This window comes from Coregonus lavaretus (genome assembly GCF_964263955.1).
Source record: "Coregonus lavaretus genome assembly, contig: HAP1_SCAFFOLD_123, whole genome shotgun sequence".
Classification (NCBI taxonomy): Eukaryota; Metazoa; Chordata; class Actinopteri; order Salmoniformes; family Salmonidae; genus Coregonus; species Coregonus lavaretus.
Window position 1 is genome coordinate 279,543 of NW_028165834.1, and position 143,728 is coordinate 423,270.

The window sequence follows — 143,728 nt, forward strand, 5'->3', positions numbered from 1 at the left end:
CAGACTGTATAGAGTTGTGGAGGACATTAGAGAAGATGACATCTTTATTATCACAGAGGACAATTTCCTTTGCAGCAAATGTTTTAGCTTGTTTTTAATTTGGCCATTGTCTTAAATGCGACAATCATAGTTTGATAATGAACCATATGAAACTGGTGAAGAATAGCTGTATATAGCAAAAATATATTTAGCAGAAGCATAATTGTATTTTAATAGCTACTACAGTGTAGAGATGCAGTGAATTATTTACACCATATAACACAAAATTAAGGGTCCGTGCTATCCGGGATTGTTGGAACATCTCTACCTCATTGAAGTTGACATTTAAATGTTTAAGGTAAGGGTTAAGGTTAGAGTTAGGTAAGGGTTATGGTTAAGGTTAGGGCTAGGGTAAGGGTAGGGGTTAGGGTTAGGGTTAGGGTTAGGGTTAGGGTTAGGGTTAGGGTTAGGGTTTAGAGTAGGGATGTCCCAAGGATCCGTGATAACACTGACCCAAAAATAAGGGTGGAACTTTGTATCTGTTATTAGCGTTATAGGTATTTCAATGGAAATTGAAGACACATTTGATATGGCTTGCTGTTGTTATGAGTAGTTGATTACTCACAAAATAAACTAACTGTTCGCAAAATTGGCCAATTCATATAATGTGTAACAACAAGGTGTGTGATATTTCTGTAATTTAACCTCTGCCCTTACAAAAAAAGATTTCAGTTTTGAAACTGCAGTAAAAGTGCAGTAACTGCAGTCGACTGTGGTATTTTGGACGCAGTAATTGCAGAATAACTGCAGTGTACTGCATTTGAACTGCAGTTATACTGCACTGTAACTGCAGTTACACTGCAAAATTACTGCAGTAAAAAAAAGTGGTATTTTGGACACAGTATTTGCAGCATACTGCAGTTATACTGCACTCTAACTACAGTTATACTACAGTGTACTGCAGTTATACTGCAATCTGACTGCAAAAATATTTGTACGGTTGATATCTAATAGCTTTTGAAATGTTGTCTATCCCCAGTAGTTATGTTGTGAAATACAGTAAGGTGTAATAGCCTACGCTATAATAATGACTCAGTCAAATTAAATACATTTATCATGAGACTGCCACCTCAAATATAATCAAATATACTGTGGATTTAATCCCATTTGAGGTGTATTGATTGTTAATTACATTGGAAATATTGAAATAAAATGTGGATTGGGTTTAAATCTTTATTGCAATGTACTTGTTCTTTATTTTGACTTCTTTCTTAGAAATCCAGTGTCTACAGTTTCAAATGATAGAGCAAGGGTCCTTATGTCACAGACTGTTGTTTATCTCCCTGTCTGTCTGACTCTGATATCTGTGTTCCTACTGTATGAACCCACTTGTACAAAGTCCTGGCTAAAACTTGCCAAAAGTGTGCCACTTGGAACCAGGAAATTATATTTCATCTGACCCATTTATGTTGGTCAAACCAGATGTAACATCCCAACATGTTCAATATTTTCATCTTATCAAAATAGAATTTGCCATATAAACATATAGTCGGATTTATACTAATTTCTAAATGTGCTCATATTGATTGCATTGTTTCCGCGAAATAATAGTTTTGCAACAGCAAAGATTCCTACACTCCCCCTGCTCTTTAAGCAAACAGAGCATAGAACCACCCACACTCCCACACACAAAGGCATATTGGGAAATCCACCGACTCACAGCCAGATCCAGTATAAACAGTCTGGTCAGCTCCTGCTCAGGCACCTTTCTCAGCTCAGCTCTCTTCAGTACCTGGACCCAAAGGAGGACCGCTCAACATGATGCTTCTCTCCCAAACACTCTGCCTGTGCTTGGCACTAGCACTCAGCAATGCTGCTCCAACGTGAGTACTACTGATCAACTGCCAAGCCTTTACATTTACATTTTAGTCATTTAGCAGATGCTCTTATCCAAAGCGACTTACAGGAGCAATTAGGGTTAAGTGTTTTGCTCAACAGCACATCGACAGATTTTTCACCTAGTCGGCTCGGGGATTCGAACCAGCGGCCTTTCAGTTACTGGGCCAACGCTCTTAAACGCTAGGCTACCAAAATGGCTTCTTATTATTCTCTCATCCACGTTCACTGTAGCCACAGCAAAATACACTGCCTCTAAATTGCCTCTGTACTTACTTTGTTAAACTGTTACTTTATTCAACACATTATGGGCTTCGCTGTGCTGTGTTAAGACATGTCTTATGCAACACAATTGGATACTATGCTGCCCCACATTGGCTGGGTTAGTTCCATAAGTTTGTTTGCCAATATCACAGAGGTCAAGGCAGGATCAATAACCCAAACACACAAAGAGTGGTCAAAGTCAGTCGTGTCCCTCAGCACTTCTGTCACTGATTCACCCCATTACCTCATCACTACAGATCACCTTCATATCAGTCAGGTATCCCTTTGAGCTGCTCTATTTGGCTGTGTATAATACAGGATCATTATTGGTCTATCTACCCAGAGGGTGGAGTTATGATGTGCAGTGTATTATCTAATTTCCCATCTCTATGACCTGTCTCATGTCTCATCAGAATGAGGACATTATGGTTTATGATGAATAACGTCTTCCTTCTCTACCCAGGCTCCATGATGTAATGATGGCAGGTGAGTCTAATATCCATATTCCTTTAACAGCCTGTCAAAATGCAGGACCTCACAACTCATTGACTGATCCAGGCATGCTAGGCAAGGCAAACAACTACGGTTGCAACTTGCCATGGAACACGTGTCATTCAATTCCCTTTCAGCCCCTTATGCATGTCCTACATGTTTTTAAATGAGAGTAGCATACATGACTTCCAAATAACCACACCGCACCCTTTCATGTGGAGAAATGTTTGAATAATGAAAAGTAATTCAACCTGCACCTCACCTTGACTCTGACAGGTCCATTAGACCACGGCCACGACCACCACAAGGATGAGGCCCACCACAATGCCAACCCAGACCGGTGTGACGGCATCGAGTTTGACGCCATCACCCCCGACGAGAAAGGAAACACCTTCTTCTTCAAGGGTATCAGGACCATGTTATGAGTCCTATTTCTTGTCCTCATTCTCCCTACAGTGGGCTTGTCATTGTCATGATATGTCATTTTGTCCCCATCAGGATGGGCAGGGTTAAGGGTGCACTCTTAGAAAAAACAGAGCTATCTAGAACGTAAAAGGGTTCTTCGGCTGTCCCCATAGGATAACTCTTTGAAGAACCCTTTTTGGTTCCAGGTAGAACCCTACTGGGTTCCATGTACAAACCTTTCCCCAGAGGGTTCTACATGGAACCCAAGAGAGTTCTACCTGGAACCAAAAAGAGTTCTACCTGGAACTAAAAAGGGTTCTCCTATGGGGACAGCAGAACATCCCTTTTGGAACCCTTTTTTCTAAGAGTGTAGTGGATTAGTTTGTGGGTATTTTGATATGGGCCACCATGCCCTGTAAATGGGGGTTTGTGCTAGATATTAGTGTGTACGGAGAGTGCAAGCTTATATATCCATGAGCATATCTGATCCCAGATCTGAACTATGCTCCTCTAAGGGGATCACCTGTGGAAGGGCTTCACTGGTCCAGCTCAGGTCTCCAATGCCTCCTTCAAGGAGCTAGATGACTACCATCACCTGGGGCACATTGACGCTGCCTTCCGCATGCACAACAAAGAAAAACCTGAAGACCACGATCACATCTATGTTTTCCTGGTACTGTCAATATCAATGATGTAGTCGATATCCATATGAATAGGCCCTTTAACACGTAGTTTTACCAGTGACTCATCAGCTTGAGCAATCTTTTTCAAACTCAAATTATGCAATCATCTACACTTTTTTTAAACATGTGCTACCAATACCATTGTAAACACCCTTCAGAGGCATCATGTCAATAGGTGGCACAGGGGAATGTGCCCCCTCACATTTGTCCTGTAAAAAATACATAAAAAAATATATATATTTATATACAGTACCAGTCAAAAGTTTAGACACACCTACTCATTCCAGGGTTTTTCTTTATTAATACTATTTTCTACATTGTAGAATAATAGTGAAGACATCAAAACTATGAAATAACACATATGGAATCATGTAGTAACCAAAAAAGTGTTAAAGAACTCAAAATATATTTTAGATTTTAGATTATTTGCCTTGATGACAGCTTTGCACACTCTTGGCATTCTCTCAACCAGCTTCACCTGGAATGCTTTTCCAACAGTCTTGAAGGAGTTCCCACATATGCTGAGCACTTGTTGGCTGCTTTTCCTTCACTCTGCGGTCTAACTCATCCCAAACCAGCTCCATTGGGTTGAGGTCTGGTGATTGTGGAGGTCAGGTCATCTGATGCAGCACTCCATTACTCTTCTTCTTGGTCAAATAGCCCTTACACAGCCTGGAGGTGTGTTTTGGGTCATTGTCCTGTTGAAAAACAAATGATAGTCCCACTAAGCGCAAACCAGATGGGATGGCGTATCGCTGCAGAATGCTGTGGTAGCCATGCTGGTTAAGTGTACCTTGAATTCTAAATAAATCACAGACAGTGTCACCAGCAAAGCACCCACACACCATCACACCTCCTCCTCCATGCTTCACGGTGGGAACCACACATGCGGAGATCATCCTACTCTGCGTCTCACAAAGACACGGCGGTTGGAACCAAATATTTCAAATTGTCCATTGCTCGTGTTTCTTGGCCCAAGCAAGTCTCTTCTTCTTATTGATGTCCTTTAGTAGTGGTTTCTTTGCCGCAATTCGACCATGAAGGCTTGATTCACGCAGTCTCCTCTGAACAATTGATGTTGAGATGTGTCTGTTACTTGAACTCTGTGAAGCATTTATTTGGGCTGCAATCTGAGGCTGGTAACTCTAATGAACTTATCCTCTGCAGCAGAGGTAACTATGGGTCTTTCATTCCTGTGGCGGTCTTCATGAGAGCCAGTTTCATCATAGCGCTTGATGGTTTTTGCGACTGTACCTGAAGAAACTTTCAAAGTTCTTGAAATGTTCCGGATTGACTGACCTTCATGTCTTAAAGTAATGATGGACTGTCATTTCTCTTTGCTTATTTGAGCTGTTCTTGCCATAATATGGACTTGGTATTTTACCAAATAGGGCTATCTTCTGTATACCCCCCCGTACCTTGTCACAACACAACTGATTGGCTCAAACGCATTAAGAACTAAACAAATTCCACAATTAACTTTTAACAAGGCACACCTGTTAGTTGAAATGCATTCTAGGTGACTACCTCATGAAGCTGGTTGAGAAAATGCCAAGAGTGTGCAAAGCTGTCATCAAGGCAAAGGGTGGCTACTTTGAAAAATCTAAAATCTAAAATATATTTTGATTTGTTTAACACTTTTTTGGTTACTACATGATTCCATATGTGTTATTTCATAGTGTTGATGTCTTCACTATTATTCTACAATGTAGAAAATAGTAAAAAATAAGAAAAACCCTGGAATGAGTATTTGTGTCCAAACTTTCGACTGGTAGTGTATGTATAATTTTTTTGTTAAATGTTTTGTTGTGGTTTCTCTGTAGTACTACTAGCCACCTAGCAATTTTATGAAGTTGGGTTTAGCTAGCCCAGATAGGTTCCCAATCTCCCAACCTCATAACTAGTTACCAAGACACCATTTCAGGCTATCAATCAAGTTAGAGTAGCTAGCTTGTCTAACTATCTGGCATGCCTGCTAGCAAGATTGGTAGACTTTAGGAAAGCAAGCAATTACTATATGTACTGAATAAGACTCACATTCCTTCAATCTTTTACCCAGGTTTGAGCAGAGATGCAGAGAAGCATATTTAGTTTCCTTAAAAAAATTACCATCAGTCAGGAGACAGAAAGCTCAAGATATATGCTTAGATATGCAGAAAAAATAAACATATTCTTTACATAGAATTAAGCATAATGATTATGGCTCTAGATTGCAGGAAAAAGCTGTTTCGGGTGTTTGAAAAATTGCCATCCTCATGTACTTTGTGCGCCCTCAGATTTTGGGGGTGCATGACACCCCTGACAGCATTCACTTAGCATACTCAGTATACTCCATCCCTCCTCCATTACAGGACAACAAGGTGTTCAGCTACTATAACCACAATCTGGAGGAGGGCTACCCCAAGGACATCCAGCTGGACTTCCCAGGGGTGCCCAGCCACCTGGATGCTGCGGTGGAGTGCCCCAAGGGAGAGTGTACATCAGACTCTGTCCTATTCTTCAAGGGTAAGCCTATTAACCCTTTGATACCCCCCCCCCCCCCCCCCCCCATAAGGACATTATGAACATTTCTCTGGTTCATTGCTATAAACATTTATAGATTATTCAGAGACAACATACCAGGAAATGTGTTATGGATATCAAGTTTTCTAGTCCTAATGTGAGCTGCCTTGCGTATGTTTTCTCCCTCACAGGAGAAGAGGTGTACAACTATGACATCGCCACACAGTCAGTAAAGGAGCGACAGTGGGCCCACCTGCCCAACTGTACGTCTGCCTTCCGTTGGCTAGAGCAATACTACTGTTTCCATGGCCACAACTTCACCCGGTTCCACCCTGTATCTGGGGAGGTGAACGGAGCGTACCCCAAGGACGCCAGGCACTACTTCATGAGGTGCCCCAATTTCGGTAAGAGAACCATGCAAAGGATGTTACCCTTCCTCCTTTATCAAAATCAGTTCATTAAAATATAATCATTAGCATGTTATTGTTGCTAAGGGTAAACCTTTACATTACCATAGTGTCAGAGAAGGCTGGTGGAAAGAGCTATAGGACGATGGGCTCATTGTATTGGCTGGAATGGTATAAATGGAACAGTATCATCAACACATCAAACATATAGAAACCACATGTTTGACTCTGTTCCATTTATTCCATTCCAGCCATTACAATAAGCTCGTCCTCCTATAACTCCTCCCACCAGCCTCCTCTGCACAGTGAACATGCTGTGAGATTAAACAGATGAATAGCAGCATGATGGTAATAACAACACCATTTCAGAGAAAAAAGCTTTTGGATTGTGTTGAGACGTGTTATTGTTGGATTGTAGGCCATGGCGGTGAGGCAAAGGTCCCCAAATGCAGTGAAGTGACTCTGGATGCCATTACCTCAGACGACTCAGGCAAAACCTATGCCTTCACTGGTAAGAACTAAGCCTTTGTGTTCAATTGTGTGCACAACTCGCGTAACCTTGTTTTAATCCTTGAGTTCGTATGGGGACAATTGCCAATTTTCACTTCCGCCCCAATTCCTCAGGTCATATTTATATGCGTCTAGACACGCATCGTGATGGTAAACACGCCTTCCCCATTGCCAGAACCTGGAAGGAAGTGACCAACGGGGTGGACGCAGTCTTCTCCTACAGCGACAAGATCTACATCATCAAGGTGGGTCAAAGGTTGCGGGATGTAGGAGAAGACAGGGACTTCACTTGTAATAAATAACATGTTCAAAGCTTTACTTACTACAGTACCCCTACCTACAGTATATGTACATTTGTACATGGCTACCTCAATTACCTCGTACCCCTGCACATCGACTCGGTACTGGTAGTCCCTTTATAACCATGTTATTTTTACTCTTTATTGTTATTCACTGTGTATTTATTCCTTGTGTCACTTTAACTCTGCATTGTTGGAAAAACACCCATAAGTAAGCATTTCACTGTTAGTCTATACTTGTTGTTTACGAAGCATGTGACAAATACACATTTATTTGATTTGAGTATATAGAAAAATATGTTTATTCAGTCAACTGTTTTGTTACCCATCATGCCTCTGTTTGTCCCATGGCACATAAAACACACCTGAATGGAACCATTTCCTGTTGACAGGGTGACCAAGTTTACATCTACAAATCAGCAGCTCCCTCCACTCTGATTGAGGGTTACCCTAAAAGCCTGAAAGAGGAGCTGGGCATCGAAGGGCCTGTGAACGCAGCCTTTGTTTGTGCAGATCACCATATTGTGCACATTATTCAAGGTAACTAATTGGACATTGAACTTGAGTACATTCAAATCTATCCCAAAAAGTGTTGTTGATCTTTTTACATCAATATTCACAATTAAGGTTCTCAATTTTAAAGGCCCAGTGCAGTCAAAAACGTGATTTTCCTGTGTCAGAAATGATTTGATACTGAGATAAAAAAAAAGCTGCATTGGACCTTTAACACACTCGATGAAAACAAATGTCATTGTCTCTATGTCTCCATGCAGGAAAGAAGATGCAGGACATTGACCTGTCTGCCACCCCTAGGATAGTAGCCAGAGAGGCCCCACTGCCCATCTCCGGCATCGAGGCAGGCACGTGCGGCCCTGATGGCATCAAAGTGTTTGTGGGCTCTGAGTACTACCACTACGAGACCCCCAGGCTCCTGGCTTTCAGCAGGATCCGCCCAGAGCCTAAGAAAATCACCCCAGAAATGATGGGCTGTGTGGAATAGGAGTCAGTTTATGTGAGATCCCTTTTTGAAGAATATCAACTGTGATCATATGTACTCAATAGACAACATGGGGTCTTATTAGAAGATTTGCCAAACTCGCTATCAAAACATATAATCACATGTTAAAGTAACTGTCCAGTGAAAGTTAATATTCCCTTAACTCATACCCAAAAACATTTATTGACTCATCCTATAATCTTTTTTGTGGCCAAAGCATAATTGAGAAAAAACACTTAAAAAACCCCACCTTAAATTTGTATCTCAAACAGAATGTTGAAATAATGCTTGCTATTTCCTCCTTTGGAGGATGAGCTGACTAATCTGCTTTCTACTCGCATTAATTTTTTATGATCGTATACGGCAAAACCATTCTGTTGTGTTGAAAAGCTGCAATTTAACATACTTTAACATAATTTAACATAAAACTATTTCACTCATATTGGAAATAATTATAGGTAATATTTCATAAAAGTCTGGAAACCCTGGGCAGTTACTTTAACTTGACACAACAACTCACAAGTCACCCAAATACTGTATTATCACATTTTATGCTTAACATTTTTGTATGACAGAGATGAGTTGAATTAAAAAGATACAAAGAAACTGAAATAGTGTGATTATATTGCATTCATTTATGAGATAAATAAGATAGAGGAAAAATCAAGTAATACATTCAGATAAGTACATCTACAGTATTACAAGCAAAAATAAGTCTTACATGTAAATGTGATCATGAACTGGTTAATCAAATGTCCTATTACAAATGTATAAGCATTGCTTAATGATATTCTCATGTAGCTGTAAAGAAAAGGTTCAGAGTGTGATGGTTGTTTCAAATCAGGGTGTCACAATCACAGAGCCTCCACTCCAGAGAGGATGGGATTTTCCTCAGCAGGGCTGTCCTTGGTCTCTAAAGCCAGCCGTAGTTGCTGCCAGAAGACCCTGGTGTGCTCACCAGCTCTGGGCCAACTCAGGTAGGATCGTCTCTTCACCAGCTTCCTCATCCGGTGGTAGGGTGACAGCTGGTGGGTATGAATCTCCTCCAGGAACACCAGAATCAGGACGTCCTTCTTCTCATCAAAGAGCCGGAAGCTGGCCACCTGGATCTCCCGGGAGCACCACTCACTCTCCAGGTAGCGGTGGCTGATCAAACAGATGGTCTTGCGGCTTCCATAGATGCCGTCCATAATTTTCTCTATGATTGGTTTGCCTGGCTGGAAGTCCCGGTGGTGGAGACACAGCTTCCAGTCCTGCTCTCCCTCCAGCTCTGGCAGCAGCTCCCTCAGGACCCAGGGTTCATCGTGGGCGTTGTAGGAGATGAACGTATCGTACTGACAGCCATGAGGCATGCACTTATTCCTTTGCTTGGTGTCATAGAGGAAAGCCAGGAAGAGGTAATATCCGTAAATGACCTGCCATTTCAGGAAGTGGTAGGCAAATGATGCTATCAGGGTGAGGAGGACGAGAGAAGTGGTAGAGATGTAGTAGTAAAGTCCTAAGTGTACTGTACAGAACTGAAGCTCAACGTCCAACAGCTTGGTGCCCTTTAGCTCAGCAGGATAGTTGCAGGTAAATTCTCCTGCACCAACAACTTGTGTTTGGTTGTCGCTCTCCATCCACTGGACAAACCAAGCATCGCTGCAGCCACAGGTGAAAGCATTATCTTGCATGTCCAGGTATGTCAAGGCAGGGAGATACCGCAACACTGTCTCATTGACTAATGTTATGTCATTCTTGCTCACCTGCAAGAAAGTGACTCTACTGAGGTTTGCTCCTATGAGGAAATCTAAGGACTGAAGTCGGGCTTTGGACAGGTACATTCTGTTGAGCCTTGGGGTTGGGTGAAACAGCTTTGGTGTGAGGGCTGTGAACTCATTCTTACTGATATCAAGGAACCACAACCGGGGTGTGTGAATAAATGTGTTTGGGTGCAGCTCCTTAATATTAAGATTCCCTGCCTGGAATACCAATAAAGATTTGTCTGCTCCCTCTCAAAATTGGACTGAATAAAATACTGATGCTCACCATATAAGGGAACTTTCCGAGAACTGAGATATTTCCTAGAACTAAGGGGATTCTGATCCAAACATCAAACTGGTTCTAACAACAACACTTTTTTCATTCCAATTTCCCACTGTTGGTGAAATACAAAATGTTTTGATTACTGCTCAACCCACACAAGTAAATCCCTGCAGGAATGTCCATCAGAGCTGTTGCCAGAGAAGTTAATGTTAATTTCTCTACCATAAGCCGCCTACAACACTTTTTTCCAGAATTTGGCAGTATGTCCAACTGGTCTCACAACCGCCAACCACGTGTAACTACACCAGCCCAGGACCTCCACATCCGGCTTCTTCACCTGCGGGATTGTCTGAGACCAGCCACCCGGATAGCTGATGAAACTGTGGGTTTGCACAACCAAAGGATTTCTGCACAAACTGTCAGAAACCGTCTCAGAGAAGCTCATTTGCGTGCTCATCGTCCTCACCAGGGTCTTGACCTGAATGTAGTTTGGCGTCGTAACTGACTTCAGTGGGCAAATGCTCACCTTCGATGGCCACTGGCATGCTGGAGAAGTGTGCTCTTCACAGATGAATCCCGTTTTCAACTGCGCTGGGAAGAAGGCATCGTGTGGGCGAGCGGTTTGCTGATGTCAACGTTGTGGACAGAGTGCCCCATGGTTGCGGTGGGGTTATGGTATGGGCAGGCATAAGCTACGGACAACAAACACAATTGCATTTTATCGATGGCAATTTTAATGCAAAGCGATACCGTGATGAGATCCTGATGCCCATTGTCGTGCCATTTATCCACCGCCATCACCTTATGTTTCAGCATGATCATGCATGGTCCCATGTCGCAAGGATCTGTACACAATTCCTGGAAGCTGAAAATGTCCCAGTTCTTCCATGGCCTGCATACTCACCAGACATGTCACCCATTGAGCATGTTTGGGACAACATTCCACAGGCCACAATCAACAGCTTGATCAAATCTATGCGAAGGAGATGTGTCGCGCTGCATGAGGCAAATGGTGGTCACACCAGATACTGACTGGTTTTCTGATCCACACCCCTAGCTTTAAAAAAAAAAGGTATCTGTGACCAACAGATGCATATCTGTATTCCCAGTCATGTGAAATACATAGGTTAGGGCCTAATTGTCAGGGGTGCTGAAGGTGGGTGTGGTGCAGGAATCAAGCGCAGGACGCAGAAGCTAAGTCCAAAAGACTTTAGTGAGTTATTCACGTAGTACACGAGAACAATAAGCCCGGAGGCGAAATAAAGGCGCACACAGGCGTCAAACAAAAGGCGCACTAACATGTGCGAAAACCTCTCCAAACAACGGAGGGAAGAATACGTAGCTCAGAACACCAAACAGAGGAGCAATCACACACAACACCATACACACACAACGAGAACTAAATAGGACACTAATGAGGACTAACTAGACACAGGTGTACAACATCAAGACAAAACCAAACGAACATGAAACATAGATCGGTGGCAGCTAGTACTCCGGGGATGACGACCGCCGAAACCTGCCCGAACAAGGAGGAGGAGCAGCCTCGGCCGAAACCGTGACAGTACCCCCCCCCCCTTGACGCGCGGCTCCAGCCGTGCGCCGACCCCGGCCTCGAGGACGACCAGGAGGGCGCTGAGCAGGGCGCGCGGGATGGTCCCGGTGGAACTCCGACAGGAGAGATGGGTCTAGGATGTCCCTCCGCGGCACCCAGCACCGCTCCTCCGGGCCGTACCCCTCCCACTCCACGAGATACTGGAGACCCCCCATCCGGCGTCTTGAGTCCAAGATGGACCGAACGGTGTACGCCGGAGCCCCCTCGATGTCCAGTGGGGGCGGAGGAGTCTCTCCTATCTCACCTTCCTGGAGTGGACCAGCTACCACCGGCCTGAGAAGAGACACATGGAACGAGGGGTTAATATTCTTATATTCAACAGGCAGATGTAACCTATAACACACCTTGTTCAATCTTCTCAGGACTTTAAAAGGCCCCACAAACCGCCGACCCAGCTTCCGGCAGGGCAGGCGGAGGGGTAGGTTTCTGGTAGAGAGCCAGACTCGATCTCCGGGTGCGTACACCGGCCCCTCACTGCGGTGGAGATCGGCGCTCGCCTTGTGACGACGGATGGCCCGCTGCAGGTGGACGTGTGCAGCGTTCCACGTCTCCTCCGAGCGCCTCATCCAATCATCCACTACAGGGGCCTCGATCTAGCTCTGCTGCCATCTCGGCCCAGGGAATGTACCGAGCCCACTCTTCAGGCCGGTCCTGGCAATACGACCTCAGAAACCTACCCACATCCTGGTTGACTCGTTCTACCTGCCCGTTACTCTCCGGGTGGTACCCTGAGGTAAGGCTCACCGAGACCCCCAAACGCTCCATGAACGCTCTCCATACTCGGGAGGTAAACTGGGGGCCTCGATCAGACACTATATCCTCGGGTACCCCGTAATGCCGGAAGACGTGGGTAAATAGTGCCTCTGTGGTTTGTAGGGCAGTAGGAAGACCCGACATAGGGAGAAGACGACAGGCCTTAGAGAACCGGTCCACAACGACCAGGATGGTGGTATTCCCCTGAGAGAGGGGAAGGTCTGTCATAAAATCCACCGAGAGGTGGGACCATGGTCGTTGTGGAACGGGCAGGGGTTGTAACTTACCCCTGGGCAGGTGTCTGGGCGCCTTACACTGGGCGCACACCGAGCAGGAGGAGACATAAACCCTCACATCCCTGGCTAACGTGGGCCACCAGTATTTAGTGCTAAGACAATGCACTGTCCGGCCAATACCCGGATGTCCAGAGGAGGGTGACGTGTGAGCCCAGTAAATGAGTCGATCCCGAATCTCGAGCGGAACGTACTTCCGACCCTCAGGACACTGTGGAGGGCTGGGGTCGGTACGCAACGCTCGCTCGATCGATTTCGGCATCGACCTCCCACACCACCGGTGCCACAAGACAAGACTCCGGTAGTATGGGAGTAGGCTCAACGGACCTCTCCTCCGTGTCATACCGCCGGGACAGCGCATCTGCCTTACCATTCTGGGACCCAGGGATGTACGTGATTTTAAATACGAACCTGGCGAGAAACATACTCCATCGAGCCTGGCGAGGGTTCAGTCTCCTCGCTGCCTGGATGTACTCCAGGTTCCGATGGTCAGTCAAAATGAGGAAAGGGTGTTGAGCCCCCTCAAGCCAATGCCTCCACACCTTAAGGGCCTGAACTACAGCTAACAGCTCCCTGTCCCCGACGTCATAATTTCGCTCCGCCGGGCTGAGCTTTTTAGAGTAAAAAGCACAGGGGCGGAGTTTAGGTGGCGTGCCGGACCGTTGAGAGAGTACGGCCCCTATACCGGCTTCAGACGCGTCCACCTCTACCTGAAAGGGTAATGCAGGGTCCGGATGCGCCAGCACCGGAGCCGACGTAAACAGGTCCTTCAGTCTCCTAAAGGCCCTGTCCGCATCAGCTGACCACTGCAGGCGCACCGGACCCCCTTTCAGAAGGGACGTGATGGGAGCTGCCACCTGTCCAAAACCCCGGATAAACCTCCGGTAGTAATTCGCAAAGCCCAAGAACTGCTGCACCTCTTTGACAGTGGTTGGGGTTTGCCAATTACGCACAGCTGACACACGATCCACCTCCATTCTCACCGCTGACGCGGACAACCGATAACCCAAAAAGGAGACCGACTCCTGGAAAAACAGATATTTCTCTGCCTTGACATATAGGTCGTGCTCCAACAGCCTCCTCAATACACGACGCACCAGGGCTATATGCTCGGCTCGGGTAGACGAGTACACTAGAATGTCATCAATGTACACGACCACCCCTTGCCCCTGCATATCCCGGAAAATGTCATCTACGAAGGATTGGAAGACTGATGGAGCATTCATCAACCCATATGGCATGACGAGATACTCGAAATGACCTGACGTGGTACTAAACGCTGTTTTCCATTCATCGCCCTCCCTAATGCGCACCAAGTTATACGCGCTCCTGAGATCCAGTTTTGTGAAAAACCGCGCTCCATGCAATGACTCCGTCATGGTCGCAATCAGAGGGAGTGGATAACTGTATTTCACAGTAATCTGATTGAGACCACGGTAATCGATGCACGGGCGCAACCCTCCATCTTTTTTCTTCACAAAAAAGAAGCTCGAGGAGGCGGGAGAAGTGGAGGGCCGTATGTATCCTTGTCTCAAAGATTTGGCTATGTAAGTTTCCATAGCTTTTCTCTCCTCTTGAGACAAAGGATACACGTGGCTCCGTGGGAGCGCTGCTCCTGCCTGGAGATCAATCGCACAATCCCCCTGTCTATGAGGAGGCAACTGCGTCGCCCTAGCTTTACTAAACACGAGAGCTAAATACCCATATTCAGGCGGAATGTGCAGTGCGGGCACTTGGTTTGGACTTTCCACCGAAGTCGCCCCTACGGAAACACCCAGACATCGCCCCTCACACTGAGCAGACCACCCATCGAGAGCCCTCTGTTGCCACGAAATAGCAGGGTTATGGGTGCTTAACCAGGGAATTCCCAGCACCACCGGGTACGCAGGAGAGTCGATCAGATACAACTGTATAGTCTCCTCATGACCCCCCTGCGCACACATCCTAAGTGGCGCTGTGACTTCCCTAATCAACCCCGACCCCAACGGGCGGCTATCTAAAGCATGAACGGGAAAAGGCTTGTCAACAGGTAGGAGAGGGATCCCTAAATCTAAACAAAACTTCCGATCAACAAAATTCCCAGCTGCGCCTGAATCTACTAGCGCCTTATGCTGGGAATGAGGTGCAACCTGTGGAAAACAAACAGGTATACAAAAGTGCGCAACAGAGAGCTCTGGGTAAGTGGGGCGTCTACTCACCTGGGAAGGCTCCCCAGTGCGTGGCCTGTTGTCTCCTCCCTCTGGGAACCCTCCCCAGCACCTGGCCGCAGTGTGCCCTCCACAACCGCACTTGGTGCAGGGGACAGGCCCCCTCGGGCTCCTCCTCCTCCTTCCTCTAGCGCCAGCACCCCCGAGCTCCATAGGGCTCGGCTCGGAGGTGCCGGAGGGTGGAATGGACGGACCCCACTCGGGACGTCCACGGGTGGCCAGCAGGGTGTCCAGACGGATGGACATATCGACCAACTGGTCGAAGGTGAAATTGGTGTCCCTGCAGGCCAACTCACGTTGAACGTCCTCCCGTAGGCTACATCGAAAATGGTCGATGAGGGCCCGTTCATTCCACCCTGCGTCTGCCGCTAGAGTCCGGAACTCCAGCACGAACGCCTGTGCGCTCCTCCTCCCCTGTCTCAGGTGGACTAGACGGAATGGAAAATGGAATGAAGGGAAGAATGACATGTCTCTCTCATATCAAGGTGTGTGTGTGTGTGTGTGTTTGTGTGTTTGTGTGTTTGTGTGTGTGTGTGTGTGTGTGTGTGTGTGTGTGTGTGTGTGTGTGTGTGTGTGTGTGTGTGTGTGTGTGTGTGTTTGTGTGTGTGTGTGTGTGTGTGTGTGTGTGTGTGTGTGTGTGTGTGTGTAGCAAGACAGGGAGTGGTAGTAAAGGTTTCATTCTCAGAAAAAATGAAGGAATAGAAATATAAAGGGGGACGGCCATGGGAATGATTTAACAAAAGTGAGGAAGTGAGAAGAAAGTTATTGGGCAAACATACCAAAATTGGTCTAGTCTACTCCCTCTCACAATTTGACCGGATAAAATACTGATGCAGTCCATATAAGGGCACTTTCCGAGAACTGAGACATTACCTAGAAGATTCTAACTGGTACTAACACTGACACTTTGTTCATTCCAATCTCCCACTGTTGGTGAAATACAAAATGTGTTGATTTCTGCTCCATCCACACAAGTCAATCCCTGAAACATAGTGGCGAACAGTGACTAAAGGACCTAGGCCTTCAGAGGGACAAGAAATCTTCCAATACGTTGTATCAAACTCAAAAATCAAGAAAATAACAGAAAACATAGCATCACTTAAATCAGAAATCAGAAGATCATAAAACTGACAGTAAATATGACATTTTTATGGAAGATTATTGAGTCAGGGAGAGAGTTATTTTATCCAGATTCAGATTCAGATCAGATTGTTTAATAGTCACATTGCAGGTGTGATTGCAGGGTACAGTGAAAATCTTAGGCTTCGAGCTCCAACATGCAGAACTAGTGAAATAAAATAATGAAAAGGGTAGAAATAGAACTAAATTATATACATAATAACAACAATGGCATGCATGGTTAGATCATCTGTGAAGACAAGAGCTTCATGGAAAAGTGTTCAGTGTTTCACAAAGCAGGTATGAGAGAAGTATTCACAGACATTACATTTACATTTACATTTTAGTCATTTAGCAGACGCTCTTATCCAGAGCGACTTACAGGAGCAATTAGGGTTAAGTGCCTTGCTCAAGGGCACATTTACGTCATTTAGCAGACGCTCTTATCCAGAGCGACTTACAAATTGGTGCATTCACCCTATAGCCAGTGGGATAACCACTTTCCAATTATTATTTTTTTTATTTTATTTTTTTGGGGGGGGGGGGGGTAGAAGGACTACTTTATCCTATCCCAGGTATTCCTTAAAGAGGTGGGGTTTCAAATGTCTCCGGAAGGTGGTGAGTGACTCCGCTGTCCTGGCGTCGTGAGGGAGCTTGTTCCACCATTGGGGTGCCAGAGCAGCGAACAGTTTTGACTGGGCTGAGCGGGAACTATGCTTCCGCAGAGGAAGGGGAGCCAGCAGGCCAGAGGTGGATGAACGCAATGCCCTCGTTTGGGTGTAGGGACTGATCAGAGCCTGAAGGTACGGAGGTGCCGTTCCCCTCACTGCTCCATAGGCAAGCACCATGGTCTTGTAACGGATGCGAGCTTCAACTGGAAGCCAGTGGAGTGTGCGGAGGAGGGGGGTGACGTGAGAGAACTTGGGAAGGTTGAACACCAGATGGGCTGCGGCATTCTGGATGAGTTGTAGGGGTTTAATGGCACGGGCAGGGAGCCCAGCCAACAGCGAGTTGCAGTAATCCAGACGGGAGATGACAAGTGCCTGGATTAGGACCTGTGCCGCTTCCTGTGTAAGGCAGGGTCGTACTCTCCGAATGTTGTAGAGCATGAACCTGCAGGATCGGGTCACCGCCTTGATGTTAGCGGAGAACGACAGGGTGTTGTCCAGGGTCACGCCAAGGCTCTTCGCACTCTGGGAGGAGGACACAACGGAGTTGTCAACCGTGATGGCGAGATCATGGAACGGGCAGTCCTTCCCCGGGAGGAAGAGCAGCTCCGTCTTGCCAGGGTTCAGCTTGAGGTGGTGATCCGTCATCCATACTGATATGTCTGCCAGACATGCAGAGATGCGATTCGCCACCTGGTTATCAGAAGGGGGAAAGGAGAAGATTAGTTGTGTATCGTCAGCGTAGCAATGATAGGAGAGGCCATGTGAGGATATGACAGAGCCAAGTGACTTGGTGTATAGGGAGAAAAGGAGAGGGCCTAGAACTGAGCCCTGGGGGACACCAGTGGTGAGAGCACGTGGTGCGGAGACAGCTTCTCGCCACGCCACTTGGAAGGAGCGACCGGTCAGGTAGGACGCAATCCAGGAGTGAGCCGTGCCGGAGATGCCCAGCTCGGAGAGGGTGGAGAGGAGGATCTGATGGTTCACAGTATCAAAGGCAGCAGACAGGTCTAGAAGGACAAGAGCAGAGGAGAGAGACATAGTCCTTATTTGTGAGACAGAACTGATACCACATTGTGATACCACAGTAGATCTATCTTGCTTGTACGGATACTGTTTCCCTTTGTGCTCTGACTTTCCCCTTGTATTTATTGTTCCATTTCTCATTTATACTTCATAGACTTTATTTTATCCACAGGTGAGAGGAAAGAAAATGGAATGAAGGGGAGAATGACGTCTCTCTCATATCAAGGTGTGGACGTGTGGAGGGTTAAGGTTAGAATTAGGGTTAGAATTAGGTTTAGGGTTATGGTTAGACGCTAGGGTTAGTTTTAGGGTTAGGAGCTAGGGTTAGGTTTAGGGTTAGGGTTAAGGTTATTGTTAGGGTAAGGGTTAGAGATGGGGTTAGGTTTAGGGTCAGGGGTTAGGGAAATTAGGAGTTTGAATGGGACTGAATTGTGTCTTCCCACAAGGTTAGTTATACAAGACTGTGTGTGTATGTGTGTGTGTGTGTGTGTGTGTGTGTGTGTGTGTGTGTGTGTGTGTGTGTGTGTGTGTGTGTGTGTGTGTGTGTGTGTGTGTGTGTGTGTGTGTGTGTGTGTGTGTGTGTGTGTGTGTGTGTGTGTGTGTGTGTGTGCGTGCGTGCGTGCGTGTGTGTGTGTGTGTAGAAGAAGCGATACAGGGAGTGGGAGTAAAGGCGTTATTGTCAGAAATAATAAAGGAATAGAAACATAAAGAAGGAGGATGATTTAACAAAAGTGACTGAGGAAGTGAGAAGAGGTTATTGAGCAAACATACCAAGATTGGACTTCAAAATAATTGTATGGTCTTTATGGTGTAACTAAACTGATATGGATACTGTTTCTCTTCGTGCACTGACTTTCCCCTTGTATTTATTGTAATATTTCTCATTCATACTTCATAGACTTTATTTTATCCACAGGTGAGAGGAAAGAAAATGGAATGAAGGGGAGAATGACGTCTCTCTCATATCAAGGTGTGGACATGTGGAGGGTTAAGGTTAGAATTAGGGTTAGAATTAGGTTTAGGGTTATGGTTAGGCGCTAGGGTTAGTTTTAGGGTTAGGAGCTAGGGTTAGGTTTAGGGTTAGGGTTAAGGTTATTGTTAGGGTAAGGGTTAGAGATAGGGTTAGGTTTAGGGTCAGGGGTTAGGGAAATTAGGAGTTTGAATGGGACTGAATTGTGTCTTCCCACAAGGTTAGTTATACAAGACTGTGTGTGTATGTGTGTGTGTGTGTGTGTGTGTGTGTGTGTGTGTGTGTGTGTGTGTGTGTGTGTGTGTGTGTGTGTGTGTGTGTGTGTGTGTGTGTGTGTGTGTGTGTGTGTGTGCGTGCGTGCGTGCGTGTGTGTGTGTGTGTGTAGAAGAAGCGATACAGGGAGTGGGAGTAAAGGCGTTATTGTCAGAAATAATAAAGGAATAGAAACATAAAGAAGGAGGATGATTTAACAAAAGTGACTGAGGAAGTGAGAAGAGGTTATTGAGCAAACATACCAAGATTGGACTTCCAAATAATTGTATGGTCTTTATGGTGTAACTAAACTGATATGGATACTGTTTCTCTTCGTGCACTGACTTTCCTCTTGTATTTATTGTAATATTTCTCATTCATACTTTATAGACTTTATTTTATCCACAGGTGAGAGGAAAGAAGATGGAATAAGGGGAGAGAGAGGGACATAAGCACCACAGGAGGCTGGTGAGAGGAGGACGGCTCATAATAATGGCTGGAATGGAGTAAATGGAATGGTATCAAACACATGGAAACCATGTGTTTGATGTCTTTGATATACTCATAGAAAAAAGGTGCTATCTAGAACCTTAAAGGGTTCTTCAGCTGTCCCCATAGTAGAACCCTTTGAAGAACTAGTTTTGGTTCCAAGTAAAACCCTTTTGGTTTCAGGTAGAAGCCTTTCCACAGAGGGTTCTACACGGAACCAAAATGGTTCTACCTGAAACCAAAAATGGTTCTACCTGGAACCAAAAAGGTTTCTCCTATTGGGACAGCTGAAGAACCCTTTTGGAAAAAAATTTCTAAAAGTGTACCATTCCATTTATGTCGTTCCAGCCATTACAATGAGCCCATCCTCCTCAATCAAGGTGTCACAAGCCGCCGTTGATAAGGAGCCAGAGAGGCCACACTGCCCATCTCCGGCATTGAGGCAGGCATGTGTGTCCCTGATAGCATCAACATTTTTTAAAGTAATTTTTTCTTGTAGAATATTTGTAGATTTTTTTTAGGGGGTAGATCAGCTTTAATATTGCACATAGATTTTAACTTCCATCAATGTTATTGTCTGCATCACTTCCAATCCCCCATATGGTTTTTTTCCGCAAATATATATATATTGTGAGGGAAAAAAATATTTGATCCCCTGCTGATTTTGTACGTTTGCCCACTGACAAAGACATGATCAGTCTATAATTTTAATGGTAGGTTTATTTGAACAGTGAGAGACAGAATAACAACAAAAAAATCCAGAAAAACGCATGTCAAAAATGTTATAAATTGATTAGCATTTTAATGAGGGAAATAAGTATTTGACCCCTCTGCAAAACATGACTTAGTACTTGGTGGCAAAACCCTTGTTGGCAATCACAGAGGTCAGACGTTTCTTGTAGTTGGCCACCAGGTTTGCACACATCTCAGGAGGGATTTTGTTCCACTCCTCTTTGCAGATCTTCTCCAAGTCATTAAGGTTTTGAGGCTGACGTTTGGCATCTCGAACCTTCAGCTCCCTCCACAGATTTTCTATGGGATTAAGGTCTGGAGACTGGCTAGGCCACTCCAGGACCTTAATGTGCTTCTTCTTGAGCCACTAATTTGTTGCCTTGGCCCAGTGTTTTGGGTAATTGTCATGCTGGAATACCCATCCACGACCCATTTTCAATGCCCTGGCTGAGGGAAGGAGGTTCTCACCCAAGATTTGACGGTACATGGCCCCGTCCATCGTCCCTTTGATGCGGTGAAGTTGTCCTGTCCCCTTAGCAGAAAACCCCCCCCAAAGCATAATGTTTCCACCTCCATGTTTGACGGTGGGGATGGTGTTCTTGGGGTCATAGGCAGCATTCCTCCTCCAAACACGGCGAGTTGAGTTGATGCCAAAGAGCTCGATTTTGGTCTCATCTGACCACAACACTTTCACCCAGTTCTCCTCTGAATCATTCAGATGTTCATTGGCAAACTTCAGACGGGCCTGTATATGTGCTTTCTTGAGCAGGGGGACCTTGCGGGCGCTGCAGGATTTCAGTCCTTCACGGCTTAGTGTGGTCCCAGCTGCCTTGAGATCATTGACAAGATCCTCCCGTGTAGTTCTGGGCTGATTCCTCACCGTTCTCATGATCATTGCAACTCCACGAGGTGAGATCTTGCATGGAGCCCCAGGCCGAGGGAGATTGACAGTTATTTTGTGTTTATTCCATTTGCGAATAATCGCACCAACTGTTGTCACCTTCTCACCAAGCTGCTTGGCGATGGTCTTGTAGCCCATTCCATCCTTGTTTAGGTCTACAATCTTGTCCCTGACATCCTTGGAGAGCTCTTTGGTCTTGGCCATGGTGGAGAGTTTGGAATCTGATTGATTGATTGCTTCTGTGGACAGGTGTCTTTTATACAGGTAACAAGCTGAGATTAGGAGCACTCCCTTTAAGAGTGTGCTCCTAATTTCAGCTCGTTACCTGTATAAAAGACACCTGGGAGCCAGAAATCTTTCTGATTGAGAGGGGTCAAATACTTATTTCCCTCATTAAAATGCAAATCAATTTATAACATTTTTGACATGCGTTTTTCTGGATTTTTTGTTGTTATTCTGTCTCTCACTGTTAAAATAAACCTAACATTAAAATTATAGACTGAACATGTCTTTGTCAGTGGGCAAACGTCCAAAATCAGCAGGGGATCAAATACTTTTTCCCTCACTGTACCTCACCAGTCAAAAGTTTGGACACACCTACTCATTCAACGGTTTTTCTTTATTTTTACATTGTAGAATAATAGTGAAGACATCAAAACTATGAAATAACACATATGGAATCATGTAGTAACCAAAAAAGTGTTAAACAAATCAAAATACATTTTATATTTGAGATTCTTCAAATAGCCACCCTTTGCCTTGATGATAGCTTTGCACAGTCTTGGCATTCTCTCAACCAGCTTCATGAGGTAGTCACCTGGAATGCATTTCAATTAACAGTTAAAAGTTAATTTGTGGAATTTCTTTCCTTCTTAATGCGTTTGAGCCAATCAGTTCTGTTGTGACAAGGTAAGGGGGTATACAGAAGATAGCCCTATTTGGTAAAATACTAAGTCAATATTATGGCTAGAACAACTCAAAAAAGCAAAGAGAAACAACAGTCCGTCATTACTTTAAGACATGAAGGTCAGTCAATCCGAATAATTTCAAGAACATTAAAAGTTTCTTCAAGTGTTGTCGCAAAAACCATCAAGCGCTATGATGACACTGGCTCTCATGAGGAACGTCACAGGAATGGAAGACCCAGAGTTACCTCTGCTGCAGAGGATAAGTTAATTAGAGTAACCAGCCTCAGAAATTGCAGCCTAAATAAATACTTCACAGAGTTCAAGTCACAGACACATCTCAACTTCAACTGTTCAGAGGAGACTGTGTGAATCAGGCTTTCATGGTCGAATTGCTGCAAAGAAACCACTACTAAAGGACACCAATAAGAAGAACAGACCTGCTTGGGCCAAGAAACACAAGCAATGGACATTTGGTGTTTGCCAAAAGCCATGTGGGAGACTCCCCAAACATATGGAAGAAGGTACTCTGGTCAGATGAGACCAAAATTGAGCTTTTTGGCCATCAAGGAAAAAACTATGTCTGGCGCAAACCCAACACCTCTCATCAAGCCGAGAACACCATCCCCACAGTGAAGCATGGTGGTGGCAGCATCATGCTGTTGGGATGTTTTTCCATCGGCAGGGACTGGGAAACTGGTCAGAATTGAAGGAATGATGGATGGCGCTAAATGCAGGGAAATTCTTGAGGGAAACCTGTTTCAGTCTTCCAGAGATTTGAGACTGGGACGGAGGTTCACCTTCCAGCAGGACAATGACCCTAAGCATACTGCTAAAGCCACACTCGAGTGGTTTAAGGGGAAACATGTAAATGTCTTGGAATGGCCTAGTCAAAGCCCAGACCTCAATCCAATTGAGAATCTGTGGTATGACTTAAAGATTGCTGTACACCAGCGGAACCCATCCAACTTGAAGGAGCTGGAGCAGTTTTGCCTTGAAGAATGGGCAAATATCCCAGTGGCTAGATGTGCCAACCGCGATCGATAAAAGATAGTACTGTGCAGTCATCTTCATCGACCCGGCCAAGGCTTTCGACTCTGTCAATCACCGCTTTCTTATTGGCAGACTAAATAGCCTTGGTTTCTCAAATGACTGCCTCGCCTGGTTCACCAACTACTTCTCAGACAGAGTTCAATGTGTCAAATCGGAGGGCCTGTTGTCTGGACCTCTGGCAGTCTCTATGGGGGTGCCACAGGGTTCAATTCTCAGGCCGACTCTATTCTCTGTGTATATCAATAATGTCGCTCTTGCTGCTGGTGACTCTCAGATCCAGCTCTACGCAGACGACACCATTTTGTATACATCTGTCTCTTCATTGGACACTGTGTTAACAAACCTCCAAACGAGCTTCAATGCCATACAGCATTCCTTCCGTAGCCTCCAACTGCTCTTAAACGCTAGTAAAACTAAATGCATGCTCTTCAATCGAACGCTGCTTGCACCCGCCCGCCCGACTAGAATCACTACTCTCTGCGGGTCTGACTTAGAATATGTGGACAACTACAAATACCTTGGTGTCTGGTTAGACCGTAAACTCTCCTTTCAGACTCACATTAAGCATCTCCAATCCAAAGTTACATCTAGAATTGGCTTCCTATTTCACAACAACGCCTCCTTCACTCATGCTGCCAAACATGCCCTCGTAAAACTGACTATCCTACCGATCCTTGACTTTGGCGATGTCATTTACAAAATAGCCTCCAACACTCTACTCAGCAAATTGGATGTAGTCTATCACAGTGCCATCCGTTTTGTCACCAAAGCCCCATATACTACCCACCATTGTGACCTGTACGCTCTCGTTGGCTGGCCCTCACTACATATTCGTCCCAAACCCACTGGCTCCAGGTCATCTATAAATCACTGCTAGGCAAATCCCTGCCTTATCTTAGCTCATTGGTCACCATAGCAACACCCACCCGTAGTATGTGCTCCAGCAGGTATATCTCACTGGTCATCCCCAAAGCCAACACCTCCTTTGGCCGCCATTCCTTCCAGTTCTCTGCTGCCAATGACTGGAACGAACTGCATAAATCTCTGAAGCTGGAGACTCTTATCTCCCTCACTAACTTTAAGCATCAGTTGTCAGAGCAGCTTACCGATCACTGCACCTGTACACAGCCCTTCTGTAATTAGCCCACCCAACTACCTCATCCCCATATTGTTATTTATTTTGCTCATTTGCACCCCAGTATCTCTATTTGCACATCATCTTCTGTACATCCATCATTCCAGTGTTAATACTAAATTGTAATTATTTTGCACTATGGCCTATTTATTGCCTTACCTCCATAACTTACTACATTTGCACACACTGTATATAGATTTTCTATTGTGTTATTGACTGTACGTTTGTTTATCCCATATTTAACTCTGTGTTGTTGTTGTTGTTTTTATCGCACTGCTTTGCTTTATCTTGGCCAGGTCGCAGTTGTAAATGAGAACTTGTTATCAACTGGCTTACCTGGTTAAATAAAGGTGAAATAAATAAAAGCTTATAGAGACATACCCCAAGAGACTTGCAGCTGTAATTGCTGCAAAAGGTGGCTCTACAAAGTATTGACTTTGGGTGGGTGAATAGTTATGCACGCTCAAGTTTTCCAGTTTTTTTGTCTTATTTCTTGTTTGTTTCACAATAAAAACTATTTTGCATCTTCAAAGTGGTAGGCATGTTGTGTAAATCAAATGATACAACCCCCCCAAAAATCCATTTTAAATCCAGGTTGTAAGGCAACAAAATAGGAAAAATGCCAAGGGGGGTGAATACTTTCGCAAGACACTGTATACTTATTATGGACACAGTATGCTTTACACTAGTTATCTTGTTGTTATTAGTTGTTGTTTGTTGTTATTAGTCCCATCCTTCAGCTCCATTCAACACCTCCCATCTATCTCTTAACACCATCCATATTGGATTTCTATTTGCCATATATTTTTCAACTGTACTGAGATGTTTCACACAAGTTCTGAACCCTTCTATTCTCATTGTTTCTACAGATTGTAAATTGAAAATAAACATTTTTGCTAAAAGTATTATTATATTATTGATTGATTGACTATGACTTTTGAGATCACCCAGTAGTGCTATCTGCAGGGTTAGCTCCATGTAAATATTGCAATCCTTCAGCCATTCCTGGACCAGTGACCAAAAACAAGCTAAAAATGGACAGTACCAAAACAAATGATCTAATGATTCTGTCTCTTCGCAGCTAAATCTGCAGAGCTGGGAAGATTGTATCCCCCATATGAATAACATTCTATTGGTAGCAAGAATTTTGTATAACAATTTAAATTGAAAAATTATACGTTTTGAATTCGGGACAATCTTACTAATTTGTTAGAGAACCAGTTCGGATTTAAGTATAACTTTTGTATGACTGAAGCTTTTAGTGATAGGTCTAATGCTTTAATATTTAATCATTTCTGTCCTCCAAATTCATATTTATTATATAAATAGGCCCGTTTAATTTTGTCTGGCTTGCCGTTCCAAATAAAACCGAATATTTTTTTCACATATAATTTCAAAATCTGTTCGCTAGGCATAGGCAAGACCATAAGCAAATAGGTAAACTGGAATAATACTAAAGAGTTAATCACGGTGGTTTTTCCACAAATAGACAGGTATTTACCTTTCCAAGGTAGCAAAATCGTATCTATTTTTGCTAACTTTCTATTAAAATGTATTGGAGTGAGATCATTTATTTCATTTGGGATATGTATTCCGAGTTTATCCACATCACCATCAGACCATTTTATTGGTAAACTACATGGTCATGTACATTTTTTATTTTTTAGTGATCCAATACGTAATATAGTACATTTATCATAATTTGGTTGTAATCCAGAGAGGTTAGAAAATGTATCTAGATCCTCTATGAGACCGTGGAGGGATTAATGTTGTGGAAAAACCTGTCTGATTAGAATGAACAATGTCCGACAATAGCTTTTTCATTCTATGCGCTATACATTTTGCTAGAATCTTTGCATCACTACACTGAAGTGAAAGGGGCCTCCAATTTTTAAATGAACTGGATATTTATATTTCCCACTTGTATCCTGTTTCAGTAATAATGAAATCAGACCTTCTTCTTGAGTGTCTGATAATCTACCATTTACATAGGAGTGGTAAAAACATGCTAATAACGGTCCTCTGAGTATATCAAAAAAGGTTTGGTATACCTCGACTGGTACACCATCCAACCCTGGAGTTTTCCCGGACTTAAATTCTTTAATTGCATCCAGAAGTTCCTCCTCTGTAACTTCACCTTCACATGAAGTGTTTGTGGGCTCTGATTACTACCACTACGAGACCCCCAGGCTCCTAGCTTTCAGCATGATCCGCCCAGAGCCTAACAAGATTACCCCAGACATGATGGGCTGTGTGGAATAAGAGTCAGAGTGTGTGCGATCTCTGTTCGATAAATAACAACTGTGAACATCTGTACTCAATGGACAACATGGTGTCTTATTAGAAATTTTGCCAAACCTGCTGTCAAAACATATAATCACGCGTTAACTCAAATACCACAACAGACAAGTCAATCCAACAATGTTTTTTTTTTACCTCTACGGGATCGGTGTCCCGTATACGGGACGGATGAGCTAACGTGTGCTTATGTGATTAGCATGACTGTTGTAAGGATATAGACATGTCTTATATGGGCAGAAAGCTTATATTCTTGTTAATCCAACTGCACTGTCCAATTTACAGTGAAGAAATACCATTGCTATTGTTTGAGGAGAGTGCACAACAACAAAAAATGTATCACGGTTTGATACATTCACCTCTGAAGGTAAATAATGTACTTACATTCAGTAATCTTGCTCTGATTTGTCATCCTAAGTGTCCCAGAGATAAAATGTAGCATAGTTTTGTTTGATAAAATCCATTTTTATATTCAAATGTAGGAACTGGGTTCTACAGTTTGAACCCCTGCTGTCTCTGGCTCCACACCCACCCCGCCCGGCCATCTAAATGTGTGAAAGTTAGTGTATAAGCTAATGATCCATCATGTATGACATTCCTGGGAGTGTGTAAACTTACATTTTGTATTACCATATCATTTTGTATGTTCTCTATAGTTATGTACTTGAAAATGTATCAATTGACCAACTACAAAATAGTCCAGTATTACAATGCTTCACTGGATCAATCTGAAATGTTGCACACATACTGCTGCCATCTAGTGGCCAAAATCTAAATTGCGCCTAAACTGCAATAATATAATGTGGCCTTTCTCATGCATTTCAAAGATGATGGAACAAAAAAAAATTCTAGAAAACGAATGTTTTTTTGTTTGCATTATCTTTTACCAGATCTAATGTGTTATATTCTCCTATATCAATTTCACATTTCCACAAACTTCAAAGTGTTTCCTTTCAAATGGTATCAAGAATATACATTTCCTTGCTTCAGGTCCTGAGCTACAGGCAGTTAGATTTGGGTATGTCATTTTAGGCGAAAATGTAAAAGGGTCTGATCCTTAAGAGGTTAAAGGTTCAAATAATACTTTATTATCACATTTTATGCTGAACATTTTGTATGACAGATATTAATTAAAAATATACAAATCAACTGAAATAGTGTGATTATATTGCATTCATTTGTTAGATAAATGAGATCAAGTAACAAAATCAAGAAAATCTATGACAAGGAAAGAGTAAGTATTACAAGTATATGTGATCATGAATTGGCTTATTAAATTTCCTATTACACATTTAAGCATATATTACAAATATAAGCATTTCCTAACCTCTAAAAGTCTAAGCCGTTGGGGGGGGGGGTTGGGTAAAATAAAATATTGAATTTGCCCTCTACTATCATAGCCCATAGAAACGCATTGAATAACACACTCAGAAATGGCAAAAAAGACAGTCCAAAATTAAATCATACGGAATAAGATTTTGAAGTGTCTGTCCAATATCTAGGAGAGAGTCCTGTGTCTTTCCATAGAGGGGTCATAATAGTTTTTAGGCCAAACTGTTTGGACGCTACGGACATTTTCATGAGAACACTGATTTTCGGGATGTCTCATGGTCTGACAAACACAGCTGTAGCTTGGCCACCTTCCACCACAGATGCGGAAGGCAGACTTAGGCGGTTTCAAACATGGTCTCAGAGCATTTCGTATTATTCTGTACGTAAATCCGAGACACTCCATTTAGTATGGTATATTACGTTTGGCATGGTTACATAAGACAGATGGGTGGACATATAACGCAAACGTCTAGCAACCCAAAGGTTGCGAGATCGAATCTCATCACGGACAACTTTAGCCTTTTAGCAACTTTTCAACTACATACTACCTTTTAGCTACTTTGTAACTACTTACCTTGTTAGCTAACCCTTCCCCTAACCCAAACCCTTACCTTAACCCTTTAACCTAACTCCTAAACTTAACCCTAACATTAACCCTTACCTCTAATTCTATCCCCAAGCCTAGCTAACATTAGCGAGCTAGATAACATTAGCAAGCTAGCTAACATTAACCACCTCGCCACCTAGCTAAATTTCACAACATATATTATGTTTTGCAAATCTGTGACATATTGTACGTTTTGCATTAATAAAATAATACATACCATACAAAACTTAACATATCATACTAAATTTAGTGTCTCAGATATACATACAGAATAATACGAAAGGCTCTGTGACCAGGTTGTCGGATGCATTGGATTGAGAAGCAGCCCATGCAAAAAAACGGATATCTCAAGCTTAAACTGACTTTGATGTTGTTTTTTAAATGTTAGGTAGATTGACGCATGGGTGTGTCAAATCTGTAAGGATTTCTTAAAGATGGACTCCAGGATGCTAAGCACAGCAAAATTGTAACATACTGTATAGTACGAATTAGAATCGTAACATATGATACGAATAGGTTAAAAAAACTTTTCATGGCGTAATACACAAAAAACAGGGACCACTTTTGGCTCGTGAGCACCACTTTCAAAACTACTGGCTGAAATGATACAAAAGTTTGAGAGTGCATATTTAATATTCTCATGTAGCTGTAAAGAAAAGGTTCAGAGTGTGATGGTTGTTTCAAATCAGGGTGTCACAATCACAGAGCCTCCACTCCAGAGAGGATTGGATTTTCCTCTGCAGGGCTGTCCTTGGTCTCTAAAGCCAGCCGTAGTTGCTGCCAGAAGACCCCAGTGTGCTCCCCAGCTCTGGGCCAGCTCAGGTAGGTGCGTCTCTTCACCAGCTTCCTCATCTGGTGGTAGGGTGACAGCTGGTGGGGAGGGATCTCCTCCAGGAACACCAGAATCAGGATGTCCTTCTGCTCATCAAAGAGCCGGAAGCTGGCCACCTGGATCTCCTGGGAGCACCACTCACTCAAAAGGTAGTGGCGGCTGATCACACAGATGGTCTTGCGGCTTCCGTAGATGCCATCCATAATATTGTCTATGATGGGTTTGCCTGGCTGGAAGTCCCGGTGGTGGAGACACAGCTTCCAGCCCTGCTCTCCCTCCAGCTCTGGCAGCAGCTCCCTCAGGACCCAGGGTTCATCGTGGGCGTTGTAGGAGATGAAGGCATCGTACTGACAGCCATGAGGCATGCGCTTATTCCTTTGCCTCGTGTGATAGAGGAAAGCGAGGAAGAGGTAATAGCCGTAAATTACCTGCCATTTCAGGAAGTGGTAGGCAAAGGATGTTACCAGGGTGAGGAGGACCAGAGAAGTGGTAGAGATGTAGTAGTAAAGTCCTAAGTGTACTGTACAGAACTGAAGCTCAAGGTCCAACAGCTTGGTGTCCTTTAGCTCGGCAGGATAGATGCAGGTAAATTCTCCTGCGCCAACAACTTGTGTTTGGTTGTCGCTCTCCATCCACTCGACGAACCAAGCATCACTGCAGCCACAGGTGAAAGCATTATCTTGCATGTCCAGGTATGTCAAGGCAGGGAGAGAACGCAACACTGTCTCATTGACTACTGTTATGTCGTTCTTGCTCACCTGCAATAAAGTGACTCTACTGAGGTGTGCTCCTATGAGGAAATCTAAGGACTGAAGTCGTGCTTTGGACAGGTACAGTCTGTTGAGCCGTGGGGTTTGGTGAAACAGCTTTGGAGTGAGGGCTGTGAACTAATTCCTACTGATATCAAGGAAACACAGCCGGGGTGTGTGAATAAATGTGTTTGGGTGCAGCTCCTTAATATTAAGATTCCCTGCCTGGAATACCAATAAAGATTTCAGACCTTCAAGAAAGTTGATAGGTAGATGAGACAGTCCCTTGTGACGCTGACTATGGATCTGCAGGTTCTCCAGAGATGCCAGATGAGAGAAGGGTGGAGGGTTTAATTTATCATCATTTACATATGTGATGTAATTACAGGATATATCAAGAGTTCTTAAGTATGGAAGTCCAGTGAGCACAGTATTTCTTATGTCTATTTGAGTGATCTTATTTGAGCCCAGGTGAAGTTCTGTAAGGTTGACCAATCCCTCAAAAGCTCCATCTTCAATACTAGCAATCTGATTGTCAAATAAAAACAGATTGTTGAGTGATAGTAAGCTTTTAAACTCTCCTGTTCTGACAGAGCTCAGTTTATTGCCTGCCAACATCAAAGTCTCAAGTTTGAGTAAACCATTCATGAAGGCATCATTCAAGGTCAGGATTTTGTTTGATCCCAGTTTAAGGATCCTTAATTCTTTCAAATCCTGGAAAACACATCCCGGAAGGTTGGGGATTTGATTGTGGAAAAGAAAGAGTTGTGTGAGTCCTGTAAGATTGGAGAAATCTGAGCAGCCTAGTTTATGGATGATATTGAAGCTGAGATCCAGGATCTTCAGTGTAGGGAGATTTCTTGTGGCCTTTGGCACAGAAGAAAGCCTGTTGTGGCCCAGTTTCAAAGTACTTATCTGCTCTATTGATCTGAATGAAAAGTCAGTCAGCTGAATAATATTAGTATTTGATATGTCCACTTCTGTCATGTGTTTACATGACTGCAGAAATTCCTCAGAGAGATTACCTATGTTGTTATATTCCAGTCGGAGCACGCTGAGTGTAGGTATATGGCAGGCAATATCAGTGAGAGCCTTGACCTTGAGCCTTGAGCCTTTTTTGAGGTCTTGCAATCTCAGATGGACTAATGAGGAGTTGACAGTCTGCAGCACCATACCCATCTTCTCGAAAGACATCTCAATGCCGCTCAAGTTGAGACGTTTGACGTTGCTCAGAAAAGACCTGTCCAGCAAATCCCATTCCATGCGTCCAAGTTGGCCACAGTAGGCGATGTCTAACACCTCAAGGTAAGGAAGAATATCTGCCGTGACACTGACGATTTCCAATGGATTACGGGATAAATCCAACACTCTCAGCTTTATAGACGTGTTTGATATTTCCTGTGACTGGAAAGAGGTGAATATGTTGCTCCCGATGTACAACTCCTGTAAGTGTGGTAATTGTACGATGGGCTGAACTTCCGTCATATTATAAAGGTTGTTCTTGGTTAAATTCACTGTCTTCAAACTGGAGAGAGGCACAAAGGATGAAGAGCTGATGGTTGCAATGAGGTTGTTGTCCAGATGTAGCAGGGAGAGGTTGGCCAGGTCTTGAAACAAATGGTCTGACAGGGTTGTGAGTCTGTTATGAGCCAGACCCAGCTCCTGAAGAGCCTCTAGGTGTCCAAGAGCCCCATCATCCACTTGAGAAATCTGGTTTCTGGACATGTTTAGAATTTTTAGGTTTGATAGGCTTTTAAAATCAAACTTTTTGATCTTGGAAATCTTATTCATTGCCAAGTCTAAATTGTTTACTTTCCGCGGAATATCTATAGGTATGACTTCAAGATTCCTGTTATAACAGAGTACTTTCATGTTAGAGGGGTCACTGAGATTACCCCGGATTGTGCAGTTTTTCAGGAAGTACCCACATACTGGATCAGCAAGAACCCAGCAATACAGCAGGAAACAAAGAAAGACTCTCAGCTGAGAGAATGTAGACCCACTTCGTTTTCCTGGCATGGTTATCTTGAGTGTCATTATGAGGGGCTTGACATCTACTTCAGATCTAGAGAGAATAACAAAGACAAATACAGTGACTAACTGTTACATGATTTGGCGGCTGGAAATACAGTGCCTGATCGAACATCTCTGGAGAGACCTGAAAATAGCTGTGCAGCAACGCACCCAATCCAACATGACAGAACTTGAGAGGATCTGCAGAGAAGAATGGAAGAAACTCCCCAAATACAAGTGTGCCAAGCTTGTAGCGTTACACCGAAGAAGACTCGAGGCTGTAATCGCTGCCAAAAGGTGCTTCAACAAAGTACTGTGTAAAGGGTCTGAATACTTATGTAAATGTTATATTTCAGTTTTTATTTTTAATAAATTAGCAAAATTGAGGGAATAAAAAAAGAAAATCTATTTTAGAATAAGGCTGTAACCTAACAAAATGTGGAAAAAGTCAAGGGGTCTGAATACTTTCTGAAGGCACTGTATAACATAAATACAAAATCTAATGAAATTGCAATTACACTGATAGCTGTTGGTATTATGGTCCTCAAAATCACTGACAGATTATTAATTGTAGGTCATCCAAGTTATCAACATAACTCACAAAAAGTTTGTTTTAATGATAAAGACAAACTAGACCAGAGAGGAAAATTTTTGAAGAGCACTAGTAAATTAGAAATGAGTAGATCAGTGTAAAAACATTGACTGAATAAGAAAGAAAACTGCAAATATATTGTTTAATATTTTTTAGGAGATAGACTAGCAAAAGCCAATGAAAAACATAGCTAAAATATACACAAAGTATTTTTACTCACAATTGTCAGAGGAAGAGAGTCACAGTGAGCGCTAGTGCAGCATAGGACTGTGATCACCTGAGATCCGGTTCTTCCACCCTGCTCCAAAAAGCACTTCCCTGGCATTTTACTTCACTATATTAACCCTTTGTTCAAAATATATCTTGGTATTTGTCCAGGACTGTCTAGATTGATTTCTGACACACAGCTGCAACACAAAGTGAAAAGTAAACTGACTGGGTTGACTAGACACACAGTTGATTAAATAAAAGGGGCAGAAAAGAAGAAGTGAGAGAGAGGGTGGGGGGGAGTGTCATTCTCATATAAAAATGGAGGAATATAAACATAAAGGGGGATGGCCAGGGGGGTGATTTAACAAAAGTGAAGGAGGAAGCGAGAAGAAAGTTATTGAGGAAACAGTGAAAATGATAAGTCTGGCCATAATGTGTGGCCTAAATCTCAGGTTAGAATTCAGTGCATTTCTTTGTAAGATTATTGAGTGAGGGAGTTATTTTATGGCATGCATGGTAAAAGGTTAATGGAAAGGTGTTCAGTGTTTCACAAAGCAGGTATGAGAGAAGTATTCAGACATCATAGACACAGAAGACATCCCACTGGGAACACACTGGTTGAATCAACATTGTTTCCACATCATTGTAATGAAATTAAGTTGAACTATCGTGGAATAGATGTTGAGTAAAGGCAGGATCAATTACCCAAACACACAAAGAGTGGTCGAAGTCAGTCGTGTCCCTCAGCACTTCTGTCACTGATTCACCCCATTACCTCATCACTACAGATCACCTTCATATCAGTCAGGTATCCATTTGAGCTGCTCTATTTGGCTGTGTATAATACAGGATCATTATTGGTCTATGTACCCAGAGGGTGGAGTTATGATGTGCAGTGTATTATCTCATTCCCCATGTCTATGACCTGTCTCATGTCTCATAAGAATGAGGACATTATGGTTTATGATGAATAACATCTTCCTTCTCTTCCTTCCTTATCTGTGCAGGCTCCATGATGTAATGATGGCAGGTGAGTCTAAAATCCATATTCATTTAACAGCCTGTCAAAATGCAGGACCTCACAACTCATTGACTGATCCAGGCATGCTAGACAAGGCAAACAACTACATCATCAAGGTGGGTCAAAGGTTACAGAATGTAGGGGAAGACAGAGACTTCACTTACAATAAAAACAAATAAAAAATGCTTGACTCACTACAGTACCCCTAGCTACAGTATACCCCTACCTACTGCACATCAACTCGGTACTGGTAGTCCCTGTATAACCATGTTATTTTTACTCTTTATTGTTATTCACTGTGTATTTATTCCTTGTGTCACTTTAACTCTGCATTGTTGGAAAAAGACCCGTAAGTAAGCATTTCACTGTTAGTCTACACTTGTTGTTTACAAAGCATGTGACAAATACATATTTATTTGATTTGAGTATATAGAAAAATATGTTTATTCAGTCAACTGTTTTGTTACCCATTATACCTCTGTTTGTCCCATGGCACATAAAACACACCTGAATGGAACCATTTCCTGTTGACAGGGCGACCAAGTTCACATCTACAAATCAGCAGCTCCCTCCACTCTGATTGAGGGCTACCCTAAAAGCCTGAAAGAGGAGCTGGGCATCGAAGGGCCTGTGAATGCAGCCATATTGTGCACATTATTCAAGGTAACTAATTGGACATTGAACTTGAGTACATTTAAATGTATCCCAAAAGGTGTTGTTGATCTTTGAACATCAATATTCACTACAAAAAGTTCTACATTTTAAAGGCCCAGTGCACGCAAAAACATAATTTTCCTGTGTCAGAAATGATTTGATATTGAGATAAAAACAGCCGCGTTGGACCTTTAAGATACTCAATGAAAAACACATTTCCTGTCTCTATGTCCTCCTACAGGACAGAAGATGTAGGACATTGACCTGTCTGCCACCCCTAGGATAGTAGCCGGAGAGGCCCCACTGCCCATTTCCGGCATCAAGGCAGGCATGTGTGGCCCTGATGGCATCAAAGTGTTTGTGGGCTCTGAAAACTACGAGATCCCCAGGCTCCTGGCTTTCAGCAGGATTCGCCCAGATTCTAACAAAATAACCCCAGACATGATGGGCTGTGTGGAACAGGAGTTAATGTGAGATCCCTTTTCGTAAAATATCAACTGTGATCATCTGTACTCAATAGACAACATGGTGTCTTCTTAGAAAATGTGCCAAACTCGCTGTCAAAACATATAATCATGTTAAAGTAACTGTCCAGTGAAAGTTCATATTCTGTTAACTCATACCAAAATTATGTTGTTGACATCCTATACTATCTTTTGTGGACAAAGCATAAATGTGAGTTAAAAATACTTCAAAAACCCCACCTTAAATTTGGATCTCAAACAAATATTTTTTAAAAATGCTTGCTATTTCCTCATAGAGGATGATTTTATCCTTCCGAGGAGGATGAGACGATTAATCAGCGTTCTACTTGCATGACTATTTTTAATGATTGGTATACGCCCACATCATTCCCAACACAGAAAAGCTGCATTTTAACATTGGAAGGAAAACTATTTCATTCATATTGGAATTAATTATAGGTCATATTTCATGGAAATCTGGAAACACTGGGCAGTTACTTTAACTTGACAGACAACTCACACAAAACAATGTTTTTTAATGTTCAAATAATACTTTCACATTGTATGCTTAACATTTTTGTACGACAGATATGAGTTGAATTAAAATGTGATGAGTACACAAAGAGGCAGGAAGCTGACATTAACAAGGTTTACTAAACAATGACAAAGAGAAATAACAAAGAGAGTGCACGACACGAAGCTAAACAATCATACGCAACATCATAAGGAACAGTCCAGGGATAAATAGGAGTGTTGATGAGATGAGGTGCAGGTGCGCTGGAGGTGATTAGGGTGCGTTGGGTTTCCATTCCGGTGTTGCCGAGGTGGTGCGCTCAACCAGTGGCTTTGTAGACCGGCGAATCAGAGCGCCGGAGGGGAGCAACGGGAGGAGGCGTGACAGTACCTCACCCCCCCCCCGGACGCGCGGCTCCAGCCACTGGACGTCGCCGGCCAGGAGGACGACCCCGAAGACGAGGAGCGGACAGGTCTGGGTTGGTACCCCAGGACGCACTGAAAGGGAGTGAGCCCCGTGGAGGAGTATACGAGGGAGTTCTGGGCATATTCTGCCCAGGGAAGAAACCTCACCCACTCACCCTGCCGGTCCTGACAGTGGCAACGAAAAAACCTCCCCAGCTCCTGGTTCATGCGCTCCACCTGCCCATTCGACTGAGGCCTATACTCGGAAGTGAGGCTGGCCGTGGCCTCGATATTCTCCAGGAAAGCCTTCCACACTCGGGAGGTGAATTGGGGGCCATGGTCCGAGACGATGTCCTCTGGAAGTCCATAATGCCGGAAGACCTGTTGGATCAAGACCTCAGCGACCTGGAGAGCAGAAGGAAGACCAGTTAGTAGCAAAAAACGGCATGATTTGGAGAATCGATCTACGACCACCATGACTGTGGTGAAGCCGTCAGAACGTGGAAGGTCGGTGACAAAGTCTACGGACAGGTGTGACCAAGGTTGCTGAGGCACTGGGAGAGGAACTAGTTTGCCTGCCGGGGCGTTCCGAGGGGTCTTCGTTTGGGCACATGCAGAACAGGAGTTGACATAGCGGGAGACATCAGAAGCCAAGGTGGGCCACCAGTATTTTTGGGCAAGAGAATGCAGGGTGTGCATAATACCAGAGTGACCTGGCGTAAGGGTAGTGTGCACCCAGATCAGCAGGTGGGTACATACACGCGCCCTGGAGGGGCGTTGGCAGGCGCTGGGTCCTCCTGAGCCACCAGGTGGATGTCTTCGTCCACATCCCAAACGACAGGTGCAACGATGAGAGACGAGGGCAGGATAGGACCAGCCAGATCCTTCCTTTCTCTGGTATGGTGCATCCTGGAGATTGGGTCGGCCGTCACATTCTGGGATCCTGGTCGGTAGGACAGAATGAAGTGGAAGCGAGTGAGAAATTGGGCCCACCTGGCTTGACAAGAGTTCATCCGTTTCGCTGCCCGTATGTGCTTAAAATTCTGGTGGTCAGTAACAATCTGGAAAGGATGGACAGCGCCCTCCAGCCAGTGTCTCCATTTCTACAGAGCGATGACCTCCGCCAACAGCTCCCTGTTTCCAACTCCATAGTTCCTCTCTGCGTAGGTAAGCTTTTTAGAGAAAAAGGCACAGGGATACATTTTCTCTGGCTTACCATGCCGCTGGGAGAGGACCGCACCCACGCCCTCCTCCGATGCGTCCACCTCCAGGATTAAAGGACGAGAGGGATCTGGGTGTTTTAGGATGGGCGCTGTGGTGAACCTCTCCTTCAGCCTCTTGAAGGCAGCGTCAGCCTCAGGGTTCCAGGCCAGCTTCTGAGGCCCACCCTTAAGGAGAGAGGTGAGCGGGGCGGCTATGGAGCTGAAGGACCTGATGAAACACTGGTAGAAATGAGCGAAGCCCAGGAAGCTCTGTAGGCCCTTGATGGTGGTGGGAACTGGCCATGACCTGACGGCGTCCATCTTCACTCGTTCCATGAACACCCCCTGAGGACTGATCCAGTATCCCAGGAAGGAGATGGCCTGTTGGTCTCCCCCTTCACCAACAGGCTGTGTTCCCGGAGGCGGAGTAGGACAGCTCGGACGTTCCTGACGTGCTCCTCGAACGTATCCGAGTAGATCAGGATATCGTTGATGTACACCACCACCTGTCTACTCAGCGTGTCCCGGAACACGTCATTGACGAAGGACTGGAACACAGAAGGTGCGTTGGCGAGGCCGTAGGGCATGACACGGTATTCATAGCGGCCTGAGGTAGTGCTGAATGCCATCTTCCACTCGTCTCCTTCCCGGATTCGGATCAGGTTGTAGGCAGTCCTCAGGTCCAACTAGGCAAAGTACCGGGCCCCTCGTAGCTGCTCGATGGCCAATGGAACCAGAGGGAGGAGGTACTGGTACTTGGTTGTGACTGCGTTCAGCCCCCTGTAGTCAATGCATGGTCTCAGTCCTCCATCCTTTTTGGCCACGAAGAAGAAGCTGGCGGAGGCAGGAGAGGTAGAGCGTCTGATGAACCCCTGTTTCAGGGTCTCTGCCACATACTTCTCCATGGCCTCAGTCTCCGCCATGGAAAGGGGGTTAATGCGACTCGTCGGGGGGTGTTGTCTCACCAGCAGGTCAATGGCGCAGTCACAGGTCCTGTGAGGAGGGAGACACGTAGCCTTAGAAGAAGAGAAGACATCAGAGAGATCAGCGTACTTACGTGGAATGTTGGGCTGGAGGGCGGACTTTGGACTCTCCACTGACGTGGAACAACAAACCACCGGCAGGCAGGTCTTACGGCATGAGATAGACCAGGCTGTGATCCTCTTGGTGCTCCAATTGATGGTGGGGTTGTGTAGTCTGAGCCAGGGCAATCCCAAGACGATCCGGTGAAGGGTGGAATGACAGCTCCTCGTGGTGCTCCGGTAGTGAGGGAATGGTGATGGTGATGGTGATGGGGAGAGTGACGTGCGTAATGGTGCCTGATCCAAGGGGTTTATTGTCCAGTGAGGTGACGTGTATCGGAGATGGCAGTGGCACAGTGGGCAACCTCCATTCAGAGACCAGCTCCCTATCTATAGGGTTCCCCGCTAATCTGGAATCTATCATAGCAGTAGAAATGGAAGAGAAGTAATAACCAGACACCGTTATGGGAACTAAAAACTATGGTTTTGTGATAGGAGCTGACGCAACACTCACGGAGCGGCGACGGGAGTCATACCGCCTAGATAGGGAGCCGCCAGGAGATCTGTGGTCCATGGTGTGTAGGGGGTGCTGCCCACCTCCATGGGTGAGGACTCGGAAGCAGGGTAGCTTCCATAGCTCAGATGGGGTGAGCGTCGAGACTCCGGGAGGTGTTGGGAACGCAGTCTCTCTCTCAACATGTCGTCAAGACAGATGGACATGGTGATGAGGGTATCAAGGTCCATCTCGTCGTCCCGACATGCGAGTTCCGTCTTGATGTCCTCCCGTAAGCCTCTCCTGAAGGCCGTGCGCAGAGCACGCTCAATCCAGCCGGACGACGCCGCCACTGTGCGAAAGCTCAGAGCGCAATCGAACGCGGGCCCCTCTCTCTGTTGTATATGGAGGAGACGCTCACCCCCGTCCTTTCCTTCCGTGGGATGATCGAACACCGCCCTGAACCGAGTGAGGAAGGTGGGTAGGGTAGTGACACTGCCTCCTCTCCTTCCCAGACTGCCGTGGCCCAATCCAGCGCCTTCCCTTTAAGTAGCGAAATCACCAGCGCTATCCTGGCTTGGACAGATGGATATGCCCCCGGCTGACGCGCCAGATAAAGTGAAACCTGTAGCAGGAAGCCGCTACATTTAGTAGTTTTACCGTCAAAGCGCTCCGGTAGGGTGAGGGTTCCCGCAGAAGTGGGTGATAGCATGGGAACAGGTGGATTGGGGGCACTCGCCGCTCCCTGGGGTGGAACCGGAGCGCTGGGTAGATTATGCAGAGTTTGAAGCACTTCCTGCATGGCGGCTTTCAACTGGGCAAGCTGCTGCTGGTGCTGGTCGAGGCACTGGGAAACTCCTGCTGCATCCATTTTTCATTTGGTGTTTGATTCTGTGACGAGTACTGAGTATACGAAGAGGCAGGACGCAGACGCAGGAATTAACGAGGTCAAGGTTTACTTAAACAACGACAAAGAGAAATAACAACGATAGAGTATACGAAGCTAAACAATCACACACAACATCATAAGGAACAGTCCAGGGATAAATAGGAGTGCTAATGAGATGATCAGGTGCAGGTGCGCTGGAGGTGATTAGGGTGCGTTGGGTTTCCATTCCGGTGTTGCCGAGGTGGTGCGCTCAGACCAGTGGCTCAGTAGACTGGCGAATCAGAGAGCTGGAGGGGAGCAACGGGAGGAGACGTGACATAAAAAGATACAAAGAAACTGAAATATTGTGATTATGTTGCATTCATTTATGTGATAATTAAGATACAGGAAAAATATAGTAATATATCTACTAATTAAATGTGATTTTGAACTGGTTAATTAACATTTCCTATTACAAACGTATAAAAGTTTCTTAATGATATTCTCATGTAGATATAAAGAAAAGGTTCAGTGTGGGATGCTTGGTGTCATAGAGGAAAGCCAGGAAGAAGTAAAAGCCGTTAATGACCTGCCATTTCAGGAAGTGGTAGGCAAAGGATGCTATCAGGGTGAGGAGGACTAGAGAAGTGGTAGGGATGTAGTAGTAAAGTCATACGTGTACTGTACAGAACTGAAGCTCATGGTCTGACAGCTTGGTGCCCTTTAGCTCGGCAGGATAGTTGTAGAAAACCTGTAAGTCTGCAGGATATGCACATTGCTTTACCATTACATTTACAGTAAATTACATATTGTAATGCATGTAAATTCACAAAACATGTTACAGTGTTCTTACAGTATGATCTTTTGACAGTATACTCTGATCTACCCTCAGATTTCACAAAAGACCCCATGGTGGTGGCCTTGTGCTGACCGACCAGCAGGAGTGGGCAGTGGTGGAAATGATGAGGGCCAGGAATGACATACGGCTGTCCAAAATAAAGCAGGCCATTAAGGCGAACGATGACATCTTTGCCAGCCTACCAGCAATTGTCCGCCTTTTGAAGAGGCACTGTACCAGGTATCTTTAAAACACATTTACCTACTGCCTTTTGAGAGAAACAATGACCACGTGAAACAACTGCGACCGTCCAAGTGCCTGGACAACGTGGGGAAACAGCTCCATGTGCACAGCTATCTCTGAAGGTGTGGTAGGACATAGGCCATCATTTGGATCCTACAACACTGCACACCTCATTGTGTTTCGCAATTAAATTGAGCAGCCCTGTCAAGGTGAAGGGGTCACCTATGTCATTGTGTGGGACAATGTCAGGTTCAACCATGCAGAGGTGGTTCAGGCATAGTTTCGGGCCCATCACCGATTTGTGGCCCTATACCTGCCCCCATACTTTCCTTTCCTCAATGCTATTGAGGAATTTATTTTCAGCATGGAGGTGGATGGCGTACGATCGTCATCCCCATGAGCATGCCACCCTCCTTCTGGCCATGGATGAGACATGCGACGACATCAATGCAGACCAATATCAAGCTTGGATTCGCCATGCTAAAAGGTTTTTTCTGTGGTGCATGAACAAGGACATTCCTTGTTCGTTGATCATAGGTCGTCCACTGATGTGGATAGGATTTATGTCCAAATGCTCAAGACAGGCTTGATGCAAATTAATGCGTGCCAAACGTTATGTTCTATTTTCATTTATTTGTTTCATTTAATTTCTTACATTTGATTACAGACAGTACACCTAAGTTGCAATTATATAAAAAAAGAGGATGTATTCATTGATCACACCTTGAATTACTCAATGGATAGATATTATGGAAATGATAGATTTTCTGTCAAGTTTGTTTGGTAATGTAAGTGTATTGCCTAATTTGGGTAATGTAAGTGTATTGCCTAATGTGAAAACTGTAATTTACAGTACTGTAGCATATTACTTTCATCACTTCTAAGGGCGATTTGAAACGTGTATGTGGTCCCCTGTAGCTCAGTTGGTAGAGCATGGCGCTTGCAACGCCAGGGTTGTGGGTTCGTTTCCCACAGGGGGCCAGTATGAAAATGTATGCACTCACTAACTGTAAGTCGCTCTGGATAAGAGCGTCTCCTAAATGACTAAAATGTAAATGTATCTTGCATTGTTTTGTATTGGAATAACTGCTAGTTAAAACTACTCAATTGAAAATATATCATTATGTTGTGTTTAGGTGATTAAACCAATGTTCCCATTACATCTCACAAACATACAATACTAATCAAAAGTTTGGACACACCTACTCAAAAGTTTTTCTTTATTTTTACTATTTCCTACTTTGTAGAATAATAACGAAGACATCAAGACTATGAAATAACACATATGGAATCATGTATTAACCCCAAAAGTGTATTTCTTTTTAGATTCTTCAAAATAACCACCCTATGCCTTGATGACAGCTTTGCATACTCTTGGCATTCTCTCAAACAGCTTCATGAGGTAGTCACCTGGAATGAATTTCAATTAACAGGTGTGCCTTGTTAAAAAATGAATTTGTGGAATTTCTTTCCTTTTTAATGCGTTTGAGCCAATCAGCTGTGTTGTAACAAGGTAGGGGTGGTATACAGAAGACAGCCCTATTTGGTAAAAGACCAAGTCCATATTATGGCAAGAACAGCTCAAATAAGCAAAGAGAAACGACAGTCCATTACTTTAAGACATGAAGGTCAGTTAATCCGGAACATTTCAAGAACTTTGAAAGTTTCTTCAAGTGCAGTCGCAAAAACCCTCAAGCACTATGATGAAACTGGCTCTCATGAGAACCGCCACAGGAAAGGAACACCGAGAGTTACCTCTGCTGCAGAGGATAAATTCATTAGAGTTACAAGCCTCAGAAATTGCAGCCCAAATAAATGCTTCAGAGTTCAAGTAACAGACACATCTCAACATCAACTGTTCAGAGGAGACTGCGTGAATCAGGCCTTCATGGTTGAATTGCTGCAAAGAAACCACTACTGAATGACACCAATAAGAAGAAGAGACTTGCTTGGGCCAAGAAAACAAGCAATGGACATTAGACAGGTGGAAATCTGCCCTTTGGTCTGATGAGTCCAAATTTGAGATTTTTGGTTCCTACTGCTGTGTCTTTGTGAACGGATGATCTCCGCATGTGTGGTTCCCACTGTGAAGCATGGAGGAGGAGGTGTGATGATGTGGGGGTGCTTTGCTGGTGACACTGTCAGTGACTTATTTAGAATTCAAGGCACACTTAACCAGCATGGCTACCACAGCATTCTGAAGCAATACGCCATCCCATCTGGTTTGTGCTTAGTGGGATTATCATTTGTTTTTCAACAGGACAATGACCCAAAACACACCTCCAGGCTGTGTAAGGGCTATTTGACCAAGGAGAGTGATGGAGTGCTGCATCAAATGACCTGGCCTCCACAATCACCCGACCTCAACCCAATTGAGATGGTTTGGGATGAGTTGGACCGCAGAGGGAAGGAAAAGCAGCCAACAAGTGCTCAGCATATGTGGGAACTCCTTCAAGACTGTTGGAAAGGCATTCCTCATGAAGCTGGTTGAGAGAATGCCAAGTGTGCAAAGCTGTCATCAAGGCAAAGGGTGGCTACATTGAAGAATCTAAAATCTAAAATATATTTTGATTTGTTTATCACTTTTTTGGTTACTACATGATTCCATATGTGTTATTTCATAGTTTTGATGTCTTCACTATTATTGTACAATGTAGAAATTAGTAAAATAAATAAAGAACAACCCTTGAATGAGTAGGTGTGTCCAAACATTTGACTGGTACTGTATATTTTGATCCAATGGTTATGTGGTGAGAGATGTTTACAATCCAAATGAATTGAATGAAAGACTGGCTGTGTTACAAGTGAGTCTGAGTTTTGTACTAAGAGTTGTGAAAATGTACCAAATACTGTTGAAAATACCACAAAAGCAATTAAAACAAATTGTAATAGAACCCCCCTTAGTAGAACCCCCCCCCAAATTGGCTGAGAAAGTGAAATAAAAATGTTTTGACTGCCGAATACTAAGGATGCTGATCATATAAGGGAATTTTCCAAGAACTTAGATATTTCCTACAACTAAGGACATTCAGAACACAAATTCAAACTGATTCTAAAACTGCCACTTTTTTCATTGTAATCTCCCGCTGTTGGTGAAATACAACATGTGTTGATTACTGCTCAACCCACACAAGTACATCCCTGAAACTTCAATGTATCTCTCAATTCCTTGGTCAAGGAAGATGACTAAACCAGTGTTCTCAAAGAGACGCTCCTCTCTCCTTTGTGTAATGACAGGTTGTGTCCACTAGATGACAGAGTATACAAAGGAATGTGTTAGTAAAGAAAGATCAGAATGCAATTTAATGCAGCGTAGAACTTTTCAAGAGGATACCTGTTTAGGCTCACAATTAATAGCCTAACAAAACCAACTGATGAAATTGACACACAGAGTCCCATAAAGATGACAATTATAAGTCGGTCCACAATGTGTAACTCTCATGTTAGAATTGAGTGCATTTTCATGGAAGATTATTGAGTCAGGGAGAGAGTTATTTTATGACACGCATGGTAAGATACTCTGTGAAGACAAGAGCTTCATGGAAAAGTGTTCAGTGTTTCAGAAAGCAGGTATGAGAGAAGTATTCACAGACATCATAGACACAGAAGACATCCTACTGGGCACACACTGGTTGAATCAACATTGTTTCCACGTCATTTCAATGAAATCACATTGAACCAACGTGGAATAGACGTTGAATTGACGTCTGTGCCCAGTGGGATAATCTGTATTTGTGAAACAAAATTGATTGTGTGATACCACAGTAGATCTACATTGCTTGTACAGTCTTTATGACGCAATATAACTAATATAGATAAATATATATATATATATACTGTTTCCCTTTGTGCACTGACTTTCCCCTTGTATTTATTGTTATATTTCTCATTCATACTTCATAGATTTGATTTGATCCACAGGTGAGAGGAAAGAAAATGGTATAGGGGGAGGGAGAAGGACATAAGGACCACAGGAGGCTGGTGAGAGGACGACTCAAAAAAATGGCTGCGATGGAGTGAATGGAAACCATGTGTTTGATGTGTTTGATACACTCTTAGAAAAAAAGCTGCCATCTAAAAGCTAAAAGGATTATTCAGCATGTGCGGCCCTGATGAAACCAAAGGATTTGTGGGCTCTGAGTAGTACCGCTACGAAAGCCCAAGGCTCCTGGCTTTCAGCAGGATCTGCCCAGAGCCTAACAAAATCACCCCAGACATGATGGGCTGTGTGGAATAAGAGTCAGTGTGTGTGAGATCCCTGTTCGATGAATGATCATCTGTACTCAATGGACAACATGGTTCTTACTAGAAAATTACCCAAACTTGCTGTCACAATATATGTTAACTCAAATGCCACAACACACAAGTCACTCGAACAATGTTTTTTTAAAGGTTCAAATAATGCTTTATTCTCACATTTTATGCTTACACATTTTTTATAACTGAGATTAATAAAAATATATAAAGAAACTGACAAAGTGTGATTATTGCATTCATTTATAAGATAAATTAGATACTAGAAGAATTGAGTAACACAATTAAGTAAGTAAATCTATGACAAGCAAAAACAAAGTATTGCAAGTAGATGTGATCATGAATTGGCATCTTCAATTTCCTATTACAAATGTAAGCATGTATTACAAATATAAGCATTTCTTACTATTCTCATGTAGATATAAAGAAAAAGATCAGAGCATGATGGTTGTTTCAAATCAGGGTGTCACAATCACAGAGCCTCCACCCCAGAGAGGATGGGATTTTCCTCAGCAGGGCTGTCCTTGGTCTCTAAAGCCAGCCGTAGTTGCTGCCAGAAGACCCCAGTGTGCTCCCCAGCTCTGGGCCAGCTCAGGTAGGTGCGTCTCTTCACCAGCTTCCTCATCCGGTGGTAGGGTGACAGCTGGTGGGGAGGGATCTCCTCCAGGAACACCAGAATCAGGACGTCCTTCTGCTCATCAAAGAGCCGGAAGCTGGCCACCTGGATCTCCCGGGAGCACCACTCACTCTCCAGGTAGCGGCGGCTGATCACACAGATGGTCTTGCGGCTTCCGTAGATGCCGTCCATAATGTTGTCTATGATTGGTTTGCCTGGCTGGAAGTCCCGGTGGTGGAGACACAGCTTCCAGCCCTGCTCTCCCTCCAGCTCTGGCAGCAGCTCCCTCAGGACCCAGGGTTCATCGTGGGCGTTGTAGGAGATGAAGGCATCGTACTGACAGCCATGAGGCATGTGCTTATTCCTTTGCTTGGTGTCATAGAGGATAGCCAGGAAGAGGTAATAGCCATAAATGACCTGCCATTTCAGGAAGTGGTAGGCAAAGGATGCTATCAGGGTGAGGAGGACCAGACAAGTGGTAGAGATGTAGTAGTAAAGTCCTATGTGTACTGTACAGAACTGAAGCTCAACGTCCAACAGCTTGGTGTCCTTTAGCTCAGCAGGATAGTTGCAGGTAAATTCTCCTGCGCCAACAACTTGTGTTTGGTTGTCACTCTCCATCCACTGGACAAACCAAGTATTGCTGCAGCCACAGGTGAAAGCATTATCTTGCATGTCCAGGTATGTCAAGGCAGGGAGATACCGCAACACTGTCTCATTGACTACTGTTATGTCGTTCTTGCTCACCTGCAAGAAAGTGACTCTACTGAGGTTTGCTCCTATGAGGAAATCTAAGGACTGAAGTCGGGCTTTGGACAGGTATAGTCTGTTGAGCCTTGGGGTTGGGTGAAACAGCTTTGGCATGAGGGCTGTGAACTCATTCTTACTGATATCAAGGTACCACAGCCGGGGTGTGTGAATAAATGTGTCTGGGTGCAGATCCTTAATATTAAGACTCCCTGCCTTGAATGCCAATAAAGATTTCAGACCTTCAAGAAAGTTGATTGGAAGATGAGACAGTCCCTTGTGACGCTGACTATGGATATGCAGGTTCTCCAGAGATGTCAGATGAGAGAAGGGTGGAGGGTTTAGTTTATCATCATTTACATATGTGATGTAATTACAGGATATATCAAGAGTTCTTAAGCGTGGAAGTCCTGAGAGCACAGTCTTTCGAATGTCTATTTGAGGGATCTTATTTGAGTCCAGTTTAAGTTCTATAAGGTTGACCAATCCCTCAAAGGCTCCATCTTCCATACTGGCAATCTGATTGTCAAATAAAAGCAAAGTCTTGAGTGATGCTAAGCCTTTAAACTCTTCTTTTCTGATAGAGCTCAGTTTATTGCCTGCCAAATTCAAAGTCTCAAGTTTGTGCAAACCAGTCATGAAGGCATCATTCAAGGTCAGAATTTTGTTTGATCCCAGTTGAAGGATCCTTAATTCTCTCAAATCCTGGAAAACACATCCTGGAAGGTTGGAGATTTGATTATGGAAAAGAAAGAGCTGTGTGAGTCCTGTAAGATTGAAGAAATCTGAGCAGCCTAGTTTATAGATGATATTGAAGCTGAGGTCCAGGCTCTTCAGTGTAGGTAGATTTCTTGTGGCCTTTGGCACGGAAGAAAGCCTGTTGTGGCCCAGTTTCAAAGTACTTATCTGCTCTATTGATCTGAATGAAAAGTCAGACAGCTGAATAAGATTAGTATTTGATATGTCCACTTCTGTTATGTGTTTACATGACTGCAGAAATTCCTCAGAGAGAGTGCTTAAGTTGTTACGGTGCAGTCGGAGAACGCTGAGTGTAGGTATATGGCAGGCAATATCAGTGAGAGCCTTGACCCTCTCTTCACTAATGTCATACAGTCTCAGATGGACTAATGAAGAGTTAACAGTCTGCAGCACCATACCAATCCTCTCAAAAGACATCTCAATGCCGCTCAAGTTGAGACGTTTGATGTTGCTCAGAAAAGACCTGTCCGGCACATCCCATTCCATGTGTCCAAGTTGGCCACAGTAGGCGATGTCTAACACCTCAAGATAAGGAAGAACATCTGCCGTGATCCTGAAGATTCCCAATGGATTCCAGGATAAATCCAACATTCTCAGCTCTATAGACGTGTTTGATATGTCTTGTGACTGGAAAGACGTGAATCTGTTGCTCCCAATGTACAACTCCTGTAAGTGTGGCAATTGTACAATTGGCTGAACTTCCTTCATATTATAAAGGTTGTTCTTGGTTAAATTCACTGTCTTCAAACTGGAGAGAACCTGAAATGATGAAGACCCAATGGTTGTGATGAGGTTGCTGTCCAGACGTAGCAGGGAGAGGTTGGCCAGGCACTGAAACAAATGGTCTGACAGGGTTGTGAGTCTGTTATGAGCCAGATTCAGCTCTTGAAGAGCCTCTAGGTGTCCAAGAGCGCCATCGTCCACTTGAGAGATCTGGTTTCTGGACATGTTTAGAATTTTGAGGGTTGATAGGCCTTTAAAATCCAACTTTCTGATTTTGGAAATGTTATTCATGGCCACATCTAAAACGTTTACTTTCAGCGGAATGTTTATAGGTATGACTTCGAGGTTCCTCTTTTCACAGAGTACTTTCATGTTAGAGGGGTCACTGAGATTACCCCGGATTGTGCAGTTTTTCAGGAAGTACCCACATACTGGATCAGCAAGAACCCAGCAATACATCAAGAAACAAAGAAAGACTCTCAGCTGAGAGAATGTAGACCCACTTCGTTTTCCTGGCATGGTTATCTTGAGTGTCATTGTGAGGGGCTTGACATCTACTTCAGATCTAGAGAGAATAACAAAGACAATACAGTGACTAACTGTTACATGATTTGGGGGCTGGAAATGTAACATAAATAGACATCTATTGAAATTGCAATAACACTGATAGCTTTTGGTATTGTGGTCCTCAAAATAACTAATAGATTATTAATCATAGGTAATCCAAATTCTCAACATAACTCACAAATAGTTTGTTTTAATGATAAAGACAAACTATATCAGAGAGGAAAAAAGGAGAAGAGCGCTATCAAATTAGAAATGAGTAGATAAGTGTAAAAACATTGTCTGAATAAGAAAAAACACACATTTGTATAATAGTTTTTAAGAGATAGACTAGCAAAAGACAATTAAAAACAGCCAGAATATATAGTAATAATTTTTACTCACAATTGTCAGAGGAAGACAGTCACTGTGAGCGCTAGTGCAGCATAGGACTGTGATCACCTGAGTCCCGGTTCGACCACCCTGCTCCAAAGAGCACTTCCCTGGCATTTTACTTCACTATATTAACCCTTTGTTTAAAAAAAATGTTTTGTCTTAGTCTAGGATAGATTTTTGACTTGTACGCACAGATACATCACAAAGTGACAGGGTAGACACACAGTTGATTAAGTTAAAGGGAGGAGAAGTGTGAGAGAGAGAGAGAGAGAGAGAGAGAGAGAGAGAGAGAGAGAGAGAGAGAGAGAGAGAGAGAGAGAGAGAGAGAGAGAGAGAGAGAGAGAGAGAGAGAGAGAGAGAGAGAGAGAGAGAGAGAGAGAGAGAGAGAGAGAGAGAGAGAGAGAGAGAGAGAGAGAGAGAGAGAGAGAGAGAGAGAGAGAGAGAGAGAGAGAGAGAGAGAGAGAGAGAGAGAGAGAGAGAGAGAGAGAGAGAGAGAGAGAGAGAGAGAGAGAGAGAGAGAGAAGGAGAAAGAGAAAGAGAGAGAAAGAGAGAGGAAATGTGTCATTCTCTGACTTTTTTTGGGAACAGATGATTTACCATAAGTGAAGGAGGAAGCGAGAAGAAAGTTATTGAGCAAACATCCCAAAATTGAACTTCAGAAGAACATTTTGTTGCTGACCCTATAATAAAGGGAACTTAGAATTAAGAAATCATTTCTGAAAACGAAGATAGAAAGGAAATTCTGATCCAAAATTCAAACTGGTACTAGCACTTACACTTTTTTCATTCTGATCTCCTGCTGTTGATGAAATACAAAATGCTTTGATTGCTGCTCACCCAAACAAGTAAATCTCTGAAACATCAAGTTATGCAGTGACGATTTTTGCATGTAAATCTTGGTGGGGCAAACTCAAAAAAATAACTTTGATGCATGCCAGCAAAGCCACTACACAACATAACACAACACTAAACAATACATTAATTGCACTATAACAGTGACAAACGGTGCCCACAAACTGTTAGGACCTACATAAAGCTGTCCAAACAGCAGAGTCCCAACAGCAGTCCCAACACCTTACCACTGCTACACCTGGCTATTAGCGGAGCCTTGTCTGGCAGCGAAATAGTTCATTCAGCCTCATTTACTGCCTTTTAAAAAAACATAGCTGATATGGCTGATTTGTTTAAACAAATGTGGTTTCTACTGACAATTGAGATGTACAAACTATGGCATAAGGGGACGACGAGCGGATAAGAGGCAATCCGTAATTTCGATTAAGACATTAATGAGCGAGCTAGGACGGAATAGTCCAAATAACTATTTGTTTAGCAGTTTTGAAATGTACAGCGACAGAATTCCGAACATGGGCCGTTCTTCCAGTATTTTCCCTGTACACCAAGTCAGAACCATAGGATAAATAAAGGGGGCATATGAGCAGACAATGAAAGCTCTTACAATATTCGATGATTGCATTTCTCTAAAACAGGCTATAGGCTACATGTGCACCACCAAGTCAGAACAGTAGGCGAAGTTGGATGACCGTTCAAAACGTATTTTCCCAGTTGGAGCTCGTTTTATTCAGAGTTCCCAGTTGTCTTAAACTCACTGAAGTCAGATTTCCCAGTTCAGAGTTTCCAGTTGTTTTGAGCACGGCAAAAGTCATGCTGGATTGACAGCATGGCCAATGTTGAATGTTTATCCTTTTAAGCTTGGAAAACAGACCCTTAAACCCAGACTTGGGACCACACACCCACTCCACTGAATAGCAGGCTAGTGATTGCAGTTAGCCATTGATTCCTTCCAAACCAATCATTGTTGAATTTGCGATTTCCAACTTGTTGTGTAATGTTTATGTCCAGTGGCCGATGAGCACCGATACGTTTTATCTATAATTTCCCTCCATTATTTCTCTTCATATGACAAGGATTGAAAAGGATTTGCCAGTAGATTGTTGACTTGATTCACAATGATGACTACTAGCTTACACTCCACAGAGCTGGGCTTTACGGAAGAGTGGCCAGAAAAAAAGCAATTTCTTTAAGAAAGAAATAAGCAAACATGTTTGGTGTTCGCCAAAAGACATGTGGGAGACTCCCCAAACATATGGAAGAAGGTACTGGTCAGATGAGACTACAATTGAGCTTTTTGGCCATCAAGGAAAATGCTATGTCTGGCGCAAACCCAACACCTCTCATCACCCCGAGAACACCATCCCCACAGTGAAGCATGGTGGTGGCAGCATCATGCTGTGGGGATGTTCTTCATCGGCAGGGACTGGGAAACTGGTCAGAATTGAAGGAATGATGGATGGCGCTGAATAGTTATGCACGCTCAAGTTTTTGTCTTATTTCTTGTTTGTTTCACAATAAAACATATTTTGCATCTTCAAAGTGGTAGGCATGTTGTGTAAATCAAATGATACAAACCCCCAAAAATCTATTTTAATTCCAGGTTGTAAGGCAACAAAATAGGAAAAAAGCCAAGGCACTGTATAACGTGATTTGACATAATTTTATCTGTGGCCAACGACCTTGTGTGACGAGTACTGAGGATACAAAGAGGCAGGACGCAGACATCAACAATGTTACTTGACACTGAGCAAGAGAACAACAAAGAGCGAGGACATGACACTAACAATCACACACAACACAACACTGAACAGTCCAGGGCTACAGTGGGGAGAACAAGTATTTGATACACTGCCGATTTTGCAGGTTTTCCTACTTACAAAGCATGTAGAGGTCTGTAATTTTTATCATAGGTACACTTCAACAGTGAGAGACGGAATCTAAAACAAAAATCCAGAAAATCACATTGTATGATTTTTAAGTAATTAATTTGCATTTTATTGCATGACATAAGTATTTGATCACCTACCAACCATTAAGAATTCCGGCTCTCACAGACCTGTTAGTTTTTCTTTAAGAAGCCCTCCTGTTCTCCACTCATTACCTGTATTAACTGCACCTGTTTGAACTCGTTACCTGTATAAAAGACACCTGTCCACACACTCAATCAAACAGACTCCAACCTCTCCACAATGGCCAAGACCAGAGAGCTGTGTAAGGACATCAGGGATAAAATTGTAGACCTGCACAAGGCTGGGATGGGCTACAGGACAATAGGCAAGCAGCTTGGTGAGAAGGCAACAACTGTTGGCGCAATTATTAGAAAATTGAAGAAGTTCAAGATGACGGTCAATCACCCTCGGTCTGGGGCTCCATGCAAGATCTCACCTCGTGGGGCATCAATGATCATGAGGAAAGTGAGGGATCAGCCCAGAACTACACGGCAGGACCTGGTCAATGACCTGAAGAGAGCTGGGACCACAGTCTCAAAGTAAACCATTAGTAACACACTACGCCATCATGGATTAAAATCCTGCAGCGCACGCAAGGTCCCCCTGCTCAAGCCAGCGCATGTCCAGGCCCGTCTGAAGTTTGCCAATGACCATCTGGAAGATCCAGAGGAGGAATGGGAGAAGGTCATGTGGTCTGATGAGACAAAAATATAGCTTTTTGGTCTAAACTCCACTCGCTGTGTTTGGAGGAAGAAGAAGGATGAGTACAACCCCAAGAACACCATCCCAACCGTGAAGCATGGAGGTGGAAACATCATTCTTTGGGGATGCTTTTCTGCAAAGGGGACAGGACGACTGCACCGTTTTGAGGGGAGGATGAATGGGGCCATGTATCGCGAGATCTTGGCCAACAACCTCCTTCCCTCAGTAAGAGCATTGAAGATGGGTCGTGGCTGGGTCTTCCAGCATGACAACGACCCGAAACACACAGCCAGGGCAACTAAGGAGTGGCTCCGTAAGAAGCATCTCAAGGTCCTGGAGTGGCCTAGCCAGTCTCCAGACCTGAACCCAATAGAACATCTTTGGAGGGAGCTGAAAGTCTGTATTGCCCAGCGACAGCCCCGGAACCTGAAGGATCTGGAGAAGGTATGGAGGAGTGGGCCAAAATCCCTGCTGCAGTGTGTGCAAACCTGGTCAAGACCTACGGGAAACGTATGATCTCTGTAATTGCAAACAAAGGTTTCTGTACCAAATATGAAGTTCTGCTTTTCTGATGTATCAAATACTTATGTCATGCAATAAAATGCAAATTAATTACTTAAAAATCATACAATGTGATTTTCTGGATTTTTTGTAAGTAGGAAAACCTGAAAAATCGGCAGTGTATCAAATACTTGTTCTCCCCACCGTATATAGGGGTGGTGATGAGATGATCAGGTGCAGGTGCGCTGGAGGTGATTAGGGTGCGTTGGGTTTCCATTCCGGTGTTGCCGAGGTGGTGCGCTCAGACCGGTGGCTCAGTAGACCAGCGAATCAGAGCGCCGGAGCGGAGCAACGGGAGGAGACGTGACACCTTGAGCCTTCTTGGATGGGCAATTTTTTAGCCCAACACTTAGATTTTGCGGTGACGTAGTGTGTCCATGTGTGACAGAACACTGAGCCAATCACGGCGCAAGTAGAGAACATTACCAACCTCTAAGCTCCGTATTTTCCGCTGGCTGCCCCACCACCACAAAAAGCACTGAGCTTGGCTGAAACACCTGCATTTTGGAGCTACCTTACTCAAAATAGCAAAAAAGAGACCAACATTGTATGCGGCTTTATTAACTCAATGATTTATTTTTTATTTTTTACATTGTTTGCAAACTGATATGTGACACGTATTATTGCCAAAATAACATGCAAAACAGGCAATAAAAAAAGTATGTATATATACAGTACCAGTAAAAGGTTTGGACACACCTACTCATTCAAGGGTTTTTCTTTATTTTTTACTATTCTTTACATTGTATAATAATAGTGAAGACATCAAAACTATGAAATAACACATATGGAATCATGTAGTAACCAAAAAAAGTGTTAAACAAATCAAAATATATTTTATATTTGAGATTCTTCAAAGTAGCCACCCTTTGCCTTGATGACAGCTTTGCACACTCTTAGAATTCTCTCAACCAGCTTCATGAGGAATGCTTTTCCAACAGTCTTGAAGGAGTTCCCACAGGGTTTGACTCCTGAGTGGCACAGTGGTCTAAGGCACTGCATCGCAGTGCTAACTGTGCCACTAGAGATCCTGGTTCGAATCCAGGCTCTGTCGCAGCCGGCCGCGACCGGGAGACTCATGGGCGGCGCACAATTGGCCCAGCATCGTCCAGGGTAGGGGAGGGAATGGCCGGCAGGGATGTAGCTCAGTTGATAGAGCATGGCGTTTGCAACGCCAGGGATGTGGGTTTGATTCCCACGGGGGGCCAGTATAAAAAAATTATAATAATAATATGTATTCACTAACTGTAAGTCGCTCTGGATAAGAGCGTCTGCTAAATGACTAAAATGTAAATATGCTGAGCACTTGTTGGCAGCTTTTCCTTCACTCTTCGCTCCAACTCATTCCAAACCATCTCAATTGGGTTGAGGTCGGGTTATTGTGGAGGCCAGGTCATTTGATGCAGCACCCCATCACTCTTTTTCTTGGTCAAATAGCACTTACACAGCCTGGAGGTGTGTTTTGGGTCATTGTCCTGTTGAAAAACAAATGATAGTCCCACTAAGCGCAAACCAGGCATATCGCTGCATAATGCTGTGGTAGCCATGCTGGTTAAGTATGCCTTGAATTCTAAATAAATCACTGACAGTGTCACCAGCAAAGGCGGTTGAAACCAAAAATCTCAAATTTGGACTCATCAGACCAAAGGACAGATTTCCACCGGTCTAATGTCCATTGCTCGTGTTTCTTGGCCCAAGCAAGAATCTTCTTCTTATTGGTGTCCTTTAGTAGTGGTTTCTTTGCAGCAATTTGACCATGAAGGCCTGATTCATGCAGTCTCCTCTGAACAGTTGATGTTGAGATGTGTCTGTTACTTGAACTCTGTGAAGCATTTATTTGGGCTACAATCTGAGGTGCAGTTAACTCTAATAAACTTATCCTCTGCAGCAGAGGTAACTCTGGGTCTTCCTTTCCTGTTGTGGTCCTCATGAGAGCCAGTTTCATCCTAGCGCTTGATGGTTTTTGCAACTACACTTGAAGAAACGTTCAAAGTTCTTGACATTTTCCATATTGACTGACCTTCATGTCTTAAAGTCATGATGGAGTGTTGTTTCTCTTTGCTTATTTGAGCTGTTCTTGCCATAATATGGACTTGGTCTTTTACCAAATAGGGCTATCTTCTGTATACCACCCCTACCTTGACACAACACAACTGATTGGCTCATAGACTTTAAGGAAAGAAATTAACTTTTAACATGGCACACTTGTTAATTGAAATGCATTCCAGGTGACTACCTCATGAAGCTGGTTGAGAGAATGCCAAGAGTGTGCAAAGCTGTCATCAAGGCAAAGGGTGGCTACTTTGAAGAATCTCAAATATAAAATATATTTTGATTTGTTTAACACTTTTTTGGTTACTACATGATTCCATATGTGTTATTCCATAGTTGTGATGTCTTCACTATTATTCTACAATGTTGAAAATTGTTAAAAAATAAAGAAAAACCCTGGAATGAGTAGGTGTGTCCAAACATTTGACTGGTACTGTATATATATATATATATATATATATATATATATATTAGCTAAACAGGTGGGGTTCAAAACAGGTGGGGCTTTGACCTGCCCTGAATGACTGGTCGCCACTAAAGTTATGTCTAATTGCTTGGTCAAGGAAATGTCTAAACCAGTGTTTTTGAAGATACAGTACACTTCTTTGTGTCTCCTTTGTGTAATAACAGTTTGTGTCCACTAGATGACATAATATGCAAAGGATGTGTTAGTAAAGAAGGATCAGAATGGCAGGGAATGCAGTATGGAATTATTCACTTTTTCAAGAGGATACCCATTTAGGCTCACAACAAATATAGCCCAACAAAACCAACTGATTACATTTAAACAAAGAGCTGCACAGAGCTGAACATTATAAGTATTATAAGTTGGTCCATAATGTGTAACTCTCATGTTTGAATTCATTGCATTGCCTTGAAGGATTATTGAGTGAGGGAGTTATTTGTGTGATACTCTGCGAAGACAAGAGCTTCATTGAAAACGGTTCAGTGTTTGTGAAGACAAGAGCTTAATGGAAAAGGGTTCAGTGTTTTACAAAGCAGGTATGAGAGAATTATTCACAGAAATCATAGCAGACAGTCCTTATTTGTGAGACAGAACTGTTACCACATTGTGATACCAAAGTAGGTCTACCTTTCTTCTATGTTCTTTATGATGTAATATAACTAATATGGATACTGTTTCCCTTTGTGCACTGACTTTCCTCCTTGTTGTTGTTCTATTTCTCATTCATACTTCATATTCTATATTTGATCCACAGGTGAATGGAAAGAAAATGGAATAAGGGGAGAGAGGACAGGTCTTTCTCATATCAAGGTGTGTGTGTGCGCAACCTGGCTTCAGGGCAATTCGTAGGATTTGGTATGTAGATCTTCTCCCTCCATTCAGTATGATATATTGGTATACAATGAGTGTATACACAACTATGACTGTATGATGTACATCCACTGTTAGAATACTCTATTTTAAAGTTGGGGGAGTTCTCATCGCTGCTGCTGAGCAGAGCAGAGCGCGTACCCCACATATTAAATGAACCACGCCTGGCCTCGACTAGTCCGACGGCCATATTGAATGTCTTCACAAATCGCCTTACGGTGGATCTCAATTGCACGGTTCACACTCATGTCCGTTCTAACAGGCTTCACGAGAAAATTGGAGGTGACAAGGGTACATGAAATATAGTCGTTTAGTTTACAGTGTGGATAACCTGAAAGCCTTGAATACTCAGGATTTTGTCGGTATTTGAAGCCGTAGTCCTTCACCAGAGGTGAGTTTGTCTGTCTCCTGAGAAGAGCTTCTTCAAGCTGATGAAAAAGGGGCGATTTTTGTGTACTCGACGTGTTGCAAAAGTAGGCAAAGGCAGGCCTTCATTTCAAACTATTACTGATACATTTGTGGGGAAATTAAAACTGTATGAATCTCTGAAAACTATGAATCTCTGAAAACAGTTTTTTGGAAGATAAGCTACTTTATTATTTGCGCAATAAGAGTTTGCACTTAGCCTAGTGTTGTGCTTTCGTCTGTGACATGCGGTCACATCTATCTCGCGAAGATTTCAAAACTGGACTTATCTTGTTTGCAATAACGTTTTTGTTAGTGTGAAATGCACTGCCTCGTGTTATTAGACCTGAAATGTAGCCTATAATATAATTCAAATTTTGCTTAGCCATAGTGTATCATTATTAGCATGTATAATTTCGTTTCATTAGTTGGGTTTCCTGTTACAATGTAGCATTGGCGCGTTTCGAAGGTTGTCATCTATTGTAAAGGGAAGGGCGGGCCGGTGAGTAGTGTAACCAGTGTTGCATTGGTTGAAACAATATTGCTCAACGCTATCAGGGTCTATAAATGACAGCCTACAAATAATTCCGTTATTTTCAACAGGCGCCAATACTTAAGTACCCCAGGGCATTACACACACCGGTCCAACCCAACGTTTTTTACGCATGACATTTATTTTTTGCAGGAAATAATCAGCAGCTGTACATAAGTGCGTTCAGGCACACTGAACTTCTCGGTCCTGTCTAAGGTACTAAACTTAACTCAATTTACCATCTGTTTGAAACATATGTTGAGGGACATTAATGCCAATGATCTGGTGGATTTGGGTTCTTTGAATTGCCTACATGGTAGCCAGTCATTTTTAAGAAACATGAACTTTTGAAATGAACCAAATATTGGGAGCGTTTGCTCAGGACTCAATGCACTGCATCAAATCAAATCAAAGTGTAATAATAATAATAATATGCCATTTAGCAGACGCTTTTATCCAAAGCGACTTACAGTCATGCGTGCATACATTTTTACATATGGGTGGTCCCTGGGATTGAACCCACTACCCTGGCGTTACAAGCGCCATGCTCTACCAATTGACCTACAGAGGACCACGTGTAGCAAAATGCGTGTGCTTCTAGCTCCCACAGTGCAGTAATATCTAACAATTTCACAACGTATACCCAATACACACAAAAAAGTAAGGAATGGGATTTAAGAATATATACATATATGGACAAGCAATGACAGAGCGGCATGGACTAAGATACAGAATAATATTATAGAATAGAATGCAGTATATACATATGAGATGAGTGACTAGTGTTCCATTTCTTAAAGTGGCCAGTGATTTCAATAGGCAGCAGCAGCCTCTAATGCGCTAGTGATGGCTATTTAACAGTCTGATGGCCTTGAGATAGAAGCTGTTTTTCATTCTCTCGGTCCCAGCTTTGATGCACCTGTACTGACCTCGCCTTCTGGATGATAGCAGGGTGAACAGGCAGTGGCTCATTTTTACATTTTAGTCATTTAGCAGACGCTCTTATCCAGAGCGACTTACAGTTAGTGAGTGCATACATTATTATCTATTATTCTTTTTATTTTATTTAATTTTTTTATTACTGGCCACCCGTGGGAAACGAACCCACAACCCTGGCGTTGCAAACGCCATGCTCTACCAACTGAGCTACATCCCTGCCGGCCATTCCCTCCCCTACCCTGAACGACGCTGGGCCAATTGTGCGCCGCCCCACAATTGGGCTCGAGTGGTTGATGTCCTTGATTATCTTTTTGGCCTTCCTGTGACATCAGAGGTGCACACAATGTTACAACTTATCACTGACCGTCTGATTGGGCCGGGAAGATACCAGTATCGTGTTATTGTTAGTGTCATGGCAAGGAAACAAAACATGAAGTAGATTTAACTTCTCTCCATCCCTCACCCAAAAGACTCAGGCTTTTCTGTTTACATCTACGCGGGCCGGCACCCGTGTCTCACTGGGCCATGGGTCCGGCTGACCTACTCTCACTTGGGGCCAAAGCCAGGCCACTGGTACTTTTCAGCAGTTGTTTACATAACAATGGCTAACTATGAGCTTTAACACCTTTCCACAAAGCAACTGTTTTGATTATGCAGAGGTTGTTGATTCTGCTCTTCACAAGTCCTCATTGTCAGCCCTAGCTTTGGAAACATCAGTATACACTAAGTGTAAAGGCGTCATCATACTTCAGTTCGGCTGGCACCTACCCGAACTCGGCTGGTTGAACCGAACGAGTGTGCTCGCATACTCACTTACAAGACCTTTGCTTGAAAAACAAGAAAAAAGTGGCAATAGTAGTTTGTCCATCTTGAGACGCCATAGACAATATACTCGTCCTCAAAATTGTCTGAATTAATCTAAGATAACTCAAGAAATCTGTAATAAATTTTTGACAAGGAGATATTAGTTGTGCAATTTTACATCTAATATTTTTGGTGCAGTATTTCTCAAGTGAAAAAATGTGCACGAAAACGAGTCGTGTCTTGTTGAATGGCAACAAACACTTCATTGAATAATCCCTAATGTTGACCAATCACCTACGAAGGGGCCTAGACTTCAGCTGCCTACTTCGGCTTGCCTCGAAAAATGTTTGTGTGCATGAACAACCGAAAACAAACCTTGCCGAAGACCAAAACAAACAAACGTCACAAAATGTTGTCATAATATATTGTTGGATTGTAGAAGTGGCGCCGGAGAAGATGGCTGCCATTTTACAGCCCTCTAACCAATTGTACTATTGTGTGTTTTTTTGCGTTATTTGTAATTTATTCCAGCGTCCAAATAATTGTACCTGTTCAGGTGCCGAAAATCTTTGTGCTTCTTCACATGAAGTTGACATATCTGAGCATACATTTGCACCATATTCAGTAGTAGGCTGCAAGGCACAGAAAAGAAAATATTGTCATATTTAATCCAAAGCACATCTCTGCTATTTCTGTTTTAAAAAATGCAGCATAGCAAATCCAGAGCTCCAATCACAACACCTGTTTTCTGTAAAGATGCAGACTTAGGCCAATCTTTGCTAAAAATGTATTTTATTTATTTAACAGAAAATAGAAGTTGCACACCCTCAATACCCCTGTCAGCCCTGTTTGTTATGGATGAAATATGACAATTTAGAGTCTTAAGTACCTGCTTCATTCAAGACGAGAAAACGAGCTGGTACAAACTAGCTAGCCAAATCTTATATTAACCAGTAATACAAAATACGGCCACACATTTTAAAACGTTAGCTGTCACCTTGAGGCTTGATTATTGAACATGTCCTCAACTCAAATAAGCATCAGAAATTGTCCTTATTTAGCATATAAAAAACCATATCAAGATCCTGATGTGGACCTCAGTCACCTCAGCATATGCATTGTTTGTGCTGAGAAAATATACTATGTAGTCCTACTGTCAGAATTTGTCCTCATAGAGAAAATAAGATGTCTACATAGGCCTATCTCAAGATAGCTAATGAGTCAATATCTGGCCATACCATGTATGATATCCAGAGGGAATCCAAAAATGATATGTGCATGAAAGAAAAAATATGAATTTCATATTTGAGAAATTATTGAGCATATGGTGAAAACTCAGAAATGCATCAGAAATCGTCCTTATTTTCAGCATATTAAAAAGCAAATCAAGATCCGGATATGGAACTCAGCCAAGAAAAGCATATCTGGAATCAATATAGCTTATTATCTTGAATGTGCTGAGAAAACACATATGCAATGTATACGGTCAGTATTTGTCAACATGAAGAGAGAAAATAGGATGTCACATACACTACCAGTCAAAAGTTTGGACACATCTACTCATTCAAGGGTTTTTCTTTATTTTTTACATTTTTTTACATTGTAGATTAATAGTGAAAACTATGACATGACACATGGAATCATGTAGTAACCAAAAAAGGGTTCAACAAATCAAAATATATTTTATATTTGACAGCTATGCACATTCTTGGCATTCTCTCAACCAGCTTCACCTGGAATGCTTTTCCAACTGTCTTGAAGAAGTTCCCACATATGCTGAGCACTCTTTGGCTGCCAGCTGCATTAAGTACTGCAGTGCATCTCCTCCTCATGGACTGCACCAGATTTGCCAGTTCTTGCTGTGAGATGTTACCCCACTCTTCCACCAAGGCACCTGCAAGTTCCCGGACATTTCTGGGGGGAATGGCCCTAGCCCTCACCCTCCGATCCAACAGGTCCCAGACGTGCTCAATTGGATTGAGATCCGGGTTCTTCGCTGGCCATGGCAGAACACTGACATTCCTGTCTTGCAGGAAATCATGCACAGAACGAGCACTATGGCTGGTGGCATTGTCATGCTGGAGAGTCAAGTCAGGATGAGCCTGCAGGAAGGGTACCACATGAGGGAGGAGGATGTCTTTCCTGTAACGCACAGCGTTGAGATTGCCTGCAATGACAACAAGCTCAGTCCGATGATGCTGTGACACACCGCCCCAGACCATGACGGACCCTCCACCTCTAAATCAATCCCGCTCCAGAGTACAGGCCTCGGTGTAACGCTCATTCCTTCGACGATAAACGCGAATCTGACCATCACCGCTGGTGAGACAAAACCGCGACTCGTCAGTGAAGAGCACTTTTTGCCAGTCCTGTCTGGTCCAGCGACGGTGGGTTTGTGCCCATAGGCAACGTTGTTGCCGGTGATGTCTGGTGAGGACCTTCCTTAAAACAGGCCTACAAGCCCTCAGTCCAGCCTCTCTCAGCCTATTGCAGACAGTCTGAGCACTGATGGAGGGATTGTGCGTTCCTGGTGTAACTCGGGCAGTTGTTGTTGCCATCCTGTACCTGTCCTGCAGGTGTGATGTTCGGATGTACCGATCCTGTGCAGGTGTTGTTACACATGGTCTGCCACTGCGAGGACGATCAGCTGTCCGTCCTGTCAACCTGTAGCACTGTCTTAGGCGTCTCACAGTACGGACATTGCAATTTATTGCCCTGGCCACATCTGCAGTCTTCATGCCTCCTTGCAGCATGCCTAAGGCACGTTCACGCAGATGAGCAGGGACCCTGGGCATCTTTCTTTTGGTGTTTTTCACCAAGTCAGTAGAAAGGCCCCTTTAGTGTCCTAAGTTTTCATAACTGTGACCTTAATTGCCTACCGTCTGTAAGCTGTTGGTGTCTTAACGACCGTTCCACAGGTGCATGTTCATTAATTGTTTATGGTTCATTGAACAAGCATGGGAAACAGTGTTTAAACCCTTTACAATGAAGATCTGTGAAGTTATTTGGATTTCTACGAATTATCTTTGAAAGACAGGGTCCTGAAAAAGGGACGTTTCTTTTTTTGCTGAGTTTATGACAAGGATTAAAAAGGATTTGCCAGTAGATTGTCAACTTGATTCATGATGATGACTGCTAGCTAAGATTTTGAAAGTATGATGTTTACATGTTCAGTCCAATCAAAGCTACTTTAGATATAACGTGATTTTACGTAATTTTATCTGTGGCAAATAACCTTGAGCCTTCTTGGATGGGTACTTCTAATGTAACTCTATGGCAGCACCCAAGGGGCTTGAATCTTCAAGCTCTACCCTTAGACTTGGCGGTGACGTAGTGTCCCCATGAGTGACAGAACACTGAGCCAATCACGGCGCAACTAGAGAACATTACCAACACCTACCTACGCTCCGTATATTCCGCTGGCTACCCCAACACCACAGAAAGCACTGGGCTAGGATGAAACACCTGCATTTTGGAGATGCTTTACTCAAGAAAGCAAAAAAGAGACCATGGTTGTATGCGGCTTTATTAACTCAATGTTTTTTTACATTGTTTGCAAACTGATATGTGACACGTATTAATGCCAAAATAACATGCAAAACAGGCAAGCGAAAAATGTGGGGGCTCAAAACAGGTGCCCAGAATGACGTCGCCACTGCTCAAGAAATTGAATGAGTCCATATCCGGCCATAGGAAATGTCCATGTGTGATATTCGGAGTAATCCCAATATCATATACAGTGCATTCGAAAAGTTTTCAGACCCCTTGACTTTTTCCACATTTTGTTACGTTACAGCCTTATTCTAAAATTGATAAGGATATATATATTTTTATCCATCTACACATAATACACCGTAATGACAAAGCAAAAAACAGGGTTTTAGAAAATTTTCCACATTTATTACAAATAAAAAAAACTGAAATAACATTTACATACGTTTTCAGACCCTTTACTCAGTGTTTTGTTGAAGCACCTTTGGCAGCGATTACAGCCTCAAGTCTTCTTTGGTATAACGCTACAAGCTTAGCACAACTGTATTTGGGGAGTTTCTCCCATTCTTCTCTGCAGATCCTCTCAAGCTCTGTCAAGTTGGATGGGGAGCGTCGCTGCACAGCTATTTTCAGGTCTGGTTCAAGTCTGGGCTCTGGCTGGGCCACTCAAGGACATTCAGAGACTTGTCCCGAAGCCACTCCTGTGTTGTCTTAGGATGTGTACTTAGGGTTGTTGTCCTGTTGGAAGGTGAACCTTCACCCCAGTCTGAGGTCCTGAGCGCTCTGGAGCAGGTTTTCATCAAGGATCTCTCTGTACTTTGCTCCGTTAATCTTTCTCTCGATCCTGACTAGTCTCCCAGTCCCTGCCGCTGAAAAACATCCCCACAGCATGATGCTGCCACCACCATGCTTCAACCGTAGGGATGGTGCAAGGTTTCCTCCAGACGTGACGCTTGGCATTCAGGCCAAAGAGTTCAATCTTGGTTTCATCAGACCAGAGAATCTTGTTTCTCATGGTCTGAGAGTCCTTTAGGTGCCTTTTGGAAAACTCCAAGCGGGCTGTCATGTTCCTTTTACTGAGGAGTGGCTTTCGTCTGGCCACTCTACCATAAAGGCCTGATTGGTGGAGTGCTGCAGAGATGGTTGTCCTTCTGGAAGGTTCTCCCATCTCCACAGAGGCCCTTCTCCCCCGATTGCTCAGTTTGGCCGTGCGGCCAGCTCTAGGAAGAGTCTTGGTGGTTCCAAACTTCTTCCATTAAAGAATGATGGCGGCCACTGTGTTGTTAGGGACCTTCAATGCTGCATACATTTCTTGGTACCCTTCCCAGATCTGTCTCTCGACACAATCCTGTCTTGGAGCTCTACAGACAATTCCTTCGACCTCATGGCTTGGTTTTTGCTCTTACATGCACTGTCAACTGTGGGACCTTAATATAGACCGGTGTGTTCCTTTCCAAATCATGTCCAATCAATTGAGTTTATCACAGGTGGACTCCAATCAAGTTGTAGAAACATCTCAAGGATGATCAATGGAAACAGGATGCACCTGAGGTCAATTTCGAGTCTCATAGCAAAGGGTCTGAATACTTATGTAAATAAGGTATTTAAGTTTTTTATACATTTGCAAACATTTCTAAAAACCTGTTTTCGCTTTGTCATTATGGGGTATTGTGTGTAGATGGATGAGGATAAAAAAATAAAAATTAAAATCAATTTTAGAATAATGCTGTAACGTAACAAAATGTGGAAAAAGTCAAGGGTTCTGAATACTTTCCGAATGCACTGTATATCTAAAAGACACATCTGGATTCAGAATTTGTCCGGATATGGTGCAAATCCACAACTCAAAATATGCATTGGAAATGGTCTTTATTCTCAAAATCCAAAACGTGTCATGTAAAGATATCCCCTGTTATGGACCCTTTTCGCCCAGTGCAGCAATAGTATGTATGACTGGCGGCTGAGAGATGATGCTAAAGCCTTGGAGGGCTGAAATTGAATAGACCCCTCAGTCCCATGTTTTATTGTCTCCCAGGCAACCGTTCTATATTTGGGTCAGGCATAATCAACCTTACATCTTCTCACCAGGTGATTCAAGTCATCAGATTACACTACCACTGCACTCTTTACTGAAACAGCAACTTGATCAAACACGTAGTTTCTATGTGGTTGATACTATTCCATTACTCCATTCTAGCCATTATTGTGAGCGGTCCTACCCTCAGCAGCCTCCTGTAAATCACAGGTAATCCAAATTATCAACATAACTCACAAAAAGTTGGCTTTCATGATAGACAAACTAGAGCAGAAACGGACAAAAGGACGAGCACTATCAAATTAGAAATGAGTAGATACAGTGCCTATCATAAGTATTCACCCTCCTTGGATCCCGAAAACTCTACATGTTATTGCTGCTGGGAAAGTACTTTAGACTATCAGTGAGTTATTGGAGATTTCTCTGTGCAGCAATTGTTTTAGTAACGTCTATCTTATATTTTATTCTCTATTTGTCATTTGGTGACCCTGACACCACAGTGACAATATCAATGTCACCCTCTCCCTACCCACTGTCCCAAACTCCCGTTCCTCTCTTTCATCCAGTCCCCTTTGCCCTGGTTTTTCTCCATCTCACCCAGACGTTGCATCAGCGGTTCTACCTGCATTAGATCTGCTACAATGTCCCCATAACTGAACTGATCTTCTGTCCCCCAGGTCCTGTGGAACAGAGAAGCGATCCGTACTGTGACAGAGTTGTCTTCTCAGCTGCCAGGTGAAGGGAGGAGAGGAGACAAACATGCCGAAACCGGTAAGACCTCAGAAACTGAACTATGAACTGAATTATAATGCAGTGGAAAGGACGAGATGAGCAATTCAAAACCATCTGTGGTCTTCATTGGTCAGACTGCTTCCTGTCCAGTTGATGGGAGCTTAGTTTGTACTGCTGGCAACACGAGGGATGTGGGTTCACTTCCTACTTGGGCCACATGCACTGACCTGACTGTTGACTGTCTGTAAGATGCTCTGGATAAGACTAGTGTCTTGAGTGTACAGGAAGTGTGTATGTGCTTGTACCGCCCACCCTCCTTCACCCTTGCCCTTGATGGTTCCCTTCCAAGACCCATGGTGTGATGTAGTGTAGGCCTGTGTGTATGTCTGCCTCCCAGGCTCTCAGCCCATCTCAGACACAGACACAGGGCCAGAGGCTCTGCAACACTACTGCTATTGTTTCCAGCTAATTGAACAGAGGAATACCAGGGCCTTCTGCTGTACAAGAGACGCCAAAACAAACCATTCAATGCAGTGCATGGTGTCAGATATCCATTGAACATTCTCACTGTTTCTCTGTTCATGTCTTAAGATGCAGGTCGGGACATGGAGTTAGAGGATGAGTCGTGTGGTTCTATTGCACAACTCCTGCTTTGATTTGATGCTTAGTTATGATGAGGGGTTGATTTACGGTCCCTGGAGGAAAACATTGTAGGGGAGGGAGCGTTTTGGAAGTCCTGGTAAGGGATCTGTTCTTGCCTGAGACTAGCTCTTGTCAAATTATTAAGATGGCAGTTGGCTATACTCACTAGAGCTCACAGTCCCAACACAGCTCACAGTCCCAACACAGCTCACAGTCCCAACACAGCTCACAGCAGCAGCAGGCCAGGCATCCTTTTTCTATTAGGACAATGTCACTGTCAAAGGCACTAGAGAATAGTATGTCCCCTAGAGTTTGTCAGCCACCCAGGGGCCACACAAAGGCCCACGGTACCAGTTTAAAAAATGAATGGAAGTATATATGGAGATAGTTTAGTGCCTAAAATAAGGTGATAAATACATGTCAAAAAGTAGTTTCCTGATCTTTCTTATAGCTCTCAGATATAGGACAGACACTTCAGAACAAACTTCCTTTTGATTTTTTTGGGGGGACTATCTGTTACATGTAGTGAATCTGTTATTCAATGTTTCTATTGGCTAATAGCAGTAATGCCAAATTCAATGTTTGATCCAATCTTTTTTTTTTGGGGGGGGGGGGGGATACCTTAAGGTGATTAGACTCTAGACGGTTAACCCAGCTACAATTCATGATGGGGTTAATTAACCTGTTTAAAATTCAGCAGCTGAATGAAATTACACTGAGGATGGAACATTTAAAATGTTCAAAATGGCTTTGGGAAGTGAAACGGCTCATAACTCTGAATGGCAGGCTGCTAAGGAGTGCTTGTTTTGTATCCCAGGCCAGGCCTGTGTTTTGCTGTGCTGGTAGCCCACCTCTGGGACAGCGGTAACAGTGTGACGTGAGGGGGGGTGGGGTAGCCTATACTGAATAACCTGCATTATTCATTGGACATAAGAACTGCCACTCTCTGACCAAGTCCCCCCCTCCCTTCCCGTGAGCTCGGCGGGGGGTGTTTATGACCCGACAGACCCCACAGGAAGGGGCCCCTGCAGGGACGTGCCTGTTTTCTCTGCCTAGTTTTGTTTGCTGCATAAGGGCCTGAGTGTGAATTGGGCCCATATAAATGGGAGAGCCGTGTCAACATCCTGTGGAAGGAGGGTAAGGGGAGGAGTAGGGGGACGGGCTGTAAGTGTGTGTGTGGGGGGGGGCTTTGTTTTCCGCTCTATCAATTCAATTCAATTTAAGGGCTTTATTGGCATGGGAAAAGTAAGTTAACATTGCCAAAGCAATGTTAACATACTCTGTCTGATCTGTCTGCTAGTGAACGCTCTGCAAGGCCAAAGTGAGCACTGAGGGCCGTGGTGAGCTCTGTCATATCACATAGATAAACCAACACCAACAACACAAAGTTGGAGCAGCACCCATTATCCTCACTCCTGCCTGTTGAAGTCCAAACGAACTGACTGGCCCCTAGTTAACATTCCAGCCTGCCCAGTCCAGGGCTGCGTTCAGTATGTAAAAATGTAATAGAATGTTCAATTGAACTGATACAGTGCTGTACTGAACGACCAGTTGAAAAACAGGGAGGGGTTGGATTGTGCGTTCAAAATGCACTGCTGCCCTTTAAATATCACTCATTGCTTCAAGCCACACCCGACACACCCACCGAACAGTGCAAACGTATCTCAGTCTGTTCAAGTACATACCAGAACGTTTTGGGAAAATGTTGTTCAGTACAAACTGTTCCGCAACGTAGCAAACGTTCACGCCAACTGAACGCACCCCTGGTCTATGCGTCTGAGTGGAGCGCCTCCTGATCCTGTGCTCTGTTGGCAAGCACCTGACCTCATCCTGAGTACGTGTGTAGGTGGGGATTCCTCTCCTCCCTCCCCAGTAGGGGGGTTAATCAGCCGGACAGACAGCTGCTCAGTGCCCAGCGGGCCAGATTAGCAGCTCCTCTCTGACTAAAGGAGAGCAGTCCTGTGTGTGTGTGTGTGTGTGTGTGTGTGTGTGTGTGTGTGTGTGTGTGTGTGTACGCCTGCGCGAGTGACGCCTGTCTGAGGCCTCCTCTCCTCTCAGCAAAGCCTTTGTAAACAGCTTATGGGCAAACAGCTGCACATTTACTGAGGGGGTTGTCTGAGAGAAGACTCATCCTCTAAACAACATGGAGAGACGCCATGACGAGCAATAGGATAAAGATTCTGACTGAAAAGTGGCTCAACTAACTTTTCTAGAACTCCATCTCTCTCTCTTACACACACATACACCCACACACATTGTGTGGTCCATTAGGCCTTCCCTTCATCACCACTCTGTTCATGCATGGCCTCTCTGTGGCATTTGGCCAGGCCGTCCACATTTAGCTCTGCCCTACTGGCTCAGTCACATGGTAGGTGGGAAACATGACCGCTAGTGCCAAAAGACATCCCTTTGACCATGTCCCTTAAACACATCTCCTGATCACACTCCCAATTGACTTATATGAGTCCTTAGAGTCTTGTACCGTTTTCTTCTAGGCCACAATCAGAAGCGCCGCTATCGCCAAGAGAAAGTGCTTCTGTACTGTTTAGTGTTAAATCCACTAGTTGTATCACGTTATTGATGGTTTATGTACTGTATTTGGGGTGGCATGAGTAACTGGTGCTTGGTTCAGTGGTGTTTTCAGAGGACGTGATTAGCTGTGTGGGTGCTGTAGCACGTCTCTCCTCCTCCTCTCCTCCCCCTCTCCTTCTGTACACACACAGAGACAGCCAGGGATTATGGAGAGCCGTCTGTCTGCCTGGCTATAGCTAGACTACTCTCCTTCACACTCCATGGGCTAGTTGTGTTTTTGGCTCAGATACACATATGCAGGCATAAACGCATACACACACACCGGCATACACACACACACACGTACGCACAGGCATACACACGCCCAGGCATGCAGACACTCACACACACACAGGGTGAAGTCTAACAAAGGTCAGCACTTTCACAGCTGATTGCTGGTGGCAGGCAGCCCCCACACAAACACAAGGAAAGGGACATTCAAGACTTCTGTCGGAAACACAAGTTAAGCACTTGACTCCATAACAGCTTTGTCACTCTGATACCCAACGAGGCGTCCGTTTGTCCTGCCGACACTGCATGTTGCTACTTCATTATGTAACGGGACTAAGGCAAGGTCTGTCTGAGTCGATTTATCGCTATTGGTTAGCTCTTTAGGACTTGTTACTTAACAGTGACCTTGTGCCTGGACCCACTCCCTGGGTCACTCCTATTTGCATACCGCCCCAACAGATCCACAGATGATGCAATCTCAATTGCACTTCACACTGCCCTCTCCCACCTGGACAAGAGGGGAAATAACTATGTGAGAATGCTGTTTATAGACTACAGCTCAGTGTTCAACACCATAGTCCCCTCCCAAGCTCATCACCAAGCTAGGGACCCTGGGACTGAACACCTTCCTCTGTAATTGGATCCTGGACTTCCTGACGGGTCGGCCCCAGGAGGTGAGGGTAGGTAAGAACACCTCCGCCACGCTGACCCCCAACACGGGGGCCCCTCAGGGGTGTGTGCTTAGTCCCCTCCTGTACTCCCTGTTCACCCACGACTGCGTGGCCACGCACGACTCCAATACCATAAAGTTTACTAACGACACAACGGTGGTAGGCCTGATCACCGATGGCGATGAGACAGCCTACAGGGAGGAGGTCAGAGACTTAGCAGTGTGGTGCCAGGACAACAACCTCAACGTCAGTAAGACCAAGGAGCTGATCGTGGACTATAGGAGAAAGAGGGGAGTGCGGCCAGTCTATTAGGTACACCCATCTAGTACCGGCTCGGACCCCCTTTGCCTCCGGAACAACCTGAATTCTTTGGGGCATGAATTCTACAAGGTGTCAAACATTTGTTGCTGAATTGGTATCAAAGGACCTAACGTGTGTCAGGAAAATATTCCCCACACCAGTACACCACCGCCACCAGCCTGTATCAGGCAGGATGGGTCCATGGACTCATGCTGCTGACGCCAAATCCTAACTCTGCCATCAACAGGAACTGGGATTCGTCAGACCAGGTGACGGTTTACCAGTCCTCAATTGTCCGGTGTTGGTGATCGCATGCCCACTGGAGCAGCTTCTTCTTGTTTTTAGCTTATGGGAATTGAACCCGGTGTGCTCATCTGCTGCAATAGCCCATCCATGACAAGGATCAATGAGTTGTGGGTTCCGAGATGCCGTTATGCACACCACTGTTGTACTGCGCTGTTATTTGCCTGGTTGTGGCCCGCCTGTTAGCTTGCACAATTCTTGCCATTCTCCTTCGACCTCTCATCAATAAGCTGTTTTCGCCCACAGGACTGCTGCTGACTGGATGTTTTTTGTTTGTCGCACCATTCTCGGTAAACCCTAGACACTGTCGTGCGTGAAAAGCCCATGAGGCCGGCCGTTTCTGAGATACTGGATCCGGCGCGCCTGGCACCGATCATACCACGCTCAAAGTCGCTTAGGTCACTCATTTTGCCCATTCTAACGTTCAATCGAACAGTAACTGGATGCCTGTCTGTCTGCTTTCTATAGCAAGCCACAGCGAAGTGACTCACTGTCTGTAGGAGCGATCCATTTTCGTGAACAGGGTGGGGTGTACTTAATAAACTGTCCGGTGAGTGTACACTACATACACATACACACTTTTACACTCATCATTTGCTGCTGCTGTTCTTTATTTTACTTGTATTATCTATTCTGATAGCTAGTCACATTACCCTGACTTCATGTACATACTTGTATCTACCTCAAATACCTCATACCTCTGCACATTGAGCTGGTACTGGTACTCTCTGTATATAGCTCCATTCTTGTGTATTTTATTTTATTCCTCTTGTTACTATTTTCATTTTTATTGGTATTATTTTTTTATTCTGTATCATTTGGAAGGGCATGTAAGCAAGCATTTCAAGGTAAAGCATACAGTCGTGGTCAAAAGTTTTGAGAATGACAAGTATTGGTCTTCACAAAGTTTGCTGCTTCAGTGTTTTTAGATATTTTTGTCAGATGTTACTATGGTGTACTGAAGTATAATTACAAGCATTCCATAAGTGTCAAAGGCTTTTATTGACAATTACATTAAGTTAATGCGAAGAGTCAATATTTGCAGTGTTGACCCTTCTTTTTCAAGACCTCTGCAATCTGCCCTGGCATGCTGTCAATTAACTTCTGGGCCACATCCTGACTGATGGCAGCCCATTCTTGCATAATCAATGCTTGGAGTTTGTCAGAATTTGTGGGATTTTGTTTGTCCACCCGCCTCTTGAGGATTGACCACAAATCCTCAATGGGATTAAGGTCTGGGGAGTTTCCTGGCCATGGACCCAAAATGTCGATGTTTTGTTCCCCAAGCCACTTAGTTATCACTTTTGCCTTATGGCAAGGTGCTCCATCATGCTGGAAAAGGCATTGGTCGTCACCAAACTGTTCTTGAATGGTTTGGAGAAGTTGCTCTTGGAGGATGTGTTGGTACCATTCTTTATTCATGGCTGTGTTCTTAGGCAAAATTGTGAGTGAGCCCAGTCCCTTGGCTGAGAAGCAACCCCACAAATGAATGGTCTCAGGATGCTTTACTGTTGGCATGACACAGGACTGATGGTAGCGCTCACCTTGTCTTCTCCGGACAAGCTTTTTTCCGGATGCCCCAAACAATCGGAAAGGGGATTCATCAGAGAAAATGACTTTACCCCAGTCCTCAGCAGTCCAATCCCTGTACCTTTTGCAGAATATCAGTCTGTCCCTGATGTTTTTCCTGGAGAGAAGTAGCTTCCTCGCTGCCCTTCTTGACACCAGGCCGTCCTCCAAAAGTCTTCGCCTCACTGTGCGTGCAGATGCACTCACACCTGCCTGCTGCCATTGCTGAGCAAGCTCTGCACTGGTAGTGCCCCAATCCCGCAGCTGAATCAACTTTAGGAGACGGTCCTGGCGCTTGCTGGACTTTCTTGGGCACCCTGAAGCCTTCTTCACAACAATTGAACCTCTCTCCTTGAAGTTCTTGATGATCCGATAAATGGTTGATTTAGGTGCAATCTTACTAGCAGCAATATCCTTGCCTGTGAAGCCCTTTTTGTGCAAAGCAATGATGACAGCATGTGTTTCCTTGCAGGTAACCATGGTTAACAGAGGAAGAACAATGATTTCAAGCACCACCCTCCTTTTAAAGCTTCCAGTCTGTTATTCCAACTCAATCAGCATGACAGAGTGATCTCCAGCCTTGTCCTCGTCAACACTCTCACCTGTGTTAACGAGAGAATCACTGACATGATGTCAGCTGGTCCTTTTGTGGCAGGGCTGAAATGCAGTGGAAAAGTTTTTTGGGGATTAAGTTCATCTTTATGGCAAAGAGGGACTTTGCAATTAATTGCAATTCATCTGATCACTCTTCATAACATTCTGGAGTATATGCAAATTGCTTTCATAAAAACTGAGGCAGCAGACTTTGTGAAAATTAATATTTGTGTCATTCTCAAAACTTTTGACCACGACTGTACACCAGTTGTATTAGCCGCAAGTGACAAATACAATTTGAGTTGATTTGTCTGCCCTATATATGTTTGGTAGATAAACTTCTTCCTATCATAGTTCTAGCTCTAGTCTACTTGCCTTTTCCTGTGCTGTACTAGGATGCAGGGAGAGAGGGATCGCATGTGTGCTTTCATTGGAGAATGCTAAATGGTTAGAGGGGCAGAGCGAGCGTCCAGGAGGTTTCATGGCTAATTAATGCTAGAGAGACAGAGGCAGATGCACAATCTCTACAGTGTGATTTCTGTGAGGGAGAGTCACTACTGTGCTGTACATTGAAAAGTTTTCTAGATGATTAATGATGTGTGTGTGTGTGTGCACCCAGCACTGTGTGTTAGGGTAAAGAGGGATAGCGAATGTGCGTGTAGTGTTCCAGTCCTGAGGTTTCATGGGTAATTCATGATAGAGGCAGGAAGAGGGGAGGAGAAAGGGAGGTACTGTAACTCCACAGTAACATAGTAACACTATCCGGATTGGGGTGCACCTGGCCTCTACTCGGCATCATCTTTCTCTCTTGCCAGCGTGCTGTATCTCTATTTCTCTCTCTGTGTATCTTTTTTAATTTCCCCTCTTTCTCTGTGTGTCTGTAGTGAGGTGTGTGTGTGTGTGTGTGTGTGTCAGTCATGGAGGATGCCCTCAGGGTCTGTTCTATCAGCTGTGTGTCAGGTCTGGTGTCAGGCCAGCCTAGTGCAGCTCAGACAGCAGCAGCCAATGGCTGGCCTCGCTCCTCTGCTCCGCCTCACAGAACTCTGGGGAGGAGGAGGCCGCTAGGAAGGGGAGCACTCAGAGTGCTGAGAGGGCAAAAAGACACGCACACTTGTGCATACACATGCACTGCATTAGCCCATTAACACACACACACACAAAGCTGTTGCATACGCACAAGCCCATGCAAAAGCACACGCACTTTCACATATATATATACACACACACAGACACAGACACAGACACAGACACAGACACAGACACAGACACAGACACACACACACACAGACACAGACACAGACACACACACACACACAGACACACACACAGACAGACAGTGAACGCTCCTTCAGTTCTCTGTCTTGCTGGAAGGCCTTTGTTGCTCCCTTGAGGAGCGTTCAGTCTCCTGCACTAAAACGAACAGAAATGTAGTTTGTTAATTTCATGTCCACCAAAAGGGCTGACTCACTACCATTTTAAATGTGTTAAAGCTGCGTCTGACACATCCTGAAACACTGACCATGGGACACAGTGGTGTCGCGTGAAAAGTTGACCGCCTACAGTACAGCAATACAGTGAATGTAAAATAACATGCTAAGTTGTTTGTTGTGTTTCGTAGATTAATGTGCGGGTGACCACCATGGACGCAGAGCTGGAGTTTGCCATCCAGCCCAACACCACCGGCAAACAGCTCTTTGACCAGGTAAGCAAGGGCCTGGACTCAATACATGCTGAGATTTCACATAACTTAATAAAACCTAATAGAACTGTAGTATGAAACATCTCATGGAAGATCAAGTGGGTGCTTGACATTGGTCCTGGATGAGGATAATTCCTCCCTTACTTTGTTAGTATTATCATGGAAGATCAATCAGTCTTTTGATATACACAGTCCTGATTGACACGTGTAGTCAGTTACTGTTGTCATAGTATCAGTACTGTTCTCCTGTCATAATGGTGCAGCTTTACTGTGACTGACAGCCATGCCGTAGCAGCACGGACCCCCCATGGAGGGTTTCCCCTGCATCCATATCCACCCATTGCAGTATTGATGTCCCTGGCTGAAATATTCATATGATCTAAACATCTAGCTAGCTGGGGTAAAACTGGGGCCTGCCCTGGTCCTATGGTTCATGCAAAGGATTTGTCCCACGAGGGCCACCTCAATGGGTTGAGAGTGGAGACAATGGCCCCAATGAATGACATCGTTGTCATGGTTATACTGTAGCTTCAGAGCTTTGAGGGTGCATTGAAGGTCTTTGAAAGACAGACTGTTTTCGGGATCTTTATAGTTAGCTAGATTCGTTCTGCAACTTCTCAGCCGGACACTGGAGGAGGATGATGATGATGATGATGTAATGTCCAAGCCTAATTTCTATCCCTGTTGAGGTTCCAATGAGCCTGTGAATCTACTCTGTAACACATGTTAACAATATCACCTTGGACAAGAAACAGTACCAGAGCATTTGCTCACAAACAGAAGCTGGAGAGTGTTTAGGAGGGCTGAAGAACTGTAGTGAATGAGACAATTGACATGTGCAGGCAGGTGGCGACTGTCCTGGACTGTGTCCAGCTGTCTTCTCACACTTCAGTGTGTGTTTTGTATTCCCAGTGTACACACAGTCCATTTCCAGGGATTCAGCAGGAGTTACAGTGAAAGAAAAAAGTATTTTATCCCCTGCTGATTTTGTACGTTTGCCCACTGACAAAGAAATGATCAGTCTATCATTTGAATGGTAGGTTTATTTGAACAGTGAGAGACAGAATAACAACAAAAAAATCTAGAAAAACGCATGTCAATAATGTTATAAATTGATTTGCATTTTAATGAGGGAAATAAGTATTTGACCCCCTCTCAATCAGAAAGATTTCTGGCTCCCAGGTGTCTTTTATACAGGTAACGTGCTGAGATTAGGAGCACACTCTTAAAGGGAGTGCTCCTAATCTCAGTGTGTTACCTGTATAAAATACACCAGTCCACAGAAGCAATCAATCAATCAGATTCCAAACTCTCCACCATGGCCAAGACCAAAGAGCTCTCCAAGGATGTCAGGGACAAGATTGTAGACCTACACAAGGCTGGAATGGGCTACAAGACCATCGCCAAGCAGCTTGGTGAGAAGGTGACAACAGTTGGTGCGATTATTCGCAAATGGAAGAAACACAAAATAACTGTCAATCTCCCTCGGCCTGCGGCTCCATGCAAGATCTCACCTCGTGGAGTTGCAATGATCATGAGAACGGTGAGGAATCAGCCCAGAACTACACGGGAGGATCTTGTCAATGATCTCAAGGCAGCTGGGACCATAGTCACCAAGAAAACAATTGGTAACACACTACGCCGTGAAGGACTGAAATCCTGCAGCGCCCGCAAGGTCCCCCTGCTCAAGAAAGCACATATACATGCCCGTCTGAAGTTTGCCAATGAACATCTGAATGATTCAGAGGAGAACTGGGTGAAAGTGTTGTGGTCAGATGAGACCAAAATGGAGCTCTTTGGCATCAACTCAACTCGCCGTGTTTGGAGGAGGAGGAATGCTGCCTATGACCACAATAACACCATCCCCACTGTCAAACATGGAGGTGGAAACATTATGCTTTGGGGGTGTTTTTCTGCTAAGGGGACAGGACAACTTCAAAGGGACGATGGACGGGGCCATGTACCGTCAAATCTTGGGTGAGAACCTCCTTCCCTCAGCCAGGGCATTGAAAATGGGTCGTGGATGGGTATTCCAACATGACAATGACCCTAAACACACGGCCAAGGCAACAAAGGAGTGGCTCAAGAAGAAGCACATTAAGGTCCTGGAGTGGCCTAGCTAGTCTCCAGAACTTAATCCCATAGAAAATCTGTGGAGGGAGCTGAAGGTTCGAGTTGCCAAACGTCAGCCTCGAAACCTTAATAACTTGGAGAAGATTTGCAAAGAGGAGTGGGACAAAATCCCTCCTGAGATGTGTGCAAACCTGGTGGCCAACTACAAGAAATGTCTGACATCTGTGATTGCCAACAAGGGTTTTGCCACCAAGTACTAAGTCATGTTTTGCAGAGGGGTCAAATAATTATTTCCCTCATTAAAATCCAAATCAATTTATAACATTTTTGACATGCGTTTTTCTGGATTTGTTTTGTTGTTATTCTGTCTCTCACTGTTCAAATAAACCTACCATTAAAATTATAGACTGATATTTTCTTTGTCAGTGGGCAAATGTACAAAATCAGCAGGGGATCAAATACTTTTTTCCCTCACTGTATGGCCGTCCGCCTCTTTGCCTTCCTCTGCAGTAACAGGCAGAGTGAATCGAAGTAGCTTGTTGCTGCGTGTCGACTGGCTGGCCTATTAGTCAACCTCCCAGAGTTTAATGGCGAGTCCAGGGCCCATTATGGAGAAGTTATGCCACAGTGGGCCAATCGCTTACGAGGAGCCTCCAGTCAAGCAGAGGCTAAAACGTACCATCACGCCCCTCTTAATCTCAATTAAACCTGCATTGCAGTATTTATTTACACTGTAGCGTGTGAGCCTAACTTTCATCCTAGTCACATAAAATCTGAAAACGTTTGTCATTAAACAAATGCTTGCTAGCATGTTGCATTCAATATGACTTTTCACGTGAGAAATGTATGACTTTCTCAGTAATCCCACCCTCCAAACTGTTTAATGGTGGAGTATTGTCTGATGATGTTAACAGGTGGTGAAGACGGTGGGGCTTCGAGAGGTCTGGTTCTTCGGACTGCAGTACGTGGACAGCAAGGGTTACAGCACATGGCTGAAGCTTAATAAAAAGGTGAGTCCTCTCTCATTCGCTCTTGTGTTTTCTCTTGGTTTCTCTATCTCTTCTCTCCCACTCTCTCTCTCTCTGTTTCCAGAGCGGCTGCCAGCAGGCAGTCAGTTTGAGCTGGTTATTAGGCTGCGGTCAGGGGGCCTCAGATGTGCACTTTCACAGGCTTCCTGTCACACTCAGGCCAAAGACCCTCCGACCAAAAAATAACTGCTCTGAAGTGCCGTAAAAGACAGAGCGGGGTGGGGGGAGGGGGAGTGTGAGTGTGTCAGTGTGTGTGTGTGTGTGTTTCTTGTTGGAACTAGTCCAGTAGTCGTAGAGCAGTGTGGTTCTGTCAGGGTGATCTACAACAGGATTTATTTTTTAACAGTTGTCTCCAGTGGAAAGTATTCTGATTCTAGGCCCCGGAGTCTGGGATGTAAGCGGCTGTAAAAAGGGTCCAATCCTATCACTAATTAGGACAAGATTAGATTATAGAAGTTTGTTCATACCTTTATGGCTTCATAACCAACTTCTCTGATTTACCTTTATAGCCCAGCTTATAAAGCTTAGATTGGAAAGCTTCCGGATACTCCAAGTATCTCAATAGTCAAAGACGGATGCTTACTGTGCATGCATCTTAGCCAGCCACGTTTTTCCCTGTCAATGCAGATAAGGGAGAAGAGACAAGGCGATCGAAGGCATTTCAGACTACTGAGACTCGTCTAGTCTACCTCTAGTGGTCTTGTTGTGTCTGTACAGGGCTTTAAGTGTGTTGTCCTTGTCCCCTCCAGGTGACAGCCCAGGACGTAAAGAAGGAGAACCCTCTGCAGTTTAAGTTCCGGGCCAAGTTCTTCCCTGAGGACGTGTCTGAGGAGCTGATCCAGGAGATCACACAGAGACTCTTCTTCCTGCAGGTAACTGACTCTAGCTGTGTTCCAATACTCAAACTAACCGCACTAACCTTACTATTTGTGACGTAAATTGAGAATGTAGTATGCTTATTGGTCATAGTATGGATATATTTAGTATGCCAGAAGTTCCCGGATGTCGTACTACATTCGCCAAAATACAAAGTGTACAAGCAGTGGACACTATTTTCATGCTTTTCTTCAGAAAATGGGCATGGCTTCACAACATTTTCAGATTTGAAGAAAATGGCAGAAAATATGCAGCCAAAGTCCAACGAGAGCGGATACAAATTAATTGCTTTAACTAATTATGACAAATGTTAAGAAATGTTGAGCAATGTAATAATAAATGTTTCAAATAAGTTACGTTGGCTGACAATTTGTTAGGTACGCTAGCCTTACAGCATATAATTACAGCAGTTGCTTGTATGTACCGGTATGTTAGCTATCTGCATAACGTTAGTTGGCTACTAATACATCGAACTTGCCAGTATATTAACTATATGCTATCTAACTTAACTACCCAACGTTTATTTACTTGATTATTCATGTCATGCTTAGCTAAGTGTATAGTCGTTGTGCGTTCTCAATTGACATTGTTAATGAGGTCGTAAGATGTCTAGCTAGTAATTAATAACAAGCTGGGGGGGGGGGTGCTAGTCTAGGATTCTAAGTCTTGACAGTCAAAAACAGACATACTCGTAGTATCTTAATGCCAAATCCTTCCTAGGTTCAGTACTCAGTGGGTGAGGTGAGGTCACATGACCAATACTTTATATTTCTCTCTTTCTGTTTTCCTCTCTCCTTTTGGCTTCTCTGACCAGGTGAAGGAGGCCATTTTGAACGATGAAAACTACTGTCCCCCGGAGACTGCCGTGCTGCTGGCATCCTACTCTGTCCAGGCCAAGTACGCCGACTACAACAAAGACAGCCACAAGCCTGGCTACCTCACCAACGACAGACTGCTGCCACAGAGGTGAGTGGCCAATGCCCAGAAGCAGGGATATAATGGAGTCATGCACCATCCACATACTAACAAGGAATCCTATGTTTGTTCTCTCCCAGAATGTTTTTTTGATATCCTCTGGAATGTTCTATGTTGTGTAGAGTCCTGGAGCAGCACAAGCTCACAAAGGAGCAGTGGGAGGACAGGATACAGACCTGGCATGAGGAGCACAGAGGCATGCTCAGGTCTGTGTGGTTTCCTTCTGTCTTTCTCTGTGTTTGTTTGGAGGGTTATTGGGAGAGGTGTTTGTCTCGTAGAGGAGAAAATTGGCCTCTTTTCTGAATGGTTCCCCACAGCGAGACATTTCAATGTCAGAAACGTGACGATGATGTGTGTTTCCCCCAGAGAGGACTCTATGATGGAGTACCTGAAGATAGCTCAAGACCTGGAGATGTACGGAGTCAACTACTTTGAGATCAAGAACAAGAAGGGGACAGAGCTGTGGCTGGGAGTGGATGCCCTGGGACTCAACATCTACGAACACGAAGACAAGTCAGTCTCACACTACTACTACTACTACTACAGCTATATCAACTATGGCTGGCCCATTCGAAATCTACTGTTAAACTACATACTGTAATGATAATCAATGTTGAATCAGATTTAGCCTAGTTGTACTACTTTACAAACTCTACTTGGTGAGTGTTGGGATGAATGAAATATGTCCAAGAAGGAAAGAGAGTAAGGGAAGGTGGAATAAATGTTATTTTTAGCAGTAGAGGAGGGAGGGGTGGGGGAAGAGTTACTCTTCCTGTCTTCCTCCCATTCGACGATGGGACACGACTGTGACACGGCTTTCACATGGTTTCCTGTCCTGCCACTCAGACCATTCCCTTTCCTCTCCCTACTGACCTCAGATCAGCTGGTAGACAATAATGCAGTGCCAATCTCTTGAGTAGAGACTTGCATTGGCAGGATGGAAATCTGATCACAGATCAGTATAATATACAGCAATTGACTTGGATTGGAAGTCTCTCGCCTATCATTTGTTATCTGCTGGCAGCTTTTATAGCACAATATTTTCCACCCCAAAATATAACTTAATATTGAATACTGTCTGTGTGCATCAATTACCAAATATCAAAAATGTCCCCCAGACTGACACCAAAGATCGGCTTCCCCTGGAGCGAGATCCGAAACATCTCCTTCAACGACAAGAAGTTTGTCATCAAACCCATCGACAAGAAAGCTCCAGTAAGTCTCCCTTTGTCTGATTTCCTTTAAGGTCCCAAAACAACAAGATGTGAAGGCACAGATCCTTTTTTACAGAACATTTAAGTAGTAGTGAATTATACTTATCAAATTCTCTGTTGTCAAACATGGCAATCTCATGGTCTATCCAGCCATCCTTTCTGTTTTCCCTAAACCCTGTCTCCTGTGTCCCTGTAGGACTTTGTGTTCTACGCGCCGCGGTTGCGGATCAACAAGCGTATCCTGGCTCTGTGTATGGGGAACCACGAGCTGTACATGAGGAGGAGGAAGCCTGACACCATCGAGGTGCAGCAGATGAAGGCCCAGGCCAGAGAAGAGAAACACCACAAACAGCAGGAGAGGTACAGGAGGAACATGCACACAGAGACACACACACAACTTCTGACGATACCACCAGATCAGCACCACTAGAGGGCAGTATTAGACTGTCTGTATATAAATTGCTATATGTTGACAGAAATGAAAGCATATGTAGAGAGATACATGTCATAGCAGGTATGTTGTATATTTGAACCTTTCTAACAAACAACCATATCACCTTTTCAGAATATTTGGGTGACATTGACTTTAAAACTAAGATGTCATATGAATGATCCAGAGTTTTGATATTACATATAGACATTAAAAAGACATAATGTACAATACATTGCCATGTCAGTTTGATACTCTGGACATTACAGTACACTTCTAATAAGATACAAAGTCAGTATTAATGTGAGGATGAAAAACACACCTATATAGTTCTTGGTTGTAAGGGTTCATTTCATAGCGGTTAGATGAGATATCCCTTCATCAATTCCTGACAGAGCCCAGCTGGAGAACGAGAAGAAGAAACGAGAGCATGCAGAGAAAGAGAAGGAGAGAATAGAGCGAGAGAAGGACGAGCTGATGGAGAGACTGAGGCAGATCGAGGATCAGACGATGAGGGCCCAGAAAGGTATCAGTCTGCCTCTTCCCACAGCTCCCTTGATTTTCAACCCACAAACCTTCTTACTCTCTTCCCACAGCTCCCCTGATTTTCAACCCACTAACCTTCCTCCTCTCTTCCCACAGCTCCCCTGACCTTCAACTCACAAACCTTCCTCCTCTCTTCCCGCAGCTCCCCTGACCTTCAACACACTAACCTTCCTTCTCTCTTCCCGCAGCTCCCCTGATCTTCAACCCACTAACTTTCCTTCTCTCTTCCCACAGCTCCCCTGAACTTCAACCCACTAACTTTCCTTCTCTCTTCCCACAGCTCCCCTGACCTTCAACCCACTAACTTTCCTTCTCTCTTCCCACAGCTCCCCTGAACTTCAACCCACTAACTTTCCTCCTCTCTCTACTAGTGTAGACACCCTATAAGGTCAGATTCATTCAGCCTTCATGCAATATCTACCCCTCTTATTTGCCATAGAGAATTAGATATTAACTTTGTCTTTAAAATCTTTATTGTCCCAGGGCAATATCAGGTGCAAATGTTGCACTGCTGCAAATGCTACGTAAACCTGTCTCTGTCCTCACCTGGAGTGTTTTCATGGTGTTGATATGATGTGGGCCCTACGTGGGGCTGTTGGTTGGTCAGTGTCAGTCAGTATGCCAATGGGACCTGACCCTATCCTTCTAGACTGGTCCTCACTGCACCACGGTACTAAACTATCATCTCTTACTTCTTATAGGACTGTTCTCAGCACCAGGTAAACATTAAGTCCACTCAGAAACACTTCTTTAACTCCCTCCCAACCCTACCACCTGAACTTATAGAAGAGGTGTTTCTGACCCCCCCTCTATGTACTCCCCAACCCACCCTGCATTAGACCCCAGTGTATCCTGAATACCGTAGGATGACATCCCGCATTTATTGCCTTGCTGCATTGTGGGTAGTCCGAGGTGTCAAAAGCACACTGCAGAAAGTACATTGTGATATGTGTTTGTCTGTGGACAGGATGTATGTATGAACCCCAAACACAGAGCTGTCAGTCCAACACACACATTGTGTTCCAGTGGTTTAGACTGACTTGGGTGGCGTGTTTGTGTGTTGAGAGAGCGAGACATCCATCTTATATTATTTTTGTTCTGTACTGTTTTTACTGTTGTGTGTGTGTGGGTCCTCTCTCACTTTTTATAGGCATTTCCTGTCTGCATTATATATTTTTTCCTTTGTTGTTTTGTTGTTGTTCTTGAAGGAAATCACATTATTTGTGAGATCATGGCTAACCGAGCCTCCCATTGGTCACATTGTAAAAAATTGTGTGTGCTGCTGGATATGGTTTGAGGAAGAAGGAAAGAGAAGGGGTATTTTTTTATTTATTTTTTTACGGGCTAACAGACTTGATGTATTTTGTTCATGGTCACAGAGTTGGAGGAGCAGACACGCCGGGCCCTGGGGCTGGAGCAGGAGCGGAAGAGAGCGAGGGAGGAGGCGGGGAGGCTGGAGAAGGAGAGAGAAGCAGCGGAGGAGGCCAAGGCAGAGCTGGCCAGACAGGCCGCAGACCAGATGAAGAACCAGGAACAACTGGCCGCTGAGCTGGGCGAGTTCACCGCCAAAATAGCCCTGCTGGAGGAGGCCAAGAGGAAAAAGGAAGAGGAGGCCACTGAATGGCAGCAGAAGGTAACGACCTCCCTACATTCTACACTGTCCTGGTTACAATATAGACTATATAGAATATACTGTATATAATCAGTCTGTTGTACTGAAACGTTCTATATCGTTGCAGCTTCCTGAATAAGTCCCATAACTCACCCGCACTCCTCTTCTCCCTCCCTCTCTCCCCAGGCCATCTCAGCCCAGGACGACCTGGAGAAGACCAAGGAGGAGCTGAAGACCGTGATGACGATCCCGTTTGCGCCAGCGGGCGGCTCCACGGAGAGTGAGCACGAGGAGCAGGACGAGAACCACGCCGAGGACGCCGCCGAGCTCTCCCTCGAGGGCGTGAGCGCCCTGGACCTGCGCAGCGAGGAGGAGCGCGTCACCGAGGCCCAGAAGAACGAGCGCCTCAAGAAACAGCTGCAGGTCAGTCACCTCTAACCCCAAGACCTGATGACCTCCGCAGGCCCTTACCTTAAAGGGCTTTGTTTAGTTGCTGGATGGCGTTTATTGTCATTGAGAGGTTTCAATCAATCAACCCCCTCTCTCCCTCTCTCTGCCCCCCTTTCTCCGTCTCTACCCTCTCCCTTTCTCTCCTCCCCTAGGTGTTGAGCTCAGAGCTGGCTGAAGCCATAGACGACACCATGAAGACTCAGAATGACATGCTGCACGCGGAGAACGTGAAGGCCGGGAGGGACAAGTACAAGACCCTGCGTCAGATCCGCCTGGGCAACACCAAGCAGCGCATCGACGAGTTTGAGTCAATGTGATCTGGCCTGGGTTCCCCCATCCGTCCACTCGCTTTTCGTCAACAACAGGCGCTGTCCCTCCTACACTTCCCCCTTTTCCCCGTACTGATACCCGCAAAGGTTTTCGAGGGCACGGCCGCCACCGCCTCAAACTTTGCCAAAGCTCTGCCCGCATCTCCATCAGGAATCGCCCAATCGGGCGCAAGCAATGCTTTGCACCGTTCCGAAAGTGCTATTCTCCTTGTATTGCAAAGAATACGTCTGTGCTTGGCTTTCAAATATCTAATGTGGAGACTCAAGAAAAACCTAAATGGGAAAGATTGGACTTTTAAGCGAACATGGCCATGGGAAGCTTTTTTGTTGTTGTTCTTGCCGGTAAGCTAGTATGCAATGCTTTAGTATTACTGACAGTATTACTGTCTTCAGTTGGACATATTGATGCTGTCTTATACGTTCAAAACCTTTTTGCTTTTGGTCTGATCTATGGTTCTGACATGCTTTATTGAAGACCTGTTTCTTAAGTTCTCTGTTGTCATTGTAAACTTTGAGGGTAGATTGGTCCGAGGCTGGAAAAGAGACTTGTGTTCGTTAGGGGATTGATCCATTCAGTTATCACCGGGGGAGGGGGGTTGACAATTTCAAAACATTTAATTGTTAAAACATTTTTTTCCCTATGGGTGACAGGGTTGACGTGTTATGCTCGACCCACTCAGTCTTCCACCACAAAATGGCCAAAAAGAGTAGAACCAGCTCACCTGCTTTTACACTGATTTGACTTAATGTTCAATGTTTCTTTTGGAGAAAAATATATGTAAAAAGGAATATTTTCACCATATTAAAACGAGAGCTCAGTTCACGTAACAGGGTTGACCTTAAAGGTTTTTGTAACCTTCAAATGAATCATTAATTGCATGAATTAAGTCTTCAGAAATGACTGTCAAAGCAACAAAATAACTATTGCTTAACAATGATGGTGAAAACCTGGAGAAATGTTGGGGTTAAATGGGTTAAAACCTTCCTGGAAGTCGGAGGCTGCACGGAGGTGAATGCTGAATTTTGGCACTTTAGTAAGTCTTTATTCATATTTAAAAAGAATTGGATTTATTGAATTTACCATGTGGTCTATATTAAAGGGCACATTGAAAAGAACAGGCTTTTAAAATTCTATATTGGTGCACCATTTCTACTTTTTGTGGAACGGCCCTAATATCTAGACTCTGAGCATCAGTGCAAAGCCACTAAACCAGTCTTGAGGAGAGTTTTGAGTCTGGATGGATAAATGACTAATCTCCAATGGGAAGCCAATGATTTCACGTGATAAGGTTGTAGGATATAATGAGATTTGATTTGGTGCTCAAGGATACATAATGTTGTAGTAAAACATTTGGTCGGAGATAAGCTGATAGTGTGATGAAGATAAGCTAATTGGTTAGGTGTGTGTGTGTGTACGTGTGCGAGAGACAGGTAGGAAGATAGAGTGAAAGCTGTTAGTTTAGCTCCTGTGAGCTGACTCAGAGTGTTTCATGTCCAGTCACCATAGATGGTTTTCTCTGCCTACCAGCTCACAAAGGCCTGGGCAAGACAGACAGACATGCTTAAGTGCTGTGCAAGTATGTCTGTCTGCATAGAAGTGACTTTTGAAGAGGTATACCATGGTCTTTCTGGCTGGAGAGCACATGAAAACATCAGTCCTCGTTGGAGAACAGATCTCTACCTCAATACTGTAACCATGGTGACTGACCAATCAAACACTAGGTCTCAATCCCCTCCCACAGATTTAGTTTTGACTGTGGCTTGACTAGTTCAGACTAGGAGGCGATGTTGCTTTATTGGTTAACATTTAAACCGAAATGAGAATGTTATTTTTATGCCAGATGTACTTTCAAGCGATGACACATTGACGTGTCTCTAGTGGAGACAATTTATTTAAAAAAACAACAAATCTGTATTAAGTTTGGAGCTAGTTTTCTACAGTGGCCTCTTTTTTTAGATATATTTACCTTATGTTAAAGTTTATCTGAACTGTAACTACACCTGAATTATCCAGAAGATCAAAGGTCACGCACTCCAACACGGCTGGGAATCTGTATTCTCTGTAGTGGACTGTTCTGGTTTTGCCTTGACGTTAATACTGTGCAGTAGTGAGGTTGAGGACTTCCGAGTGACCCAGGCTGTGTAGACATGGTGTCTGTGTCCTGTGGTAGTGGAGCTGGTTTGGACTGGGTACCTGATCTCTCTGCCGACAGCCAACTGGGGCCAGAATAGGACCGTCATGTTTTTCCTCTGCTGTTGGATGGATCTGCTCACCATCCTCTCTGTCACAGCTCTCAGCAGGATGGATGGAAATCCAATGGCAGAGTGCCACCATTTTAGGACTGTGAAGAGAGACGGGTGCAGATGTCAGAGGTGAATGTCCCCCCCCCTATCTATTCGCTCTCATTCTAGAGGGACCCAGCCTCTTGGACAACCCCCCCCCCCCACCTCAATCTTAGAATTGTGCAGATTTAAATGTCGTTATGTTCAGTGGGAATAGAGAACAGGCCAACTTTTTTTTTTTTTTTGAGCTTGATCTTTTCTCACCCAACCTTTACTCGCTCCGACTCAAATTAACTCCAGCTTTGTGGACAAATGTTACTTCTGCGTTTTGAATTAACCTGTTTTTTGTTGTTTTTTTGCAATCGGATGAAATTTATTATTTGTTATGCTACACTAGACAGCTGGTTTAAGTTGAGATCTTAAAGCCAGAGTTTTAATAAAATAAAGCACGTGTTTGGAACCCGGAGGACAATGAAGGGGCTTGACCCAAACCTGCCTTTTTAGTTAACCCAGCGAGTGTCCAAATATAGGGTTGTATTTGCCATAGCAGGTGAAAAAACTGTGCTTCCAACTTATTTTTGTAATGTGTTCCAAGATCTTAACTACCAGCATGCATCAGTAGGTCACTGGAGGTGAAAATAACTCTCCTCTACATGCCAGCATCCCCCATATTTAGGGCAGGGTGCTTTGAGTTGGGCTTTTCCCATTGGCTGACCCTGTTAGCCCTCTTGTGTTGCCTCCAATGAGAGCCGTGTCAGTGATGCCTCTGTTGGAACCAGCTGTCATGTTCGCGGTTCAGTTTTTCCTTATGTTCATACTAGTGTTTCTGTAAGACAAAGAATGCACGGATGGAGCTCAGTCCATTGGTTTCACAATAAAAGTTTAAAATGAAGTTGTCTTATTTTTTGTTAAAGACATTTTATATGTTTAAATATAGTATTGGTTTACATTTTTGGTAACTCTGACACCAGTAAAAGTTCTTAAGTTGAGAATTGATTTTGAATGTGTCAACAGTTATTCTTTAGACATGAACCTTGAACAACACCGTTCATTCTTGGTTTAATTAATGCAGGGCAGACAATGGCAGACGCCATCTTGATGCTTAGTGATAACAAGAACACACAATGAGCAGTTCATCTTTAGATCTGAAAATGTACACTTTCTCACAAAAAGCAGTATCCTCTATCTGGTCAACTGCCACAAACATCTGATTACAACAGGCAAGGTAAAGCCAAATTACCCATCTAGTTAACTACAGTAATTTCCTTTGACTTGTTGCACATCAAATATTTGGCTCATTTACGTTTTCTTTTTTTGAACTTGTTCTGAGGACAGCTCGGCCTCGAGGGCAGAATGAATGGTTGGATGAAACCGTAGATATTGCATCTGTCCCATTATGGCGTCTGTGAGCTCACGGGCAGCGCCATTGAGGCCATCTCCATTTTGAAGTAGTCAATTTTCTTCTATGAGTTGGCAAACAAACTGAAAGGGTGCACTCTGCCACCTAGAGTGTTTGAACAGGCATAAAGCCAAGGTTGGTGATCTACTGCCACCTGCAGTTATGGAATGTTTCCTCACAAGTATAATTAATTGGCTGATCCCTCCTGATGACCTGGATGGAATTATGTGATCCTTCCTTAACCCATAGGAAGTCCCACCCAGCTGACTACTTCAAAATGGTGAAAGGCCTCAATGGCACCGCCCATGCTAAAACTGGCTTTTGGGCACTAGAGTCCTCTATCTATCTCTATGGATGAAACCATGACAGTACGTGGGCGGAGTATACAGGTGAGTCAAATAAAAAAAGGTCTTATGGGTGGGTGGTTAAAGGGCGTGACACGTAGGGTTGCTAGTTCGAATACCAATGAGACTTTTGTTTTCCAACATACTTATAACTAATCATATTTATAATCTAACAGTCTAAATGACTGACTGAACAGCTTTAAATATGTGAAAAAACAAGAGTGGTACCCTACCCCCTTTTGGTGCAGTGAGCTAGGGACCAGAAGGTCACAGGTTCTAATCTTGATGATGCCAGAGGTTTAAAGCCTGGTGTGTGTTTGGTTTTTTAACCCTAAACTTAACCAATCACATTTATTTCTGCCCTCAGAATTAGATCAAAGGAAAACTCCAATCTGTAATAGAGTAAATGTTATTCTGCCTAAGTACAACATGAAATTCTCTGTCGGGTGTTATGGAAATTAGAGTTACAATGATTGATTATTTGCGTCATAGTGTAGGACTACTCATCACATCTGACTACAAGACTGTATGCATTTCCAACAAAACAAGGACACAATGACAACCAATTGTTAATGAAGAATACAAACCAAAACAAAGCCAATACTATATTTGTTAGGCACGGAGTTGTTAAGCTAATATGATACAACAGAACTGATAAATCAAGCTCAAAGAAAATATGTTACAATAAAATTGAAGAGACACAAGAACACTTAAAGAGAACACAAAGAAAACATGGGTAACTTTATTTTAAGGGTCCATAATAAACTATAATTTATTTATAAACCATTTATAAGGCATTTATAAACAGTACACTCATTTTTTATTAATCATAGTTTATTCACAAATGTATATATTTCCTTAAATATCTTATTATTTTACCAGGTACTGCTGGAATGTACCAATGTCATACCCATCTTTACACTGGTCACTCAAAACATTTATTAAGTATAAATAGCGCTCACTTTAGATTAGGGACTGCAAAAAGACAACTCATGTTTAGTAAATGGGTTATAAATGTGGGAGTCATAATTAATAAATGGTGAACACACTTTATAAATGCCTTAAATGTTTTATTATGGACTATTAAAATAGTGTTACCAAAACATGCATTACAGTTTGCTGAACATGGTTCAGAGTATTTGATGTGTCATAAGCACAATGCCGTGTAGAGCATTACGTTTTGCCCACGTCCGGGGTCACACTGACACACAGTGCCAGAGAGAAGGTTCTTCGTTACAAAACAAAACTTTTTTTTAACCGACCCACTGCATATTTCAGGCAGCATTTTACCCATTTAATTTCACCTAGCTGGCCACTTGGGTTCAACCCAGTCTAGGCTATTCTCCATCCCCAAAAAGTCAGAATACCTCACGAAAGAGGTGTCTAAAATCATAATCAAATGACGTTCGGAATTTCTCATTCAGTATTATAGTTCAAAATTCACCAGCTATACATAAACAGCTTTACATTAATCGATTACACACCTACGTATATATGTACAGGTATATAATCCTAAATTAATGATACAATTTGTATCAACAGAGAAAGGCTTTCTCTGTCTACCATGGATTGTGCCGGTAACTGTAACAGATTGTATACATCAAGCTAAGCGCTCGGAGCCCTTTCCATAGGTCTTCAGGGAAAACAACCAAAGGGAATTTACTTGGGATTTGAGCTTGAGTCTAGTGTGTCTGTAGCAGCTGCAAGCTTGGACCCAAAACGAGGGGCCAGAGACGTCCCTTACTAAAACGAAGGTACACAACAAGACAAGGTCGACGAATGTGCCCGTCTCTACAACTACGGCAAGATACTTAGGGACATTCTCTCAACTGAGAAGACTAACTCAGCCACCTATTATCACAACAACAACAACAACAACAACAGGCACAAACAGAACACACAGCACTAAAAAAGAGAGGATTTTAAAGTTGATGCCCAATTGAACACAGAGGATATACTCATTTTGCATATCCCCAACAACCAAGATTCTGTTGATAAATTGTCATCAATTTGGGGGTGAATGATTACAAATGGAGTAGAAAATGTAGCATAGAAGTAAGATTACGCATATAATTAGATCCAAAGTGATTTTTAAAATGTTTCAGATTTGATAAACAGCGGAGAAAAAGTGCTTTGTGAATCAATGCATATCCTCACCTGCACATGATTAACACTAAATGATCCACAAACAACTCTACAGTCAAACAAATTCAAACCCTTATACTGTCAAAACTACAACTAACTGTTGTCATGAATAGGGAGACAGAGTAGTAGGCTAGCTGGACTCAGTAGCCGGCCTGGGACTTCTCAGCCAGGATGGCGGCAGCTAGCTGCTGGGCGTCTGTCACATGGGGGTTCCTCCCCATAACCCGGCCCACCAGCTCAGAGGGGAAGATGTTACACAGGTTGAGGTAGACCTTCTCCCGCACCTCCCCGTAGCGGCTCAGGGCGGGGGGCTCCTGGTGCGTGTGGTGGGGGGGCATGGATGGGTGGGATGGCTGAGGGGCATGGGATTGGTGAGGGGGCTGAGAGGAGTGAGGGGGGTAGAGTGGGTGGTAAGAGTGGGTGGTCTGTCCCCAGCCTACATCGTGGCTCTCTGGTAGACTCTGGTAGGTCTCATAGCAGGGCTGAGGGGGTTGGCTGCAGTAGAGATCCCAGGAGAAGGCTTTCCTGGGGGGCAGCGGGGAGCGTTCGTACAGCCGGGAGTCTGACAGTGTCTCCAGCCGCGTGTTGGCCAGGCAGCGGCCCAGAGGGGAGCCAGGAGGATAGGAGCCGGACTGGGACACAGAGGGGTAGTCTCCAGGGCAGCTGGAGCGGGCGCCTACGGCCTGGTGCTGGAGGGGAGGGGGGACGGGGTACAGGTGGGGGTCAGGGGGCTCGTCGTGGGGGAAGCTGTGCCCCCGTGCCAGGCTCTGGTGATAGCCATGGAGGGCAGAGGTGGGGGTGTGTGTGTGGGCGTAGTGGGAGGGGTGGGGGTGGTGTGGTTCGAGCAGGGGGGCAGAGTGTTGAGAGTACAGGCGGTTGTGTTGATGATGATGGTGTTGATAGTATTGATGATGCTGATGGTGGATGTATTTGTCCAGCTGGGGGTCTGGGCAGCACAGACAGGAGGCTCTCTCTCTGTACGAGTCACAGCTGCTGCTGCCACAGTCTGATGAGCCCAGCAGACGCAGGTCTGTGTCCAGCGGGAAGCGGCATTCCGGACTCCTCCGTGCTGCCAGGCCGGAGTGGGCCGGCGTCACTGAGTAGTAGCTGAGATCTGGAGGGTCACAGCTGGAGGAGTAGGGGTCAGGGTGGGGGTGGGGGGCCGGCAGGGTTATGTGGGGTGTGTCCCTGCCCAGGCTCGGTGGCTGGTCCTGGGGGTAGCTGAGGGCAGAGGAGGGGGGTCCTCCAGGGGCAGGAGACAGAGTAACACTCCCACTACAACAACTACTCCCACTACTACTACTGAGGCTGTTCTTGCATTTCTCAGCGTGTCTCAGCTTGTCCTCTGCCTCGCCGTAGGACAGTGCCCGAATGCTGGGGGCAGAACCTCTCTTGGTGCCCACCGCTACATTATTGGGCTCGCTGTGGCTCTTCACCAGCCCGGCCTCGCCACCCTGGCCTTTGGTACTAGTAGAGGTGTCAGAGGTCTTGGCGCTGGCACGCAGCTCGTCTGCCACCGAGCGCTGGCACTGGGCACTCCTCTCCGGGTGGTAGTACTTACACTTGTGGCCGTAAGTGCACTTCTTGCCTAAAGAAAGGGGGAGAAAGGATAGGGTACTGGTTAGCACACAGGCTAGTGATGATGTGGCAGTGGTTAACTTATAAAGTAGCAAACCAATGCATCTTCAGCACCAGCTGAATAAGAAATGATGAATTCACATTATAACACTGTGAGCACTTCATCGTGAACATAAACACATACTAAAGAGTTAATAATAATGGAGGGGCCCACCGTAAGGACAGGGCTGCTTCCTGTGCTCTGGCATGATGGGACGTTTCCTCAGGAAGTTCTCCAGACTGGGACCATGACGACCTAGAGGGTCATCAGGTGGCATGAACCTGGGAGGGGAGGGGAGGAGAGAGGGAGGGAGGGAAGGGAAGGGAGGGGAGGGGAGTGAGGGAGGGAAGGGAGGGGAGGAGAGAGGGAGGAGAGAGAGGGAGGGAGGGGAGGAGAGAGGGAGGAAGGGAAGGGAAGAGAGAGGGAGAGAGGGGAGGAGAGAGAGGGAAGAGAGAGGGGGGAGGGGAGGAGAGAGGGAGGAAGGGAAGGGAGGGGAGGACAGAGGGAGGGAGTGAAGGGAGGGGAGGAGAGAGAGGGAAGAGAGTGGGAGGAGAGGGGAGGAGAGAGGGATGGGAAGAGAGAGAGAGAGAGAGAAAGAGAGAGGGGGGAGAGGGGAGAGAGGAGGGGAGGGGAGGGGAGAGAGGGAGAGCGAGAGGGAGGGAGGAAGAGGAAGGGAGAGAGAGGGAGGGGAGGGAGAGAGAGAGAGGGAGGGAGGGGAGGAAAGAGAGCGAGAGAGAGAGGGAGGGAGTGGTAGAGAGAGATTATTAACATATTAACATATTTAATCCTATACAGCCAAGTATTAGCATAATGAGCATCATACCACTTCTAGGCTAAAGAAGATGAACACTAAGCCGGAGCCGTATCACTCCTTCCTTACTTGTCGTTGACGAACGAGTACATGAGCAGCCGCTCGTCAATTAACTTCTTCCACTCTGGCTTCTCACTGGCCAGGTCGCGGTAGTTGTCGTTGGAGACGATGATGCCGTCGGACTCATAGGCCAGCTTGACGATGAAGCGGTCATCATAGCAGACCACCCGGCGACCCTGGACACGACGAGATGGCGTGAACACCAAGATCTTGTCCTTCTCCAGACGACGTAAGATATCCTGGTCTAGAGAGAGCGAGAGAGAGAGAGAATTGGAGAAACGTGTAATCCAGTGAGCACTGAGGCCCATCTGACATATGTAGGTGAACTCTCAGGTGTGTGTGTTTCTGTGTGTTTACCTGTGATGAGGGCATCAGGGCGGGACTGCTCTTTCTTCCAGGAGGGCACAAACACTGTGATGTCACGGTGACCTCGCTCCAGGAACCAATCAACAGCCAGCTGGATGCCGTAGCAGGAGAACACCTCCTTATTGCCGTGGCTACAAGAGACAGATGTTAACTACCTTACAAGCTCTAACATCATATCAACAATATGTAGGTGACTTTGACAACAGTTACACAAGTACCTTTCCATAGACCAAGCAACGGGCTACAATGGAGGAAATAGGCATTGTGTGTTTTCTGTAATCAAGAAGTATGGTTCATAGACCCGCACCTCATTGCCACGTTGCTACCGTCCAGGACGATGGGCCGCAGGTTGTCCTTGTCCCCCAGGAGGAGGTCTGTCTGATAGGGGGAGTCTGACCTCCCCTGCTGCGCCTCCAGATACCCACAGGTAGAAGAGGAGGAAGATGAGGAGCAGGAGGACGAGGAGGCGGGCTGTGAAGCCGTGGACCCAGTCAGCTGTTGGTTCGTCTCGGCCTTACTGCCCAGTTTGACCAGCTCTCCCAGTATGTCGTTGATGAGCGTGTCCTGCCCCAGCTTGGCCAGCACCAGCCGCACAAGCTCCTCGGTGTAGCCCAGCTTCAGGGCAAACTCCAGCTTGGACTGGTACTCCCTCAGGGCTTCCCCGGGTGAAGGCTCCCCCGACGGAGGTTCCGGAGGCCCCTCGGACCCCAGGTCCACACAGGGAGTCCTGCACAGTGGCTGGTGGGGTTTGGTGGTGTTGGGAACAAGCACACCTCCATCTGACTCTGAAATGGACACTCCTCCAGCCGGGTTAGAACCGGTGCTGTTTCGGCCTGGCTCCGGCTCACTGTCGGACCCAGCGCTCTCCTCCCCCACCACCTCCCCCTCCTTCCCCCCAGGCGTGGACAAGCTGCTATTGCTGCTTCTATCGCAGGCCTCTTCCTCCTCCTCTCCCCGCTCCATACTGGGCCCTGTGTCAGAGCCAGCCTGCCTGCTGTCGGAGCCTTCGATGTGGAGGTACTCTAAATCTAGCCCCAGGTCAAGGATGCGGCCTGCTCCATCCTCCTCCGGATGGTCCTTCAGGCCCATTAATCTGTCACAAACATCCAGCTCTGGGCTGAGGCCTGACCCGGAGGACCACTCCCACCACTTCTACCCCCGTCTTACCGTGTCCACGTCATGAGTGCCTGAGAGAGAGAGACAGAGAAAGAGGTAAAAGAGCGAGTTAAATGGATGGTTCAAAAGAATTGGAAGAGTATTTCAGTGCGTAAAGCCAAAAGACTAGTTTTGAGTTCCATTAGACAAGGCTTGACTTGAAAAACAATAGGAGGGAATCCATGCTCATAAAATGTCTGGTTAAAGTTAGAATCTCACGAGACATACATCTCATACACACCTCTGGTGTCACTAAACTAATGAGAAACTTCAACAGGCTTGACTCTATCAACACCTGGGCGATTCATTTCTTGGCTTTAGTGAGGATAGGTAGACGGAGCTGTGAGCGTCACGAGAGAGAGAGAGAGAGAGAGAGAAAGAGAGAGAGAGAATAATTGAATATATCAAACTAATGATTCTTCATAAACCAATATTTGACACTTTTGGACAAATTGTACTGCAATAAATACAGGACTTAACATATGCTCTGCGACAGACTGCTGTCTTAGGAAACATATGGGAAGTATTGTACGTTATCATAGTAAAATAAGGCCATGTCTAGGCTACTCAAACACTGAACCTAATTTGGTTGTGTTGGATGTGACTAGCTGACCTAAGCCAAGATCCCCAGCAGGGCACAGATTGGCTGAGACAAAGAGGGGTGCTTTCCTGGGGGGGGCCCTGTCCTAATTAAGGAGTTCCCGCTCATTTAGAGGGGCCAGCCAAGGCATGCCGCCTCCCACGCAGCCCACGTCACAACACATCTATCTCAGGGGGAACAGAGGATGCTCTGTTTAAACACACATAGCCGTTATGTGTTGGGCTAAGGCCTGACTCCCCCCGTGCTTCAGGAGCATATGGTCCCTCCCCTGGGGAAGAGTCACTCGTTTGAACACAAAAGGGACATGAAGTAAATCAATAGAGACACTCAGGCCTCAATGGTAACCAATAGGGTGGCAGAATTTGATCACTTGCAAGTTGCAATGAGGAAATAATATTAGGTCTGTTCCTCAAAGATAAGGCACCATGGTACTTGGGGTCAATTCCATTTCAGTCCAGTCATTTCAGGAGTCATTCAGCATTGAAATACCAATTAAATGGAAAAATCCTCACTTAAAATAAACTGCTATTTTAAATTCTTGAACAGGGGTTTCAAAAGATCTCTTGTATTGTGAGTGAACTGAAATGGATTTCAAGACCCCAACCCGGATGGGCACATTAACAACAGCATATTATAATATCACAAGAAATAACACTCAGTATATAGCCTACATTATCATCATTTAGTAATAACTGTGCAACAATGTGGTTACCGGGCATCATCACGTTGGCAGATACACCTGTTGAGTCTGCCGCCTGTAGCCTTTTAAAGGTTAGCCTAAAACCTCATCCAAATGTTTTAATGTCTGCTAAAATGTAACATCCCTTTAAAGGTGTCATGGTGGGGGTGGGAGGATGGGAGAGTGGCAGGAGTGTGCGCATTGTATGAAAGAGAGCTGCTTAGCAACATGGCCCAGGGTTGCCAGGCTGCAGCGGTTTAAAGAATGTCCCTTAAAGAATGCCAAGACAGAGCCAGAGCTGGAATAATTTAGTCCTTTGTGCACAAAGGAAGACCCGGGGAAGAGGGGTGTCTGACTAACGGTCCCCAACAATACAACTGCCAGTTGCACTCTGGATCACCTCCGCTGCAGCCGTTGTTGGGTTGGTGCTCTGAGCGCCCGGCCGCCTGTACACAGCCGCACACACAGGAGGAGACTGGGTTGTGTTCTCTAGGTGACGAGCCTCTCTAAGCAGGCCTGGGTGAGTAACAGTCCTCCTGATGGGATGCAGAACATGCAGTGGAGGATGCCTTAGCTTAGCATCTCTCACCGTATGTTCTCCCAAGGACTCATGATGACCTAGCTACCTGTTAAGGAGAGAGATGGATGGCAGAGATTTGAAAAAGACTTTGGCCACAAATAGAGCAGGGAGAGAGGCTTTCAGTGTCTCTCTCTCTTCATCACCCCAGAGGCTCGCAGAAGCTGCTTCAGACATGCAGATAATACAATGTCGGCTAAAAACCAAAACGCCATTACAGAAACGTTATGTCATGTAGCCTACAACCTTTTCCTCTGAATAATGTAGCTCATTTGCATAACTATCAAACTGTGTGGCCTATGATGTCATGCCTTGTTCGACAGCCGCCAGGCTCAACTGCCGTTTGATTCGATATGGCATCTTTCAAACATCAGCCCAACAGTCCAGAGTCCCCCATCCTAGTATTGGCGGTGCATTCATTGATTAAAGCACTGAAGCAGTAGGCTTATGAATATGTAACACAGGGCTTTGGGCTGGGAGGACAGCGGTGTGTGGGATGGGGGGGGTCTGGGTGTTCCCTCCTTGGTTCTGGTGTTGGTGGGGAAGGGGGGGGGGGGGGGCTGCTGTCTGCAGAGTTGAATTATTTCCAAAGAAAAGGAAGGGTTAGACTAGTTCAGCACTGTCTGGGAGGGATGGAGGGGGCGGAAGGCTTTGCTGCCATTAGCCAGGGCAACAGATGTCTTCTGGAACCACAGGGGAACGAGAGCAACTTCTGGTCCTCCCTCTCTCTCTCTCCCTCCCTCTCTCTCTCTCTCTCCCGCTCCGCGTAGCACACTCAATGGAGCCCGCTGCTTCCACCCCACCAGACACGTGACTTCTTCATCCTAAAAAAAATCACAACATTGTCCCTTCCCCATCTCATCAGCAACACATCACTCATACTCCACCACCCAGCCAGTAAGAATGTTTCTAGTATCCTTCATCTCAGTGGGCCAGTTTTTCCAGTCATGCTCGTCCAAAATGTATTTTGAATGAGAGCAATAAACAAATAATTTACCTGAATTTTAAAACCAAACTATTATCAAACTGGCCAAGTCTCCAATAGTCTCTTAGAATTTAGAACTAGGCCTAAACCGTAGACATGAAGCTTAGTTTGATTCTCATTCACCTTCGGAGAGATTATTCTCCTCAGCGAAAGTAAGAGCAAACAACTGTACTCCACAATAACCTAATTGGCCTAATTGGCTGAGTGAAAAGAAAGAAGCCTGTACAGAATAATAACCTACAACACAAGGCCAAATCTACACAGGAGTTGCTTACCAAGAATACAGTGAATGTTCCTGTGGCCGAGTTACAGTTTTGACTTAAATCTATTTGAAAATCTATGGCAAGACCTGAAAATGGTTGTCTAGCAATGATCAACAACCTATTTGACAGAGCTTGAAGAATTCTGAAAATATTAAATGGGCAAATGTTGGACAATCCAGGTGTGGAAAGCTCAGAGACTTACCTAGAAAGACTCACAGCTGTAATCACTGCCAAAGGTGCTTCTACAAAATATTGACTCAGGGGTGTTAATACTTCTGTAAATGAGATCTCTTTATTTCATTTTCAATAAATGTGTAAACTTTTCTAAAAACGTGCTTTCACTTTGTCATTATGGGATATCGTGTGTAGATGGGTGAGATTTTTTTTGTATATTTAATCCATTTTGAATTCAGGCTGTAACAACAACATTTGGAATAAGTCAAGGAGTATGAATACTGTCTGAAGGCCTTGTATCTAGGTCAAATTCAGACTATCCTAATAGATTATCATTTTCAGTATGAAGTGTAGCATAACCTCCTCATGATTTTTATTTTTCACAAAACTAGAATAAACTAAATGGTGAAACAAAAGTGTGCACAGTCAGTGTCTTATAACATACATCCTCTCGTGCTAAAAGGCCCTTAAAGAGGCTGTGAAAAGGAATTGCCCCAAAGCCCTGTGAGAAAGAGCAACCTGTCACACAGGTGCGGTGAGACAATGTGTTCAAAGGTGACCACTCCACTGGTGAAGAGACGTGCCCTTGATCAAACATAAATCACCACACATTCCAAGGAAAAATAACACATGAAGGCCTAATTGGGTACAGCTAAATACTAACATTTTCCATGTCATTACAAATGCTCATGGCAACTTGTTTTCTTCCGACTGTTATAGATCTGTCAGAAGACATTTGACATAAGCCTATTGAAATTCTGCATTGAAACAGACAACATGGTTTGATGGGAAGGCTAGCCTAAATAGTTAGGCTTAATATCTCCACTTACCCCTAACCTCAGGAGAACATCCAACGGCCAAACAAAGCAAACCTCCTTAGTAAAATGTCCTTAAGGAAATAACTTGGTTCATTCCAGCATTAGAGAAAGCCTTCAGAAGTTCATAGATCCCTGCTCTCAACAGATGTGAGCAAAACATTTAGTATTTCACATTCCACACGCTTCCTACTCTTCAAACCCAAAATCCAAGGATAGTGTGTTTACCATAAGGCACTGTTTTTTCCAAGCCAGCCAGGCAGGTTGAACAATGAGTTGCTCAACAGATGGAGCTACAATGTCGACCATTCCTCGGTTAGACACTGGCTGCCTGGCTCCACCAATGGGAGTGCAGTGACCTCACAATGAGACACACAAACGCAGGCGGGCAGATGCATATGAACTCAGTCTCCTCAAGGCACGCGTACACAGAGACACACACACACACACACACACACACACAAACACACACACACAGCCCGTCACTCTGAAAAGGTCTTCCCCTGTGTGACTAATGAATCAACGAGGGGGTACATGGTCAATAATAGAGGCAAACAAAGGGAGCCATGCAGGCAGCTGCAACATGAGGCCAGCGCTACTAGAACACAGGCCTGGAGTGAGGAACACCTGGCTAGCTGGGGAACTACAGCCACTCTAACCCCTTTGTTTTTGGCTTGGGGTGAGGGTCAGGGTTACACACTTCTTATTGAGGTAAATCATGTTAAAAGCACTGCATGTCCTTACAGAGAATGCGAGAGGAGAGAGTCGCAGTGGGGTGAAAGGGGATAGGATGTGCATGTAGAGTCGGCCGGGGGACACACATCAAAAGCTTTATGCCTAAATAAGTATGAAAAGGGGGATCTCTTTATTGTTGCGGGCGTCACACTTTAAGGGAAATTACTTGGAAGCACAAATAATGAGTTTAGTTCCTAAACTTTCAGTTGGGATAAACACTGCATGTATTTAGGCAAGAGAAAACAAAGGCTAGTTTAAATGGAGTTGGTGGCGCTGGACAGAACTTTTTTTTATAAACAAAAGTAAAATGCTCCCAACTGTGACTTGTTTATCAGACACTCACATAAATCACTGTTGGGACTGTGAGCATACCAGAGTTGTGTTTTAGCACTTTCAATATTACCTTGGCTGTGTAATAGAACCACAGCAGCTGAGGAGAGCAGAGTAGCCTGGGCAGCTGTTTGAGGGCTGGAGGCAAAATAGTAAGGCTGACCCATGGTACTGTATAACATAGTCTAATAACACAGTAGACCAGGGATCTTCAACTAGATTCAGCCGTGGGCCATTCTTTTCTTGAGCGGATGGTCGGGGGGCCAGAACTTAATTACAAATCATTTGTAGACTGCAAATTGACCACAAGAAGTCCAAACAGATATAATGTTAGGCTAAAACGTAATCATTTCAAACCTTGCTTACATTTGTATACGATCAAATTCAGCCCGCGGTCCGCCAATTGGGGAACCCTGCAGTAGCCCATTGACTGTCAGCTGCCAGCCACTCTCAGTTACAGTGGCTTAGAGACCATCTACCCCCGGGCTTAAACTAAACAGGTGTCTTAGAGACAACTGCTGGAGGTCCACCAACATACTGTATAACATAGTCTAATAACACAGCAGCCCATTGACCATCAGCCACTCTCTGTTACAGTGGCTTACAGACCCTCTGCCCCCTGGGCTTAAAGTAAACAGGTGTCTTTGCGACAACTGCTGGGACCACCTATACCCCAATTTGCATTCTCAAACAGCCACAAATTGCTGGCATTCCTCAAAATGCCAGCAGGTCTTCAACACAGCATTCCAAACACCACACAGTTTCAAAGGTTAGACAAAGATTTGGTTTCAATTGTTTTTTCAATCAGGAATAGGCCTAGCACAATAGGCCTGAACTATGCAAATGACGGTTAAAAAAGCAAGTAGTGAAGTAGAGTGTGGGGGACACTTTCACTAGAAGACCCTGCGCTACCAGTGTCAAAGGGAGCAGAATGGCCACTGTCATAGAATTAGGAATTAGAATAGTCATTTAATAGGATCTCTATGGCCACTGTCATAGAATTAGGAATTAGAATAGTCATTTAATAGGATCTCTATGGCCACTGTCATATAATTAGGAATTAGAAGTCATTTAATAGGATCTCTATGGCCACTGTCATAGAATTAGGATAGTAATTTAATAGGATTTCTATGGCCACTGTGCTCTCTCTGACCTTATATTTGACCCCGCTGGCCTTTAAGATACAAGGGCCACGTCACCACTGACCTCCAGCCATCTCAGTCAACATACACTGTCACAAAACAGGAGGAAAGTTCAGGAAATGTTTAGAAAATTATTTTGCCCTAATAACAGGTTTAATCATTTTGTCCCTTTAATGACTTTTGACCACTGACCAGTAACAGCTGCTACTGACAGGCTTCAGCCTTGGCAGAGAGGACCAGGTCGGTGAGGAGCAGCAGCAGGAGTGTTGTGGTCCATGGGGCCAGGGTGAGGACCTGGAGGCAGGCAGGAGAAAGGGAGAGACCCTCATGGGACGGGGCCAGCTGTTGGGCCAAGCAAACCCATTGCCCAGGCCTGACAACTCCCCCGTCAGCCTGCCCCATTGTGAATGGTGGCTTGGCGGCTTCTGTTAAAAACATCAAATATTTGACGAGGCCTCCATGCTCATGTCTGGGATGCAGGGGCCCTCTCTCTTACAGCTGAATGGACAAGATGAGACAGTGGGACACGTGCAGGCTGGCCTGGGTAACACACACGGAGCCTGTTTTGATCAAGCTCGCTAAATGTCTTATTTAAAATGCACAAGAAATTCACTCACCAGTGGTAGGTAGCTAAGTTAGCTACATTAGAATCAGCAGCACTTATTTGGTGGTCCTTACATGCTCCTCTGATGCTCTAGTCTACAGTGACAACAGCTGTTGGGCGTGGCATTCGACACAAAGTTGGCTAACTAAAATTACTAATAATTGACAGCTACAAAATGATAACGTTTGTAGGTTAACGTTACCTAACTAGTTAGCTAGCATTGACAGGATGACAGACTGCCTGCAGCAATGCTGATTCCTTTTGAAGTTCGACGTGCAACTCATACTAAAATCATGATACAGTCAGAACCACCAGTAACATCGTCCAAGCTAGCTACATACAAACGTCTAGTCAACTTTATGGCACTTGTATATGTGGCCCAAACTTGGAACATTTCTTATCATGAAACAAACCTTTGTCATGATGCAGTTCAGCTGCTGATGCTTGACATAAACATCCGGCTCGAGTTGTCTGGGAGGAAGCTAGAGCAGACAGGCTTGAGCTGGGAGCAGTGCGTGGAACAGGGTCATCTTGTGGTGAGCTGACAGAAGTACAAGGAGTCTTCACTTGAAAATAAATTAAATGGGTTAAATTATGGAAATGTCATGCAACATTTAACTTGGGGTTCTTCTACATATGTTTGTATAAATGTTATCATATTTGGAACACTTAAAATACAATATCTCCATAATGTTTCTTAGGCTCAGATTAATTTGACATTCAACAGACATTCGATTTATTTACAGCCACACATTTATTTCACACAATCGAGAAGACTGAACAATATGTCAAAGGGATACAAAACTACCCCACACAATTTGTAAATTACTTAGGATTTTATTCAATGGAAAAAAGACCTTCAGGAAAATACAATAATTCCCATAATACACAGAGGACATAAATTAGAGTAGCATGGTAGAAACACTTGAGGAAAACATGTCACCTGGCACCTGGGCAGCAGAGAACATTGTCACAACGTTGTTGCAACGTTGCCACAGCCAAGGGCACACGTGTGTTATCCAGGAAAATCAGTGATTCAAACTCAGAATTGTGTAATTTTTGAAAAGTGATTGAACGGAGGTCAAGGGTTATTCCTGTACATGAACCTCCAAATGATACAAAAGCTAAAAAAAAGGGAGGATTGCCCTAAAATAAACCATAAATATTTATATTGATGCACATTGGTTTAAAAAAACATTGCCTCTGTAAACATTTAACGTAATGTGTGCATTACAATTTTTTTAAACCACTGCAGTCGCATAATTATCATAAGGGTAATAAAAATTACAGAAACAAACTAAATCTAGGAGTTAAAAATGTTGCTTTTATCGATACTTTCTGTAGTGGTTTGTAACACTTAAAATGTGACTTTTGCCATCTTGGCATGCACCGCTTTTCACAGATTTGCAGAGAGGAAAAAGCATCTCATTTCTATATTATTACAGCGTTTCGTTCTTTAGAGAGGCCTGGATTCATCTCACCCAAACAGGATGTGACAGTCCACTGTAAGAGGGTCAAGCGTTGTAGGGACATGTAACCATATGACCTTATGATTTACATTCTTTAAAAAAAGTTTGTCCATACACACATACAAAGAATCTAACCAGGGTGCCAGTCTATCTCAGAAGACAAGGACAGTGGAGCTCCTTGCTGCTGCTACAGACTGGCACCCAGGCTAACCAGGAAACATGACAAAACAAGTGCAGTCCCATTTTTCACTAGTTGGATCAAGAGGAGAGAGGAAAACAAAAGAAATAAAACCAGGAGCTGCTGGGGTTTTGAGAGGCTTCCAGGTTGTTGTCGTTTTGCAGTGGTGTGTCGCTTTAATCAATAGCATACTACTGCCTGGACTGGGACAGACTGTACAAAACAAAATGGCCGCTTCTGCCCTCAGAGTGAAGATAATAAAATAATGCAGACAAACTGAGGGGGTGAAGCTACCCGACTATGGTAGTCTGTCAGTGTTAATGAGTCCAACATCGAATTACAGCTATTTCACAAAATGTATCAAAATGGGGGACCCATGCTGCTTCATAATAGTTTTTACATTTAATAATTCAATCTCACTCAAATGTCAGATTTTTCTACATTTCCTGTAGGAGTTATGAGCAAAACCTAATGCATTTGTCACGACAGATTGTACAAGTAGGGACAAACATAAACCTGAATTCAGTGGAGGGGCCCATTAAAATGAAAAACAAAAATCAACCCGTTGGTTGCTGATACATTTGGATATGTTGTGGATTTTAAAGCTTCATCTACAAATCTTTCAGGTATATTTAATCTTGACACTTGTTCCATTGAATACCCTGGTCATCATGCTACCAAATGGTGGGTCAAAGTCACGACTCATGACCAAGACCGAGTCTACTGTACATATCAACCCATTCACAGTTTGCCCAACACGACCAAGGAGAGGCAATGTGGCATGTTAAAGTTGAGGGAGGCTGGAAAAGACCCTCAGGAGTATATGGGACTGGAAAGGCCCCTATAAGGTTGCAGTGTCCTATTAAGGGTTAAGTCGACATCTTTGATTCAACTTCTTTCTATAGTTTAACCCTGTTTTAACCCTTATCAAGAGTAAGGCCAGAGTGAAAAAGAGACCAAAGTTAGATTTTCAATGTCAAGCACGACCCATTTGAAAATGTAACCATGTGGTGGCAACGGTATGTCAGTCAGAGGAATTGATCTAAGAAACGCTCAAAACAGAAGTTGACCTGAACATGACCTGGACTAAACACAACAACAAACTACTGTATGACCTCTGACCTGTCTGGTGCTAAAAGGTTCCCTTCCTCCGCAACAGTCTCTTTCATCCTTTGTTCTTTTCCTCCCTTTCCATCCTCCTCTGTCACACACACACACATCTCTCTTCCTCCAATAGAGACACATTAACATCTACTAGTGTTTTGAATAAGTTGGGCTCAGATCCTTACTCCATGGTGGTGGTGCTGCAGGAGGTGGGGGAAGGCTCAAATATGGTTTGGGAGCGAGAGCCCAGGAAAGCTGACGACGTTGTCTGTTGTCAGAGCAGAGTGGCCAATGGGCATGATGAAAGCGCCACCATCTGACACAAACAAACACAGTCCCATCAGCCTATAGGGACCCTGTGGCCTCCCCTTCATGATTTCAGTCCGTTTATCTTGCAATTGTCTTTTCTTATTTGAGACAGGTGATTTTAAGGTATCGCGCCGCCTCAGAGCTCAGTGAAGCTCGGTACTCCAGTTGTACGTCAAGTTGAAGATCTTCATTGTCATGAGTCATCATTATGGTGGTAATAAACCGAGGGGTGCTGTCTTCATGGTGCTGGGTGGACACTACCAGCTAAGCAGGGAGGTACGGCCCAGGGTCATGAAGTAGACCTGGCTGGAACCTCCAGAGCGCACCGACGCAAAGAACACCTGCAGGACATAGACATAGAGAGAGAGTAGTATCATTATCGACATTGATGAACATCTCTAAGCAAGTAAGCAAAGTTTGTGTGTGTGTGTGTGTGTGTGTGTTGTACGCAGAACTCACCTTGTCGTTCCTTTCACACAGGAACTTGAGTCTCTGGGCTCTCTTGTGCATGAAGACCCCATCCAGGTGTCCTGTCTCCACAGACCTGATCTCTATGGCCTTCTCCCCCCAGCCCATGATCTGGTTGGACCTAATGTAGGCTACACACACAGATGGACAATCAAGTTAGTAAGAAAGTATGTGTGAGTGTTTATTGAAATGTCCTTAAATGAAAGGTATAAAACTTAGTTTCAACACAAGCCACTCCTGTGTGTGTCTTAAACATGTTTAATGTGTGTGTGTCCCAGTGTGTGAGGGTTACGTACCCACTGAGGTGGGCATCTCGCCCCACTGCAGGACCACGTCTTTGGTGATGCGTCCGTAGGTGTTGACGTAGACGCCCTCATCCTCATAACACACCAGCAGCTCAATGCCATCCGTGTTGGGCAGGATGATGATGGCATGGGACTGTATATTGGTCTGGATCTAAAGGGGCAGAGAGAGGCAGGGAGGGAGGGAGGGGGAGAGAGAGAGAGAGAGAGAGAGGGAGAGAGTTAGAGGGTAGACAGGGTGAGTGAGTTTGAGGGTGGGGGGGTGAGTTTGAGGGTGGGGGGGGTGAGTTTGAGGGTGGGGGGGGTGAGTTTGAGGGTGGAGGGGGGAAGAAGTGGGAGAGAGGGGGGAGAGAGCAAACAGTCAAAGGAAAAGGTTAGTCTCGGGTCGTATTCATTAGGAACTTAGCTGAAGAAAAAAAGTGACTGAACCAAGGAGGAACCTGTACTTGCCCAATAAGAAACACTTGTTTTCGCTTTCCGTTGAAAAATGTTTTAAATATTTTTACTACAGTGTGACCTAATGAATATGCCCCCAGATATATGGGCTGAATCGCAAACCGAAGACTTGGCCCATAATTCCTTTATCGAGTGGCCACTTGCTGTTGTGTTCGACAGTGATCACTAGAGTCTGCCAGTGTTTTGGCCAAAATGAGCATCGAGACGATAAACGCGAAGTCCCAACTGCAACTTTTCTAAATCCAATTGCGAGCGTTGTCTCCTGCGATAGTTTGACAGCTTGCTGAATGATGAAGTTGTAGACATGTTCCCAGTAGTCAGTTCGCACTTTAGCATGTTTCCAAAGCACCAATCGCTACGTTGGGTCAGCTAAACACACAGCGCAGCAGCAGACTCGATAAATGGACTGACTCGGGGCAGAGCATGCCGTTTGCTGCTTCATTAAAACTTGTTCATTGTGATCAAATGTTACTACAGTAGCTAGCTAACTTGCTTATGGAAGGAGCACTGCATTTAGTGTTGTACTAACTAGTTAGTTTGCTTCTCTTTCGTTTCCTATGAAGTGACTGGCTCAGGCTTAGCCATCAAGTTAATAATGGACTGAAGTTTGTGTACATGATCAAACTTCAGAAATACACTAAACTCCTTAGCTAGATGTAAAATCCTGTGACTAAGACCTCCTCGAAATTAAACTTTATTAAATTAAAACAAAATTATTAAATGTATTGATTTAGCTTGACTTATTCAGAAATTGTTTGAGGGGAGGAAGTAGTGACTGTTGTTGCTAGGTAACATGCTAAGATTCATGGGAAGAAGTTGCTGCCAAGGGCGCAGAGTCGGCATAGGATGCCCACTTGATAAAGAGGCTTCCGAAGGGCGCAGTGGAGCCCTCGATGATTAGCGTTTGAGATTGGCTCGATTGACTTTGGAACGCGCATATCGAGTGGTCAAAGTGTTCGGCTTGAGATTCAGCCATGGATTGGTGGAACAGAGAAAAACAGGAAGCAGAGGAACGAGACAGAAAGAGATGGATAATAGATGGGTCTCTTACGTGTGTGGGCAGGTAGATGTCGTACACCGCCCCAGAGTCCACGTCCACGGCGTGGAAGCCGTTGCTGGAGCCGTAGATGACCTTTAACCTCTGACCCTCCTCCACCGTCAGGTCAACCAACAGGGGCTTGTGCACCAGGTCACCAAACGACTGCAGGAGGAAGACAAAGTTACAGAACGTGAATGTAAACCAATGCCATGGTGGTCCGACTACAGTCTGTGCCAGTTTACTGTACCTTGAAGGCCATGAACTTGTGGTACGGCTTGGGCGCCCATGCATAGACCTCCACAGAGTTCTTCAAGGCAAGGACCAAGAACTTGATCCTCTCATATTTCACTGAAATCAGAGAGACAAGATGTTTTTATTTCTGACCGCTCGTCAAGATTGGACTTGGACCTGCTACAGCCTTGTAACAAGTGAAAAGTGTCATTCCTGATGGTAAAGGGGGAGTGGAACGTACCGACTTTGTAGTGCACGCAGCCCTCCAGCTCTCCTACAGTGACCCAGCCCTGCTTCTTCTCAACCTCTGGGTCGTTGTGCAAAATCTTGTTCCTCAGCCATGACAGGTAGTACACACGCAACTTATTCTTCTTCCCTGTGTGTGTGTGTGTGTGTGTGTGTGTGTGTGTGTGTGTGTGAGGGAGAGAGGGAGATAGAAAAACAAGAGAAATTGAGAATGATTTGGAGTACAAGGATGAGTCAGGAGAGTGTGTCCGTGTACCTCCGTGGTCCGTACCTGATATAGTGACCAGGACATTGAGTCCCTCCAGGACGTCCATCTGTTGGATGCGCCGTCGGCTGATGAGGGGGTAGACCTTCCCCTGACCGCTACGGTCCAGCAGCATCAGACCACTCTCTGTCCCCACCAGCAAGTTGACACCTGGGGGAAGACAGGGACACACACCAGTCAGAACCCAGGGAGAGCACAGGGACACACACCAGTCAGAACCCAGGGAGAGGACAGGGACACACACACCAGTCAGAACCCAGGGAGAGGACAGGGACACACACACCAGTCAGAACCCAGGGAGAGGACAGGGACACACACCAGTCAGAACCCAGGGAGAGGACAGGGACACACACACCAGTCAGAACCCAGGGAGAGGACAGGGACACACACCAGTCAGAACCCAGGGAGAGGACAGGGACACACACACCAGTCAGAACCCAGGGAGAGGACAGGGACACACACCAGTCAGAACCCAGGGAGAGGACAGGGACACACACACCAGTCAGAACCCAGGGAGAGGACAGGGACACACACACCAGTCAGAACCCAGGGAGAGGACAGGGACACACACCAGTCAGAACCCAGGGAGAGGACAGGGACACACACACCAGTCAGAACCCAGGGAGAGGACAGGGACACACACACCAGTCAGAACCCAGGGAGAGGACAGGGACACACACCAGTCAGAACCCAGGGAGAGGACAGGGACACACACACCAGTCAGAAACCAGGGAGAGGACAGGGACACACACCAGTCAGAACCCAGGGAGAGGACAGGGACACACACCAGTCAGAACCCAGGGAGAGGCAGGTCTGCCATGATTTTCAATGAACCTATGATGGATTTCCTATCATTGTATCTATCCATTCATCCATCCAATCAGTATATCACCCATCCATCTATCAATTATATCCTTCTATCAATTCTATCCTTCTACTCATCCACCCACCCACCTCTCCCTCGCCCTCTCAGGTACATACCCCATAGTGCAGCACACAGGATCTCAGAGTTGAACCTCTTCTTGTACTTGCGGATCTCCGGCGTGTCGCTCTGGGGGCGTGTGTTGACCGGGTTCACATTGACCACGGAGCCCTTACGGGACGGGTCAGCCCTCAGGGCGTCCGCCAGCCGCCCGTCGTTCCCAAAGGCCGCTGTGGACACCAAAGGTCAGAGGGAGAAGGGGCGTGGCTTTGCTTTGACATTAATATCCCTTGATGATCATGCCCTGTATTACACTTCCCTGTGCCAAGCAGTGGCTTCATGTTCTATGTATAGTTCAGGGCATACTAACTCCTAGTTACTGACCCAGAGATGATTCTATTGTTTAATACATAATGGATAAGATGAGGACTTGGGAAAAGAGAGCTGATCCTAAATCAGCTGTGTAGGGTAGAGGAGGAAGAGGAGGCGACTCACCCATGTTGTTGAGGGAGCTGCCGCTGGAGGGGGAGACCTGCAGGAGGCGCGGGTCGATGAAGGGGGTGAAGGAGGAGGAAGACTTGTGTTTCTGCATGGTGTTGCTGGCCGATTGGGTCTGGCGACACAGGGCAGGAGAGTGAGAGAATAACACACACAGTGGATAGATACAATAACAATTTGTTGGGTGCTTATTTTTGTCCTGTTTCAAGTGTGTATTATACGCATGTGTGAAATGGAAATGTGTTTTTTGCATATCCCAACTCCCCCTGAGACACCCTCGGAGAGTGGGGTCACGGCCAGGGTCAGCCATTATCAGTCGTGACACTGGAGCAATTAGGGTTAGGTGCCTTGCTCAGGGGCACAGATGTTTTTTACCTTGTCGCCTCTGGGATTCGAACTAGCGACCTTTCGGTTACTGGCCCAACGGCTAGGCTACCTGCCGCCCTAAAAGATCCCCATCTACCTGTAACTCAACCTATTCTGCTACACTATCAGTATTGCCTGAGCCTATTTCTTCTTGGCTTCATACTGTAAAATATTACAATATAATTTATTGTATAATACTTTAACCCAGCAGGGGGAGCTATGGCAGCTGCAGTGATCTCAGCAATGGATCCATTTTACTGCACTCATGACTTTCTAATGGTAGACATGTTTATTGCTGGGCTAACAATAACGTCATAAGGCTGAATAGGATTTATAGTTGCCCATTAACAGTACAATAGGAAGGGCCTGCAGGCTTTACCAATCTAAAACTAAGAACCACTCAGACCTGTGTTACAGGTCATAGGGCTTCATAAAACAGTCTCTACACTGGGTTCTGTTACGATACACTGTACATCAGGACATTTCTCATCATCTGGTAATCAAACATGACATCTACTACTCTACGGACGGCAAAAACAAAACACACAAAATGCATGGGAAGATTTGACATGCAGTTATGTTGTTGGAAGCAGATACGAAAAACAAGCTTAGTGACTTAAAAGGAAACTAGAAAGTAGAACCAACATGGAAGACAAAACAAAGATGGTGTGTTCAGGAAAGAAACAGAAATTCAGAGAGAAATGGGATAAAATGTGATGAAATATGAAAAAGTCAAATTGCCAGTGTAAAGCACACAGATTTGATCAAACACCACCATCAAAACGCAGCAGTTTATCATTGGGCTAAAAGTAGCCGCGTTGTTCAGTGTCTTCCATGATAGTAGAGTTATCCTGCTAACACACACCTTTAGTTGGGTAGTAAAATCCATACCAGCTAGGGTTGTCCAAAAGCACCGCACACCAAGCATGCTAGCTACCACCCAGGCACAGCCTACTACTAAACTGCTAGAGTGAAATGGCATCAAACCACTAGGGCCATGGAGAGATGGGAGATGAAGTCCAACGAGGTGTTCCACAACCTCTCAACCCCTGACAACATGGACTATATAGACTTCACCTCCCAGCTTGCACCTGGGCAAAGTGTTTTACAAACGCTCTCTAGACTTGTAAAGCCGCTTGCTCATTGCTAAGGTCCCACACTAGGAGGCGCTAGTGTTAGAGGCAGTGCTGTGAGTAGTATTCAGAAGGTGCAGCAGCCAGCCAGCAGGGGATAGAGTAGACGGAATAGCCAGAGTAGCCATCTTAAGTGACAGGGGACAGAGCAGGAGGCAGGGGACATACCTCGATGGCAGTGAGCTTGTCCAGGGGGATCTGGGGGGACATGGCTGGGCTGACAAGGCTGGACGAGGAGGGGGAGTTGGAGATTGAAGAGGAGGTGGAAGAGGTGGGGGAGTGGTGGCTCTGCTGAATAAGGTCTGGCAGCAAGTGAATGCGGCCGGCAAAGCCGTTTTTCTCCTGGTGACCGTTACCAGGACCGTGAGGAGTGTGTGCTTGAACGGCTTGACCGTGAGCCGCACTGGGACCGGAGGAGGATGAAGAGACATTGACCGCCGGGCGTTTTTTGTCGCCCACGCTCTGTAACCAAGAACAACCTCAACTTGTATCTCATTGTTTTCCCCTAGCTAACTGTACATGATAGTGTGCTTTACCAGCAAACAAAGAGACTCAAAATAACTAAAGGAAATCAAACAAGATGATAACAACTGAAACGGGAAGTGGGTGGGGGGGGGGATATATGAGTTACATTTACTACTACTACAGACAAAAGAGGAGACATGATAACAACCAGAGGGTCTTCTGCAGTCCTACCTGTCTGATGACCAAGGTGCCATCCTTGGAGGGTGTGGTGAGGTCGTTCTCTGAGTCGTCGTGGGCCAGCAAGGTCTTCAGGGATGCAGTCTCTCCGTTACTCAGCCCTCTCCTGGTGTAAACAGTACGTCTCATATTAAAACTCCAATTATAAAAAATACATGGGACTTATATATATATATATATATATATCACACTTTTCAATTACCCAATTTACTCACCTCATTACAAGTCTTTCTATGCTATATAGTATATATTATATGATCGACTTTTCATGTTGATATAACATCAAGGTATGCCGCCCGATCCATCTGAAAGCCTTTCTTTAGGGCATTATCACTAAAGCCCAGAGTTCATAAAGCGTCAGAGAGTGCTGATTTAGGATCAGTTTTGCCTTTCAGATCATAATGAATGAGATTACATGGACGGGGGGGGGGAACCTGATCGTAGACGCTTTGTGAATACAGGCCCAGGTCAGAGTTGTTACATACCCGGCCCTGGTATCCTCTGCTCCCGAGGTGGACTCGTCTGCTGCGTCCTGGTCCACTTCTTCATCATCGTCTTCGTCGGTGGTGCCGGACTCCTCGCTGGAGGAGGAGTAGTCGGTCACCTTGTGGGGCCGCACATCCTCCACCGCCCGCAGCTCTTTGGCCAGGGCCGTCAGGTCCTGGAGGTCAGGGGTCAAATAAGGCTCTGAATATTTTCAATACTCCCTTTCCTAATGTTGTCACTGATCTAAACCATGTCAGATCCCTGACTACTAGTCTTACTGAGTGGGGGATGCATTGTCAAAGGATTGAACCGAGGCAAGGAGGGGAGAATCATTCCCCATACATTAAGGCCATAACATTAACCTCAGTTAAGAGCTAGCCAACACAGGCTGCTGAAAACAGTCAACTTATGATGTGGCAGGTGAAGACTGGACTGGTGATAGAGTAAGAGCAACTGGATTGGGATGGAGCAGGCAGGAGGCAAGAAGACAGCAGGGAGAGGGGTGGGTCAGAGGTGCATCGTCAGCCAATCACATGGCAGCCAAGGAGAGGAGGACCAATGACTGGGAGGCAAATGGAAGAGCGATGGAATTGGGCCCTGAGCTTCTCACAGGAAAACCTTCTGAAACGGTTTAACATACATGGTGCCCCAAGCAGTGTGGAAATAAGCATAGCGACAGAGCATGACATGTCATATTCTTACACACGCTTACCACGTCACCCTATACAATTCCCCCCATAATCACATCGTTGGAGTAATGGGATGCCACAGGTTGTCGTGTCATGGCCCATAGGGAACACCAAAAGATAAGACAAGGGGATAAAGTCAGTCAGTCATACAGACTCCACCACACGGTTACTGTAGCAGGCTGCAGTGCTGGCCTGGTTTCCAGCCAGTTGCAGGGACCAGTACTACAACAGGATGTGTTCACAGTCATAAGAGACAGGTTCTTACGGCTGGCCGGTTGGGTCGGGCAAAGTCCTTCTTGTCGTCAGGCTTTTTGGCAGCGTTGTCGGGGCGTTGCAGTGGGGAGCCCTCAGACTTAGACGATGCTGGAGGAGAGGATGGTAAACAAACGTCAGTGGAAGACATACACGATACTAAATGCAGTATTGTGCATCCAGTATGCTGTGTGTGTGTGTGTGTGTGTGTGTGTGTACTCACAGCGTGCTCTGAACCTCTCCCCAGAGCCGGCCTGGGAGCTGGAGTTGGAGGAGCCAGAGGAGCTGCCACTGCCGGGCCTGGGAACCAGCTTCTCCACTCGGTCCCACAGCAGACGTGGCTCCGCATTACTGGAAGACACACAACACAGGAGAGAAATGAAAAACACATACACACACACTTCCCCATAACCACCCCGCAAACAACTGAACTTATTCCAAACACCACACAGGGTTGACCACCTACCTGCCGGCGCTCCTCTGTACTGCCTGGTTGCTAGGCGGGGCAGAGGCCTGGAGAGGAGAGTCTCTGCGTGACAGCACAGGGGACCTGGACGTTGTCCTCACTGGAACCTGTGGTAGACAAGACAGACGTCCTCACACACCTGGCTACAGGAGCATACACTAACACTACCACTACAGAGCAGATCCTGGCACCGCTGTATAGCCCCAATCCCTCTTCCCAAATGTGCATTCTACCCTCCAACAACAAATGGATCATTTTATTAATTCTACAGAGAAGACATGGATATCGGTAATAAACTCAGGACCCAGATCATTATTTAATAGCTATGATCTATTATCCCCACCAAGCAGTGGTCTAAGTTCAGGGTTTCCCAAAAACGGTCCTGGGGCCTCCCATGGGTGCACGTTTTGGTTTTTGCCCTAGCACTACACAGCTGATTCAAATAACCAACTCATCATCAAGCTTTGATTATTTGAATCAGATGGGGGGGGGGGGGGGGGGGGGGGGCGTCTGTTACATTAGTGAACATGATGGGCATGCATGCTGTACACAGTGAAGTATTAGAAGAGGAACAACTCATGATGCTGTGCAGGACCATATGGTGTGTAGTTAGCCAGTGGAAGCACAGCATTGATTGAGTTAAGCTAGTTACTATAGGGACTCCAGTACCGTACACAGGGACAATTGCAGCTACAAACAGGAGTTATTCCTCGAAGATGGCTATCAATCACTGATATACTACTGAACCAGACTACTAGTCTAACCTACCTTATTGTAGATCTACACTATGCTGTGGGACATAGCCTGATAATGGTGAAGGCAAAAGCCCAAAGTGCAATCCCACTGGTGTTGGATGGGACACCCAGAGAGGCTGTAGACATGGCTATCTTGCCCCTGAGAGGGGACCACGGATGAGGGCTGGAAAAGGGGGTCCCCTGGACTGTCCTTTCTTACCCTGGGGGGCACCTCGTCGCTGGGGCCCGAGGCGGGGGGCTGGGTCGGGGGCTGGGGGTCAGTGCGTGCAGGTGATGGTGCAGCAGCAGAGGGGTGATGGTGGTGGTTGTGGGGCTCCTGGGAGCGCAGATGGAGATGTGCAAAACTAGGAACCACGGGTTCACTGAAGGAATGGGAGCGAGACACGACGGGGGGCGGGGCGACGCTGCTGCTCTTAAGAGCGGCCAGGTGGGACCACTGGACCTTCCAGACAGACAGACAGACAGAGACACACAGAGGGGAGAGAACAGGGGGGAGGTAGGGGGGAGGGGGAGAAGGTCAGACCACAGAGTGAAGGCACAGAGATGAGGATGGGCATGGCTAAAAACATATGCATATACATGTAACATATGCATATAATAGACATGCATTGCACATACACAGACGTCATGCAGTCAGACGTATACGTACAAAAGTGACAACAGAAACAGTCAAAAAGGTTCACGCACATAAACATTGAAACTTACAGAGAAGACAAATAACAGGACAACAGATAGCTAAATGGCACAGTGAGAGGGTGAGAGGGGCACAGAGATGAGTGAAGGGGAGCCAAGCAGCCAATCACATGCATCCTCCTCTGGCATCCTGGGTAATGTTTATGAACCATTTATCACACCACTGAAGGGACAACCTTTTGCTCAGGCCAATTCATGGGAGGTTCCAGAAATCCCATTCTAACCCATTATGACATATAACATCATAACAGATGAGTAGATCTACTGACATGGTGGAGCTTCTCATTGTATTGGGACCTCTACTAGCTCATCCACAGAGATGCATCATTCCATGTCTGTATGTGTGCTAGATGTCTTGCCTTGCTGTCAGATAACCTACTGTTGGGAGAGAGGTAGATGGAGGGAGATGGGGAGAGGAGGAAAGGAAGGATGAGGGGTTTACCTGTGGTTCCATGGGCCGGTGCATGGCAGGCGGGACAGACTCGGAGGAGGAGCTGCCGTTAGAGAAGGGTTCGGAGCGGGGGGGGACGGGGGGCTGCTTGGTGGGTGGGGCGGTCTGGGGGGAGCCCTGAATGTTCTTTCGGAAGCGCTCGTCGGCCTGGGAGCGCAGGACAGACAGACAAAGACAGACAGACGGAGTCAGTGAGGATCAGTGGGGTCAAGGTCGAGGCATTAACTCAAGGAGAACGAGGAAGGGTCAACACTGAAGCCGACAAGCCGACGCCTTGTTATCGACAGGGAGGGAAAGTCTGCTGACATGCACACGAGCCCACCTCAAGGCAGCTGTACACAGACAGTCAGTTAATGACATCCTCCACCTCCAGGGGAGTCATCCCAGAGAGCAGTCTTTCTCTGGGACCCAGCAGCACACATACGTTAGTGTGGGCCTCAGCTGACCACATGCATGACACCCTCTCCAGTCACTTACCTGAAGAGTACAAGGCACAGCCGCATTACAAACCATCACGCTTATTTAGTAGGTATGTGAGTCGAAGACAAGCGCTGGAACCCTGACTATATGCTTTTCATCACTGCAGCAGAGACAGCAATACAACTGGTAATTCACAAGAATATGTCAAGTACTGACAGCTTCGACTCACCACCACCAAACTTTACTGCTGAAGGCTACATCAATTGAAGCCCATTTATTTAAATATTTGTGTTACCTTCAGGTATGGCAACTCAACTGTGAATGCATATGAAAGAAAAATAGATGATTTTTCATGAAATAAATTATAACTGAAGAAAATGTACCGTGTTTTGCGTAATCAACCTATTTGGTCCTAAACGCAAAATGATGTTGACAGATACAGCTAGCAGTGCTTCAGTCTATACTTAGTATTTTTCTTGCTCAGTCCTCTCAAGATTCGGACACGTCATCCTCAGAGGTTTTAGTAGAGAAGCATCAGAGAGGCAAGCAAACACGAGAGCCAGAAGTAAAGAAACACAGCTCTGTTTTAGTTCAGTTTTAGAGAGGCGGTGGTTGTGAGCGACTGGTTTTCTTTTCTCTGACTGTCCTCTCCTCTTAGCCGAAAGGTAAAACAAAATGGTTGGCTGAGTGGTCTATTCACTAATCATTTTGTGTAGTGCCACCGAATCAGAAACAGACAACGACAATATGTGGTTCTCCAAGTACGGTAACGTTATAGACCTCCAGTTGCTTAGTCCAATATGAACAGACGTAGGCTATTTTGTGTCGCACACATTAAACGTAGTGCTACATTGGACTATGTAAGGTATTAAACCCTATTTTAAGACGATAACTGAAAGGAAAAAGAAAACCATAGTTACAACTCACACCACCAGGACTAACATAACACGCTGTGTGGAGAGAGGGCAGGCAGCTAGAATAGAAGCAGCAGGCAGCAGGAGGAGGAAGTGATGTCGTGTTGGGGTTCACCTCTCTGATTGGCTGAGGATCACCGAGAGCGTCGCTAGGCTCCGAGCGGTCTGTCTGTGGGGACTTGGGGCCGTCTGGGCCCTCGGTTTGTGGGGGTTTAGTAACGTCTGTGGACTGAGTGGCTAGGGCATCGCTATTGTCAGGGGGGGTCTTTTCTGAGTCTTTATCAACACTGTCTGGGGACAGTTTTTGAGGGGCCTTAGTAGTACTATCCTGGGACATGGTTTGTGGGGACTTTGTGGTATCCGAGGACATTCTCCGTGGGGCATTAGCAGTAACATTGTCCAGGAACTGGGTTTGTGGGGACCTAGTGTTATCGGAGGACGTTCTCCGTGAAGCGATAGCATTAACATTGTTGAGGAACTGGGGTTGTGGAGCTGGGGCTCGATCGCCATCGGGGCCTGGGCACGTTGTCTGAGGGGCTTTACTAGTACTGTCGGGGGACATTCTCTTGGGGTCTTTAGTCTTTTCGCAGGGCTGCGGCGGCTGTGTCTGCTGCGGGGGTTTATTGTCGTGCTGGAGGGACAGCAGGTAGGCCTGCTCCTGCTGCAGACGCTTGTGGAGACGCTCTGCCTTCCGCTGCTCCTCCAGCTCCCGCCATTTGAACTCCTGATGCAGAGTGCGCGGCTGAGTTGAGGCACATTAGACATGGGGGAAAGTGGCTAATGGCATGTATAAGCTAATGCTACCTTGGGGCAAATTCTATTAAATGAAGCACTTGTGGAGGAATTCTATTAAATGAAGACTGATTCTATAAAGATGAAGGAAGATTGATAAAGTACAACCTACAAATAAAGTCTTCCTTAAAAATGTAGATGATTTCATTTCATTACCCACAAATAAATGAATGTTACAACCTTCTTTAGCGAGTAATAGAAATCAAGTTGAGGATTGGGTGAATAGTGTGGAATGGTTCAATTTATGGGAAGCAAGATAAAATGGTGAATGCTGAGCAATAAAGAAACAAAAAGGTGAATTGTATATATATATATATATATATATATATATATATATATATTACACACACACACACACACACACACACACACAGTATCAGTCAAAAGTTTGGACATACCTACTTATTCCAGGGTTTTTCTTAATTTTTTACATTGTAGAATAATCAAAACTATGAAACAACACATAAGGAATCATGTAGTAACCAAAAAAAGTGTTAAACAAATCAAAATATATTTTATATTTGAGATTCTTCAAAATATTTACATTTTTTGTCATTTAGCAGACGCTCTTTTCCAGAGCGACTTACAGTTAGTGAGTGCATACATTTTCATACTGCCCCCCCGTGGGAATCGAACCCACAACCCTGGCGTTGCAAGCGCCATGCTCTACCAACTGAGCTACACAGGGCCCTACCAATAGCCACACTTTGCCTTGATGACAGCTTTGCACACTCTTGGCATTCTCTCAACCAGCTTCAGGAGGTAGTCACCTGGAATGCATTTCAATTAACAGGTGTGCCTTCTTAAAAGTTAATTTGTGGAATTTCTTTCCTTCTTAATGTGTTTGAGCCAATCAGTTGTGTTGTGACAAGGTAGCGGGGGTATACAAAAGATAGCCCTATTTGGTAAAAGACCAAGTCCATATTATGGCAAGAACAGCTCAAATAAGCAAAGAGAAATGACAGTCCAGCATTACTTTAAGACATGGAGGTCAGTCAACATGGCACATTTCAAGAACTTTGAAAGTTTCTTCAAGTGCAGTCGCAAAAACCATCAAGAGCTATGATGAAACTGGCTCTCATGAGGACCGCCACAGGAAAGGAAGACCCAGAGTTACCTCTGCTGCAGAGGATAAGTTCATTAGAGTTACCAGCCTCAGATTGCAGCCCAAATAAATGCTTCAGAGTTCAAGTAACAGACCCATCTCAACGTCAACTGTTCAGAGGGGACTGTGTGAATAAGGCCTTCATGGTAGAATTGCTGCAAAGAAACCACTACTAAAGGACACCAATAAGAAGAAGAGACTTGCTTGGGCCAAGAAACACGAGCAATGGACATTATACCGGTGGAATTTGTCCTTTGGTCTGGAGTCCAAATTAGAGTTTTTGGTTCCAACCGCCGTGTCTTTGTGAGACGCGGTGTGGGTGAACGGATGATCTCCGCATGTGTGGTTCCCACCATAAAGCATGGAGGAAGAGGTGTGTGTATGGTGTGTGGGTTCTTTGCTGGTGACAATGTCTATGATTTATTTAGAATTCAAACCACACTTAACCAGCATGGCTATCACAGCATTCTGCAGCGATACGCCATCCCATCTGGTTTGGGCTTAGTGGGACTATCATTTGTTTTTCAACAGGACAATGACCCAAAACACACATCCAGGCTGTGTAAGGGCTATTTGACCAAGAAGGAGAGTGATGGAGTGCTGCATCAGATGACCTGGCCTCAACAATCCCCCAACCTCAACCCAATTGAGAAGGTTTGGGATGAGTCGGACGGCAAAGTGAAGGAAATGCAGCCAACAAGAGCTCAGCATATGTGGGAACTCCTTCAAGACTGTTGGAAAAGCATTCCAGGTAAAGCTGGTTGAGAGAATGCCAAGAGTGTGCAACGCTGTCATCAAGGCAAAGGGTGGCCATTTGAAGAATCTCAAAATTTGTGAAACACTTTTTTGGTTACTACATGATTCCATATGTGTTATTTAATAGTTTTGATGTCTTCACTATTACTCTACAATGTATAAAATAGTAAAAAAATAAAGAAGAACCCTTGAATGAGTAGGTGTGTCCAAACTTTTGACTGGTACTGTGTGTGTATATATATATAACTTATTTCCTCAGGATGTGAATGTAACCAGAGAAACATAGGAACTCCATCTTCCTGTAGGGTATATCCGAATGACTCAAAGACAATCTATGTAACAGCTAATATCAACCATATATCATACAATATAGGCATTACACCTTGCCTTGATTACCATCTATGTTCTAGAAAAGAGCTTGCTCTTAATGTGCGATCCAGTCTTGAAAACAGGGGCTTTCTCAGTGGGGTGCAACATTTAGAACGTTGTCAATACAAATGTAATAGAATAGAGTTCCTGAAACCATTCCCTGTTCTACATGACAAAGACTCATGGGTGTTCTACGTAACCAATTTCTGAATGTTCTGTAACGTTCCGCCCTCCTGAACGCGCCCCTGGAGAGTAAGAGTGGTAGGATGCAGATTGCTTACCAGGAGCATGGCCTGTTCATGGAGGAGCTGCTGCTGCAGGATCTCCAGGTGCCTCTGCTCCTCCTCCAGCTGCCGACGAATGTACTCCTGTCAATCAAACACAACGGCCTCTGTGATTGGATGAAATACAGGAAGTGACAAAACTACGCAGCATGTAGGCAAACTTGAGTGCTTCATTCATTTAAAAGAGCTACCTGCTCACGGTCGCTCCTCCTCTTCTCCTCCTCCGCCCTCCGGCGCTCGTCATCCTCTTTCCGCCGTCTTTCCATCTCCTCCATGCGCCTCTTCTCCTCCTGCTCGCGGCGGCGCTGCTCGCGCTCCTGCTGCCTCCTCATCTCGCGCTCGCGTCGCTGTTGCTGTGAGGCACCAGGAGGGGGCGACAGAGAGAGAACCTCAGGGATACGACACACAGGGAGAGCTGAAATTCTAGTTGGGATTCCCTGTTCAAAGATATTATGAGATATCACTGCTACTAGGGCAATGATTGTCCATAGTAGCAGTGATCTGAATGATTTGAGGAAAACAAGAGAGGATGGGAAGTCAAATACAGGCTTTGGTGAATTTATCAAGCGAGGAGGAGAAGATAGTCCATAGATCTAGAAATATAGTACACCTTTTATCCTTGTAATGGCAGTCTTCTCTGAATGGCAGCATGGTCTGCACCACTGTGGGCTATCCAAGTTCGCCCTCTATCTACCTCTATGGGGTGATCACAGTTTCGCTCTGTCCAATCATTGCTGCAGGATCAACCTACACCCCGCCCATTTCTTTACACAAAGCAGAACTAGCCAATCGAGTTATTCAGAGCATGCAGCACCACACACTGTCCTCGTTTTGTCCAAGTACTGGGCACACCGCTAAATTCTACATACAAGTTTCACTTCAAAATCAATGAGTTCATGTTTATTAACTCTACCTCCTCCAGTCGCCTCCTCTGCTCCTTCTGTTGCTCAATGCGTTTCTGCCTCTCTGCCAGTAGTTGGCGCTTGTACTCCTCCTGCTCCCGGAGCTGCTGCTCCTGCAGGAGCTGCTGTCGGCGCAGCGCCTCGGAGCGCTCCTTGTTCTCCTGCTGCAGCCGGATGAAGTCCTTACGCAGCGTCGACTCCCCCGGCATGTTCACGATGGAGCTGCAGGGTGGACGAGCGGATACAAGGGAATAGTGATTTAGTTCAAGGGAATAGGGAGTTAGTTCATGACTTAGTTCAAGGGAATAGGGAGTTAGTTCATGACTTAGTTCAAGGGAATAGGGAGTTAGTTCATGACTTAGTTCAAGGGAATAGGGAGTTAGTTCATGACTTAGTTCAAGGGAATAGGGAGTTAGTTCATGATTTGGTTCAAGGGAATAGGGAGTTAGTTCATGATTTGGTTCAAGGGAATAGGGAGTTAGTTCATGATTTGGTTCAAGGGAATAGGGAGTTAGTTCATGACTTAGTTCAAGGGAATAGGGAGTTAGTTCATGACTTAGTTCAAGGGAATAGGGAGTTAGTTCATGACTTAGTTCAAGGGAATAGGGAGTTAGTTCATGATTTGGTTCAAGGGAATAGGGAGTTAGTTCATGATTTGGTTCAAGGGAATAGGGAGTTAGTTCATGACTTTGTTCAAGGGAATAGGGAGTTAGTTCATGATTTAGTTCAAGGGAATAGTTAGTTAGTTACTGTGTCAGATGGGTGGAGTTGTGTTTAGCGATTCCAGGTGGATGTTCGCTACACTGGTGGAAAGTGAGCCGAGCTATCCCGCTATATTGTGAATTGCCAAATGAAGTGTACATAAAGGTGCAACACTAAGACATTACCTAGGCTCTCCCTCTTGCTCTGCAGCATCCTCCTCTTCCTCCTCACTCCCGCTGTACTCATATTCAGTCTCGTCTGAAAAACAATACGTGGATAGTGTGACAAGACGTACAAACAAACATGGGCTATTCAATGTAAATGTAAAGCATGTTAAAGACCCAATGCAGCCGTTTTTATCTCCATATCAAATCATTTCTGGGTAACAATTAAGTACCTTACTGTGATTGTTTTCAATTAAAATTGTCAAAAAGAAACAAAAATAACTTCTTAGCAAATATAATTTTCTCAAGCAATAATTTTTCTAGAAGTGTCTGGGAGTGGGGAGGGGAAAACTGAAAACTTGCCATTATTGGCAGAGAGGTTTGGAACTCTTTCTCATTGGTCTATTAACTAATTTACCGCCTGTTGATTTCACCAGGCAGGCCAAAACTCCATCCCACCAAAACAGGCAGAGATTTCAGGCGGTCTTTTCAAACAGCTCTTAAACTAAAAGTGCATTATCATAATTTTCACAGTATTACTTTAAGACTCTGTGATTAAACAGGTAGAGAGGCACACACTCACCTTTCTCACCCCTCTTCTTCTTGGTGCGGTCAATGTGGTCTTTGAGTTGGATGCGGACCTGCCTCTCGTTGGGCTGGTCCCTGATGAAGGGGTGCTTGAGCAGTTGCTCGGTGGGGGGGCGCTGGTTGTAGTTCTTCACCAGGGAGCCCTCGATGAAGCTGCAAAACTTCTTAGACCTGGGGGGGGGGGGGTTGTTGAGGGGGAGGGAGGGAGAGAGAGGGGTCAAGACAGAAGAGGCCTCTAATGAAATTGATAGTTGTATTAACACCAGTAATCATGTAGTCTGAGGGGCTTGTTGTCTGACATAAAATAAATCCATCTTCTACAACCCACTGACAAGACAACAAATCTGACAGACTGAAACTAAACTAACCACCAAAAGAGCCTGAGAAGCTACTGAAAGAACTGAAGTGTCTGAAATAGGAAGATCCTGTTTTATCCATTTGGACAGAAATCCAGTGAGCCTTTCATAACTTATATACAATGAATATTCTGGGAAAAGCGGTCATAATCGTAAATTCACCCGTGCCAGTGGAAAGTCTCAGAGGGTTGCGTTTTTCCCCCAGAACGAGGGCTGAGGAGCCTCGCAGTAAGCCAACGGGCCTTCCTCCCAGTGTGCCACAGCTGTTCAGAGAGGAGGGGGAGAGGAGACCTCTAACTTACCACTTCTTGGACTTGAGTCGCGGGGGAGGGTTCCTTGGGATGAGGAAGAGTGCTCGCATCGGATGCATGTCGCACAGTGCTGAAAGTGAACACACATCAGAAGGCATAAAGGAGGGAATCAGTATACACATGACAGGGAGAAAAGCAAAGACATGGGCAGAAGGAACCAATAGATCTGCCATTTAACGTGAGAGAAAAGAGATCGAGGTGTGACATGTGGAAGGCAGGTACTTACGAGGAGCTCCTTCAGCCATTTCAATGGCAGTGATTCCAGTGGACCACAAGTCACTCTGGAAGAGGAGAGAGACATCAGACATAGCGAAAACACTCACTACATCAGATACTGAAGAGCAACATACTCTACCAAGCAGACACTTGTAATCTACCCCACATTGTAGCAGTAGCTAAAGTTACCAGTAGCTAAAGATCTCAAGGAGGACATAGGTGGCAGGTTAAAACCTGGGTTCCAACATCTTAGTATTGTGTGGAAGAGGGTCTTACTCTGTAGTCGTAGGTGGCCTCAGGGTTCTCGTCACAGGCGATGACCTCGGGCGCCATCCAATAGGGTGTCCCGATGAAGGTGTTCCTCCTCCCCACCGTCCGGTCCAACTGGGCACTCACGCCAAAGTCCACTGCAAGACAACCAATCAGAAGAGACTAGTTGAAACGAGTTATATACAACTGCATTGCCGTAAACATCTAGACTAGGTGACTGGCTAAAATGGCCATGATTTTGGAGCTCTGTGATAGGCAGCTGCAGGGTTTAGACCAATCAGGGTTGTTGTCCGTAACATACAAAACATGATGTCCCTCACCAAGCTTGACCTCGGCGTTCTCTGTGAGCAGGACGTTCTGTCCCTTGATGTCACGGTGGATGACGTGGTGGGCGTGCAGGTGGGCCAGTCCCTGAAGAGGAGGAGGAGGAGGAAGAGGAGGAGGAGGAGAGAGGGAGGTGTGTAGAGATGAGACCACATGTCTAAGGCCAGAGCTGAGCATTGATGTAGGAGGGTAAAGACTTGTCCCCTTTCTATTTACTGAATAGCTTTAACATATGTATTACGCAATGAACAAGGAGACTGAAGACAGGAGAAGTAAGTTAAAGGAAATAGGAGGGGATGGAGGGGGACGGAGGAGAGGAGAGGCTCACCCGGAGGATTTCTCTGGAGATGTAGGCGATCCAGTCCTCCTTGAGCTGGTTGCCTTTAGTGTTCTTCACCAGGTCTGTGATGGAGCCCGCCCCACAGAACTCCATCACAAGCTACAGGACACAAAACACACACGATACTCAGAGTCAGACACATAGATAAGCACTTCTAAGGCTAAATGAGTGTCAAAACAGTAAAAGAGTTAGGGATATTGCTCTGATTCATGATGCTGTAGATATACCAGCTACGATGATTTAACTAAACAGCCACTGGGAAACCCTCTGGCTAGACACTCACCCATAGCTGGTCATCATGCCCCGGGGGACTCTTCTTGATAAAAGCACCATAGTATGTGGCAATGTTTCTGTGATGGGAGTACTTCTTGAGCATATTGATCTCCAGTTTGATTTCCTCCTCTTCATCCTACAGACACAGAAACCATTAGTCATTAGATAAAGAGAAAAAAAATAGAGAATGCCGCAGGAGGAAGACTTCGTAGGAAAATCACTATCGTGTGTGGATGGTTACAGATGGATAATAGTCAATCATTTCCCACATTCCTCAAACGTCAAGTCTTGTGGGGGTTGATAAGTGCCTTTGTAGGGGAGAATTAAACCCTCATTCATCCATGCCCCCTAAACAATGTGACATCTTGGCTACGCAGTACACACACTGTTCTAACGACTTCTTTGTTTGGGTATTAATGATGTGTGTATCTTGTGTGTGTATGTGTGTGTGTGTGTGTGTGTGTGTGTGTGATTGTGTGTGGTCCATGGCAGACAGAATCTATTATGCTATCTGTAACCCATCTCTATACGACTTAGGGGTGTGAACGTTTAAATGAAATTGAGATCCTTAACATTAAGAAAAATCCCAAACAGAAAAACTGTTTCTTTCCACAAAATTAAAATCACAGTTCAGTTATATATTATTTTCTGTGTTATAGCGTAACTAGACCATAGTCTATAAAAGGCCTGGAGAAAGTTGTGTAATTTAAATAAAACCAGAGAGGAAGAGGCGAACTTTAGGCTACTTTGGTGAATCAGGCAAGACAAGAGACAGATTACCAAGACATATGAGCACGGTTCTGCCTGCCCCCTCCGCCCTCCGCCCCCTCCGCCCTCTCCGCCCTCTCCGCCCCCTCCGCCCTCCGCCCCCTCCGCCCTCCGCCCTCCACCGTCTCCCTCACGCTGGCTCGCCTGCTCTTTCTCTTCGCTAATGATGCGAGTGTGTACAGCATTCCACTGTGAGATGGGCCTAGTGCACGGTTGACTGTCTGCCTGGTGGCCAACCTGCCTATACTGTGCCCCTCTCCTCTCTCTCCGTCCCTCGTTATGAAAGAGTGTTTGTCTTCTAGGAATTATGGCAACTAATAGGTCTCCTCCGTTCCAAAAATACTGAATCTTAGGAGTCGATTCTTTGCGGAATCGAATCTTGACATGGGAGTCGACGTGCAAGGAGTAGAGGAATCAATTATTTTGGAGTCGATACTCCAACATTACCTCATTACGTTAAGCGACAGCAGCCAAGTCGTGTATGGCAATACTTTGAGAAGTTACATGAGTAGGAAATGCAAACTTTGCGAGGTGGAATTGAGGTACAGTAATGGTAGTCCAGGTGAAATGCTTAACCTTCTGAAAGGGACGCACCGTGAGGCCCAAACCGTTGCTGGCAGCAGCGCAGCTGCATTGTGGATTGACGAGAAATGTTACATTTTTCGTATCATTTTTATGGCAAACCGATTAACAAATTGTCCCATCCCTAACACGACTGTACATGTATACGTCAAACCCCTCAGCTAAACAACTGGTATTCCATTAGAGCCCAGGCCTACACATTATATATGTACAATTACAGGAGAGAGGAGATGTATTTACAAATCAGGCTTTTCAGCAGTAGAATGATTACAATGTGATATCCCTATTCCACACATCCATGACCTATTTTTTATTTATTTTATTTCACCTTTATTTAACCAGGTAAACCAGTTGAGAACAAGTTCTCATTTACAACTGCGACCTGGCCAAGATAAAGCAAAGCAGTGCGATAAAAACAACAACACAGAGTTACATATGGGGTAAAACAAAACAAAGTCAAAAATACAACAGAAATACATATAATATACAGTGTGCAAATTTAGCAAGTTATGGAGGTAAGGCAATAAAATAGGCTATAGTGCAAAATAATTACAATTTAGTATTAACACTGGAATGATGTGCAAGAGATGACGTGCAAATAGAGATACTGGGGTACAAATGAGCAAAATAAATAACAATATAGGGATGAGGTAGTTGGGCGGGCTAATTTCAGATGGGCTGTGTACAGGTGCAGTGATCGGTAAGGTGCTCTGATAACTGATGCTTAAAGTTAGTGAGGGAGATAAGTGTCTCCAGCTTCAGAGATTTTTGCAATTTGTTCCAGTCATTGGCAGCAGAGAACTGGAAGGAATTGCGGCCAAAGGAGGTGTTGGCTTTGGGGATGACCAGTGAGATATACCTGCTGGAGCGCAGACTACGGGTGGGTGTTGCTATGGTGACCAATGAGCTAAGATAAGGCGGGGATTTGCCTAGCAGTGATTTATAGATGGCCTGGAGCCAGTGGGTTTGGCGACGAATATGTAGTGAGGACCAGCCAACAAGAGCGTACAGGTCACAGTGGTGGGTATTATATGGGGCTTTGGAGACAAAACGGATGGCACTGTGATAGACAACATCCAATTTGCTGAGTAGAGTGTTGGAGGCTATTTTGTAAATGACATCGCCGAAGTCAAGGATCGGTAGGATAGTCAGTTTTACGAGGGCATGTTTGGCAGCATGAGTGAAGGAGGCTTTGTTGCGAAATAGGAAACCGATTCTAGATTTAACTTTGGATTGGAGATTCTTAATGTGAGTCTGGAAGGAGAGTTTACAGTCTAACCAGACACCTAGATATTTGTAGTTGTCCACATACTCTAGGTCAGACCCGTCTAGAGTAGTGATTCTAGTCGGGTGGGCGGGTGCAAGCAGCGTTCGGTTGAAGAGCATGCATTTAGTTTTACTAGTGTTTAAGAGCAGTTGGAGGCTACTGAAGGAGTGTTGTATGGAATTGAAGCTCGTTTGGAGGTTTGTTAACACAGTGTCCAATGAAGGGCCAGATGTATACAAAATGGTGTCGTCTGCGTAGAGGTGGATCTGAGAGTCACCAGCAGCAAGAGCGACGTCATTGATATACACAGAGAATAGAGTTGGCCCAAGAATTGAACCCTGTGGCACCCCCATAGAGACTGCCATAGGTCCAGACAACAGGCCCTCCGATTTGACACACTGAACTCTATCTGAGAAGTAGTTGGTGAACCAGGCGAGGCAGTCATTTGAGAAACCAAGGCTATTTAGTCTGCCAATAAGAATGCGGTGGTTGACCGAAAGCCTTGGCCAGGTCAATGAAAACGGCTGCACAGTACTGTCTATTATCGTTTGCGGTTATAATATCGTTTAGGACCTTGAGCGTGGCTGAAGTGCACCCATGACCAGCTCGGAAACCGGATTGCATAGCGGAGAAGGTACGGTGGGATTCGAAATGGTCGGGGATCTGTTTGTTGACTTGGCTTTCAAAAACTTTTGAAAGGCAGGGCAGGATGGATATGGGTCTGTAACAGTTTGGATCTAGAGTGTCACCCCCTTTGAAGAGGGGGATGACCGCGGCAGCTTTCCAATCTCTGGGGATCTCAGACGTTACGAAAGAGAGGTTGAACAGGCTAGTAATAGGGGTTGCGACAATATCGGCGGCTAGTTTTAGAAAGAAAGGGTCCAGATTGTCTAGCCCAGATGATTTGTAGGGGTCCAGATTTTGCAGCTCTTTTAGAACATCAGCTGTCTGGATTTGTGTGAAGGAGAAGCGGGGGGGGCATGGGCAAGTTGCAGCGGAGGGTGCAGAGCTGGAGGCCGGGGTAGTGGTAGCCAGGTGGAAAGCATGGCCAGCCGTAGCAAAATGCTTGTTGAAATTCTCGATTATTGTCGATTTATCGGTGGTGATAGTGTTTCCTAGCCTCAGTGCAGTGGGCAGCTGGGAGGAAGTGCTCTTATTTTCCATGGACTTTACAGTGTCCCAAAACTTTTTGGAGTTAGTGCTACAGGATGCAAATTTCTGTTTGAAAAAGTTAGCCTTTGCTTTCCTAACTGCTTGTGTATATTGGTTCCTAACTTCCCTGAAAAGTTGCATATCGCGGGGGCTATTTGATGCTAATGCAGTACGCCACAGGATGTTTTTGTGCTGGTCAAGGGCAGTCAAGTCTGAGGAGAACCAGGGGCTATATCTGTTCTTAGTTCTGTATTTTTTGAATGGGGCATGTCTATTTAAGATTGAGAGGAAATTACTTTTAAAGAACAACCAGGCATCCTCTACTGACGGAATGAGATCTATATCCATCCAGGATACCTGGGCCAGGTCAATTAGGAAGGCCTGCTCGCTGAAGTGTTTTTGGGAGCGTTTGACAGTGATGAGGGGTGGTCGTTTGACCGCGGACCCGTTACGGACGCAGGCAATAAGGCAGTGATCGCTGAGATCCTGGTTGAAGACAGCGGAGGTGTATTTAGAGGGTAAGTTAGTCAGGATGATATCTATGAGGGTACCCATGTTTACGGATTTAGGGTTGTACCTGGTAGGTTCGTTGATAATTTGTGTGAGATTGAGGGCATCTAGTTTAGATTGTAGGATGACCGGGGTGTTAAGCATATCCCAATTTAGGTCACCAAGCAGTACGAACTCTGAGGATAGATGGGGGGCAATCAATTCACATATGGTGACCTACACACACACACACACACACACACACACACACACACACACACACACACACACACACACAACCCCTCGAAATCACTGGTGTTTTACACAGCAATGACCTATACACACACAACCCCTCAAAATCACTGGTGTTTTTGCTTTCTGCCCCTCGGAGATGAAACTTGTTGGATGCGCGTACAAAAGCGGACATCGCTTATTCCAGTGTAAAGTTGAGCACGCCTAACCCCTTCAAGTGAGACCCACCACAAACAGCCTCCCTCCCCTCCCCCACCTCACTTGAAAACCGTGAGGAGGACAGCAAAAGGTCACCCCACCATTAGCTTGATCTCTTCCGTTGCAACAACTCGACACTGATTAACAGTGACACTAACTGAACACTCAACCAGTGTAATTCCCCATGTCTTACAGAAACCCCTGTTGGAAAGGGAGGAGTCTGAATGATGGGGACATTCGTGAATAGCAACGCAGTTACTGTGATGGTGTGTTTAAAGATGCACGTAAGTACGCAAACACAGTTCTCTTCCACCAGACGCTTCCAGTGCCAGCAGGTAGAGGCTGTCTGTTGGCTGTGCTGGCAGCCATATTGCTACTCTCCCTCTCCTCTCTCTTTCCCATGTTTCCTGCAGCTGTTTGGATCATTATTCACAGCTGTGAAAGCCTGGTCGTTAGCTCCCGTGTCACGTGAACAGGGACAGGCGGGCTGGCTGAGCACTCCTGACAATCACTGGGACAGAAATGAGGGGGGATTCACTTTCGGTTATGTCATTGTCTCTTTAGGCGGACATTTTAATTTCATTGCCGTTATCATTCAAGCGGTTAACGCAGCACCGTGTAGGTCAAAGGGTACAACAAAGCGTAGCACAGACAGGCATTTAAACTGGGAGAGCAGAGCAGAGAGCTGACTAACAGTAGAGCCCAGTACTGCCATGCTCACCTCTCACTCTCTCAGCAACAGTGTAATGGTTTCCCAGGACAACAGAGAGCTGTTGAGATAACAGGTTCTCCTCTACCTGGCAGGGTGAAGCTACATATGACTGTACTTCTGTCTGTGTATGTAATCTAGCCTATGGTGGTGAAATCTCACTATATCTATCCCTCATATCTTAGACTAGAGGCTATATCAGGGCAGGTGTATGACGACGTAACGGGGGGTGAGTGGGTCGTCACTAGCTACCACAGCCACAAAGTCATAAACCTCGCCTATTTCTACCATTTCGGTTCTTAAAATATTATTTTAAACCTAACCTTAGCCACAATGCTAACCTTATGCCTAACCCCAACCTTAAATTAAGACCAAAAACAAATGTTTGTCTATATCGTAACAATTCATGAAAACAATCTTAACTTTGTGGCTGTGGTAACTAGTAGAAACCAGGTGAGACATGCCCTATGACACCCACGGCAGGAAACGGTTGGGCAACACTCCATCAGAGTCTTACTCATGACAGTCAGCAGGGAGTGGCAGGCAGGGGGCAAGTCAGGGCATAAGCATAGAGAAACTGGTCTAGAACCAGAATGACCACATTGGCATTTGAGAATTAGGGCGACGGAATTTTACTTCGGCAATGTTTAACAGTAAACGTTATCTTAAAACGACATGGGCCACATGGCAGGCCTATACTGCAAAGGCTATATCATAAAACAAACCACAAGTTGCTTGGGTTGGGGGGGGGGGGGGGGGGGGTCTCATTAGGGTCTGCGTGTGTGGCCCTGCTAGTTCTATATTCACTGGGAGGTCCTCTTTCAGTAGATAAAAGCAGAATGCCATAGAGAGAGCAAAGGGCTGCCCTCCTGCCTGCCTGAAAATGACGTAATTTAACCATAAAACATCCTACTGGCTTTAGCTGTAATGATCTCTGCTTATTATACTGAGATTTACGAGCAGCTGATTATGGAGAAGTCAAAGTTTTCTTCCTGAAATGTAAATGGGACCTCGAAGACATGTAGGAATTTCCATGTGGACTAGCCTATTCTAATGATGAGTTTGCTAACTCATGCTATAACAGCCTCCACTCTTCTGGGAAGGCTTTCCACTAGATGTTGGAACATTGCTGTGGGGACTTGCTTCCATTCAGGCACAAGAGCATTAGTGAGGTCGGGCACGGATGTTGGGCGATTAGGCCTGGCTCACAGTCGGAGTTCCAATTCATCCCAAAGGTGTTTGATGGGGTTGAGGTCAGGGCTCTGGGCAGGCCAGTCAAGTTCTTCCACACCGATCTCGACAACCCATTTCTGTATGACCTCGCTTTGTGCACGGCGGCATTGTCATGCTGAAACAGGAAAGGGCCTTCCCCAAACTGTTGCCAAAAAGATGGAAGCACAGAATCGTCTAGAATGTCATTGTATGCTGTAGCGTTAAGATTTCCCTTCACAGGAACTAAGGGGCCTAGCCTGAACCATGAAAAACAGCCCCAGACCATTATTCCTCCTCTAACAAACTTTACAGTTGGAACTATGCATTGGGGCAGGTAGCGTTCTCCTGGCATCCGCCAAACCCAGATTCGTCCGTCGGACTGCCAGATGGTGAAGTGTGATTCATCACTCCAGAGAATGCGTTTCCACTGCTCCAGAGTCCAATGGAGGCGAGCTTTACACCACTCCAGCCAATGCGTGTCATTGCACATGGTGATCTTAGGCTTGTGTGCAGCTGCTCGGCCATGGAAACCCATTTCATGAAGCTTGTTGCTTCCAGAGGCAGTTTGAAACTCGGTATTGAGTGTTGCATGGCTGTGTGCTCGATTTTATACACCTGTCAGCAACGGGTGTGGCTGAAATAGCCGAATCCACTAATTTGAAGGGGTGTCCACATACTTTTGTATATATAGTGTATATCAAAGGCTAAAAATAAGTCAAGAGCTTGTACTTCCCCCAAGCAATCGAAGGTAGCATTTTCAAAGCATTTTTCTCTCTCCCAGAAATAAACATTTAGCCTAATCAGAAATAGAACAATTTATATAACACACTTTCAACAACCTTGGGTAAGGCCCTTTGTGTCAATGTCAATGTAATAACCCTGCAAAACCACCTGACGTTAGGCCATTTACCCTTTAATCTGAGGCCCAAATAAGACAATGGTTGGCTGATCTGAAAGACCTGGTTGACAAATAAACAGGCAGAGTGGGCAGTTTGTTTTGTTTTGAAATGTGAAAGGTCATCTCAGCTAGGCTTCAGACTACATTGTTTCACCAATAGACCCGGCCACGCAACATCCTCCTTGAACAACACACACACACACACACACACGGGGGTGTTACAGTTAGTCTGAACTTCTTTACCTCTGTGACGTCCATGACCTTGATGGCAGCCAGCTGTCCAGTTTTGACATGTCTTCCCTGTAGAGATGAAGAGAAAGGATAGCAGGTCAGTAATCACGAGGTCAACCGAGGGTCACAGTAATACACTGATCAGCTGGGTTAAGGTTAATACGTCTGTGTGTGTCACTTGAACTTGCAAAACATGCCTTCTCACAGTAAAACCCATGTTAGCTGTGTACATAGTGGAACAGGTGACCAACCATAGGAGTTATTTCCATAGACAACCATCATCACTTTGATTCATTCCACTGTGTAATGTCATGTGGCTGGTTAAGCCTAGCATAGATACAGCACAATCACTAGCATCCAAACAGACATAGACATGGACTGAGGCTACAATCTCTGTGCTGAACAAACATTCCCACAGTTCTCCCCTCTCCCTCAGCACCACTCACTCCTTACATAAACAGACAGAAATAGTATCTTACCCCCCCTTAGTCTCCAACCCCTCAAAACAGAGATAAAAGCTGCTAATAATTATCTGGATAGAAACCACAATGGGGATTTCCACTAGTGTGGGGCTACAGTGTGTTTTATAATGGATACAGCAGTATTGTGTTTGATGACAGAAGCAGCTGTGTATCTAAACAAGACGCGTACAAACGCACACACACTTGACGACCATCTCTGGACCATCTCCATCTAGCCTATTATGAGTGAACATTCCACAGTCAATTGAAAATATGCGTGGTTAATGACAAAAGCCAAGCAGCGTATTCTCTCCAGCTAAGGAGGAGACGAAAGCCTTCATGCCTTCACTCTCAGGACTTATAATCCTTTCAACTTTGACCCCGGGGCCGCTGTCTATAAAAACATCAGTGACATTACTTATCACTCGAGTCCCCGTCGAGACACACAAGCCTTTGGTCGAGGTGAAAGGTCACAGGTGCATTGGAGAGGTTCAGTTTTCACCCCCTGCGTCCCCCCACTCCTCTGTGTTGCCAGAAAACGCTGTCCTTAAGCATGATGCTTGGGTGACAATCTTTGGAAGAAAATGTCAATTTTATCCAGAAAATGAGGAGGAATCCCCCCTAACATTGTTGGATATGTAGGTCAATTCACTACTTGTGACGTGAATGTCTTTTTGTGCCCACTGGTTTCTCATGTCTCAGATTCAGGTCATGGGGCGGGGTGGACTAGAAAATAAAGCAGGAAGGAATGTAGGCTATAGACAGGAAGCGGAGGATGATCTATCAACCAATCGGTGTGAGATAAGGCTTCAGGAGGGTCCCCATTGCTCCAGCCAGTTCCCTCACCCATTTCAGTCCTAAACCCCCCTCCACTATCACACAACACAAACAATCACCTCACCTTCAGCCCCATCCTCCAACCCTAACCTGCTGGAGCTCTGAGCTACAGAGGCCCTGTCCGGACACAGCAGCCAGGGCAGGAGTAGACTGACTGAGGGGCATTTAGCGGGCCACCGAGGTCCCTGGTCTGATACTGTGGCCCTGGAGAGGTTGCCTGAAGCAGGGGGTTATCACTGAGCAGCCAGCTCCAGACACTCCATAAAGCCCCTAACCACAGCCAGATGTTATGGCCTCTCTCCAACTCTCCAGACCGGAGCTCACTAGGTGTACATACGACCTCCCCACTCCAGACCGGAGCTCACTAGGTGTACATACGACCTCCCCACTCCAGACCGGAGCTCACTAGGAGTACATACGACCTCCCCACTCCAGACCGGAGCTCACTAGGCGTACATACGACCTCCCCACTCCAGACCGGAGCTCACTAGGTGTACATACGACCTCCCCACTCCAGACCGGAGCTCACTAGGTGTACATACGACCTCCCCACTCCAGACCGGAGCTCACTAGGTGTACATACGACCTCCCCACTCCAGACCGGAGCTCACTAGGTGTACATACGACCTCCCCACTCCAGACCGGAGCTCACTAGGTGTACATACGACCTCCCCACTCCAGACCGGAGCTCACTAGGTGTACATACGACCTCCCCACTCCAGACCGGAGCTCACTAGGTGTACATACGACCTCCCCACTCCAGACCGGAGCTCACTAGGTGTACATACGACCTCCCCACTCCAGACCGGAGCTCACTAGGTGTACATACGACCTCCCCACTCCAGACCGGAGCTCACTAGGTGTACATACGACCTCCCCACTCCAGACCGGAGCTCACTAGGTGTACATACGACCTCCCCACTCCAGACCGGAGCTCACTAGGTGTACATACGACCTCCCCACTCCAGACCGGAGCTCACTAGGGGTACATACGACCTCCCCACTCCAGACCGGAGCTCACTAGGTGTACATACGACCTCCCCACTCCAGACCGGAGCTCACTAGGGGTACATACGACCTCCCCACTCCAGACAGGAGCTCACTAGGGGTACATACGACCTCCCCACTCCAGACAGGAGCTCACTAGGGGTACATACGACCTCCCCACTCCAGACAGGAGCTCACTAGGGGTACATACGACCTCCCCACTCCAGACCGGAGCTCACTAGGTGTACATACGACCTCCCCACTCCTTAGACTACAACCAGAAGAAGACAAATCACACTGACACACTATTAGCTAGTAGGCCATTCTACACAATATCTCTAAACAGCACTGAAACCCTCTCCTCTGTTATTCTACATTCATCCAGTAAAACCAGAAGCCAATCTCACCACTTTCCCATTCCTTCCTAGTCATCCTTCTCAACGATTCCCTGGCAACACATAGGCTATCTCCCACAAGAGGCGGAGCTGCCCAAAGGAATGACAGAATGCTGAAATCACTTCACATCATCATTACATTGTAATAAGATGGCTCACAACAAACTGGCTTGCTCTAACGGATGGTCATCCATCCAGCCATGTTGTTACTGCTATCCATCCATGTTGTTACTGCTATCCATCCATGTTGTTACTGCTATCCATCCATGTTGTTACTGCTATCCATCCATGTTGTTACTGCTATCCATCCATGTTGTTACTGCTATCCATCCATGTTGTTACTGCTATCCATCCATGTTGTTACTGCTATCCATCCATGTTGTTACTGCTATCCATCCATGTTGTTACTGCTATCCATCCATGTTATCCCACACAATGCTAAAGCATATAGCCTAGCTGCCATAAAGGTTGGCCTAGCACATCAAAGGCAGTGTAAAGGGAGGTGAGCTGGCTGGTAATGGGGGGCTGATAGCCCCGGGGGGGAGGGGTCAGATGAAGATGTAAGGTAACATTTGAGCAGGGAGAGTGGGAGGGTAGAGGGGGTACAGGCGTTGGGTGACGAGCTAATCCACCTTGGGGCAGGCAATGTCTAGGCTAGGCTACACACACAGATAAATCAGTTTGTACAAATACACAGAAAGCATAAACACACACACAGATCAGGAAGGTATATTGATGCCCCCCTCTTCTTCTCAACACAAACCAGATGAGCAGTGGTGAGAGAGAAATGGCCTAGTGAGCAGCAGTAGGAGACAGCCCAGGCAGGCAGAGGCAGTCTGTCCTATACTGGATCTACTCCACATACCAGCCAATTGACCCACTGCTGCCCCTACCTCACTAACAGACAGACCAGACCTCCTACAACCACCAAGAAGACTGTGCATTCTCAGATCTGATATAGAGCAACACATGTGAGAGACAGTCAGCGAGAGACTGAAGGAGAGGAGTTGAAGCTTGGTCTGTGTCTGAAATGGGACCCTATTCCCTGTGGGCCCTGGTCAAACATAGCGCAATATAAAGAGGTTACCATTTCAGACAGCAGAGAAGCCTGCCAGGCTGAGTGGGCTGTGAGAGGAGAGACCAGAGAAGCCAGCCAGGCTGAGTGGGCTGTGAGAGGAGAGACCAGAGAAGCCTGCCAGGCTGAGTGGGCTGTGAGAGGAGACACCAGAGAAGCCAGCCAGGCTGAGTGGGCTGTGAGAGGAGACACCAGAGAAGCCAGCCAGGCTGAGAGGGCTGTGAGAGGAGAGACCAGAGAAGCCAGCCAGGCTGAGTGGGCTGTGAGAGGAGACACCAGAGAAGCCAGCCAGGCTGAGTGGGCTGTGAGAGGAGAGACCAGAGAAGCCAGCCAGGCTGAGTGGGCTGTGAGAGGAGACACCAGAGAAGCCAGCCAGGCTGAGTGGGCTGTGAGAGGAGAGACCAGAGAAGCCAGCCAGGCTGAGTGGGCTGTGAGAGGAGACACCAGAGAAGCCAGCCAGGCTGAGTGAGGAGAGACCAGAGAAGCCTGCCAGGCTGAGTGGGCTGTGAGAGGAGACACCAGAGAAGCCTGCCAGGCTGAGTGGGCTGTGAGAGGAGAGACCAGAGAAGCCTGCCATGCTGAGTGGGCTGTGAGAGGAGAGACCAGTCAATAATGCAGCTGTTTTTGATCAGAGTGCAGCTGCTACAGTACCGGCCTCTGAAGAAACACTACTCGACCGAAAACAAGTTGTTTTCCTTCAGCGCTTGGAGAGAATGGGATGTGGTCTCAAGGGAAGAGGCAACTCTTCAGTTCCTAATAGTGTATCTACCATAAAAACTGAGTTGCGTTCGATATACCCAAAGCGTGGTCTATTTCACCTGCTTGTTTGTGGATAGAACCGACGAGGTGCTAAGTGAGAAACCTGACACCGAAGGGAAAGGAAAGTCTGTTGGACAAAGCTCAGACTGGGCTGCAGCCCTGAATGGGAACGCTGTCTCGATCGCGGGGGGCTTTTGTGTCCCTGTATGATAATGAGGTGGCTCAACGGGTCGCTCCTCATGCACACTTACACACACACAAAGCAGAGTTGTGTTCAGGCAGTGGTGTGGACAGCCCAGGGGCAGTGTGGGTCTTGTGACAGCCATTAGAGCGAGGGCCAGAGTAGGGGTGAGAGGAGACAAAAGAGCTTCACTGGACTGTGTGTAGGGAAGACACACACACACACACACACACACACACACACACACACACACACACACACAGTGTGAGCACGTGGACAGATAGGCCACAGTGTAGGGACAGACCGTGTCTGAAGGTGACTACTAGGTGTGTCTGGTCAGGTCTACACTTGACACTTACATGCGCCTTCTGCTATCAGAATACGAAGATGGCATTGAAAAGACAGGTCTAGACGCTTTGTGGTCTGATTGTGTTCAGATCTGGCTGAACACTTCAGGAAGTGGACAGGGATGCACTGTGTGAGGATTTCTCCTCAGTCTGGACGCATTCAGGCTACCGAAAGCGCATACAGTGGGTGACGTCATCAGCACTCCTCCCAGAAGTCTTTAGTTTTGGAACCTAGACACCTTTTCTTAATAACGTGTTTGCTGGCCTCATAAAAAGGTAGCCAGCTAGCTAATATTTAGAAAAAATATATTTTTGTTTGGCTAGAGTTATGCTAACCTGTTTGCAATCCATTTAGAGTTGCTTGCTAGCTACTGAGGTTATCTGGCTAGTTAGCTACAGTAGTTAGCTACTGCCATCAGTTGTTTTATCATATTTTGCCTATTCCACCGTTTGTAGAATGCATACTGGCATTTGAATATAGCGCAGGAAAAGGGAATCCGGACACATTGTGGACATGGTAGACACATTTAAATGTAGGTATAGATGCATGACGCGTTCGGAATACCATGATCAGAACTCTATGATCAGAATACTAAAGCTGCATGAACTGTCAAGTCTAGACACAGCCTCTGTGACACAGGGTGAGACCTTGGCCCTGCCACAGAGTGGGTGACACATTCAACACCAGACCAGCTGACCCCAGAGGGCCAGAAGCCAGACACCCACCAGGCAGTTAGGCCTGGGATAGGCTTCAGTAGCTGTCACCATCACTGGTCTGCGCACTCAAATGGAATTGAAGGCAAGGTTTCCAGCGTAGTACCAAATACCAATACTACCTTGCTAGAGCAGAGATTTAAGGGGTGATCTGTGATTGGTACATTCATTTTTGTACGGAGACGGTAATAGAAGCTAGACTATAGTCTGTGTAGACAGCATGGGGTTAACCCACAGAGACATGCCTACTGCCTATGGCCCACCACTCCCATTTCCAACATACTAACCTACAATTGTGCCTCCACTAACTGTGGAAGGCTAGGCTATAAATAGCGGTTAACCCACAGCTAGCACCATTTAACTGTGAGCAGGCCGGTTAGCTTCCTGCTGCATGGCGCACATTAACATTAACAGGCCTGTGTCCTGGAGCTCAACACTGCTGCTTGGAACACCTCACAGAGGCATGATGTTTCCAAAGCTACCCAAAATACAGATCTGTGTATAGGAGATTGGATGTTCAAGAGGATCTTTCACTTTTCTTCATACTGGTTCCATTTTGGTCCCTCGCCCATACCACTTTGGCGTTAAACAGATCTGACGGAAGAACTATTAGCGGACTGGGAGGATCTGGGAACACCAAAGGGCCTAGTGGATGTAACAAGGAGCCAAAATGGACCCCAGGCCAGCATCATCCCTGCCGCTTTGCTCCGATGCTCCCTCTAACTCCTCCTCCTGGGTTGGCCAGACAGTCTTCAGTGTGCTGGCTCCTCCCATATGGCACCAGCATTACACAGCTTGTCCTGGGAGGTAGTGCTGAGCTTCACCGAAATGTATATTCTTTTTCAGAATTATTTTAATTCCATTTAGTTCATTTTTTTCTAAGCTCAATGCACAGTTTCTCTAGAGATAAATCAGATCAAGCCTGAACTGTGCGATGTATAAATGTAAAATATAAACGCAACATGTAAAGTGTTGGTCCCAGGTTTCATGAGTTGAAATAAAAGATCTCACTCATAGCTGCAACCCCTGCGCAGTCATGTGAAATCCATAGATTAGGGCCTAATGAATATTTTTCAATTGGCTGATTTCCTTATATGAACAGTAACTCAGTAAAATCGTTGTGTTTACATTTTTGTTCAGTATAGTAGGGGGTTGTAGTTTCCAACAAGCCAATATGCTACATAGTTCAGGGCAGAAAACGCGGTAATTAACTACAATGACCATAATCCATTGTGCGCGTACTTGTCCGGTCTTTGTAGGTATGGAGAGAAGAATCTCTACCTGAAAATACATGATCTAAGAGATTGTTGGTATTAAGCAGTCATAAAAGTATGCCTTATTTACTTTGAAGAACTACTAAAATAGTGATTTAGTTAGAAAGCATAGACAGCAGCTCTATAGAGATGAGATGATGACTTGGAATGAAATAATAAAGTCATCAAATAAAACAAATGTAATATACACAACAACTGAAATATTTTATAAAAGTAAATTCATGTGAATAAATGATGGTTAATACGTGATAAGCAGTAATGGGCAGTCACTACCATCGTGGGACTTGTATTAGTTGTTTTATTCTGTGTTGTTAAAGCACTCAACCCACATAATGCAAAGAGCATTTAATGTTTTAAAAAATTAAAAATAAAGTGATTATTTTTTTCTATTCAAACCGAAATGGAATCGATCTCAAAAAGCACTAATTGCTCAGCACTGCTGGGAGGACACCCTCCTCTATACCCACAGACAGTACCACCACACCCTGCCTGGCCTACCCCCTCCACTACCCACAGACAGTACCACCACACCCTGCCTGCCTTACCCCTTCCACTACCCACAGACAGTACCACCACACCCTGCCTGTCCTACCCCCTCCACTACCCACAGACAGTACCACCACACCCTGCCTGCCTTACCCCTTCCACTACCCACAGACAGTACCACCACACCCTGCCTGTCCTACCCCCTCCACTACCCACAGACAGTACCACCACACCCTGCCTGTCCTACCCCCTCCACTACCCACAGACAGTACCACCACACCCTGCCTGCCTTACCCCTTCCACTACCCACAGACAGTACCACCACACCCTGCCTGCCTTACCCCTTCCACTACCCACAGACAGTACCACCACACCCTGCCTGCCTTACCCCTTCCACTACCCACAGACAGTACCACCACACCCTGCCTGTCCTACCCCCTCCACTACCCACAGACAGTACCACCACACCCTGCCTGCCTTACCCCTTCCACTACCCACAGACAGTACCACCACACCCTGCCTGTCCTACCCCCTCCACTACCCACAGACAGTACCACCACACCCTGCCTGTCCTACCCCCTCCACTACCCACAGACAGTACCACCACACCCTGCCTGCCTTACCCCTTCCACTACCCACAGACAGTACCACCACACCCTGCCTGCCTTACCCCTTCCACTACCCACAGACAGTACCACCACTCCCTGCCTGGCCTACCCCCTCCACTACCCACAGACAGTACCACCACTCCCTGCCTGGCCTACCCCCTCCACTACCCACAGACAGTACCACCACACCCTGCCTGTCCTACCCCCTCCACTACCCACAAGGCAGCCTGGGTAAAGAAGGCCAAGGGGTACAAAGAGGAGAGAAGGGAAGGAGGAAAAGACAGGGAGGGGCAGAGACTGGGGATGTCTAGACGATTAGGAGGCAGACAGGTGTGCTTGCATCAGTCTTGCATCATCCGTCACTGCCACCAGTTCTCCTTCTTTGTTTAACCCATCTACATCCTTTATGGCAGGGTTTCCCAGACTCGGTCCTGGCCCCCCCAGGTGCACGTTTTGGTTTTTTCCCCTATCACTACACAGCTGATTCAAATAACCAACTCATCATCAACCTTTGATTATTTGAATCAGCTGTGTAGTGCTAGGGGAAAAACCAAAATGTACACCCTGTAGGGGCCCCAGGACCGAGTTTGGGAAACCCTGCTTTATGGTGACGTCATGATGTCATGGGTTTAGGTCATGGGTTTAGGTCCTGGGAAACATCCTCACATAGTTTACCTTTCATTCGTGGAAAAGTAAATCGCTGTTACATTATCTTCATCCATAAGTCTCCATTATTAAAGACAGCTTAAAGTGAGGAAATTGAAATCCCAACTACAAGTTTCTGATGCCATCTTAGGACAGATGAAATGTTAAAGCAAAGCAAGTATAAAGGCCATAGCCCACATACAATATGGAAGCTATCCCAGTATGGATCCTATACAGTGCTACTGCCACAGAGGGTTTGATGCTACTCATGACCTATGACCTTTCAAATCAAATCAAATTGTATTGGTCACATGCGCCGAATACAACAGGTGCAGACATCACAGTGAAATGCTTACTTACAGCCCTTAACCAACAGTGCATTTATTTTTAACAAAAAAAGTTAAAATAAAAACAACAAAAAAAGTGTTGAGAAAAAAAAGAGCAGAAGTAAAATAAAATAACAGTAGGGAGGCACCGTTGCAGAGTCAATGTGCGGGGGCACCGGCTAGTTGAGGTAATATGTACATGTGGGTAGAGTTAAAGTGACTATGCATAAATAATTAACAGAGTAGCAGCAGCGTAAAAAGGATGGGGTGGGGGGGCAGTGCAAATAGTCCGGGTAGCCATGATTAGCTGTTCAGGAGTCTTATGGCTTGGGGGTAGAAGCTGTTGAGAAGTCTTTTGGACCTAGACTTGGCACTCCGGTACCGCTTGCCGTGCGGTAGCAGAGAGAACAGTCTATGACTAGGGTGGCTGGAGTCTTTGACAATTTTGAGGGCCTTCCTCTGACACCGCCTGGTATAGAGGTCCTGGATGGCAGGAAGCTTGGCCCCAGTGATGTACTGGGCCGTACGCACTACCCTCTGTAGTGCCTTGCGGTCGGAGGCCAAGCAGTTGCCATACCAGGCGGTGATGCAACCAGTCAGGATGCTCTCGATGGTGCAGCTGTAGAATTTTTTGAGGATCTGAGGACCCATGCCAAATCTTTCCTCTGTACCTGCGGGTGGGTGGGGGGGGGGGTTACATGTGGCCTCTGTCATGGCACCGTGTCAAACAGAGAGTGTTGGTTCCCACTGGAACCAGTGACCCCCAGTGTGCCTCTTACAATCACAGAACTGGGCCAAGCTATTTAGAGCTGCAGCAGACCTCTCACCCTGGGTCCACACCCCCCCAAATCCTCCCCCTGGTAAAGCAGACATGGGCCTGCAGAGCTGGAATTCCATGAGGGCGAGAGATTTGTAGGGGGAGGGTTTGAGGACATGAGCAAACAGGAGAAGTAAAGGGGTTTACACACAGGTAAACTGAGAGAAGGGGACTAGAGAGAAGGGAAAGAGGTGGAAGGAAAGCGATGGAGTGTGAAAGAGTGAGGTCACAGGAGGAGCCAGCACCACGGGACTATGGGTATATTCTCCCAGCATCCCTGTAGTGCAGGGTTCTTCAATTCCGGTCCTGGAGGGCCGAAACACTTCTGTTTTTTATTTCTACCTGGTAGTTAATTGCACTCACCTGGTGTCCCAGGTCTGAATTAGCCCCCGATTAGAAGGAGAGGATGAAAAACAGATGTGTTTCGGCCCTCCAGGACCGGAATTGAAGAACCCTGCTGTAGTGGCCTGACATGGACTGCAGAGTGGAAGCCGGTGGGTAGTGAGGGAGGAGAGGGGCATGATGTTTAAAAGAGGTTGGCACATCCCAGGGAGCAGAGCGCTGGGACACCAGCAGCACTGCAGGCCTGACTGACTGAGTAGCTTGCTAACTAGGTCTATATATGGCCATTCTGTACAGCCCAGCCCAGGGAATCCTCCCCCACATACCACGCACCAAGGCAGAACTTAATGAATCCTTCAGGTTTTGTTTTTCTCACTATAAAAAAAAAAAATCTCAGACGCACCGGAGGGCTCTCCTTCCCGTCTCTCAGTGCCAGCTGGTCTGGAGCCAAAGAAGAGATCAAACTGATCTGAGAATCCCATTATGGAGTCAGTGCAGGAAGCGGATTTTCAGGGGTATAGAAACACCATACAACTTCGACCTACCACTAGGAGGTCATGGCCTGTGTTGTAGTAGGCGAAATGATGGTAAGATGAAAACACTGCAAATCCAACAACTGTATTGAGACGTAGGACTACTAGATGCAGTCGGGATCAACCATACAAAGCTGTGCACTGAGACCAGCATGGACACTGATGACCCTCTCCTTAATGAGACAATGGCCAATTGTTCAGAAGAGGACTGAGTTCCCACAAATACTAGGTCAACGATGTTTAGGGAGATTGTAGTGCTGCAGCAAGCCAATACCTCCAAGCATGTCCTTAGCCTCCCTACTATTTTAATGCTTTTAGTGCGAATGGGACTAGTACCAGGGTTTATCATAAGAAATTAATTAAGAAATGTTGAGAGCCAGAAGGAGGGGCGCGCTGGCAGTAAGATTTGGTATACAACAATGTGATTGGCGGAAATAGCCTAAGCCATTGCATCTACAACTAAAGGATCAGCCATTTTGAAATGTTTAGTGGAACATTATAGCAGCCAGCAGCACAACATTGCCCATTTTGAGAAGGGTCCTCTTGTAAAAATGTTAGTGAGTACCGGTATCTACTAGCTATCATTCCAGTGCAAGGTGAGATTAGGGATGTTAATGGGTAACCGCTGCTGAAACTACATTTGACTGGTCTTGCTTATCGGTTAATTTGCATAATTTAGTGGAATTAAATTTGGCGAGTGTCTATTTTCGTTAGACGTCATGTATCTTATTTATCACATAGCATTCTCCTAGTTTGAGGAGCGGAATAGCCCATCCCCTGTCAGACAGCTCGAGAGCACCTCATAAAGCTGCTAATGGAGTGTAACGTGTGGTTTTATCAGCCCCAGTCACTGCGCAACAAATAATTATAAATGCAATCGTATGCACATTTTTTGGGCTGGCCACTAGTAATAAGAGCTACTATTTTATTTCTCAATTATTTTTTTTATTTTTTTGAAAGACTTCCTCATGCCATTAACCATAATTTCTTTACTGTTCTATTGGTTTTCATTTTTAAAATGTTGTTGTCCAGAAGCCAAAGGCAAAATTCGAGTCATATTAGCAACCCATCCTAGTGGTTGCTATTAGATTCCCCATCTTTCTAAGGGAGTTATCACACTAGTTTTGAGCTATAGTTTGAATCAGTATTTGTTACATTGTATTTTTTTTCCCATTTGGTCTGGTTGGTTTCACATTGCCAAATGTCAAACGAACTAAAATTCCACAACAAAACCACTTGTCCATGCAAGTCATTTGTTTATTGGACAAATATGCTCACGTTAAATCCATTTATGATCATCATGACGCATTACTTGTGTGTCCCAATCTTCATATTACTTTTGCTTGGTATTCCAACAACATGAAGGAGGAAACAGCAAAATTGCCTCTCCAACTGTCTATATTCAGTAGCCTATATCCCAGTATAGCCCCCAGTCTCCCTTAACCTGCATCAGATGCACTCAAATGAGCTGCTACTCACAGAATGTTTTAGAGATGTCAAGTTGTGATGTCAAACAACCAATAATAATAATAATAATAATGCACAACTCTGGTTCTTTTTCTGCGTTTGGTCCGGACCGCGTTCTCACCTCCAGCTAACCACACCACGGTACAAACTGAATCGGACCGAGACCACCCTTTTTGAACAAACCACGGTGCGTTGTTTAGTGCGCTCCATAGTGCGGATAGTGTTCACACGAGTCCAAACGAACTGAACTAAGGGGGTATTCAGAAAAACCGCACCAAACCAATTTGGTGTGAAAGCCCCCTTAGTTTCTAACAGATATTCATCTCTGTCACATATGGATCCGCTCGCATTAGGTTGCTGTTTAGAACTTTTCTCCCGCAAATTGCATTTTAGCAAAAGTTTGAAAATGAAGTTTTATTTAATAGTTGCTTCATTACAGGAATTGCATGTTCCATAATAGGCTATAGCCTTCTGACTGTAAAACGATAGGCTTGCTATTGTTGCATGTTTCCATTAAGCTCTTAATGAAAAATGTATGTTCCTTGTATGCATACATAGTAGGCTATTTTCTGTTGTCCACGTTCATTTT

The 143,728-nt window shown here is 45.3% G+C and overlaps 6 protein-coding genes and 1 pseudogene across 8 annotated transcripts in view; 2 read left to right on the forward strand and 5 right to left on the reverse strand.

Annotated features, from left to right (window-relative positions):
- Nucleotides 1–1,702: 1,702 nt before the first annotated feature.
- Nucleotides 1,703–9,046, forward strand: hpxb (hemopexin b). Its single transcript, XM_084190611.1, has 10 exons — nt 1,703–1,862; nt 2,603–2,625; nt 2,908–3,036; nt 3,552–3,709; nt 6,071–6,224; nt 6,413–6,625; nt 7,047–7,139; nt 7,253–7,383; nt 7,830–7,977; nt 8,211–9,046. Exons 1-10 carry the CDS (start codon nt 1,798–1,800, stop codon nt 8,435–8,437), a joined length of 1,341 nt encoding a protein of 446 aa, XP_084046737.1. The 5' UTR covers nt 1,703–1,797; the 3' UTR covers nt 8,438–9,046.
- Nucleotides 8,729–12,016, reverse strand: LOC311115435 (toll-like receptor 13). The gene has a single exon (XM_084190612.1). The coding sequence runs from the start codon at nt 10,255–10,257 to the stop codon at nt 9,289–9,291; it is 969 nt and encodes a 322-aa protein (XP_084046738.1). The 5' UTR covers nt 10,258–12,016; the 3' UTR covers nt 8,729–9,288.
- Nucleotides 12,017–29,116: 17,100 nt separating this feature from the next.
- On the reverse strand, nt 29,117–32,120 carry LOC311115386 (toll-like receptor 13; annotated as a pseudogene). The gene is made up of 2 exons: nt 31,494–32,120; nt 29,117–30,923 (listed from the first exon to the last, which is right to left on the reverse strand). The product of its transcript is annotated as a toll-like receptor 13 (transcript).
- A 13,234-nt stretch (nt 32,121–45,354) lies between these two features.
- On the reverse strand, nt 45,355–49,185 carry LOC311115433 (uncharacterized protein). The gene is made up of 2 exons (XM_084190610.1): nt 48,981–49,185; nt 45,355–48,597 (listed from the first exon to the last, which is right to left on the reverse strand). The coding sequence occupies exon 2, from the start codon at nt 48,567–48,569 to the stop codon at nt 45,660–45,662; it is 2,910 nt and encodes a 969-aa protein (XP_084046736.1). The 5' UTR covers nt 48,570–48,597; nt 48,981–49,185; the 3' UTR covers nt 45,355–45,659.
- Nucleotides 49,186–56,373: 7,188 nt separating this feature from the next.
- Nucleotides 56,374–84,583, forward strand: LOC311115442 (radixin-like). Of its 2 annotated transcripts, none has more exons than XM_084190621.1 (14): nt 56,374–56,408; nt 65,308–65,401; nt 73,862–73,945; nt 76,930–77,025; nt 77,793–77,915; nt 78,734–78,885; nt 79,017–79,100; nt 79,261–79,407; nt 80,013–80,109; nt 80,305–80,468; nt 80,934–81,064; nt 82,464–82,717; nt 82,883–83,119; nt 83,299–84,583. In XM_084190621.1, exons 2-14 carry the CDS (start codon nt 65,390–65,392, stop codon nt 83,461–83,463), a joined length of 1,746 nt encoding a protein of 581 aa, XP_084046747.1. In that variant the 5' UTR covers nt 56,374–56,408; nt 65,308–65,389; the 3' UTR covers nt 83,464–84,583. The 2 variants fall into 2 exon arrangements, with proteins under 2 accessions (XP_084046747.1, XP_084046746.1); XM_084190620.1 differs by lacking the exon at nt 56,374–56,408 and adding an exon at nt 56,596–56,814.
- Nucleotides 84,584–89,786: 5,203 nt separating this feature from the next.
- On the reverse strand, nt 89,787–93,590 carry LOC311115407 (putative ribonuclease ZC3H12C; the record flags this gene model as incomplete). The annotated part of the gene is made up of 5 exons (XM_084190585.1): nt 89,787–91,234; nt 91,439–91,545; nt 92,145–92,379; nt 92,493–92,632; nt 92,809–93,590. 5 exons carry the CDS (start codon nt 93,588–93,590, stop codon nt 89,787–89,789), a joined length of 2,712 nt encoding a protein of 903 aa, XP_084046711.1.
- Nucleotides 93,591–101,291: 7,701 nt separating this feature from the next.
- Nucleotides 101,292–143,728, reverse strand: part of LOC311115404 (mitogen-activated protein kinase kinase kinase kinase 4-like) — a 47,705-nt gene continuing 5,268 nt past the window's right edge. Inside the window, exons 3-31 of the mRNA XM_084190580.1 lie at nt 130,898–130,954; nt 123,138–123,263; nt 122,843–122,953; nt 122,511–122,601; nt 122,197–122,327; nt 121,931–121,985; nt 121,696–121,774; nt 121,033–121,208; nt 120,471–120,543; nt 119,595–119,805; nt 118,873–119,034; nt 118,679–118,765; nt 114,033–114,188; nt 113,097–113,339; nt 112,143–112,249; nt 111,900–112,027; nt 111,690–111,787; nt 110,735–110,910; nt 110,244–110,355; nt 109,716–110,009; nt 108,046–108,163; nt 107,610–107,780; nt 106,635–106,778; nt 106,359–106,493; nt 106,134–106,234; nt 105,899–106,048; nt 104,386–104,545; nt 104,081–104,220; nt 101,292–103,962 (exon numbers count right to left, since the gene is read on the reverse strand). Coding sequence (XP_084046706.1) covers nt 103,879–103,962; nt 104,081–104,220; nt 104,386–104,545; nt 105,899–106,048; nt 106,134–106,234; nt 106,359–106,493; nt 106,635–106,778; nt 107,610–107,780; nt 108,046–108,163; nt 109,716–110,009; nt 110,244–110,355; nt 110,735–110,910; nt 111,690–111,787; nt 111,900–112,027; nt 112,143–112,249; nt 113,097–113,339; nt 114,033–114,188; nt 118,679–118,765; nt 118,873–119,034; nt 119,595–119,805; nt 120,471–120,543; nt 121,033–121,208; nt 121,696–121,774; nt 121,931–121,985; nt 122,197–122,327; nt 122,511–122,601; nt 122,843–122,953; nt 123,138–123,263; nt 130,898–130,954 — 3,876 coding nt within the window. The 3' untranslated portion in view covers nt 101,292–103,878. The remainder of the gene's footprint in view (nt 103,963–104,080; nt 104,221–104,385; nt 104,546–105,898; nt 106,049–106,133; nt 106,235–106,358; nt 106,494–106,634; nt 106,779–107,609; nt 107,781–108,045; nt 108,164–109,715; nt 110,010–110,243; nt 110,356–110,734; nt 110,911–111,689; nt 111,788–111,899; nt 112,028–112,142; nt 112,250–113,096; nt 113,340–114,032; nt 114,189–118,678; nt 118,766–118,872; nt 119,035–119,594; nt 119,806–120,470; nt 120,544–121,032; nt 121,209–121,695; nt 121,775–121,930; nt 121,986–122,196; nt 122,328–122,510; nt 122,602–122,842; nt 122,954–123,137; nt 123,264–130,897; nt 130,955–143,728) is intronic.

Bases quoted from the DNA above. Each gene is read 5' to 3' on its own strand.
- hpxb (XM_084190611.1), top strand. From the start codon at position 1,798: ATGATGCTTCTCTCCCAAACACTCTGCCTGTGCTTGGCACTAGCACTC. The intron at 7,140-7,252 runs GTAAGAACTAAG...CCAATTCCTCAG, and splicing joins CAAAACCTATGCCTTCACTG to GTCATATTTATATGCGTCTA. The intron at 7,384-7,829 runs GTGGGTCAAAGG...TCCTGTTGACAG, and splicing joins ACAAGATCTACATCATCAAG to GGTGACCAAGTTTACATCTA.
- LOC311115435 (XM_084190612.1), bottom strand. From the start codon at position 10,257: ATGTACCTGTCCAAAGCCCGACTTCAGTCCTTAGATTTCCTCATAGGA.
- LOC311115433 (XM_084190610.1), bottom strand. From the start codon at position 48,569: ATGACACTCAAGATAACCATGCCAGGAAAACGAAGTGGGTCTACATTC.
- LOC311115442 (XM_084190621.1), top strand. The intron at 73,946-76,929 runs GTAAGCAAGGGC...TGATGTTAACAG, and splicing joins GCAAACAGCTCTTTGACCAG to GTGGTGAAGACGGTGGGGCT. The intron at 82,718-82,882 runs GTAACGACCTCC...CTCTCTCCCCAG, and splicing joins CCACTGAATGGCAGCAGAAG to GCCATCTCAGCCCAGGACGA.